This window comes from Lissotriton vulgaris, chromosome 7, assembly GCF_964263255.1.
Source record: "Lissotriton vulgaris chromosome 7, aLisVul1.2, whole genome shotgun sequence".
Classification (NCBI taxonomy): domain Eukaryota; kingdom Metazoa; phylum Chordata; class Amphibia; order Caudata; family Salamandridae; genus Lissotriton; species Lissotriton vulgaris.
The window spans coordinates 1,307,317,220-1,307,461,398 of record NC_141695.1 but is presented as its reverse complement, the minus strand read 5'-3'; the positions used below and the strand labels follow the sequence as shown (position 1 = coordinate 1,307,461,398).

General features: G+C 45.1%; 1 protein-coding gene across 3 annotated transcripts; it reads right to left on the bottom strand.

Annotated features, from left to right (window-relative positions):
* Positions 1-33,472: 33,472 nt before the first annotated feature.
* Positions 33,473-107,865, bottom strand: LOC147703557 (very long chain fatty acid elongase 4-like). Of its 3 annotated transcripts, none has more exons than XM_086931907.1 (9): positions 107,530-107,865; positions 81,804-81,950; positions 81,315-81,397; positions 75,868-76,055; positions 71,071-71,151; positions 67,540-67,596; positions 67,004-67,118; positions 64,156-64,283; positions 33,473-34,418 (listed from the first exon to the last, which is right to left on the bottom strand). In XM_086931907.1, exons 3-9 carry the CDS (start codon positions 81,370-81,372, stop codon positions 34,251-34,253), a joined length of 795 nt encoding a protein of 264 aa, XP_086788033.1. In that variant the 5' UTR covers positions 81,373-81,397; positions 81,804-81,950; positions 107,530-107,865; the 3' UTR covers positions 33,473-34,250. The 3 variants fall into 3 exon arrangements, with proteins under 3 accessions (XP_086788033.1, XP_086788032.1, XP_086788034.1); XM_086931906.1 differs by lacking the exon at positions 107,530-107,865 and adding an exon at positions 98,242-98,456; XM_086931908.1 differs by lacking the exons at positions 81,804-81,950; positions 107,530-107,865 and adding an exon at positions 98,242-98,479.
* Positions 107,866-144,179: the final 36,314 nt, after the last annotated feature.

Below are 144,179 nucleotides of genomic sequence, written 5' to 3'. Positions count from 1 at the left end.
TTCTGGCATGCCGTACTGTCCCACATAGCGAGCATGACAGTACTGCAAACCCCGTTGGTGGCCTTGTTAGGTTATGTATAAAATACGCCAAAGGCAGTGAGGAAGTTAACTGCAATGCTGTTGCTAATGGCCAAGAGACAAGTGGCCATACACTGGAAAAAGCCAACACCATTGACAGTGAAGTAGTGGGTGAGGGACATCACGTACTGTAAAGATCAATTGTCCCATTATTGGGAATTGATGCCCACCAGGTCCCGCCCTAAAGATATATAATGGAGCTGTTTGCCAAGTAGCTCAGAACTCCAGGAGAAGAGGTATGTTAGGCCTGCTGGCCAGGGGGTAGGCAAATTCGAGGTATCATCATAGACACTACAACAAACATGCTGGGGGGAGTGTACTACTAGAGTGTGGAAGTCCTACCCAAGTGTTGTGGCAATGGAGTGGCCGAATAAAGCTAATGTTAATGTTACAAAGTGGACCAGATTTATGACAATGTAAATATGCAAATAAGAAAGCTATGGACATCAAAATGGGGGCATTTCAAATGATTTTTTTTATGTGTCCGTCTTCCCATTCCTTTTTTTTGGTGTCGTTGATTATTTAATTGTTGAAAATTCAATAAAAAGAATGAGCTCAAGCCCTCATCACAAGCAGGCTCGACTGTGGAAAGGCACTCTGTGCTGGAATCCACAAACAACTCTTACACAGACATCCATGACGCCACTCCAAGACTTGTATTCAACCTCCCATGCTGCACCCACATTGTCCCACGCCTCAAGGACCTTCAATGACTCCCCATTCACAAGTCTATTCAATTTAACCTTCTATCACACACATACAAAGCCTTACACAACACTAGATATACCTAAACAGCCACATACACTTACAACGGCCTATCAGACACCTATGCTCTGCCTTTTGCACACACACCCCACATTTACAAAAGCAGAGCAGGAGGTCACCTGTTCTCCTATGTCGCACCCAAAACATGGAATGACCTCACTCAACACATCAGAGCCATCGCCTCACTTCTTAAGTTCTGAAAGAGGCTGAAGTTCTGGCTCTGAGTATCTCCACTGGAACTACACACCTACACATATGCTCAAGCGCCAGGATACCCTCATGGGTGATTAGTGCACCATACAAATCTTCGTAACGTAACATGAGAAAGTGAATAGGGAGCAAAAATTGGTTTAATGGTCGAAGAAGGTGTCTAAGAAGGGTTGAGACCTGACCGGACCTGCACTACTCCAGCACCGACCAAGACCAAGATGAGCAACAGCAGCAGCCACCTGAAATGCATCCTGCTCAACACCCGCTCCGTCCACAGACACGCCGTCGAGCTCTGGAACCTACCCGACACCACAGCCCCAGACGTTGCCTTCCTCACGGAAACCTGGATGAACGCCTCTTCAGCGCCCGACATCGCCATCGCCATCCCAGACAGCTACAAGATCATCCGGAGGGACCGCATCAACCAGACTGGAGGAGGCATCGCCATCATCCACAAGAACACCATACTCGCCACGACCAACACCGACGACACCCTCGCACCCGCCGAGCACCTGCACTTCCAGGTCCACATCAACCCCAAGACCACCCTCAGAGGCACCCTCATCTACAGACCCCCGGGACCACGCACACAATTCAGCGAGGACATTGCCGACTTCGTCAGCCCGCACGCCCTCCCCTCCGCTGACTACATCCTCCTCGGCGACCTCAACTTCCACCTGGAGAACAACTACGACCGCAACACCACCACCCTGCTGGACAACCTCGCAAACCTCGGACTCAAGCAGCTGGTGACCACCCCCACCCACTACGCCGGACACACTCTCGACCCCGTCTTCTCATCCAGCAAGGACATCACCTTCAGCCACGCCACCGGACTCCACTGGACGGACCACAGCTGCGTCCACTTCAGCTTCAAAAGGACCTCGATCCACCACCACGAGCAACAGGTTGCACGCAGAAGCTGGAACAAGATCACAGCCGACCAGCTCGCGACCTCCCTGAGCAAGAACCCACCCACCAGCGCAACGAACCCCAGCCAAGTGGCCACCAACCTCACGAAGTGGATCAGCGACTGCGCAGACGACCTCGCCCCTCTGAGGACCCCGCCTAGCAGACCCGGCAGCAAGAAAGCCCCATGGTTCACCGACGAACTCAAGAGCTCCAAGAAGAACTACCGAGCCCTCGAGAGAGCCTGCCGCAGAGACCCAACACCAGACAACATGACTGCCCTCAAGCTCGCCACCCGAAAACACTACCAACTGATCCACACCACCAAGAAAACTGCATTCAAGGAACGACTGGACAACAACGCACACAACAGCAAGGAACTCTTCAACATCGTTTAAGAGCTCTCCAACCCCAACGCCGGAAACAACGAAATCACCCCGTCGCAAGACCTCTGCAACTCCCTCGCCTCCTACTTCCACAACAAGATCGCGGACATACACAACAGCTTCAGCACTCAACCGATGCACGCCATGACCGAACCACCGCCCCCCACCACCACCCTCCGCGCCTGGACCCCGATCAGCACCGAAGACACCGTCCGCACGATGAACTCCATCCACTCCGGATCTCCGACCGACCCCTGCCCTCACCACGTCTTCAACAAGGCCGACGCTGTCATCGCACCCCACCTGCGGGACATCATCAACACTTCCTTCGACGCTGCCACCTTCCCAGAGAGCTGGAAGGACGCCGAAATCAGTGCTCTACTAAAGAAGCCATCAGCCGACCCCACCGACCTCAAAAACTACCGCCCCATCTCGCTGCTCCCGTTCCCTGCAAAAGTCATCGAGAAGACCGTCAACAAGCAGCTGGCCGCCTTCCTCGAGACCAACGGATCCCTCGACCTCTCGCAGTCTGGCTTTCGGGCCAACCACAGCACCGAGACCGCCCTGATCGCAGCCACCGATGACATCCGAGCCCTGCTTGACAACGGAGAAACAGCAGCCCTTATCCTCCTAGACCTCTCCGCGGCCTTCGACACTGTCTGCCACCGTACACTAGTGCAGCGCCTCAGCAACGTCGGAATCCAGGAGAAGGCACTGGAGTGGATCATCTCCTTCCTCGCCGGAAGGACACAGAGAGTCCGCCTCCCCCCGGTCAGATCAGAAGCCACAAAGTCATCTGCGGCGTTCCTCAAGGCTCCTCGCTCAGTCCCACCCTCTTCAATGTCTACATGAGCCCCCTTGCGGCCATCGCACGCCAACACAACCTCAACATCATCTCCTACGCCGACGACACCCAGCTGATCCTCTCCCTCACCAACGACCCCGCCACCGCCAGAGCCAACCTTCACGAAGGAATGAAAGAGGTAGCCGAATGGATGAAGAACAGCCGCCTGAAACTGAACTCGGACAAGACGGAAATCCTCATCCTGGGATCCTCACCCTCCGCCTGGGACGACACCTGGTGGCCCCCCGCCCTAGGCAACGCACCCAAACCAACAGACCACGCACGCAACCTGGGCTTCATCCTGGACTCCTCCCTCTCCATGACCAGACAAGTCAACGCCATCTCCTCGTCGTGCTTCAACATCCTGCGCATGCTACGTAAGATCTTCCGGTGGATCCCCACCGAGACCAGGAAGACAGTCACCCAGGCCCTCGTCACCATCCGTCTGGACTACGGCAACTCCCTCTACGCCAGAACCACTGCCAAACTCCAGAAGAGACTCCAGCGGATCCAGAACGCCTCAGCACGACTCATCCTGGACATCCCCCGGCGCAGCCACATCTCCGGACACCTGAGAGACCTGCACTGGCTCCCGGTCAACAAGAGAATCACCTTCCGTCTCCTCACCCACGCACACAAAGCCCTACACAACCAAGGCCCAGGATACCTCAACAGCTGCCTCAACTTCTACGCTCCCAAACGCCAGCTTCGATCGACCGGCCACGCCCTCGCCGCCTTCTCCCGCATCCGAAGAGCCACCACAGGGGGACGGTCCTTTTCCTACCTCGCCGCCAAGACTTGGAACTCCCTCCCGACCCACCTCCGCCTGACCCAGGACCACCTCACCTTCAGGAAGCAACTCAAGACCTGGCTGTTCGAGCAGTAGCGGACCCCCCTCCCCTAGCGCCTTGAGACCCTCTGGGTGAGTAGTGCGCTATATAAATGCTGTGATTGATTGATTGATTGACCAAACACAGCCTGCTGTCGGAATAGATAAGACAGAGATTTAAACAAAAAATAGGGGGAAATATAATTTCGAGTAAAACTGGCTTTGCAGTGAGGGATTTATTTTACATTGTAGAACAATAAAATAAAGACGGTTTTAGCTTTTAAAAACCTGAACCTACTGCCTAAGTCAGAATCGTTGGCCTGAATGCTCACTTTGCATAGTGTGGCCTGGACAAGGCTTCAAGACTAGAAGGCCTTGCCTTAGGTTTGCGTGCATGACTCATAAAGCCCTACATTTCATGACCACCTTATCTCTGCCACGAAAGCTAGAGTTATCAGGGGATGCAGATCATCATGAAGTGCAAGTTAACTGCTGCTGAAACCACAGATTTTTCACAAAAAGAGAACAAGCCACAGAGGCTTCTCGGGTTGTGCCCCGAAGATATGGAACTCTAACCTGCTAGATGGCCTCAGAATTTCATCTACCTCTTCATTCAAAAAAAGAAGTGTAAACAATTCTAATGAACAAGTTTCTGCCCTAAGAAACATTATGTTTTATTGTTTATTTACCTGCCTATTATTCTGATGCTCTGTATGACCACTATATTGATATGCAACCATAGACACCAGCTTTACCATGCTACAGTCTGTGGATATTTTCTAGAAGATGAAATCCATGTCTTTTTCTTTTGCCCAGGGTACCGGGGTGCTCGTAAGTACTGGTTAATCCCAATTTGTAGAAATTTAGGGTTTCATAAGTGCTCACAAGCAATGAGAATTTTAAAATACGATACGCACCACCCTATTACTTTTGCTGTCTCGCGCTTCCTTAATGCAATCTGGCATCGGCGTAGGAGATTGATTAGTCCCTAGTACCTATTTCTGTTACAACTTAATGTACAGTTCGATAACGAAATACAGTTTAATCTTGTTTGAACATGCATTGTATTTTATTGTATATATAATGTATCTTAATGACACTTTATATTTATTGTCTTAATAGTTGTATAGAATGTATTTTTTTGAGCTTTTATGGTCCTTTGTGGCCGAAATAAAGTTATCGAATCGAAAACAATTCTAATGAACAAGTTTCTGCCCTCAGAAACATTATGTTTTATTGTTTATTTACCTGCCTATTATTCTGATGCTCTGTATGACCACTATTTTGATATGCAACCATAGACACCAGCTTTACCATGCTACTCTCATATATGCGACGGGTGTCTTTTCTTACAACTGTATCCTACCTGCCCTATAATGTAAAGCGCTATGACACCCTCTAGGGCAGTGGTCTTCAATATGTGGGGCGCGACCCCCTGGGAGGCTGGGAGTCCTGGGAAGGGAGTCGCACATTTCCAGGCCTATCTTCTGCCTAGAATACAAAAAGTGCTTTTCCTTTTGGACAAAGACAAAGGCCCGGATCCTTCATTCCAATCTTTAGAATGCTTCAGCTGAAGTTAATTGAGTCTCATGTGTTATAAAATGACATTCCTTCAAGCAAGTCTTTGTGCCAGGGGGTAAGTAAGGTAGCAAAAGGTCCAAGGGTTTCAAGGCTTGAACAACGCTTAAATATGCTGTGTTGGTAGGTGGAAGGAGACACACTCGAAGCTCTGGACCTCTTGGGCTTCAAGTAAAAAGACAGGTTTGAGGAATGGTAAGTGTGTACTCCATAGAAATTCACATCAGTTTTTCAGGATTAGTATCCGTTCTTTCAAAATTGTAGTATAAAGGACAGAACTATTTTTGATTGCAGTGAAGTGTCTTTATTATTTTTCATAGAACAAGGACAGCCGACACGTGTTTCGCCCCCTCTTGGCGATTTGCGCCGGGGCTTTCTCAAGGCTAGTTTGGCTTTTATGACGTAAATAATTTTAGTTTCCAAATTATTTCAATATCCAAAATATGATAAATATAGTTCTTCAGGAACAAACATTCTTTTGTAAGGCTGATGCCCTCTGCTCCTAGTGCTCCGTCGACATGGCAGTTCTCGGGTTGAATCCCAGCGGGATTCAACCCGAGAACTGCCATGTCGACGGAGCACTAGGAGCAGAGGGCATCAGCCTTACAAAAGAATGTTTGTTCCTGAAGAACTATATTGATCATATTTTGGATATTGAAATAATTTGGAAACAAAAATAGTTCTGTCCTTTATACTACAATTTTGAAAGAACGGATACTAATCCTGAAAAACTGATGTGAATTTCTATGGAGTACACACTTACCATTCCTCAAACCTGTCTTTGTGCCAGGGGGCCTGATTGCCTGCATTCTGCAGCACACATAGAAAGAGGAAACCTCCTCTCAGGATTCTTTTTTTGCAGGAAGGTGTCCCTTCCTGCACAAAATAAATCCTGCCTATGTTGGCTTTAGGCAGCAATTTGTGCATCAACACAGGGGGAAAGAACAAGAATGCACCATATTTCATACATAAGGTGTATTCCTGCCCTTTCACATTGGCGTAGGGCATTGCAGCAAGAAAACTTGCGGCACTGCCCTACGCCAATGCTTCATAAATGAGGCCATTTGATTTAGCCTCATCTTTGTTCACGCCTCCACGCTCACTGACATTTGGTTTGCTAAACACTGTTTTATTTATTTTCTGAATGTAAAAATGATTTGCTGTGGGGATTGGGGGCGTTTATGGTTTTCGATAGTTGGCAGTGATTAGAAGGACAAAGTTCTAGAACTTTTTGTCAGGAGGGGTCCTTACGCTTAAACTTTTTTGACAGGGGGTGTGAGAAGTTGGCCCGATATGCAGCGTTCGCTATTCTAGCGACCACTATGTATCGTTCCAAACAACCCTTATGGTGATTGGTTGTAAGTCAACCTTAGACCAGCTATCCTAGTAGCGTGGATACGAGCAGTCTTCGGGCTAAACTCTAGAGGGCGTGTTAAGCCAGCTGTAATACCATCACATACCCCTTGAACACCAAGTGAAAGGACACCACACAAGTGTTATGAAAATAAACAGTATATTTATTAGAATCACAACAGCCCTGTACTCTTTATGAGGACAGGGTACTAAGCACAGAACCAAAGCTCTTAGAAAATACTTCAAGTGCACAATTTAAAACAAGTGCCCGAGGGCACGGAAAGTTTAGTGGTCTTGGGCGGACCCGATAAGGCAAGTCGGAAGCGAGGGACTCGGGACCCTAGAGTAAGGAGGCTATGCAGGCACCGAAATGCCGAAGTTACCTAGCCACGAGGGCTGCGGCTGCACAAGTCTTACAGGCGTCGGGAGTCTTCGCTGGCGAGCCAGGAGCCGGAAGAAAAGGAGTTGCTGGCCGGCGACCAGTGATGAATAGTTCGTAGAGATCCAAGCCTGGATCAGTGATTGTTGATACCTGAAAGCAGAGGGGACCAAGTTCGTACTACTAGCCAGTAGTCAGAGGGTACCAGGAAGGCACTGGTTGGCCGTCACCTCGACTAGGTGAGTGGGCGACGCTAGGCTCTGCAGTCTCACGGACCAGGAGGCGTTGTCGGCGATCAGGATAGAGGTGCGAGCTGTCCCACGAAGGTTGATGCTGTCGACGTCACTGGGCCCAGGATTGGGGCAACAAGCCTTGGCAGATCTCAGGACCACGTGGTGGGCCTAAGATGGCGTCTTGAGTGGACCAGGAGGGTCCGGGGTGCTCCTCTCGAACAAGGGAGCAAGGGCCGATCTGGAGCAACCAGACCAGCAGCGTTGGTTGTCGGATGTCGTCAAAGAAGGGCACAAGCCAGCGGCTAGTGACCAGACAACGTGCTGAGCAGCGAGCAGAAGGGCCCCGCGCAGATCGTGGAGATGCTGGGAGACTGCACTTCGGTGCTGGAGCTACTCAGGGTCGGGGCTTCTCGGACCCCAGAGCACTCACCGGAGGATTGCTTCGATGGTCGTGCTGATTAAGAAAGCGTGCAGGTTTTGATGATGGCCGGTCCCTCGAGGTCTCGTCGCACCCACAGATCTCAGCTGAGCTGACGACGTGGGTAGAGGTCAGAGGTGCCAGGGAAGCCGGTTCTCGTCGAGCTGGGCCGTCGGATCCTTGAGGAAGGACTTGCAGAACACCGGAGAGTTCTTAGATGGTGCCTGCGGATGCAGGGTTACTACTCCTTAGCCACAAGGGAGAAATCTTGAGAAGAGTCTTGAAGTCCTTTCGTAGAAAGTATTCTTGATTCAAAGATGATCTAATTTGGAAGGGTCCCCGCTCCGGCCTTTATCCTAAAGAAAGGGGTGGGTACATGACTAGGTCCTGCCCTAGGGGTGGGACCAGGAAGGGGGGTAGTTACACCCCTCTCCCTCTGCTGGACTTTCCCCAGGTCAGGGGCTGCGCGCCCCTGGAACTGGTTCTAGCCGGCAGATGCGTAGTGAGCACCGGGGTGCCACTCCGCAGTCACCTTCTCGCAAAGCCCTACCTACCCAGAATACACAAACCCTGTCTGGGACGGTGCGAACACCGCCCTTGACAGGAAACCCTTTGTCCAAGCTCTCCTCGCTGGAAGGACTCCCAGCAGCAGGAGGTCAGACTCGTGTCTGTGGTGGCAGCGTCCATTTTGTGGAGCTGAGGCTTCAGTTAACTTTAACCGGGGTTCACAGTTACGTACATGTCGTGTCCCTCTAGAAGGGCGGAATGCTAACCTCGTCGCCAGAATTGGTGAGGGGGCAGCATCCCGATTCGTATGACACCTTACTCGACATGCCTTGATAACGCGATACCGAAGTTACCGATATGATATGCGTTATCATGGAACAGCCATTGGGTCTTGGTTCCGCAAGCTGCAACCGGGCTCGGCTCGTGCCAGAGCCCAATTCACACGGTTCCATGCACTCTGCCTTCAGGATTGTCAAGGCCTGCCATAGGAGTGACTGATAGGAACTCGGGTGTCCATTTTAAGGTTAGGTATAGGGATACTACACCTACAGCAACGGGCGAGTACGCCACGTGGCCCCAGCTGTCGTGCAGCCAGTTGTGTCAGATTTAGGTGGCCATCCAGGGGTGGCATAATACATGCTTCAGCCCCTGGTAGGCCCTGGGTACACCGATGCCCTGAGATACAGGGTCTGACGGGGTGGCCCAGTTCCAATTGGGTAATGCACCTAAGGTACACATCAATTTAGCGAGAGAACAGCTAGGCTGTGGGTCTGATTGGCAGGCCCACAGCCCGAGAAAGTCATAAACCAGTGAAACAAAAGCAAAAAGTCCGGGTGATCATAGGATTGCAGACCCTACTCTCCTACATGACCCCCCCCCCCCAAACGTTGGGACAATAAGCTAACCTTGACCAGGTGAGTCTTCTTGTTCTAAGTGGAAATACCTGGAGAGCCCATCTGCATTGCCATGATCAGTGCCAGGTCTATGCTCCACTGTGAAGTCCATCCCCTGTAGGGAAATGGACCACCTAAGCAGTTTGGGGTTTTCACCCTTCATCTGATTTAGCCATAGGAGGGGCTTATGGTCGGTCTGAATCTTGAAATGAGTGCCAAACAAGTATGGTCTCAGTTTCTTCAGGGCCCACACCACAGCGAAGGCCTCCCTCTCTATAGCTGACCAATTTTTCTCTCTGGGGGTCAGCCGTCTGCTTATAAAAGCAATGGGCTGGTCATTACCATCAAAATTCAGTTGAGATAGAACAGCTCCCACACCCAACTCAGAAGCATCTGTTTGGACAATGAATGGTTTGGAGTAGTCTGGACTCTTGAGGATAGGTGCCGTGCACATGGCCTGTTTTAGGTCATCGAATGCTTTTTGACAGCTCGCTGTCCACTGAACCTTTTTTGGCATTTTCTTACTCGTCAGTTCATTGAGCGGAGTCACAATCGATCCGTAATTCCTGACGAACTTCCGGTAGTAACCAGTCAGGCCCAAGAAAGCTCGAACCTGAGTCTGGGTGGCTGGAGGAGCCCAGTCCCTGATTGACTGTATCTTGCTCTCCAGTGGTTGAACTTGGCCTCCACCGACGAGGTGGCCCAAGTATACAACCTGTGTCTGCCCTATCTGGCACTTGGTAGCCTTGATAGTGAGACCTGCTACTTGCAGAGCCTCTAACACTTTCCGCAGGTGGACCAGGTGATCCTCCCAGGTGGAGCTAAAGACAGCAATATCGTCAAGATACGCCGCACAGAAGTCATCCAGCCCAGTGAGAACGTGATTCACCAACCGTTGGAAGGTGGCAGGTGCATTTTTCAAACCAAAGGGCATCACCACGAACTGATAATGCCCACCAGGGGTAGAAAATGCGGTCTTAGGCTTGGCGTCCTCAGCTAACCTGATTTGCCAATACCCAGCTGTCAGGTCAAACGTACTTAAGTAGTTGGCCGAAGCCAATCTATCGATAAGCTCGTCTGCCCTTGGTATTGGGTGGGCGTCAGTCTTAGTGACTGCATTGAGACCCCTGTAGTCTACGCAGAACCTCATCTCTTTCTTACCGCCCGGGGTGGGAGGTTTCGGCACTAGAACTACGGGACTAGCCCAAGGGCTATCCGAGGGTTCAATGACTCCCAGCTCCAACATTTTCTGCACTTCACTCTTGATGCAGTCTCTAACGTGATAAGGCTGCCTGTAGATTTTACTCTTGACGGGCAAGCTGTCACCAGTGTCAACCTCATGGGTGCACCAATTGGTCTGACTGGGTGTTAGAGAGAACATATGTCGGAAGGATTGAAGAACCTGTTTACAATCCTCCTGTTGATGTTCGGAGAGGCTGCCACAAAAGACAACACCATCTACCGACCCATCGTCAGGGTTCTGAGTGAGCAGGTCAGGGAGAGGGTCACTCTCCTCCTCCTGTCCCTCATCTATGGCCATGAGCAAACTCATGTCCTTCCTGTCGACATATGCCTTGAGCCTGTTGACATGGAGCACCCTGTGGGGGCTCCGGGGAGTTCCCAGGTCTACCAGGTAGGTGACCTCTCCCTTCTTCTCCAGGATGGTGTAGGGCCCGGACCATTTGTCCTTGAGTGCTGCTGGGGCCACTGGCTCCAACACCCACACCTTCTGTCCGGGCTGGTAAACAGTCAAGACAGCCTTTTGGTCATGCCAAGCTTTTTGGAGTTCTTGGCTGGCCTTAAGGTTTTCGGATGCCTTCTCCATGTATTCAGCCATCCGCGAGCGGAGACCAAGCACATAGTCCACTATGTTGGTTGCAGGCTTTTTGAGAGGTCTCTCCCATCCTTCCTTCACCAAACACAGGGGTCCTCTTGCAGGATGCCCGTACAAAAGTTCAAAAGGGCTGTAGCCAACCCCCTTCTGTGGGACTTCTCTGTAAGCGAATAAAAGGCAGGGGATCAGGACGTCCCATCTACGCCGAAGCTTTTCAGGTAGTCCATGAATCATCCCTTTTAGGGTCCTGTTGAATCTCTCAACAAGCCCATTGCATTGTGGATGATAGGGTGTAGTGAACTTGTAGTTGACACCACATTCCTTCCACATAGCAGTTAAGTAGCTCAACATAAAGTTCGCACCTCTGTCGGAGACGACCTCCTTAGGGAAGCCCACTCTGGAGAATACTCCAACTAGGGCTCTTGCCACAACAGGCGCTGTAGTGGTCCTAAGGGGAATAGCTTCAGGATACCTGGTGGCATGATCCACTACCACCAGTATAAACTTGTGCCCTGATGCTGTTGGTGGTTCCATGGGACCAACGATGTCAATCCCCACCCGTTCAAAGGGCACCCCCACCACAGGCATTGGTATAAGGGGGGCCTTTGTTGTGCCACCTGACTTACCACTGGCTTGGCAAGTGACACAGGAGCGGCAAAACTCCTTGGTATCTTCGTTCATGTGAGGCCAGTGAAAGTGTGAGACAAGCCTGTCCCACGTCTTCGTCTGGCCTAAGTGTCCTGCTAAGGGAATCTCGTGGGCCAAGGTAAGGAGGAAACCATGCTGAGACAAGGGGACGACCAGCCTCCTGGTCATGCCAGGCTTGGGGTCTCTTGCCTCAGTGTACAGGAGTCCATCTTCCCAGTATACCTTGTGGGTACCTGTGGCATTCCCAGCAGCCTCAGCAGCAGCCTGCTGTCTGAGGGGTTCAAGAGAAGGGCAGTCTAACTGGTCCTTCCCCAGGTCCTCTCGTGTGGGTCCCCCTGAGCCCAGAAACTCAACTTGATCAAGTTCGAGTTCTTTAGGTTCAGTTTCCCGCAATTCCTGGAGGTCAGCCTCCTCTGAGACCTGATCCTCGACCTGGGGCAAGGGGGAAGGCGAAGCCTTAACCCGACTGCTCTTCTTCTTGGGTGGTGTCTGGTCCGTTGTTTCAGGATCCAGCACCTGTTCAGTGGGGCATCGTCTGACCTGTGACCTGGTCACAGCAAACACGTGTGCTGGCAAGCATAACATCTCCATGTGAGTCCGTTGCTCCACTTCTGACCATTGTGATGACTCCAAATCATTGCCCAACAAACAATCCACTGGGAGGTCTGAACTAACAACAACCTTTTTCTGGCCATTTACCCCTCCCCAGGAGAAAGCAACAATCGCCATACTATGACTGGTAGTGACGTTGCTGGCATTGGTCACCAGGAAATCTGTACCTGGCATGATCTGTCCAGGGTCCACAAAGTTAGGCGTCACCATGGTGACGCTGGCACAAGTGTCCCTATAGGCCTGAGCCATTCTTCCATTTATTAAAGGCGTCTGTCGGTATTTGCCCAAAGTATTGGGACTGACATCAGGGGATATATCCACATCCCCTGTACAGACAAGGACAGCCTGAGTAAGCATACCAGCTAAGCTGTCGCATCCCTCAGAACCCAAGGTTAACCCAACTAGTCCCTTGGGAGGCGCACTACTACTGCTGGCTGTACTAGGGGGCACAGGTGCCTTAGGGGCTGCAGTAGCAGGAGTCTGCCCTCCTTTCTTGGTGCACTCACTAAACCAGTGAGTTTTACTTTTACAGTATTGGCACCATCTTTTCGATTGGCCTTCTTGATTCTTCTTTTTCTGGGAATCCTGACCCCCCCCTCTTTGGGTTGTTGGGGACCTGTCGAAGACTTCTGGTCAGTTTGTCCCCCTTTCGAATCTTTACCCTTCTGGTCTGCTTTCTTCTGACCACCCTGGTTCTGGCCCTGGTTCTGCTTAACCCTTGTTCTGACCCATCTGTCTGCCTTCTTTCCCAATTCTTGGGGAGAGGTCAGATCCGAGTCGACAAGGTGCTGATGCAACAACTGGTTCTGACAATTGTTTAAAATCTGTTCTCGCATGATCAAATTATACAATCCTGTGTAATCAGTAACCTTACTGCCCAGCAACCAGCCCTCCAAAGCCTTAGTGGCAAAATCAACGAAATCAGACCAGTCCTGAGACTGAGTTTTCTGGGTATCCCTGAACAGCAACCTGTACTGCTCAGTGGTTAGGCCGAACCCATCAATCAGTGTGTTCTTCAGGATCTGGTAATTGTTAGCGTCCTCGACTCTAGTAGTGAGGAGCTTATCTCTACCTTTACCGTCAAAGGAGAGCCACAAGATAGCTGCCCACTGACTCTGGGGGATGCACTGTACAGTGCAGGCCCGCTCCAAAGCAGTAATCCATTTGTGGATGTCGTCCCCTTGCTTAAAGGGGGGCACTATCTTATTCAGGTGCTTAGTGTCTAAACTCCTGGGTTCCCGTGGGGGAATGCTGCCACCAGTGGGAATTGTCCCACTCAACTCTTGCTCTCGAGCAAAGGCGAGTCTCTCTTTGGCTAGGGCAAGTTCTTCCCTCTCGATCCGCAGATTGACTTCCCTCTCCTTTGCTTCGTACATTCTCCTCTGAGGTGATGTCATCCCTCTTCGAGCAGAACCTCGAGAGCCATTGGTTCGAGCGGATCTGTTAGAGCCTCTCGACAGAGACCTAACTCGTCCGTTCCCAATGTTAAGCTGGCCCGAGAGAGGGCCCAGGGGTCCCCTAGTACCAATCTCGTGCCGGCTTAAGTTGTCCTGAGTTAGCTGACTAACTATGACTGGACCTTTGTCTGCCTTGTCCCCAGATGTCTCTGGTTCCTCGTCCTCCTCTTCGCCCTCGGCGGAGAGATGGATAAGGTCAGGGTCACCTCGGGTTCCCTCGAGGGGAGGCATCTCCATTTCTGGATGAGAAGGGTCGGTGTTACCCGCCCTCCTAGCATCATAAGTCTCCAAGAGACCAATCAGAAACGGAATGGTAGGGTTTGCACCCTGTTTTAACTTCCGAGATGTACAGATCTGTCGCATCTCGTGGAAGCTAAGTGCAGCATATCTGGAGGTGACCTGTGGAGGGTCGACAGACACAAGGGGAGACTCAGAGTTTCCTCCTTTGTCCGACATGCTGCTTCTAGTGTGGTGTAAGTGATGCACCTACCTACACTATGGGTTTACCTACTGATCCCTTGCTAAGAGTTGTAGCCAAGGTGTGCTAAGCCTTGAGGAGCTGCAACAGCTGGTTCAGTAGAACTCAGAGTATTCTAAGCTAAGTTATATGTACCTGGAGTACTTATGTGATCTTTGACAAGATATTCTTAGGATAAGCGTGGTAAAACAACAGCAAGCTCAAATCCCAACCGCTGCTCACCACTGTGAGAAGTGGGCCCGATATGCAGCGTTCGCTATTCTAGCGACCACTATGTATCGTTCCAAACGACCCTTATGGTGAATGGTTGTAAGTCAACCTTAGACCAGCTATCCTAGTAGCGTGGATACGAGCAGTCTTCGGGCTAAACTCTAGAGGGCGTGTTAAGCCGGCTGTAATACCATCACATACCCCTTGAACACCAAGTGAAAGGACACCACACAAGTGTTATGAAAATAAACAGTATATTTATTAGAATCACAACAGCCCTGTACTCTTTATGAGGACAGGGTACTAAGCACAGAACCAAAGCTCTTAGAAAATACTTCAAGTGCACAATTTAAAACAAGTGCCCGAGGGCACGGAAAGTTTAGTGGTCTCGGGCGGACCCGATAAGGCAAGTCGGAAGCGAGGGACTCGGGACCCTAGAGTAAGGAGGCTATGCAGGCACCGAAATGCCGAAGTTACCTAGCCACGAGGGCTGCGGCTGCACAAGTCTTACAGACGTCGGGGGTCTTCGCTGACGAGCCAGGAGCCGGAAGAAAAGGAGTTGCTGGCTGGCGACCAGTGATGAATAGTTCGTAGAGATCCAAGCCTGGATCAGTGATTGTTGATACCTGAAAGCAGAGGGGACCAAGTTCGTACTACTAGCCAGTAGTCAGAGGGTACCAGGAAGGCACCGGTTGGCCGTCACCTCGACTAGGTGAGTGGGCGACGCTAGGCTCTGCAGTCTCACGGACCAGGAGGCGTTGTCGGCGACCAGGATGGAGGTGCGAGCTGTCCCACGAAGGTTGATGCTGTCGGCGTCGCTGGGCCCAGGATTGGGGCAACAAGCCTTGGCAGATCTCAGGACCACGTGGTGGGCCTAAGATGGCGTCTTGAGTGGACCAGGAGGGTCCGGGGTGCTCCTCTCGAAAAAGGGAGCAAGGGCCGATCTGGAGCAACCAGACCAGCAGCGTTGGTTGTCGGATGTCGTCAAAGAAGGGCACAAGCCAGCGGCTAGTGACCAGACAACGTGCTGAGCAGCGAGCAGAAGGGCCCCACGCAGATCGTGGAGATGCTGGGAGACTGCACTTCGGTGCTGGAGCTACTCAGGGTCGGGCTTCTCGGACCCCAGAGCACTCACCGGAGGATTGCTTCGATGGTCCTGCTGATTAAGAAAGCGTGCAGGTTTTGATGATGGCCGGTCCCTCGAGGTCTCGTCGCACCCACAGATCTCAGCTGAGCTGACGACGTGGGTAGAGGTCAGAGGTGCCAGGGAAGCCGGTTCTCGTCGAGCTGGGCCGTCGGATCCTTGAGGAAGGACTTGCAGCAAACCGCAGAGTTCTTAGATGGTGCCTGCGGATGCAGGGTGACTACTCCTTAGCCACAAGGGAGAAATCTTGAGAAGAGTCTCAAATTCCTTTCGTAGAAAGTATTCTTGATTCAAAGATGATCTAATTTGGAAGGGTCCCCGCTCCGGCCTTTATCCTAAAGAAAGGGGTGGGTACATGACTAGGTCCTGCCCTAAGGGTGGGACCAGGAAGGGGGGTAGTTACACCCCTCTCCCTCTGCTGGACTTTCCCCAGGTCAGGGGCTGCGCGCCCCTGGAACTGGTTCTAGCCGGCAGGTGCGTAGTGAGCACCGGGGTGCCACTCCGCAGTCACCTTCTCGCAAAGCCCTACCTACCCAGAATACACAAACCCTGTCTGGGACGGTGCGAACACCGCCCTTGACAGGAAACCCTTTGTCCAAGCTCTCCTCGCTGGAAGGACTCCCAGCAGCAGGAGGTCAGACTCGTGTCTGTGGTGGCAGAGTCCATTTTGTGGAGCTGAGGCTTCAGTTAACTTTAACCGGGGTTCACAGTTACGTACATGTCGTGTCCCTCTAGAAGGGCGGAATGCTAACCTCGTCGCCAGAATTGGTGAGGGGGCAGCATCCCGATTCGTATGACACCTTACTCGACATGCCTTGATAACGCGATACCGAAGTTACCGATATGATATGCGTTATCATGGAACAGCCATTGGGTCTTGGTTCCGCAAGCTACAACCGGGCTCGGCTCGTGCCAGAGCCCAATTCACATGGTTCCATGCACTCTGCCTTCAGGATTGTCAAGGCCTGCCATAGGAGTGACTGATAGGAACTCGGGTGTCCATTTTAAGGTTAGGTATAGGGATACTACACCTACAGCAACGGGCGAGTACGCCACGTGGCCCCAGCTGTCGTGCAGCCAGTTGTGTCAGATTTAGGTGGCCATCCAGGGGTGGCATAATACATGCTTCAGCCCCTGGTAAGCCCTGGGTACACCGATGCCCTGAGTTACAGGGTCTGATGGGGTGGCCCAGTTCCAATTGGGTAATGCACCTAAGGTACACATCAATTTAGCGAGAGAACAGCTAGGCTGTGGGTCTGATTGGCAGGCCCACAGCCCGAGAAAGTCGTAAACCAGTGAAACAAAAGCAAAAAGTCCGGGTGATCATAGGATTGCAGACCCTACTCTCCTACAGGGGGGTTATCTGCATCAAAAAGTTTGAAGACCTCTGCTCTAGGGCCATGTTCCTGCTATACAAAACTTTATAGCTAAAAATAAACTAGGTTGCCTATTACTGCTCTGGTGAGGATCCTGTCCCCTTTGTGTAGCAGGGACCCAGCCTTGATGGCTTGGTATTAATTGTGTAGACTTTCAGGACATTCGGTAGGATACAGAGCACAGGCCTCTGTTCATTTTGCTCTAGAATTCCAGAGCAACAACCTGTGCATTTGTTTAGGAGTGCATGTTCTGTGGGCTGCAGACCGCATTGGTTCTTTTGGAGGTTCGAAGACTGCTATTTTTGAGGATGGTGCATGAATACGTTAGGTGAGATGAGATTCATGTTTGTGGTGGGTCTTCCATCACCTATGCAACTTCAAAGGGCACCTGCTAATTTCCTAAAAATCACCATTCTTTACAGAAGTTCACTTTATGCAACATCTCTGCAAATTGCTCCAGCCCGAGTCTGTCTGGGACATTACCAGGTTAGATCATGAAGCTCAGAGAGACTGGTGGCATTTACCTGAGTAACAGGATCTTTATAATGTGGTAGAGTGAACTTACAGAACACCTTTAGATTTCTGGAGGACAGTGAGTCAGTGAAAGAATGCAAAGTGTTGGACCGCAATTTGGAATGTTGTGCCTAGCGCGCATGAAGGCGTCCAAGGGTAATTGACATAAAGTCTGCCATCATAATTCTACACTTAATTGATTTGTTACCTGTATATTGTACTATCTCAATACCTTGTGCTTGCATAGATTCTTATTAAGTTCGATAAAAAGAGCAAGTAGCACGCAGAATCAGTTCTAATCCTTACTTTTAATGGCTCCACCAATCCGGCAGGCATGAGCTGGCCCACACAACCTGTGTGCACAACAAATCCCTTTGCTCAACTGCTGCAGTACATTCGGTCTCTTTGAGAAAACACATTCCAGTGTTCTACTGGCGACATACATACATTTCATTACCAGGATAACCCACATCAATTCTGGTTTTGAACAAATATATTTCCTGTTGTTTAATCAAATTACCTGGTCAGGGTGCTTACTTTCCTGAAGGGTCTGTGGTCCCTTTTAACTAACCAGTGTCCACAGAACTCGAGATCCTCAGGCTGAAGGATACCACTGGGAGGCCTACCTAGATAACAATCAGCCATTAATATAAATGGGGGTGACCCAGAAGAGCGTCAAAGGACCAGGGTATCAATGAGTACAGAAAACAATAGGTCCTAGACAATCTTAATTAAATGTTACACTCAGTATTACTAATTTTTGCTTTTTTCAAAAAACGATTAAATCCTGCAGTAAACAAGAGAAAAAACAGCCAAAATTGATTTGAATTATGGCTGATTGCCTATGAATACATTAATGTTTTTCGGCATAAACTGTATCAGTGGGTACTGTTTCATAAACAAGGAATGTATTTTGGCAGTTTTTTCTCTTGTTTACTTCAGGATTTAATCGTTTTTTGAAAAAAGCAAAAATGAGTAATACTGAGTCCAACATTTAATTAAGATTGTTTAGATAACAATCAGGGCAGGAATGAGTAGTACTTACCATCGTGATCGCTATAATCCCACTTTTCTGACCCAAAACCTGTAAATTGTCCTCTTGGGCCCACTCAAAGTGTTTTTGATTGTGGTGTGTTTTTAGGTCTCGCCTAGACGAAAGCAAAAGCGAAGCTTTTGCTGTCTAGGGAGACAACTTATGTCGCCACTTTCTGGGGAATGTGGACAGCAGACTGTCACGAATTTCTTCTGCTGTAGACAGACTGTCACGAGCTTCTCCTGCTGGAGATTTGACCTCGTGAGCGCGCCTTGACTGCATCTAATGTGTGTGGTTTTTTTTTTAACGTGGGCCGGGCGCTTGCTTTAGTCAGTTTCACTTTGAAAGTGCAGGCGTCAATGGGTCTGGTAGTTGTTCATGTGGAGTGCCTTTTGACCTCGTGAGCGCGCCTTGACTGCATCTAATGTGTGTGGCTTTTTTTTAACGTGGGCCGGGCGTTTGCTTCAGTCAGTTTCGCTTTAAGGGGCTGGCGTCAATGCGTCTGGGATTTGGGGATTGATGTACGGCGTGAAGTGGCGGGCGCGCATTACATGTTCATTTATTTGTGGGGGAGGTATTTGAAAGGGGCTGGCGTCGATGCGTCTGTGACTTACTAAGGAAGCTTGACTTAAATGGCTTGTTAAAGTGCTGCTAAATAGCCCGATCTGGGGACTTGAAGCAAGTAGGCTCGCGCAGGCTTGCAGGGGGGCTTCAAAGCCACTTTCTTTCGAGAGACAAAACCTACGTTTATACAGTGAGAAAAAAAACGGCGTGGTTTAGGGATTTAAAGCCCCTGCTTCCAATGACCATCATAAATCTGCCAGTTCACCTAACACGCTCGGAGAATCTGCAAAGCGCTTCCCAGCCGCCCTCCTGCTTCCCCCACCTCACCAAAACCCCCACCCCTTACACTCGAGCATATTGGCGACACACGGGACATTTGGTGTGTATTTGTCTTGTTTTTAACATGGGCCGGGCGTTTGCTTCAGTCAGGAGAGCACCTACACACATACAGAACCCCCCACCCCCCCCCCGCCGACGCCGCATACATAGATGCATAGATGGGCCCCCCGCCCCCCCCCCCTCAGCCGCCGCATACATAGAAGGCCCCCCGCCACCGCCTACATAGAAGCCCCCCACTCCACCTCCCCCGCCGCCGCATACATAGAAGCGGGCCCCCTCCCCCTGGCCGCCGCCGCATACATAGAAGCGCCGCCCGCCGCCGCCGTATACATAAAAGTGCCCCCCCCAGCCGCTGCATACATGCAATTGCCCCCCCCCAGCCGCCGCATACATGCAAGTGCCCCCCCCCAGCCGCCGCATACATGCAAGTGCCCCCCCCCCAGCCGCCGCATACATGCAAGCGCCCCCCACTTACCGTCATTTTAAAGTCTTGCAGCCTCCGCGGGGCTCTCCCTCGTGCATGAGCCCCACGTCACCAGCACTGCTTCTCCTTGGGCGCATGCGCGGGCTTCCGAAGACGGAAGTCCCGCCCCAAGGAAGGTTTCGCTTTCGCTGTCGGAGCTTACATGCTGCTGCATTCGCGCATTTGTGGACAATTCCCTCTGCTATGTTGGCAACCGTCTACACCTTAAATATAGCTCTCGTCTCATTGCCAGTCCTTCTCTCTCAGCCGTGATCTATATCATTGGCACATTGTCGGGATTACATTCACAGACTGCTTGTCACTTCTGAAGGTAAGAGCTCCGTGCACTTCGATTCTAACTTGATATCACTCTGCCTTTCCGTCATGATAGCACGTCACATCAACACATAAATGTATTTGTGTCTTTGGTTTCAGGCTTATCAAGGCCTCCTGTGTACTTTTTTACCCTCTTTCAACACCAGGTTGGGTGTGTCACGCTGTTACTTACCCGGTATGTTCCACTTTGACCGGCTAGATACTGCCCTTATTTGAGTACTGCGTTGGCGCAGCTGTCGGAGATCGTTTTTTTTGTCTAATTACAGCATGCACTGTTACTGATTTTGACAATCTTGTACCTCCCTTTGGACTCATTTGCCCAAAATCCCAATTTTAACTGGAGTACGCAACCATTGCTGTGTGCGCTCTGCAGAGAGGCCGAGGATTGGATGGCCTTGTGTTATGAATCCTGGTTGCCATGGAGACTGGCTGATGTGGGCCTGGCCGTGCGGGGAGCAGCTGCTGGTCTGTGACACATAGACACACACGGACTGTACAGAGCGCACGGGACACGCTACATGTGTGCATTGTGTCTGTCGGTAGGGGTGGCTGCTGCTTTGCGCTTCTGAGGCATCCTGGGAGGCCGCGGCAAGCGGTACAGTAGAGTATGGGAGGGTGACAGCACTGCACCCCAGGGGCTGATTACAGACTGCGGCTGGAGCTATAGACGTTTCGGATGTCCGGGCTCCGGCCAAGTGGTGAGGTTTGAGGCAGATAGGGAAGTGCGCGCGGGTGGGTGCTGCCTAAACAAATGTTGTGAGGTTGGTGGGTGGGTGGGGTGCTGGGCGTAGGGCGCAAAGGATCGATGGGCTCTGTGTCTGGGCATTCAGCATGGTCTGCGGATGGTGTCCGCGTGGTTGAGGTCTGTACACTGTATATGAGTGCTCTTGGTGGAGTGGAACTTGAGGTGTTGTGACTAAGGTTCTGGGGGTACATGAATGCTGATTGGTAAGTGGGGCGTGCAGCACATGTACTTTGTGGTAGACGGTGTTTAGACCACAGGGCTTGCTCGCAGTGCAGTGTGTATGAGGAGAAGCAATGCAGGCGCTGACAGCAGTGTGTTGGGTGGCCAGGCAGTGCCGTGGTCCGCATGGTGTGCATTGGCAGCTGATACTTCTGATGATACTTTCGGTGTAAGCCGGGGTGAGAATAGCTTTACTCGGACAGAGCTTGGTGTGCAGGACGGAGGTGAGAGGCAGAGCGTGTAGTGTGAAGCTGGGCTTGTGTGGTGTTGCTGCAAGCATTGCTGGCTGTGCGGGTTTTAACCCTGATCGTTTTAACACCTTCCCGTAATCCAAAACCTTTCTATGATAGATTCACAGAGCTCAAAAGGTTGCTGCCAGAGCAATCACTGGCCTTAGATAAGGCGATTGTTCCCACAAGCCTTTAAATCTGTACTCTAGTTACAAGAGGCAGATTATATCCATTTTAAAGTAGTCTACCTCACCTACAAATAATTTGAACACCTTGCCCCATCTTACCTTGCTTAAAGGTTTCAGCCATATGCGCCCACACATGGAATTTGATGCAAAACGAAACACTACCACTGGTACCCAAATCCCGCTTTAATTCATGCAGCAAACACATCTCCTTCATTCAGGGCCCTCTAGTTTGGAATGCACTCCGATCTGAGGCTTGGCTCTCACTCTCATGCTCTTCGGTCAGGAATGAGCAGAAGGCTAATCTGTGTGACTGGGTAGGTATGCAAGACCAGCAGCAAGAGACTCATCAAGATAGTGGGCACTTTATTACTGATGTCAGTCCGTAAAATAATTTCCTAACAAAGGCTTATCCAGGTAAGCAAGCATTCATGCCTGTAATGCAATCAAATGGCAATATTGGTAAATTACGAGCAAAATATTTAAGAGTTATACAAATGTCTTGCATTTGCAAGAGATTAAGCTGTTGGCATTGTAAATGACAATGCCATTTATTTATCCGTTTTTCAAAACCAACACATAAATAAAAATGTTGTCATTTACAATGCCAATAGCTCTAACATTTGCAAAGGCGAGACCGTTGCATTGTAAATGCTTGTTTCTATAGTTTTGATGTGCTTCCAGGTCCTCACCTAAACTCAACGCCTTTCCTTAGGCCACCACCTTGACCCTGGCATTGCTCCTCTCACCCCCATCACAGGCTAGTCTGTCTTTCTCCCTCAGGCATAGCATTTTGTCAATTGTTGTCTTCTACTTCTCCTCGGACAGTAACCTTCTTCACCTCGACTCCAGTGGCATCCAGCTTGGGTGTCCAGATGAAGAGTAGAGAGGTGAAGGGCATCTTCCTTTGGTAGCACCTGCTCCATCCTCCTGTCACATCTACCCACAATTTCTCTCTGTCCTTCACTGCATCCCTCCTCAAAATTAGACTCCAGCCACAGCCTCACCCTTCCCCTCCCACTGACACTAATACTTCAGGAAGCTCAAGATAACCCCCAGGGGCACAACTAGACCCGAGCTTCGTGGTGGGCCCTAGCACTGGCCGCAAATGGTGCAACAGTTTTTTTTTACACCATCTCCCCCATTTCCTCCTTCTCCATGAATTCCCTTACTACCATTCATCAACAAGGCACTTTTCTATCTCACTTCACCACAGGCATCACTTAGCATCACGCAATGCTTAGTGTTTGGAGCACACTGTGAACCTATTACATTACATTTCTGAGCGGGAGGGAATCAACTGGTTAAGGTTTTCTCAGCCATTGGGAATGCATCTCCAGTTTGTATTTCACTGCTATGACTTATGCGTAGCATTTAAAGACCCCTAAATGAAGGAAATGGCCTTCTTTAAGGAGTGGCAAGACTCATGAAACATGCAGGGAGATTTATAGAACTGGCTGAGCCAGTACATAATTGCTAAACAAGTGAAATATGAGTACATTTAACTGACTGAACTCCATATGCACTTCTGTACTGTGGAAAACTGGTTCATTGTACATTCCACACTTGTGAAATAAGAACTCAAAACATGACACGAAAGTGTTTTGCTTCCTTTCTTCTTAGTTTTTGAGGCCCCTTTTGTGCACGTTTTCCTGGCGTTTTTACTCAGCTTGTAAAATAAGTTCATTGGGTTCAGAATGCACCGCAAAAAATGGTGTTCTCTACAAGTCACAGCTAAAAACCCCAGCAGGGCTCATACAGGCTTTTATGATTTCGAGGTTGCTAAAATGACCATTACTGAGTTGCGTAAATTAACCATATTGACTAACATTTTTTGTGTTTGTAGGTAAAACACATTTTGTGTAAATTCCCTAACAAAATCTGCATCTGCGCTAAATTTGCTGTGTATGCACAACTGTCTCAAACGTTTGGACATCGGCCACGGTTCTAAATCTGTGCTTGCGGTGTGCCGGGGAATGTGGTGTGTCCTGTGAGACACGTTCTAGTGTCTCGACAGATACAGAGTTAGTAGCCACTCCCCTATGGGAGTGGGCACACTTGCACCCCCAAACGCATCCCTCAGAGGCGTCACGAGTGACGTGAGCCTGTCAATAAAAGGCCCAGGTGCACGTGCTCATGGCCAGTTGAATATCCATAGCCACTGTGTCCTTGTCAGTCCTGTAGCAGCATGTGGGCCTTGGGCCCACAACACCACATTGGCGACGAGGGGGGTAGCTAACCCCGCGTGCCTGCTGCGTGATGTTTCCTCGTCCCTCGTGAGGAGGAAAGGGTCTGCCACCCGTGCCTTTGAAGAGGGTCGAGCTCAGCACGAAGCCATCTGCCTTTCAGAAGGAAGGCACGGAGACTGGCTGTCTCCCACTCACAGCGGCCCCGGACAATGAAGGAGTGGACGAGCGCCCCCCGCAGCCGGAACGCCAACAGATGCGTGAGTCTCCCCACCAGGCTCGTGGTGCGGCCGCCACCACACTCCGCCACTCACCGCCGCAAATAAAGAGCCTTGTGCTCCTCACTGCGTAGCGCCAGAGAGCGGTCCTTCCACCCCTAAGCCAGGCACTGCTCGCCGCCGGCCCTCCCTGCGTCTGCAGCACAAACAGGAGGCGCTGCGACGACACCGCTGAGCAGCCCTCCAGCCACTGCCTGCAGTTACCCCACATCTGGCGCCAGCACAGCCCGTGGCAAAGGAGGGTGGTTGGCACCAAAGGGAGGGTGGCAAGTGTCCCCGTGACCCCCCTCCCAACAGCGAGACACCGGCGACCCCCCCAAGAACCGCCCGACTGCACTGGCCCGAAGCGGCGCCCTGAGCATACAGTCCGCACAGAAGCGAGAAGGCCGTCACCCCGCCAGCAGGACTAAAAGGCACTGATTGTCCCACAGCGGCCCAGTCACCCGAGAATCAAGTCAAAGGAGCCAGCCGGAGGAACCCTGGTCAGCCCCGCAGCAAGAGAGAGGCCCGTCGAAATTATCTGGCTGACTCGTGTGCAGCAGCCGGACCGCCTGACTGTTGTCCCAGGGCCAGATCCTCACCGTCCGACCAAGACAAGTGAGGGCCGCAACAGAAGAGCTGCCTGGCCTCTCTGTGATTGCCTGCAGAGCCACCTAGTGGCCTGTCAGAGGTACCACATTCGCCAAAAATGAAAGGAGTTCAATGCAACGCACAGGAGCCCGTAAAGTGATGGTAGAGCAAGGGGGCCCCACGAAAAAAGGCACGTTTGAAATTCAGGCCAGCTCTGCCCCAAGCAACAAGAAGCGCGCTGCTGGGCACACTGACTTCCATACGGACTAAGCAATAAACAGGTAGTTGGGACCAAAGGGAATTTTAAAGACCATGCTCCAACATGTTCCCTACATACATATTACAACAAAAATATTGGAGGGTCTGACACAAAATGTATCCTGACAACATAAAGCACACAGTGGATTTGCTACGTTTGGTCTGCACATCTGTGAATACTTGTCAGACTAAATGAAATCGGGACTCCATACGAAAGCCGATTGAACACGAGATGGCGATGGGACTTATCATGGCTCCATCAGACGTTTAACTACTGGTTCACTGACCAAAGAACAGAAGGACTGACACCATACTACATAAACCGAATTCGTGGTGCACTAAAACAAAAGCTTTAAAGGACCCATGTACTCACAGACCATACGATTCCTTGTTGACTACTAAAAGATACATGCTCACCATACAAATTGTTAGCCTTGAAAAAGCCCGCGGAGGGCGAAACGCGCGTCGGCTGTGACGGTGTGGCAAAAGAAAGGAATTGTTAATAAATGGACTTGGAATAATATTTAACATTGTACATGTCTTTTTGAGGAATACAGAAGTTGGTGAAATCATTTGTTTTTGGAGTTGGAATGGCGAACATGATATTTGGAGAATAGCAACTGAGAGGGATGTGCCTTGGTACCTCTTCTACAAAATGTATCCTAACAGAGTGCCCTATAACAACTTCAAACCAGGTGTATCAAAAACAAGAGTCATCCCCATGATGATCAAGGAGGGATGCCCATCAGTCACCACACGGAACCGCCCTTCATCATTTGGGATTCCACCAAGACCACTGCTGGGATAGCCAATCAACTATCACGGTCGGGGGTCCTGATGTAGGAAGGAGCTCCACCGCCCATCAGTGAGGTCTAGCTGGGGTCTTGCTTCTCAAGTTCTGAGGATGAGAATATCAAAACTTAGGGACTGATGTTGCAGTGCTCAAAACGTGTTAAAGTAATAAAAAACTAGTGAATATAAAATAGGATAGGGGGGTACTTATAACTTTATTCCGGTGTTACCCTGCCTTCCAATGTTAAAAAGTAGTAGCTAGTGACAGTCAAAAAATAAATAAAGACCGTCTAGATGTGACATCTAGAGTCCCTAAGTTTTGATATTGGATGATGGGAACCTGCAAGTAAAACGCCCTAGCAAGGCAGACTCATGCCATGCACAACCTGCCATTGCATGGTACGAACAACACACCATCACAGCCTGTGTCCGGTGCTCCCAAGCAACAACAGTAAGTATCCTGGCTAAGTGGTCTAACATCCTGAAGACGAAAGAAATTGTGCACCACAGCAAAGTACCCCTGCCGGATAGCAAGCCACAGGGGATACTGTGCACGCTGCACACACAAACCCCTAGAAGCCATCTACACCCAGCAAACACACCAAAGGCATAAAGGGCACCGTAGGTGGTACAGGCCCCCCAGTGGCCATATGCCGACACCACAATCAAGAGAACCCAGCTGCATGCCCTCGGGAGCGGATGCCCATCACTGCGAGCAGGGGCACAGGCATGCAAGGTGCCAGTGAAAGGTACCAGCCTACCAAGAGGCGCCTTTACAAAACAAAAAGAAAGGCAATGTACAGAGACAATGCAAGAGCACCAATAGAGCTCAAAGCTACAACTGCCCAAACAACTGCCAAGTTTACAATGACACACCAGCACAAGGAGGCATTGACTGCCACCTTTCGGCAAACCACGGGAAGAGACTGACAAACCCCGTAGGGAGGCGCTAGAAATTTGGAGCCAAACCCAAGCAGCAACGTCGACAAGAACCATTCTCAGCAAGGTTTGCTGATCAAACTACGGCTCAAGGGATTCTTTCCCCACCAAAAGTGCAAGAAAGACTGGTGCAGAGAGCGCACCACAAGTGAGAAGAGCGCTCCACACGCCCCTGGTGGTGAACGACCACCACTGCAAGGATAAAGAGTAGGCACACCGGGTGTCAGAAGAGGGCGCCTGAGAAAAGACAAAGCATGTGCAGTCCGAGGTGCGTGTCACGCACCCAGAAGTGCGCCAACCGGGGTCAAAGCCCAGGAAGGAAGGAGACCTCTCTAAAGAAGAGAAGCACTGCTGGAGACAGCAAGGTGATCCTCTACATCTCCACTACCGCAACGGAGTCCCCAGTGGGCCAAACGTAGCACAGTGTCCTCCCTCACACTGCCTCCAGAAGGAGTCGTCAGTGACCCAAGACAGGTGAGAGGAGAGTCACACACCACAAGTGGAAGTCATTCCCAGAAGAGGGAACACACGGAGGAGGAGCTTCAAGAAGCTGCCTGAAGGAGCACCTGAAGTGAGTGGCTGCTCATCACGCAGCCGAGAAAAGCAACAGGTGTCTCACCCGCATGGTCCAGAGACCATTGAAGTAGATAAGCCTAGTTGGCCTTTGTGGAACACGGTGCATGTCACTGCACCTGGAGAAGAAGCAAAGAGGAGAATGACAATCCGGTCACCAGGAAGAGCTGGACAAACACAGGGGCGCTAGAAAGAACAAGAGGAGAAGGCAGAGGACTTGTAGCACCCCAAGCCAAGAGCACCCCAGAGACACCAGACAGCCACCAAGGCGGACCGACGGCCCTGGAGACAGCACCAAGGGAGAACCAAATGTAAGCCGCTGCAAGCACAAACTGCGTTGATCCCATCGCATCACAGTGCGACCGGCCTGCCCAGAGTGTGGGCAGTCAGAGTCGAATGGCATCCCTGACCCTGACTGCCAATGCCAGAGGTGAAAGAACAGATTCAGAAGAGGCAGAGATATGCAGCTACGATGTCCCTCCAGAAACCTCCTCCCCTAGCTGATCATCATCACCTGTCGTCCAGGCCCAATGGCAGCTGCATCATCAGCGCCATGTGCATGACACCGCACTCAGCAAGAAATGTGGAAGTGTGACCGGAGGGTCTACACCAAGAATCGGACAACCGACTGAGTTCAGATGGAGAAGTTTTGAGTGGCCGGGATGGACGATGAAGAGAACCCGAGCTACAAAAGGAGCGAGTCCTGACAGCAACAGCGAGGGAAGAGGGTGGTAACCCGAGAAGGAACTGGCAACCGCACAGCGGGAGTCCGGGAGTAAGCCGCACAGCCTGCGCGAACCGAGTCTCAAGCCTCACGTTTCTCAGCGTGTCTATCACTTCCCTGTTATCGACGTCCCAACAGCCCAAGTGCACGGATGCAAGTGCCTCCCCAAAGGACATGGAGGTAGCTGGCTACTCCCTGCCTAAAGTGATTGACTCCAGACTAAAAGCCTGCAACCATCAAAGCAAGTCATCACCGCCATCGTCCAGATTCACCACATGGCTGGCAATGCCATCATGCCATTCCTCATCAAGTGCGTCAACTGACACCATCTCGAATGTAAATGGAGTGGAGTTCTACACTGTTACGAAACGTGCTGATCAGCAAAACCCTGTGGCAGCGAAAGCATGTCCTGACCAAGACCCACGCACCCTTGAGGTTTGTGCGAGCGACTGGGTAACGGTTCCTAGGTGGTCCTGCAGCTTCTCTGAGTTGGCACACATGCAGCCCCAGTGCAGCCTACAAGCAGTACAGTGGCAAACCCAACGAATGGCCTCCTCAGGCGGGAGAGTTGGAAGAGACATTGTCTGATGGACAGGTCACAGGATACGGCACAATAGACCAACAGAGACTTCAGGCGATCCTGCAACAACTCTGTGAACTCTCACCAGTGACTCCAACCATGCCATTGATGCCCCCTATGCACCAACCTGTTATTACTGACCACCGACCATCACCAACTTCAACAAAGTGGAGCCATGCAAGACCGGAAGAGCTGTCATCATCAGTGAACTGTAGGCACACAGTGGACATCCCTGAGCTAGCGGTCGTGTCCTGAACCATTCAGGTTAAACTACAAGTGCTTTCCTGCCACCTGACTCAGAAGACAGATTGACCCTGTGGTGTTTGAGTGGACTGTTTGTTTTGTCCCTACAGGTTGGACTATGATTGGTTTTATTTTTCATTAAAATTTGGGAGGAATGTTGTGTCCTGCAATACACATTCTAGTGTCTCGACACACACACACAGAGTTAGTAGCCACTCCCCTATGGGAGTGGGCACACTTGCACCCCCCACACGCATCCCTCACAGGCGTCACAAGTGATGTGAGCCTGTCAATAAAAGGGCCCGGGTGCACATGCTCGTGGGCAGTTGAATATCCATAGCCACCGTGTCCGTGTCAGTCCTTTAGCAGTATGTGGGCCTAGGGCCCACAACACCATATGTGGCAGCAATAGTGTCATGCACAGCAGTGAGATCTGCCCCTGCTTCTCTCCTGAAGTAGAGCAGGGTCTGCTGGAGAAGGTCTAAAGAGAACAAACGGCCAACAAGACAAACAATGGTCCTTAAATGCACAGAATTGCATTCCAACCATTAACTTAGAAATGAAATTGGCGTGTTGTGGCTTGTCAATGGAATTGTACTTTATGAATCACATGGGTAAAGCAATGGAGGCTACTCACATCAGCAGCTCATCACCGAACCCATCAGCTTCATCTGAGTCACTGCAGAGTAAAGCAGCAGCGTGCACATGCTGCTCTACTGCAAGATATGTGAGAGGCTGTGCTTGTGCAAAGACAGACTAAAATCATAAGTAAATGCACACTTGTGAAGGACATTTTGACCCCTAAGAATGTGCAACTGTAGTTCTGTGAATATAATCCATTAATTTTTTTTACTTGAATTTTTGTCATGAGATATAGAAAAGGCTCATATAATAATAATCAAGGTACTCTGATGTGTGCTTGTCATTCTGCTGCCCTTGCTCTTAAGTGTTATTATTGTATTGTATTGTATCTGTTAAGGCGGAGGAGCGTTGCCACACTAAAAAATTGCCCGAATAGAAAAATTAAATGGTAATAAACTTCATTAATTACCATTTTATTTTTCAAGACCCTGTCCCAAGCAGAGCATCAGGACGGGCGCCGGGGCTTTCTGATTTCTGCTGCCGCCAGTTAGACAGCAGCAGAAAGCAGTGATGGGCAGGGCACTTTGAGTGTAAAGTGTGCATGTCTTTTTGGCCCACTGTATAGCGACGGCGAGCGAGTCAGACATGCGCTTTTTAAACCTCTATAACCCAGCTGTCAGACAGCTTGGTTAGAGACAGCATAGAGCTCCAGTGTCCTCGGGACCAGTGAGAGGAGCTCCCTCCAATCCTGGGACTGCTCTCATGCAACAGGAAAGCAGAGCCAGGATTGGTTACTACAGTTTCCTGGAGCCTACCTGTCTTCAGAAGACTCAAACGAGGAGGAGGACGTTGCGCCAGGAAGGTAAGTGGGATTATTTTTTCTTTACTTCTTTTTTTAATTTTATTTTTGTCCCCACCACCCTCCTTACATGCCAGCTGCCACTGTGCTTTAGGCAGTTCTGTTTTATTACTCGACCATGAACACCTGTTGTCAGAGCAGTGCAGCATTAAACATCCATATACCGTTTTATACAGAGAGGTGTTCCTAATTTATATCAATGTATGTTGATGAGTGGTGATCTCTTGGGTTAAGAGGTCAGACATCACTTCAGCACAGTTCATGTGTAATAAAGAATCAGATTTCTTTAATATCTTAAACAAAGCCAGCGCCATTTGTATTCCAACATTGCTAGCATCATCAAATTTACAATAAGATTACTCCACAGAACACTGATTTTTTTTTAAAGTCTGGATGTGTTCCAGACAAGTCTCTCTGGGCTTGACCATAATTCCCACAACACAAATTCTCTGCACTGTCTCCACATTAGACATACAATTATTTTCAAAGCCTATGCCAATTAGCCATACAACTTTCTTCAGAGTCTATGCTCTCCTCTGGAAGAATAAAGGCTATATAACATTGGCCGCGAACTACGCTAATCGGACAACTGTTATATTGTTTACACAGCTCAAGGTTGCAAGTCTCAAGCATGAATTATATAGCCCTTGCCTACGCTGATGATATCGTAGTGGTGACAACAGATATTCAGAAGGCATTGCCAAAAATTAAAGACTCACCGATCCTTTTCGGGTCTTTTTCTGGCTATAAGCTGAATATTTCTAAGACGTAAATATTATATATCGGACAGAACACATCTATGCAGATCAAAACCGTGTCAGAAACTACATATCTGAGCATCAAAATCACATCCCCGGTTTCTGCTATTCCAGAAATAAATCGCTCGAGTGAATAGATCATCTTCATCTATCTTTACTTGGGAGCGCGAATGTCCTTAAAATGCTGATACTCCCGAAGTTCTTATATATGTTTCGTGCTATCCCTCTTGAATTCCCTCCTAGTTGTTTTAAACAATTGGAGAGGATGTCAGCCAGGTTTTTGTGGGGCTATAAACGCCAGAGAAGGGCTTATAAAAGAATGATCTTGTCAAAGGATTGGGGAGGGTGGGGTATACCGCATTTCTTTTATTATTATTTGGCATCTGTTATACAGTTTATTTGCCCGCTGGTAATTGGCGAAAAGGCACGGATACCATTGAGCCGCTCACCCTCAATTAATGAATTTGCGTTAGGGGAAGAGTGTCGGGATGCCTGATCAAGATCATAGAGCCTACCTACTTTAAAAAAAAACAAATTCAAGACTGTGAAAGCAGCCTATGCAGTTTGGAGAATAATAAAGCGCCAATTAGGTATTTTTAAGATTTCGCTTTATACACCTCTTTTAGCACCAAGTACCCTCCCATTAATTTTTCAAGATTCAGTTATGAATAGGTGGCGTAATTGTGGAATTCAATATGTGGGTGATCTGTGGCAAAATTATCAGCCGATTTCCTTTATTGAATTACAAGATAAATTTCATATACCAGTTAATGACTTTTTCAGATATTTACAGATCCATAGCTTTTTCAACTCTCTGGGCACACAAATGCGGTCTCATTTACGACTAATTCCAATTATTGATAGTATGTTTAGTAAAAAACTGATTGGATATTATTATAAATTGATAATCTCCTCGTGTCCAGATGATATTGAAATAATTCAAAATAAATGGGCTGTAAAGCTGGCTATGGGCACAACTCATATTGAGGAATCAATTGCTCTAGCAAACAGAATTTTGATTAGTGGCAGATCACGGTCTCAACATTATATGGCTTTATTTGATCTATATTGCACGCCCTCTAAGATCTCAAAATGGGAGACAACCCTGGGTACTTCGTGTAGTAGATGTGGGGAATATGCAGCAGATGCACCACATATGTTTTTTCGCTGTTCACACTTATCTAAATTTTTGTCATCAATTCAAAGTTTTTGGGCAGTTTTGGTAGGCTCGACGGTTATACTGACAGATGAATTAGTTTTGAAAGAAGTAAATTCGGATACTTTATCAGAAGAGAAGAAATGTTTAGTGTTTATTCTTATGACATTAATTCCGGCGTGCATCACGCACGATTGGTTAAGCCCTGACCCCCCCATCTTTCAAAATATGGAGAGCCCGTCTTTTAGCTACATATAATATTGAAGTTGCTATATATAGAATGAAAGGTCGGAAAAAAGAGCCTTAGGTATGAAGATCTGGGCTCCGGTAATGCAATGGATTCAAGGGGTGTTGGACTAATTGATTATCTGAATTATTTGGTCTCATCATTGTTCTTCTTGTTAATTTAGCCATGTTACGGTTACTGTATTCTCTCTTTCTTTATAATTGACTTAATATAAGAAATTAGCTTATCTTGTGTAATTTTTGCTGAAACGTCTTGATTGGTTGTAAAGTATTTTTCTTCTGATGGCTTTTTTCTTATCAATTGCTAAGGTCTGTTCTTCTTGCATAAAATCGTGGGAAAAAATCTCAATAAAGATATTTTTAAAAAAAGAGCTCCATGAAATCTCGATGTACAGTAGCGCTTTCCCCCAAAAATGGCTTTAAATATTTAGTTGTGCAAGAGGTGGATCACTGATAGAATATAGAGGACAAAAATATTGTGTGGACATAATATTGTTTCAAAAGTATTGACGATTAGAATATCAAGAAGGTAAGTGCAAATAGTGAAGTATACATTTACTTTTCTTAATTTCACATCTACGTACCTTGAAGATATATATACTGTTAAGGTAAAATATATGTGGAGTTGGGTTTGGTAAAACTTTGCTTTCCCATAGAAACTTAACTTCACAATATTTTTGTCCTTGATATTCTTAACACAATATTTTGTCCACATAATATTTTGGACCCAATACTTGGTCCAAACCCTGCAAATAACCATACTGAAGGGCTCAAATCAAGTTGTCTCCAAAATATACAATAAAAAGTTAAAAGATCAAGGCCTATCAATGTTTTTAGCTGTGAGCAAGTGCGCTATGGTTTCTAGACCTGTGTAAATGCGATGCCTTGTTATGGGATTTCTTACATGCTTTCAAATTTCCCTCTATAAACTGATAATCATTAATAAAAATGAAACTGTTATGTATTACTGCTTGCTTCTTTTATTAAATCAGTGTAGCCAAGGAGAAAAAGGTCTCCATTTCTTATATGTGGCAAAGATGCCTTGCATTCTGCCTAGCTGCCAATGTTTCCAGTGCATTGTCCATGAGATGATCTTCCAAGGGTCATGAAGGCTTTGCGAACTTTCTCCAACCTGGTCAGATCCTTCTGAAATCCTACAATTATTTCTTCATGGAAAGAAAATGGCACCTTTGCCCGCATTAAATCTGCATTGAATTCAACAATGTAAACCAGATTGCAGCGGTCAACCATCATGGCAACTAAAAGGGAGAATACTAATATTATCTCAAAGTATGGTCAGGTGTATTTCCCCACATCGATGCAATATGTTTCCACGTAAAATAGTTTTTTTTACAAACATGAGGCAGATTTACAATCACTTTTAACATGGGAAAAGTGAAGCAAAAGTGGTGCAAGGGGTTTGTAAATCTGCCCCTATAAGTTTAGTCAGGTGAGATTTCTTGACTCCCGTTCCTTACGATGTAGAATCAATCATATTGGTGGGCACAGCCAGTTTCAATCACTGTGGCTCGGGGACTTGCAGCCCATTCTTAGATTTTTGATTCTCTTCAGCTATAGTTTCTTCATCCTGAACACGAATGTTGTGCAAGAGTCCTCAATAACAGCCTTACACTCTTTTGTCTTCCCAGCCTGTTTTAAAACCTGTTTCTGCCATGGCTGGCTTCCTCTCCAATTCCTTTGCGGCGTTGCCTTTTTTGTCCAAACCGCTTCTTTGCCTTTATGTTGTTTTCTTCTTGCCGCGGAGGTAGGTCTGGAAGTAGAAGTTGCTGAAGAGAAGAATGAGGCTGACTATATAAATAAAAACAATACTGTTGAACCCGTCGGGGAAATCGCAGTCTGTGAACAGGTTGTAGGAAGAGTGGGCAGCAATGGCCACAAACTGGCTCTGTGCGGGAAAGAAAAGAAGCAGAGTTAAACATCGAAAACCTGAATTCTTGCACATCTGCAATATGATTTTTGGTGCATGCAGCTCTGGGGTTACTCTAAAGCAGCACTGAATTATTTGACAGTCTTACAAACACTAAAACAAGCCCATAAACCTAGGTGCTTGTTGTACTATTGACAAAGCAGAAGGCATTTTAGTGCGAGTGACTAGGGGCATATTTACGAGGGAAGTTGCCTCGCTTTTGCACCATGCAACGTGGTAGAAGCGCAACGCAAGCCCAAAATGTGATTTATGAAGCCACGCAAGGCCACCTTATCTGGCCCAAAATGGCTTCATAAATCAGGAGTAATGCAATGCAGAGCAAATAAATGTGTTCCATTACTCTGCCCATGAGCGTTGAGTGGGTGTTCCCTCACAGTTCCCATGGATTTTGCTGCATTCCCACTTTTATCATCTTTGGTAGACCTTGAAATGCGCCAAAAAAAATTGTAAATTGATACTTGTATAGCGCACTACTCACCCGCAAGGGTCTCAAGGCGCTTGTACGAATACCGCTGTGGAACACATCCTGGCTTTCCCTGCGAGACGTCCACTCCTGGGCACCCCCAAGGTGGAGGCCAGGCTTCCTTAGCGTTGTGGGGGCCGTTGTGGAGATTAAGCAAGCTATTGCCCAGAGTTGCAGAGTGGGACTCCATGATTGGAATAGGCACCGAGGCGAGAATTATCAGGCCCGTGGAATTTTGAGCCCAAGACCCGCCGAGGCGGGGAATTGAACCCTGGTCCCGGGCTAGACCTCTGCATCAGGGTCTGCCGCTCTAATCATTGAGCCACACTTCTTCTCTCCAACAAGATACGTCTTCTCAGGTGGGGTGTAATAAGGAGAAATATATTTGTTTCTCCTCATTACTTCCTTGCAGAACACACAGGAAGAGGAATATGCCACTCAGGATTGTTTTTGTGCTGAAAGGTGTCCCTCCCTGCACAAAAACAATCCTGAATGCAATGCAGGCACCCTTGCACCACGGTACAAGGGTACCTGTGTTGGTGCTAGGCAGCCAAAAAGGGGCCTGCGCAGGGAAAAAGCAGGAATGTGCCATCTATGGCACATTCCTGCCCTTTCCCTGTCAAGCAGCGCAGCAAGGTGACTTACTGAACTGCGTGACTTTGCCATAAATGTGTTCCTAAAAGTACAAGAGATCTTACACTATTTTTCAAGATATAATCAAAATTGCAAATTTGTCCACACAACGGAATATCAGATTCACATGGAGTTCCCATTCACAAAATGACATAGCAAATAAAAAGCAAAGACAGTACACATGCATAAGTTATTGTGGTAATTCTGAAGAAAAAAAACGGTTGCCTCAAAGAAAAACGTAATAAGTGGACATTTTTAAAAAGTTGCAATTGTTGGTTGTTAGAAATGGGGCCTCTAATTGGCCGTGTATGCAGCCTGTCCAAGTAGGGAACACAATCCTAGTGTCGGATGTACGCCCTAAATTAATCTGTGCTCACCCTCTGGTAGCTTGACACAGAGCAGTCAGGCTTAATTTAAGAAGCTATGTGTAAAGTATTTGTGCAACACTTAATGCAGTAAAACAGTGAAAACACCACACAGAAATAATCCACACCAGGTTAGAACAATAGAGCTAAATTGAATTAACAAAACAAGAGCAAAACAACAAAGCTCCAATTTGTAGAACCCGAGTTATGAATATTTAAAGAATATTTTGGATTGATGTGCTTAGAGTCATAAAGGAGGATTTTAAACAACCCGGAGAGCCCCGTGACGGCCTGAAAAAACGACCTGCTTTACACCTACGATTTTATAATTGAAAAATAAACGTGGGGAGCCGTTCATCAGACCAGAACTTTTTGGTAACTTTGAAAAAAGAAGGAAACAGAAGTTAAGCACATGGCTGGTTTTTAAACAAGACGAGTATAAGTACGTTTTGACATCGCAAACACAAATCAATTACAAACTCCAGATTGTTACTTTGCATTGAACTAACCAGACAAAATATAGTATTCTGGAAAAAACAGGGATCACGGTTTGTTCTCAGGTTAAAAACAAAGGGAGAAGATACACAGCAATCCCTGAAATTATTACGACAACAAAAAGTTTTATGTCTTGACAAGGATGCAAAAAAATGTATGATATCCATCGAAACGCGTCAACGCTTTCTTATATGCACAATTGAAGAACTGATACGTAAATAGTGAAATACTGATGCAGACAATGTATTGACTGACGTATCTAGAAGCCAAAGTAGATGTGCACTTGTATTTGACAGTAATAACGTCTTACATGTCGTGTTGTCTTTATTATGAAAGTAGGAAGTTATATGAACTGTATGAATTTTTTGTGTAAGATTTTATCCTGGTTATAGATTTGTTTTAATTGTAATCATTTTTTTAACTGATGTATAATGTACTATGAGTTTTGAAAAAAATGTTTTTGTGGCAATAAAGTGTACTGTTTTAATCGGAATATAACATAGTTTAGTAGGTGTATCATTGTATGCCAGTGTTACGATATAGTGGGTCAGGGAAAAAACTTGCTTCTGTTAGTCATAAAGCACCAACCGGGTCTATTTGGGTACGCTTGACAAGGTCAGACCTGAAAAGTCAAGGAGACTGCTATGGAGCGTGGATGGGATACAGAAGCAATGCAGGCCCCGCTGAAGCAGTACCTTCACAGAGAAAAGCATCGATGTTGAGGAGCAGAGGAGGTGATGTGTCATCGTCGATCTGAAGGGATGTAGGCGATGTGTCATTTCAGAGCCGTGCTGTCGACGCTGTAGAGTCTTCAAGGCAGTGATGCGTCTGTGTCAGAGGTGAATGCGTTGTTTCAGACCGGCGCAAAGCAGGCGGGGATTTTTGAAGAAGTAGCTACAAAAACACCTCCAAGGGCCCAGGACTGGATTGGCACCACTTAGCAGGGCAGGAATTACAGGCGGCAGAGTCCAGAGGCTGCAGCAGGGTAAAATTAAGTTTTTGATGTCCCTGAGACTTCAGAATAGGAGGCAAACCCCTGGGAATCACTTGGTTCTGGGAATGTAGAGAGTAAGGTCCGGTCATTCTCACCTACCAGGCCAAGGGCAGCAGGGCAGGCACAGCAGAGCAGGAGTCCAGCAGAGTGTCAGTCCTTTCAGCAGCTTAGCAGACCTTCTTCCTGGCAGAGTTTTCACAGGTCCAGAGTGTACTGAGTTGGTGCTGTTGAGAGTTCAGTACTTATACCCAGTTGTTCATTTGAAGTAGGGGGACTTCAAAGAGAGCCCTTTGAAGTCCACAGGGTCCCTGCCCTAGCTTCAGACTCACTACAAAATGGTATGCACGTGTCAGCTACTCCCTCCCCATCTAGCTCAGGAAGGCCCATCAGCCTGGTAATGGGCCATCAGGATGTGAATGTCTCACCTCAGCTCCCTTTGCGCGTGAGTGTCTAGAAGAAATGCACAAAGCAGAACTGTCACCCACTTCAGACGTGTATTAAGAGACGGGCACAAACACAGAATGGTTAAAGTAGGCCTGGCAAGTGGGTTACCTTGCTAGGTCGACATGGCAGTCTAAACTGCACACACAGGCTCTGCAATGGCAGGCCCGAGACATGTTTTAAATGGCTACTGAAATGAGTGGCCCAATCAGTGCTGCAGACCCACTAGTACTAGGAATAAAGAAAGCAAAGCCTACGGAATAGATAGACACCTAACTAGTTATCAAAAATGGATACCATCAATTATCCATTTTTGGGTTTGATCATTTCCAACAAAAATTACAGAAAATTCTAAACAATAGAGTTTCTCCTGTACGAGAGCCACCACAAATAAGGTTCACATATATGGTTTAACCAATTTTTTTAATGTAAACCAAATTTCTCCACAAAGGTAATTATCTCACAGTTCACATATATATATACAGTTTTTACATATCTATACAAACAAACAAATATAGTACATTTACATTAAACACAATTTGCTTAAAACCCCACTAGAGTTTCTTTTGCCCTACTTATTTCAACAAAGGAAGTTTGTCCACAATTAATCAAAAACTTTCCTTATTCTCAGATCACCACAACAAACCAAAAAAGGAATGTATGAGGTTAAACCTATTTTTTTTTTTTTTTTTGAAAACCTTTATTTTCCGGAAACATAGTACACAGCGTCAGCCTACAACCACTGCGGGCCGGCCGCTATGACAATATACAATCACCCCGAGGTACCTTGCATTGCAGCAGATATGAACAAGAACACAACGAAGGATTTGCAAGGAGCCCAAGGAAAAGGATAACGAGGGTTTCATTTTATAATTTTGACGGATCGTCCTAAAGTCAGACAGGGTAGCGGAGTGGGCGAACCACATGAAGGATGTTCAACAGTGATTCATCTCTATTAAAATACTGGCGTAAATCATTCACAATAAGGATATACAATCACAGAGGTAGATGTCGCCCCAAATAGAGCCCGCCCATTCAATGTATTAATCAGGAATTACATCTAGCTTGCCTACGGTATGACAGGATATAGAAGGGACCATCATATAGCAGAAATAAAGGATCCAATGACGTATAAAAAAAGCAGTCATTACATGTCAAGATTCGTGACAGGATATGCGCCCTCAATCGATAGTGGAAAAAGGGAAGGAAGAGCAAGTTCTGTAATCATTCAATGACTATGTATGAAAATCGGTATCTATATCATAGAATCAATGAACCAAATGTTAAGGACGTGGACGCAAAACACAGAGAAAATAGACGTTTCCTAAAGAACCAAACCCAACCTCCCGTCTGACCCAAGATACATAGGAAGAAAAAGAGAAATAAGAATAAAGATAAAAAGAAGGCCATAGAAACGAAAAGAGAAAGGAATAAAGCCCCACCCCCCCACCCTGCACGTCGAAGAGGCTATGGCCCACCCCCCCCTACTAACGTGCCTGTCGCCCCAAGAGTACCCACATAAGGGAAAGACGGGGGGAAGACAACCCCCGGAGAAGAAAGAAGACCGGAGGAGGGCCAGAGAAAAACAAATAAGCTATCAATGGATTTGCACCTCGGCCGCCCCTCCCCTGGCCCCACCAGGACCCCGCACCAACGTTCACCTCCCCAGCTGTCCAATGCAAACACCAGCCTTGTCCACAGCAGAACTGGAAGAGAAAGAGAAAACAGCTTCAGCCTTGTCCCTGTCGTTCCAGCAAGTCAATAACGTCTAGTCGAGCAACAGCCATCTTGGATGAGAGTCGCAACTGTAAAAACCATGACCGGGCATAACACCATCCACAGTGGTCTGTCCAACGCGAAGCCAAACTGAGCAGAGCTACCCAGTAACGGTGGAAACACGGCAGCCATACCTCAAAGTTGACCGACCAGGGCCATAGCAGCAACCCCATGATGAGACAAAGGGATCCACTGAGGGGCCATAGAGTAAACCCTATACGTGGCGACCAAAAAGATGCCTCCTGCCGATAAATAGGGTCGAGAGTCAGCAAATTCTCCACATCTTGAATGGATAGCGCAGCGGCCACTAGTTCCTGGGCATCCAGTGTCGTGACATACGTCTGGGTAGATTGGCCGCCTCCGTCGGGCACAGGATAGGGCAAGGCGCACAGAGCTTGATGAGCAGCACCGCCGAGCAGTATTGTATCTAGTCGGCCCTCTAGGTCCTGGGCTTGGAAGCGCATAGACGATCGCAGGTTGTTCAGAGCGCCCAGGACAGCAGCAATCCCAGGCGGGTCTCCTACATCAGTTTCATGCACCCGGAGGGCGCCGCCATATTGTCGTCTTCGAAAATGTCCACCGGTGCCCATCGCCATTACAAAGCGCCAGTGGTAGATCCACGAAGCAACGCAGCCACGGGATCAAACAACAGCGAATCTGTCTCTGATCACCAAGACCCGGCTACAATGTTGCATGCACCTCGATGAGGTATCCGATCAGTCCTCCGGGGTCGGCCGTTCCAAATATCGGGCGCCCGGTGAAGAAGGCACCCACCGTAGCGCTGAAGGACAATATGGCTCCCAGTGTCAGCCACAGGGCAATTTGGAGGTACAAGAAGGCTTCGGCCACAATTGCAATGTAGCAAGCGTAGTGGCGCGCAGGGCCGGGTGATACAATGTAGCCAGAAAAGAATTGCTACAGTTGCACGCCAGTCGCCCGTTCCTCCGCTGCAAGCATCCGCAGTCGTCGAGTTCTGGAACAGCAGTCTCCGGGAACAAAGACCCGGTCTCCAGCGGGCAGCGCTAGAACGAGGGCAGGGACGAATCGATAGTTCCACCGCAAGATATTCAGCGGGAAGCACACCATCGGAATCAGGATCGCCACCCGGGTCCGAAACGCCGACGTTTTATCAGGATTGAAATCAGGATGAGCGGCGTTTCGGAAGGAAAGCGGGCGGGTCGGCGGAGCCGAGGAGTCAGGCGGCCATCATGGTTGCGGGCTAGGCTCCTCCTTCGGTTAAACCTATTTTGACCTCCTTTTCTCCAGTATTCCTTATCAAATTTTTATCCTGATCAAAACATATTTAAGTTTGTATTGGTGTCTTCAAAAAAGCTGTGTCGACGCGTTTCAGCCTCTTGTTAAATCAGGCCTCATCAGGACTACAAGGGCAAACAACAGTGTCATACAAACAACTTGTGTTCATACATGGTGGTCAGGAATTCTCTACCATGTAGCTTTAATCAGTGCAGCTTTTAAATGTGAGTCTCCCAAAGCAGACCCACTAGTAGCATGTAATTTACAGGCCCTGGACACATGTAATTTACTTTACTAGGGACTTATAAGTAAATTAAACATGGCAAATTGTGGATAAGCCAATGCTACCTTGATTTAGGGAAAGAGCACCTGCACTTTAGTGCTGGTGAGCAGTGGTAAAGCACCCAGAATCCTAGAGCCAACAAAAATGAAGTCAGGGGTAACCACGCCAAGGATGTCTGGTCTAACATTAGTTAAAACATTTTTTAAAGTATGATTAAGTTTTAAAAATCAAGTTATGAGAATTGGGTAGAACTAGTCACCTCCTGTTGGAGTAGGGGATCACCCAGGCCTCCTACCATTCCTCATTTGTAAGTAGTCACACATCCTCGACCCATTCCTTTTAAATACAATTTTTATTGGGCCCACATCCTTCACCCATGCCCACAAATGAATATCAAATGATTTGGGGGTATTGAATACTAGTGAGTGACAGAGCGAAGCTATTGCTTGTCTTCTCATGCCCCACATGTAAAGTTTCACATCAGGAGGGTTGAAATCTGGGGGATCTGTGAAGTCTTTGATTTAGGGAGATATGGTGTGTTGGAGTGAAGGTATCTAAATAAGTGGTGCCTCTGCATCTCATAGTCAGAATGAAGGCTGTGAAAGAGCACATAAATACACCACAAATCCCAGCTCCCAGTTTAAATATTTCAGGGGTATCCCACATTGTCCTACAATCTGAAACCCTGTAGGACATGCAGGACATGCAGTCAACCCAATATGTTTCTCATCCACGGTGCAGTTTTCTTCATCAGTCTGGTCTGCTACCCCATCGCTCGCAGGGTTTTCTGCAATAGCTGAAGCTCAGTGATTGTCACCAGGAGGTCCAACAGGGTCTGTCCCTCATACAGAAAATGTATGATGATGATGTCAGATGCAAGGCCTGATAGTATGAGATCCTGCCTGCCTCATCCAGCCCTGTGTCAAATGGGGACTTGAAGCTTTTAGCTAGGGCTATTCAAGGAGTGCCTCCACTCTACCGAAGTCCACTAAAAATAGAAATTGAGGCACATGAATGAATCCTAGAGGATATGAAGTTGATATAAAAGCTGCAACAAGGAGACAATCTTAACAATGGCTGCACAGCCCATCTGCAATAAAGGAAGTGGATCATTTGCATGGTGCGCCCCCACCTTTTCGCCTTGACTGCTTTTACTGACTGTAGAGCTCAGTGCATTTTAACCTGCTAACCAGTGGTAAAGTACCTGTGCTCCCCCTTTAAACATAATTACGTTGGTATACACCTGATTGGCATATTTAATTTACCTGCTATTCCCTAGTATATGGTACAAAGGATACCCAGGGACAGTAAGGTAAATGTCACTAGTGGAGTGCTGCACCCATTGTGCCATCTACTACTGTGATAGAGCAAACATGATCTGAATGATTTGTAGCATGGAAGTTGCAGTTTTAAACTGCAAATCCAACTTTTCAAAATAATTCTTTTAGACAGGTCACAACCTTCCTGTTAATTATATAAAACTCATCTCTATGTTGCCCTTATTGTCCACAAGGCAGGGCAGGGTGCATGTTTTTCAAAATTAGAGCATGTACAAATGTAACATCCTTACAGTGAAAACGTCGCCAAAAGCTATTCTTAATGTAGCAAGGATGGCTGATCCAAAGAATAACACTAGATTAAATTATTACATTTAACAATGCTAATTGTGGTTAGCAAACAGCTAGAAAAATGATAAAAACAACTAATTTAAATAGTCATTAAAAAATCTAATTCTACGGTTAAGTCAGATAAATATTGATACTGATAAATATTAAGGAACAGGAACTTTTAAAAAGTTACCTTTTCCTTGCCTGAAATGCCACTCGAGGCCCATTTGCATGTGTTCTCCCACTTCTGCTCGCCAGTGTTAGATCTGGGGGTCTCTAGTTGGCAATGGTTATCACCTTTGTCCAAATAGGGACCCTTACTTCCAAGTCAGGATAAGGGGATTACACTCCTTAATAACCCCTGCTCACCCCCTTGCAGCGGCGGCTGGTCCATGGGGGCGTTTGGGCACCGCCCCCCCTGTTTTCTCGCCGTGCGAGAAGGCAAACAAAGGTAGTTATTACCAATGATAATAACTACCATTTGTTTCTGCCTTGCCTTCTCGCACGGCGAGAAAGCAGAAGTTCCTGTGTGGGCGGGGTTACTCGAGGGCAGAGGGGAGCGGCTTGCCCACTGTTGGTAATACTGTCTGTTTGGGCAGCCTGAGAGGCTACCCAAACATACAGTATTTACAGTGTAGGCAAGCCGCTCCCCCCTGCCCTCGCGTAACCCCTCCCACTCTCCCTGCTCTCTGTATGCTGCAGCATACAGAGAGAAATGACATAGGTAGGGCAGCCGGCCGAACCTATCACAGCGCTGTGCTGTGGTGGAGGGGAGGGGAGAGACGCTGCCTGCAGCCTTCCTGCTGTGTCACGACGAGTCGAGCACCATGGAAATTTCAGTCGAGCACCATGGAAATTTCAAACAGGACGGCGCCGCGGGAGTCAGGACTTGAAGGCAGGAAGCGGAGCCTAAGGTAAGTTAACTGTTTCGGCCTGGTTGATTTATAAATTATGGGCCAGATGTATCAAGATACCGTTTTGCGAATCCTAAATAGCGATTTTTTGCGAATCGCTATGTACAAAATCGCAAATTTTTTGCGATTCCTTATTATTCTTTATTTGCGATTTCGCATTTTGCGAATTCGCAAATAATGAATAATTTTCAATGCATTCCTATGGGCCAGGAGGCCCATAGGAATGATAGTGCAATAATTCTCAAATTGCGATTTCGCAATTTGCTCATCGCAATTTGAGAATTATTTCATGGGTGCAGGGGTGTCTCAAAGACAAAAACACACTACTTAGGGGAGGGTCTAAGGGCTGTTTTATGACTCTATACTGGATACATGCCCCACTCGTACAGTAACAACAACAAAAGGTATCCAGGAGTCCCGACTCAGTGTTTTACTCGAGACTTACCACTATGTGACTTAGACTGTGTTTATTCAAGTGTTAACCAACATTCAGTATGCAACTTGGGCAGGAATTTTTCCCATCAGTTGCCGCTCTGTACCACCATTATTTCATCATTTGGGTCCTCCATACCCTGGAGTTTGTACACAGAACCGGTCACACTGTGAGTGGTGTGAGGACTATGTGAGTAAGGGGACCGATGTCATATGTGTTTGTTGGGTGGTGTCTTAAAAGTGATGTCGACAAGGTTTACACCTGAGGGAAGCAGTGCAGTGAGGAAAAAGTGAAAGTGAATAAAATTAGGTGGACCTGAGTAGAAAAATGGTTTATTGGTTTCTCTCGGACCCCTAAGACTAAAAACAGGTGAAAAAAGTAGATTTAACAATATATCTACATGCAAGTGGTCAACATGTTTCTGCATTTACCAGGAGTGTTCCCTATGCATTCTTCAGGACCAAGATATTGCTACTGCTTGCTTTCATCAGTGAGAAATTAAATTTAAAATGGAAAATTTCACCTGAAAATCAGGTGTCGAATCTCCGCCACAGTCTAAAAACAAGTCACATAAGAAGAAAAGAAAAGAGAAAAACAACATGGAATTATGGAATGCACTACAGACATTGCGCTATTCCTGTGTTCACGTATATGCATTCTGCACGAACATGGTAACACTCACCCAATGCTTGTGGGGAAGGCGCCTCACCTCACCTGGCAGGAGCTCAGGTAAAATAGGAGCACTGCTCTGTTAGCAAAAGAACAATAACAGGGACATTCAACCGTTTCAGTAGGACATAGCAAGAAAAAACTGGGTTTGTTAAAAATATACTCGGTATCAGACCGAGATCGAGAATTCTACGTGTAACAATAGGGGCCGTAGCGAGGTATAGCCATGTACGCTGCCCGTATTGTTGCTCGAGAAGGACTACCACACGCACTCACCTCTCCGTCAGTGTCTCCAAACGTCCCTCTGGGCTCTTCTGGGGAGGCACCGAACAAGGGAAATGGGCGGGTATATCAGTGGAGATTAGTGGGCGAGTGTGATGTATGATGGGAATTGTAGTTCCTCGATAGACGGTAAACAGTGGTATTGTTTTTTTTGAGGAAGACTATGTAGTGCTATAATGACATCCATGGTATAGGTTCGTTAAGACCATCCTTGTCACTATTCAATTTGTACACCCATTTTTGCTCAATTCTGAATAGAAATTTACCGACATCTGGACAATGATCGGGTATTGTGGGCTGCTCTAAAATAGTCCATTGGAATTCGCTCGGCCCATGTCCTTTCTCCAAGAAGTGTGCTGTTAAGCGAGTCGCTTGTTTCCGACAGCGGACTGTACTTTTGTGTTCTCCAATTCTTATTTTGGTTTTGCGGGTTGTCATGCCAACGTACCTCTTTGAACACGGGCACGTGATCATATAGATCGTGTTTTCGCTGTTACAATTGGTGAACTTGCGCTGTTGCCAAGGGCGCGTTGTTCCGATGTCAACACTGGTGGTTCTCGTGGTTTGAGGGCATGCCGAGCAGTTGCCACAGGGGTGGTGTCCTTGTACAGGTGGCATGTCCCATAAGGTACCGATCTGTCGTGATGTTTTATTTTTCGGTCTGGTATGGACCAAGTGGTCTCTTATATTTGGTCCTCTCTTGAAGGCAAAAAGGGGCGGCGGTAGAGTATCTCCACTAGTGTTTAGGATAGACCAATGTTTTGTTATGATCTTTCGAACTTCATTTGATCTTGTATGGAACGTGTTGACAAAAGTCATCCTCTGGGTCTTTTCTTTTTGAATGGCAACCTCCAGAAGGGCTTCTCTATTATTGTTAGAGGCCCTTTTCTTGGACTGGCGAATGATCTTTGCCGGATATTTCTTTTCTCGCAAAAATTTGGAGAGTGTCCCAGAATGTTTCTCAAATGATTCCTTGGTTGAGCAGTAGACTTCGATCCCACTTTGGACCTACTAGTATCCTTTGATGTAGAGTCCCTATATACATCCATCCCACAAACAGAAACCTTGGAAGTGGTGGGTAACATCCTCCAAGAAAGAGACCTACAAACAATCACTCCGGTCTCTTTCATTATGGAATTGGCAGAACTGGCAATGAAGGAAAACTACTTCAAATTTGAAGATACCATCTACCTCCAGACGTCTGGCACCAGCATGGGCAGCGTTTTCGCGCCGAGCTTGGCGAATTTATACGTCCATGCACTGGAACAAACCAAAATCCTACATCAAGACAACCCTCACTATGTATCGCTCCGACTTTGGAAGCGATACATAGACGATATCCTTGTTGTATGGAGGGGCTCAGAGACCAGCCTTCAGGAATTTCACAGCTGGTTGAACAATTGTAATCAATTTCTGAAATTCACCTTGGAATGCAGCAAGAAGGAATTGCCTTTCCTACACCTTCTTATTGTAGTCACAGAAGAGGGGCTCAACACAGAACTATATAGGAAACCAATGGCACGCAACGCGCTGCTCAATTTTGAAAGTTGCCATCCGAGATCTCTAAGAGAAAATTTGCCATTTGGGCAATTTCTCAGACTAAAAAGGAACTGCTCAACCAAGGAATCATTTGAGAAACATTCTGGGACACTCTCCAAATTTTTGCGAGAAAAGAAATATCCGGCAAAGATCATTCGCCAGTCCAAGAAAAGGGCCTCTAACAATAATAGAGAAGCCCTTCTGGAGGTTGCCATTCAAAAGGAAAAGACCCAGAGGATGACTTTTGTCAACACGTTCCATACAAGATCAAATGAAGTTCGAAAGATCATAACAAAACATTGGTCTATCCTAAACACTAGTGGAGATACTCTACCGCCGCCCCTTTTTGCCTTCAAGAGAGGACCAAATATAAGAGACCACTTGGTCCATACCAGACCGAAAAATAAAACATCACGACAGATCGGTACCTTATGGGACATGCCACCTGTACAAGGACACCACCCCTGTGGCAACTGCTCGGCATGCCCTCAAACCACGAGAACCACCAGTGTTGACATCGGAACAACGCGCCCTTGGCAACAGCGCAAGTTCACCAATTGTAACAGCGAAAACACGATCTATATGATCACGTGCCCGTGTTCAAAGAGGTACGTTGGCATGACAACCCGCAAAACCAAAATAAGAATTGGAGAACACAAAAGTACAGTCCGCTGTCGGAAACAAGCGACTCGCTTAACAGCACACTTCTTGGAGAAAGGACATGGGCCGAGCGAATTCCAATGGACTATTTTAGAGCAGCCCACAATACCCGATCATTGTCCAGATGTCGGTAAATTTCTATTCAGAATTGAGCAAAAATGGGTGTACAAATTGAATAGTGACAAGGATGGTCTTAACGAACCTATACCATGGATGTCATTATAGCACTACATAGTCTTCCTCAAAAAAACCAATACCACTGTTTACCGTCTATCGAGGAACTACAATTCCCATCATACATCACACTCGCCCAATAATCTCCACTGATATACCCGCCCATTTCCCTTGTTCGGTGCCTCCCCAGAAGAGCCCAGAGGGACGTTTGGAGACACTGACGGAGAGGTGAGTGCGTGTGGTAGTCCTTCTCGAGCAACAATACGGGCAGCGTACATGGCTATACCTCGCTACGGCCCCTATTGTTACACGTAGAATTCTCGATCTCGGTCTGATACCGAGTATATTTTTAACAAACCCAGTTTTTTCTTGCTATGTCCTACTGAAACGGTTGAATGTCCCTGTTATTGTTCTTTTGCTAACAGAGCAGTGCTCCTATTTTACCTGAGCTCCTGCCAGGTGAGGTGAGGCGCCTTCCCCACAAGCATTGGGTGAGTGTTACCATGTTCGTGCAGAATGCATATACGTGAACACAGGAATAGCGCAATGTCTGTAGTGCATTCCATAATTCCATGTTGTTTTTCTCTTTTCTTTTCTTCTTATGTGACTTGTTTTTAGACTGTGGCGGAGATTCGACACCTGATTTTCAGGTGAAATTTTCCATTTTAAATTTAATTTCTCACTGATGAAAGCAAGCAGTAGCAATATCTTGTTCCTGAAGAATGCATAGGGAACACTCCTGGTAAATGCAGAAACATGTTGACCACTTGCATGTAGATATATTGTTAAATCTACTTTTTTCACCTGTTTTTTAGTCTTAGGGGTCCGAGAGAAACCAATAAACCATTTTTCTACTCAGGTCCACCTAATTGTATTCACTTTCACTTTTTCCTCACTGCACTGCTTCCCTCAGGTGTAAACCTTGTCGACATCACTTTTAAGACACCACCCAACAAACACATATGACATCGGTCCCCTTACTCACATAGTCCTCACACCACTCACAGTGTGACCGGTTCTGTGTACAAACTCCAGGGTATGGAGGACCCAAATGATGAAATAATGGTGGTACAGAGCGGCAACTGATGGGAAAAATTCCTGCCCAAGTTGCATACTGAATGTTGGTTAACACTTGAATAAACACAGTCTAAGTCACATAGTGGTAAGTCTCGAGTAAAACACTGAGTCGGTGTCTCAAAGACACCCTGCTGCACCCCTCAAATCTACATGTGTGTGCATGTGGCACACATACATGCCCTATGGGCATGTATGAGTGTCACATGCCACCCTTACAAATGCCAATTAGGGCATTTTGAAAAAAAATCGCAAATTACCACCAACTACAAGTTGATGGTAAAATGAGATTTTTTTACACACATTCGCACACCAAAAATGTGTCATACATATCATTTAAGGAATCGCAAAATTTGCGATTCCTTAAATGCTATGCAAAAGAAGGAATCGCAAATAATTGCGATTAAATAAATTGCGATTTTTTCATACATGTGAAATATCGCAAAACGGCCGTTTGCAAGTCGCAAAGGCCGAAATTCTGCGATTTTCAGCCTTTGCGAGTCGCAAAAGCCTTGATACATCTGGCCCTATATGTACAAGAGAATTTGTAAAGTGTTTTGTGCACGATTGAATTATAGATTTTGTTTCGTTAATTAGAGAGGGCGTTATTAAAAGTGTGTTTCCGTTTTACCATCCCTCCGGGCAGACCACTATCACGATGCAGGCGGTGTGACAAAGTCATGATTTTGTATGTGATGTGTTTGTTTGTAGATTGTACAGAACAACTGTGTCCTGGAGTGCGCAAATAAAAAGAAGGAACAGTCCTGCGTTTTGTGTGGCATTGTATTTACTTCTTCCCGGTGATGGAATTGTGGGGCTCGAGATGTACAAGAAGTGCCTATAATGTTTAAACTGTATAACTTGGAACTTTCAGTTACAAGTAATTTAACGGGGGCGGGGTTCTGATCACTTATTTACCTGCCAAACCCCCGTGAACAAGCAGGGCCTGAAATGTCCCTTTTAATACCCCGGTTTGTATTTTCGGCATGATAGCAGCACAAAGGACCCTATGAAATGCAAGCTGCAGAGACCACATTCCATGTCCGCTGGAGCGCCCACGGCTGCGCCAGGGTTGATTGTATACTGATTGCTCTATTTGTGCCACTCGTGTTTCCTCGGGGGCATCAAAACACACAGGTGTTGAGGGAATACTATCAGGGATCGTGCATGGACCTAGGTGACAGTTACAATTCATTCGTACTTATTCATACTCAAACTAATGATATCGGAAGAATGAGTTTGTCCTGCATGGATTCGAACAGGTTACCAGCTAATTACACTCACATTTTAGCAGCAAATATTTAATTTACTGAGCTACTATGCCTGCATAGATGGTTTAAATTAATTTGTAATACGGTTGTTGTGGGTTTCCTATAGTGCTACTTGACTCATGCTTGCAGCTTAAATAACAGAAAACAGTGTTATGTCAGCTTTAACTCACAACAAATAAGATGCTTTTGTTTAGCTAATTTTCTGAATGACATTGAACAGCTTTTGTATGCTTAAATGAATGAATGAATATATGTTTGTCAAAGGACAATACCGATTTAGAATAAGGATCGTTGTTCTCTTAAGCAGTGCATCTCCCAGATACATCACTGCCATTGTACTTACTATTACAAGTGTTTGGACGGAAGCTCCTCAGTTTAGAAAACTATGCTTATCCTATCTACGTCAGGCAGTGAATAGTTGCTGAATTCTTGTCATAGCCGCTCCATAGTATTGCATATAACTGTGGCCTAAAAAGAATTTGCAATGTGTCAATTATCTGCCTGGCTGGGAATAGACCCATATACTGAAGCAGTCCAGAAGAAAGAAAAGCATTTATGTAGCAAAGCTTAATGCAGAATTCAATAAACTATTACCAGATTATCTGGAGGATTTATTTTAATGAATATGAAGGTTACGTCTTCAATATGTTCTATATAAATTATATTAACCCCCCCAATTATTTTACGCCCTACCACTTTCAAATGTCACCAGCCGCCACTGCCCCCTTGGTAGCTTGGCACGAGCAGACAGGATTATCTCAGAGGCAGTGTGTTAAGCATTTGTGGATATACACAGTAATACAATGAAAACACTACAGATTGACACAACACAGGTTTTATGAAAATAAGTATTCTTTATTTAGACTTAAACACAAGACCACAAATGACAAAAATCCATAATACTACACTTAAGATTACTTAAAAGATGATTAAAGTCTCTTAATTCAAGTTGTTGGTAAATGCGACTAAGTTCTCAACAAAGTACCTGGATGCGTAACGCAAAGTAAAGAAAAGGCTCGCACAAGGGGAGATGCGTCGGTTCCGTGATCCGGGGGAACGGTTTCGTCCTTCCTCAATGCTTGCGCAGAGTAGGGGACTCGTCGTGAGCCTTACCGGAGCGAAGGTGATGCGAGGTTCTCGGCTTGCGGGCCCGTTGCGGTGGGCAAGATGGTGCCTTGAGGCGAAGCGATGATCCAGTTGCGATGCGAGAAGATGGCGCCCTTGATGCGATGCGATGACGATGACGCCCTGGCAGCCTTGCGACGACTCTGTATGTTGGAGCCGCGACAGGGCCTGCGACATGCTTCTCCGGTGATGCGATGGCGACTCTCTCGATGTTGTCATGCTTCTTGGGCGATGCGACAGTAGGCAGCTTCGATGAACACACGCTTCCAGGGAGATGCGGCGAAGGCTCGCTTCTCCGGTGTTGCGATGATTTCAGCTGCGGCAGCGACACGCTTCTTCTTGTTGCGTCGTGCTTCCAGCTCCCAGCTGCACGCAAGTGACTGGAGTCCGAATTTCCAGCAAGGAAATTCAGGAGGGAGCTGGAGGTGAAGTCTTTTGGCCCTGAGACTTCAGAAGGAGGCAAGCACAGTTCAAGCCCTTGGAGAATATTCTGTAGATGAAAGTCTTTACAAAGTCCTTCTCCTTTCCCTTGGAAATGAAGCAACCACTGCAGGTCAACCCAGCAAACAGCACACTGGCAGAGTGGCATTCCAAACTCCTGCAGCTTCCTTGGTTCTTCTCCTTGGCAGAAAGGTTTCTTGTTCCAGAAGTGATCTAATTTCTTAGGATCAGGGTCCCAATATTTATACCACAAAATCATTTGTTCTCTGAAGGCAGAGAGGCCTCTGCCTAGTCCAAACCAGTTCCTGAGCACTTTTTTTTACATGACTCTTTTTCCTTTCACTGTGCAGGGCAGAGACATCAGACACCCCACAGGAGGTGGAGCCGGCACAGGGGAGGGAAGATACAGCTCTGGAGCACTCTGTTGACATGATTCCTCCTCTCCTTTCACAGTGCAGGGCAGAGACATCAGACAAGCCACAGGAGGTGGAGCCAGCATTGTAGAGGGAAGGCCCAGCCATCTTCAGGTCAGAGGTGCAACTCCTCCCTCCCATCTAGATGCAGATCTGTCTATTCACCACCGGGCTGCCCCAGCCTGTCTCCTGGAATCCCCCAACCCTGTCACTCACAAACCCAGACAAGGAATACACAACCCAGCAGAGGCAGGCTCAAATGGTTAGGCAAGCAAATACCTACTTTCTAAAAGTGGTATTTGCAAACACAAAATAATAAAAGAAACTTTACTAAAAGATGTATTTTATAATTCTGAGTTCAGGCATACTACATTCGAATTTCTACCGTGTTCCCCGAGTTAGGATTATAAACACGTAATAATCTAACTGCCCATTCTGGCCTATGAGAACAGATAGCCTTCAATAGTGAAAAACGCAAATGGCTGTAATTCACTATTAGAACATGCTACACACATCAGAGCATGTCCTACCTTGTACTTACAATGCACCCTGCCCTTGGGCCTACCACAGGGGTGTCTAATATGAAGTAGAGAAGGTTTAGGGACTGGCAAGTGGGTGCACTTGGCCAAGTCGACGTGGCAGTGCTAGACTGCACACAGGCCTTGCAATGGCAGGCCTGAGACACACTTTACAAGCTGCTTCTGTGGGTGGCACAACCAGTGCGGAAATCCCACCAGCTGCATTTGATTTACAAGCCCTGGGCACACATGGTGCACTGTACTAGGGGCTGACAGGTAAATCACATAACCCAATCATGGAATCCAATTAGTATATTAATTTATCACAGGGAACACTTGCACTGTGGCACTGATCAGCAGTGGCACAGTGCCCAAAGCATAAATCCAGCAAAAACATATCAAAACAGAGGAGGCAATCCGTCAAAATGGAAGGGAGACTCACGCCAATGATGCCAGGTCTAACAGCCAGTAATTAGTATTTGAATAGGTGTGAACCGGTGTGACTGTATCCTAAAAGTAAACAATAGGCTGACCTGAGTGGTCAGAGATGATAGATCTGAACCGGACATTATGCAGGGAGGGATCTTGAGCATCCTTTTTGAAATTATAATGTCAAATCCTGCTTGGCAGGTCTGCAGAGGTTTTACATATAACACTGAGGGCGCACGTGAAATGGCGAGACCAGGATGAAAAACAAAGTATGTGCATCCACAGTCTAGTTGCTGCAAAACCCTACTTTTGTTCCATCAGACTTCTGTCTTTGGTATTATTCAGGGTACAGTGACTGTGCCAAACTGAGGTTTAGTGTTAGATGTGGGAGGACAAAAGGTTTTCCATAGTGCACTACCCACACACACACACCTAGAAGTAATAGCCCACATTTAGTGTGGCAGAAGTCTTCTGCCATCTTAAAAATGTCTAAAGTGAGTTTGGTTGGCCCGGGAACTTTTACCCCATTGGCTACAGCATGCCCAGGAGAAACTGCCACCCACTAGCTTATGCCAGGCATAAATGTGGCATCTCCAGGCACCCACTTCAGAACATGCCTGGATACAAGGCCGTTCAGAAGAGGACTCAACCTGCAGTATAAGCTAAGTAGAGCACTGAAAGGACTGGATCTGCTCAATCTTGTGTACCCAGGACAAAGAAGTGAACTCCAAGCGTCATATGGCTGACCTCCTATTAAAGCTACAGGGAAACAAGAGGCCTTTGCTTACAACTGCTCCGCTGCTTAGTGGCACCTGGACCTGTACTAGACCTTGCTGTTTGGCTGCTGACCGCCACCCTATGTGTCTCTAAGTGCCTTCCCTGAGGTCATGGGGAGCTTTAGAAGTATACTCCTGTGGTAGACTGAGACTTAACCCCTTCGATGCTGATGACGAGCTCAGCTCGTCATCAGCCACGGGTGGCGTGTGCGGATGACGAGCTGAGCTCGTCATGTAACGCGGTTTTGCGAAAACAGCCGCATAGCGCAAAAATGACCGCAGCAGCGATGCGGTTAAAGGACTTAAGTCACAAGGTAAAATATTTGACCAGGATGAACCTGGTTGGTGTATCTGATCCACACCCCATTGCAGTCAGTGTCACGTTACACCTAGGTCGCGGTCTATTATGACCATTGACTATCATTGCCTCTTTGTGCTTCTAGAAGCTATTTTCACTTAAAACATTAAAACAAGGCATATATCTGGTTCTCCTTATTGGATTGTTGTGATTTGTGTGTAATGTTGCTAATTAAATGTTACTCTATGTTTTCTAATTTGTTTTGGGATTTGTATTGATTTGCATTTCAAATGTATTACTGTTTTGGTGCTACATAAATACTTTGCACATTTCCCAAAGTTAAGTCGTTCTTCACTGTGCCATAGTTACCAGAGGGATTGAGCTGAGGTTAATTTAGTGACTTGGAGGGTTCCCCTGACAAGGGTTGTGATTATTCCTTGCGGTGGGTAGTCAACCCTGCCTCCCAAAAAAATAATAATCCAGTTTATTACAAGAGGTAAACCTGCAGCCTTTCTAGTTGAGGTACCATGTTATTTTGCCCAGCTTCAATCCTCTCAGTTGTCATTTATACCCTAGGTAATAGACCTCAAGTGGCTCCCTGATCTTATTATATTTCTCTAGGAGCGCAAACAACTAGTCTCTTTTGACTGAATCAAATGCCTAACAAAGTCAACTATTAGGACAGACAAGAGGTCATCCAGGTGACCAGTCCAAGAGAGCATATTGTGGGGGCATCTAATAGGTCTAGTGAAGCATCAGGGCACGAAGACACACTGGTCCAGATATATCCGCTCTATCATCTTGGTTTCAACATTAATTAGAGAAATTGAGCAATACAAGGAGCACAGCTCGGATGGACTACCAGGTTTGTGCATTACAGACTGCAATTGTCCACTTATGATAATTATTCTTCATAAAGCACCTTGAAGGTCCAGAACCTTAGAGTGTAAGCCTGATTGTGACCCTACAGTGGTAAGACATTAAATTCAGTGTTGACATTGCATGACTTCCTCATATGGTGCATGTACACTTTGTTAGTAAGTAAGCACCTTTTCACTACGCATTTGATGCTGACCTGTGTCTGGTATTGGACGGTTTGCCGCTCATTAAGTTATCAAGTTTGGTAAGAATTGACATGATCAAGAATATGTTGAACACTCATTCTCATATTTAATCGTACTCACAGATTCCTGATCATAAGCTTTGGCGACAGAAGCACCTCAGGAACTTTGGGTGAAATATCAAACTATTTTTATACAATTTATCCCAATTGTTGCTTCACATTTACAGAGATTTGTTTTAATTTGGTCTTAAGGAAAGTCGAAGAGCACTTCTTAAAGGCATATCTGAGAGCTGAAACATATATACCTACATGAGGTTTGAAGAATTCCCCTTTCTATTTTTAACTATACCTACAAAGGTTCGATAATAAAGGCAGCGCATGTCCACCATAAGGTATTTCTAACAGTTTTTCATCTCTCTATATATATATTTCATTAGGGTAACCTTATCCTAGTAATAGGTAGCTCTTTGGGAGCTCATCTGTCCCAGGACCCAAAACATACAAGAACTTCCCTGTTGATCTAGGGTTACCAGACGTGAGGAGGAGCCCCATGATGAAGCATGCCACCATGTTGATGGCTGAGGGCTACCTTACTCTAAAAACAAGATTATTTTATCTGACTTGCCGAAACCCATGTAACAGTGATTGTTCACATGTTTTGTTATGCTTGGTTGAGTGTCTGTGCCCCATCGTTCCACCCCTTCCTCTCATAGTATTTTTTATGTATTACAGGCCTATACTCACCACCTGCTTCCAGCTTCAGATACTGGGGCCACTGCACAATGTTCTTCTAGCGAGTCAGAGTGAGCAACACGTGGGACCCTGAGCCACCAAAGCTTTTCCACAATTCCACCTCGGAGTGAGTAGACTGCAGTCTCCTAGAGCTCACTACCACACCAGTGGTTCTTCCATTTGCCTTTATGGGTGGCACTTGGGAAGAGGGCATTATGCAAGCTATGAGGGATAAGAATTATGCTGGATTTAATTTGGGGCAGGTGTGAACCTCAATTGATTGCGTCCACCATGCTGGTCTCAGGCCAAGCCTCCAAACTAACTAACTAACTTTTAATTGGGTGATCTGTTTTCACAAATGGAGGGAGACAGCAATAAAACATTTATTTTTTAAGAAAATGGACAATAAATGCACCATTTATATATATATATAGCAATTCCTAAAGGAAGGCTTTTATGTTTCATATGAGGAATGTCTGCAAGATATAAATGAAAGTTCCTGACCATTACATTTGGTTATTTGAACCTAGCATGCACAACATCTAACACAAAAGCTCACGTCCTACATGTTGCAAACTGTAAAACAGGCAGGCAAAGTAGCAATAGATGTGAACGGTGATAGCTCCCATAGACTAGGTGAAAGGCTGCCTTCCTAATCCAACAGGATATATTTCAGTGCCTATCAGTGGGCAACGTGTTTCAAGCATATAGATGTTTTCTGGACATATACAAGATCCAGCTAGGCACAACTGAAAACTAGCTTTTTTCCAAAATGGCCAAGCATACAAATCTTTGCCCATGTGTGCTGTACTGAAGTATTAGTCAAGCCAGTCTTACATCCACCTCACCAAAATAGTTTTAAACTCGCCTTACTGCTCCACCAATAGATATTTTTGATTGGTAAAAAAAAAAAATTTGAATTGATTGGTAAAGGCAATTTTAACATTTGCACCATCACTTTTTGCACCTCCACAAAAATAAACCGCTCTGCTGTAATCAGGCGTCGCAGCACACCAGGGAGGCACTCGGCCTCTCTGGTGGGAACTCAATGATGAAGCATGTCACCAAAACTAGGTTGGCGAGTGAGGATTCTTCTGAAAACAAGAGTGACTCCTCTTGTTAGCTCTTCATATATTTGGGTTCACTCTTCTGCTGGTTAATTGGTATTAGTCAAGCTGTACCATGGTGATTTTGGTTAGTGATGCATTAATATCTGCATGTTAGATCCCAATAACTCAAAATAGTAGCTATTTATAGCACCCAATACATAAGGTGCCCTGGAGTATTGTAACTAATGCGGTATGATAAATATCACCTCGATTCCAACAAACCTTGACCGACAGCTGCTTCAGAGCTTTTACAACTAACAGCGCTGGAGAGAAAGCCTGTGGCACACTCCTAGCTAGAGGTCACAAAATGATACCACAATTTAAATAATATTTCAGAAGCACGCTTAAAGGAACAAAGTAGGGAAATTGATATCCAGCATTTGGATTCAAAGAGATTAATTTTGTTTGAAAAGACAGTTTGCTAAGTGGTAATTTTGGGGGCATTTTAAGGAAGATAACTTGTAGACTATACTCATTTACCCACACTCATTTGCATAAATAATTAAGATGGCAGGATTTCACAGGGGAATCTCAGCCCAACCAAGTCTTGCCTGGAGCCTATTTTAAAATAAAAATCAGAATCAGGATTTAATTGGCACCTGTGGTCAATGGGCCTCTTCAAAGTGGATAGCATTGATGAGTGAGGCTCTTCAGATAGCAGGTGGCATATCAAACTTCTCATGCAGGGGTGGGTCGGATGGGGGAGATTCCAAGTGTTGTGTCAGATTGGAGATGGAGCTTCTTAGGACTACACTCTCCAATCCAAGCCAGACAACATAGTTCTAGTTCTTAATCCCAAAGAGAAAAAAAACAAACACACTGAGTCTTGGCCAACTACATTAGAGAGAAGAACAAAATAGAAGGCTGGATGAACTTTCCCTCCTTTGGGTGCATTTGATGGCAGGCAATGCTGCTTAAACAATAGAGTGAGCCGCAGACTGTAGTTTGCAATTCCGGTAAATTTCCACCCCCCTCCCCGTAGCGGAAGCCTGGGCAGCGGGCGGCGGACGACGGACGGAACCGGGAGAAGTTCTCGGGAGAAGCCCAGCGGGTGACAGCAGGAAGCAGGAAGTCGGAAAGTCAGCAGTAGCCTGTGAGCCCTGCAGGTCAGCAAGGCAGGTGAGGCGAGGTGAGGCGGAGAAGCAGGAAGAGCGGGTGTACCCTTTTAAGTCTTCATTGAATGGCCTTTGTGAGCTTAACGCCTTAGCGCCTTGTGAGCCTTGTGAGCACAGCAGTGGCAGCGGTGTAAATATGTAACTAGCAGATGACTCAGAAAGACTACTTGTGGATTATTAGTAAAGTTTGCTAGAACCAGAACAAAACAAACAGAATTAAAATATACATTAAGTCTGCCCCAAATGCACATTGCCTATACATTCGATTGTCCACAGCAAAACTGATGTACATTATAGGACATACATATTCTTGTTTTTATCAAAAGGAATGTAGGAACCCTCAAAAACCTGAATAATCTTTGACTTTTTGATTTGCTTGCTTTATAAACTACTTTTGTGAGAAAACATGCACCTATTTCCACATGTTTATGTTATTTGCATTTTTTGAGAGAAAGGCAAACAATCTACCCTTAAACCTAGTATCTCCTCTATATTTCTAAAATATTTCACTTTCATACTTATCACTTATATTGGTATTTTACCATTCTTTATAAAGGTTGGTGATCAGGGCCTGCTTTAGGGCAGTGCGGCTGGTGCAACCGCACCTTGGGCAGACCTCGGCAAGGCCATGTGTTAACTTATGAATTTAAAAGCACTTGCTGAAGTCTTCGTTATGTGTCCAGCAGTTTTCAAGCAACATTAAAAATGTCAAAATAACTCTGGTGATTAAAATTCCTGCTGGAGTGAGGTCAGAGTTTTGTCTAATTGCAGTTTTGACTCACCATAAAGTAGGGTTAATATGCCTGCTGCAAAGAACGTGTAGCATGTAGATCAAACAAATGTATTTTATGTGGACAGCATAGTGGGTTACTACTTCTGTCAAAGAGATCCTTTTGTTACTTGCAGTTCATAAGTTACCATCTTAATACAGCACAATAACTGATGAACTGTCATCATAGGAGCTGCATGCAAACTGCATAGTATAGGTTAGAACATTATGTTTTTTTCTCCAGACTTTCATTTGCCTAATGTTCCCAAAAAGGGTGTGTTGGGTTGAAATACATTCTTATTAGTAAAGCCAACCCTAACCATAGCGGAATGTTTTAAATACTGAGTTTACACTGCTCTGGACAAAACACTCTTAAAATCTACAACCTGCTAGTATGGATAAAATGCAATTCCTACACCTTGTAATCCTCACCTTGTAATCCTCACTGTTTTATGTAACATTTCGTATAGAATGATTTACACACATATTATTCATTGTCTATGTATAATGTGTGTATGTGACAAAGTGCTCTGACACTCAACACTGAATGAAAAGCGCTATAACAAAAATAAAATTCATGTGAGAGAGGGGGCTATGGACAGATGGGGGGGGGCGGGCACTGTTGGAAGGTAATAGTGAGGGAAGCATTCGTGAAGGAGGTCGGGGAAGGGGCAAAAAAGATTGTCGCACTAGGCGCCACCAGTGCCAAAGGCAACCCTGATGGCGATTCAGCAATGAAGACTGAATAGTAGGCTTACCGTGTGTGTAGCCACTGTGTAATATACATTGCACAGACCACATCAAACCAGATGCCTTTTCTACTGGCAGGGAGGGACTAAACAGAGTCTTCATATTTCAACTGTAATGGATGATGTGACTTTATAGGTTCTAAATCGGATTCTTTTAATCTTGGTCATCTTTTCTGGTCTTGGTAGAATCATCACCACCAACATTTTGGGAAAAGGATCCAGTTGGATCTCTTTCGGAGTACTGTTATGTTTTCTACAAGTGTGCTGCTTTTTTGTTTTGGCAGATCTTTCCCATCTTATTCACAAACCTTGGGGGGTCTCTCAAACAACTTTACTATTTGTAAATCTTCAAACTATAGTATTTTTTATCTACTCGTAGATGTTAAGAACTACTAAGAAGAGACCAAATTTAGAAACTCAATGCTTCATGTGGTGCTGGGGGCAAAAATCATACTTTTTTTTCAAAACGTTACACACTTATGAAAAATAACAATAGATGGTTTTCATACAATTGTCATTTTTAGGATGCAGATAATTATGAGCTACCGTGTCAGGTACTAGCATACATTTTGCCGAATGCCAAAAAAGAAATGCTGCATTTTAACTGTATACTTTCACACAAAAGACGTTGTTGTGATGTGACTGCATTCCTGTCCCATGTGTTAAAATAAGATATCAGCTTTAGTGGAACAAACTCATAAAAGAGAGAATTGCATACTGCTCTCTCTTCAGAGCAAGAAGGAGGCTGGTAAATACAGGTCACAAAGACTACAAAAAGTGGTGGATTACAGCGGGAACCCCATAGGAGCAATGGTGGCATGGATTCATCAGGCGAAGGCCATAATACAGAAATTTCATGTTTACTTTCCCGGGCAACAGGAGTGTTCAATGTATATCCAGGAGGATCAGAACTTGGCAAATTTGTCGGAATAATCATTGACAATGTAAGTAAGACACATTGTATATAATGTATATAAATGTATCTTCCGGTGATATCCAGAAACCTGATATGGGGCCCGGACCCACGTTAGACACGTCTGGGTGAGGAGAACTCGAGGTAGGTGTTCTTTCAGCTAAGCCAATGGTGGTGGTCCACAAATATGTTAGATAGGTTTAGAATGAGACCTAGGCAGAAAAAACACATTAAGAACTAGCTGGGAGTGTGCTGCCGAAATGAGGTATCTATGAAGATAGGGTTGTCACTAGTGTGGTGTCACAAGTATCAGTCCAATTCCTTAGCTGTACTACTTACAGAGAGTTGTATTACTGAACAATGCATGCCTTTACAACCAAGTATTAAGAACAAATACATCTTTGCCACGCATATGCTTACCATGCAAGCCTTTACAATTGCATGCCTTAGGAAAGCGTTGGACTTCGGAGAGGTATAATATACTATTCCAATTCCAGTCTGTTTAGAGGAGGAAAAGTGTTGGACTTTGGAGGGGTTAAATTTAGTATGCCATTGTAAAGACTTGTGTGGTAAAGATATGTGTGGTTACGACTTCGTGGTGAAGTCTATTTCCCCTTTCAGCAACATTGCTATGCAACTGAATGTGCAGATGTCGTTTTTTATAGTGGGACTAAGAACTACAACAGGTCTGAACCATCACAGGCAGTCGAAAGGACAGAATGTATGAATCATCGAAGTCTCAGAACTGAGGTAACCAAAATCACTGAAGTCGTGTGTTGAATTATATATTTGTGCTAAACAATTCACTTGGATCAGTACAACTAAGTGGAAATCAGTTCTTAATTTGAAATTTGTAAATAAATATGTGCCAGTACCCAAATGTTTGTTCAAAAGCCAGTGGCCGGCACGATTAAATGTCGGGAGTGCCGTATACCAAGGCTTTGTAGTCTTGATTCCTCCTCATGCCTCTTTCATCCACCAGACACTATCTGCCACTTTATTTCACTCTTGAAAGTTCCTTTTCATCCCTGCTTTCTCCCTTTGTCACTGTTTTCCATTTTTAATTCCTCCTTTTCCCCTCATGGGTTTTCTCTCTTGCTCTGGATCAAAGTCTGGGATGGAAAAAAAGTACCCGTCCTCAAAAATGAGTGCTGGTTGGCCTCACCTGCAACCACCGGCTCAGATTTTGAACACTGGAGTAAGATACCATAAGCCATGAAAGAGGAAGGAAATGTTTGGGTATTTGTGTACAATGATATCAACATTCCCAACCAGTGAGATAAGTCAATGGGGAAAGAGACTGGATAATGTTGGAGTGCACAAGGAGCAGTACAACCAAGACAAAAAGATGTATCACCACTGTAGGCTTCCTTGATAAGCCTTCAGTGGTCATGCTGAGTTTCATGTTCCCAGCGTCAACATTCGGGCAAGATTGCTTAAGTCTGCAGTGCACCTAATGCAAATGTCGGAAAACCAAAAGACAGCCAACCTATAGGCCCAATTTTAAAAATAAAGTCCCCACGGGTGTATGCATAGGTTTTTAACCCTTGAAGATCTTAGACTATTCTTCTAGACACAAAAAGCCCGAGAGTCATGATGGAGCCCATGGAACACCCCTGTTTGCCAGATGCTATGGATGCCGATTTTCTTAATTGTATTAAATGTTCAAGTTTCGGATTACTGTGATTTTTTTTTTTTTTACTTTTCTTGTTTTCTTCACTTGGTGAAGGTTTTAATTCATAGCACATCCTGTCCTACATCAGTAAGAGGTGGCACATACGCTGGCCTGTACTTGGCAAGGGCATTGCAGAGGTTTGTCAATGTCCACAAAGGTACAACATCGGCGGAGCTCACACCATTTGCACTGCCCACTCCCATAACAACTCTTGATCTTGCGGCACACCCACGTGTCCATAACTAGGATAGCTGATAAATGTGCATGTCTGGGAGAAGTGATATCGATAATACTAATGCACTTTTAAAAAAAGAAGCCATTGGGAAAACACAGAGAAGTGACAAATACACATGTGAAACTTAGTAAAGTTTACAACAGGCAGAGAAAAGAGAAGACATTGCACCGGGTGTCTTTAATAGAAAAGGTAGAGGACAGCTCGTGTCTCTTCAATGCGGTCATATTTGTTTGTTTTCAAAAATGTGCCACTCAGTGGACTTGAAACTTTAATTCCATGTGCCATACCAAGTGCTCGAGCTATGTACGCTGCACTGTTCCTTCACATCAAAAGGACAAATCGAGAACTGTTACTATTGTATAATAATTGTTGATTTACTACACGTGTTTCTACACATCGGGCTTACTGTACCACAATATCCTAAAGGCACATCATCCTTGCACCAAAAGGGTGAAGTCACACTGTAAAAGAAAATTCTATTCACCCCCAGCCATTTTAGCTACTCCTAAAATGAAGCTGCACCCAATATGTCACTTCTTTTTCACTCATTTCCTCTGTAAAACTAGCACTGACCAAGCAAATGGGTGTTGCCTTGGCAGTCCCCACTGAGGTGCTGTAGACTCCATTGGCGTAATACATTTTTTTTTAAAGTGTGGAAAAGAACATTTGTAGAGAAAAGAGACGCCTTTAGCAAATTTGAGCTGCTGAGTCCTCCGGAAAAGAAATACAAAAAAATTAAAAAACTGTTAAGGGAGTGGCAAGGAAGCAATGGAAAAGTGGCTTAGGGGGAGGCAGCGACCTAATGCTGCAGAGCAGCAGAGTGCAACAGTGGAGGGTGTCAAGCAACACAACACCGAGCAGGGGTGGACAGGATAGAAACATATGAGATATGGGTGTAGAACAAATGTGAAAAAAGCAAACTGGACGGGAGGGGGGGTGGGGGACCAACACAGAAAGCCGAGGGAGAGATGAGGAGGGAGCCAGCACATGGAGGTGAAAGCAAGAAACCACATCCACACCCATGGATTATTAAGAGAAAAAGTGAAAAGCAAATCTCTGAATGTAAGCCGTGGATGGATACAATTTGTCCAGTAAGAAGCACTGACAAACAGCTATGATCCAAGGAAGGGACAAACACAAGAAGAGGAAGGAAAGCCATTGATTAGGAAGCAAGCAGATGATATAGACCAAAAGAGTTAACCTATCATTACCAATAGGCTGAACCAAAGCCCACTCTAAGTGCTGGTACTGTAAACAGTAGGTCTTTCACCAACAGATGGCTTACGCAGTCTGTAGGAGAAACCTAAAAGGTGTCATCTACAAACTGCCAGATAAAAACGTCCCTTTGTTATTCCCCTTCACCTCAGATAGTATCACTACCCAGAGTCCTTGGGCATTTTTGGTGAGTTCTAGCTCAGTCACTCATTATTTGTGGTCTGAGTTTCTTTGTATTTGTCTGTGTCAGAGGACTTATCCGCACGTGAGCTTGTTCCTTGTCTGACTCATTCAACGGTCAGAAGAAGGCTGAAGGAGTTGAATAGAAAAGGGGATGGTGAAGATTACGTAAGATTAAAAGCCTTATTTGTCCCCTGTAGAGTAGGCTGGATTCAAAGCTGGTAGCATAGCTGAACCCAAAAAGATCAACCAAAAATTCTGTTGCTACAATATTATGGCATTGTTATTATGATTTTCATTGAAAATACTAAGTTCCAAGATGGACGCTACCTTCAAGGACCACAATTCTTTGGACCAACATCAAAGGAGGCTTTACCCTTAACTTGCACACACTACCATACACCTAGCATGTTGCTGGTGTGTCAGATAGCAAAGCTTCCACCACTTTCATTTGTTTCATATTATCACTCAATTTTGTTGCATTGACGGTCTGCCTCGTCACTTAAACAATCTGATCTACTAAATATTTTGCAATGTGCGGATGTCCTGAACATTGATGGAGCTGAAGACAGAGACGAGAGAGCTAGAAGGGTGAGCACACAGTAAACATTACCAGCTGCATGATGGTGAGATACCGTTTCCACCACAGATATTTCTGCATCCTTGGTCCCATGACTGCCAGCCCGTAGTACAGGTACATGAAGATGTGGACGAAGGAGTTAAGCATCCCGATGAAGAATGCTGCAATAAAACAAGGTTAGAAACATTTTACAGTTCAAAAAATGAATTTCTATTGGGATGATTGCGAATAGGAGTGCCAAGTCATAGATTACAATATATAAAGCCAACAATCAAAGGTTCTTCATGAAAGACATGCACCCACCCAACACATTGACGCAGAGCTTTAGGATCTTGCCGGTTAGTAAAATGTACTGAGTGAAAATACTTGCCATGGTTCATATTTTCATTGCTTTATTCACAGGGAATAAGTTTCAGAAAATGCTCAATTGAGTACCGAGCAATGATTTCTTAGTAAATAATGTGGTAAAAATAAATTTTTGTTCAACATGGGTAATCAGATGACCAACCAATGTTAATGGATCGGAGACAAAAGATCTATAAAACAATGGATCTTACAGAAACCAAAAACTGCAAAGTAAAAACTCACTGGAAATTCCACAGCACTGAAACGCCTGCTCTGTCTACTACCATAACTCCACCAATGATGTCCTACTTAGGGTCATATGCTGTGTGGTCTATTTCCAATTTATTAAAAAGAAACATTACTCTGAATCCTAGCTTTTCATCAGAATTACATTTCTTCAAACAGCTCCAAAAGATGCATTTGCACTTCCCATGAAGTATATTGTTTAGTAACACAAAGTGAAAGGGGTGGACAATGAGAGGACAAATTGACAACTTTAGGTTTCTGAGAAGACTTCAAAAGACTGCTATCCCCAAAAAATCTCACAACGTCAGCTACAGATTTGTGGGCAGATTTACAAGCCCCTTGCCCCACATTTGTGTCACTTTTCCCATTTTAAAAATGATGCAAAAGTGGCGAAAGGGGCTTGTAAATAAGCCCCTTGGCGTCTGGCTCTTAAAACAGAAACCCAATTGCCATTTAAGGTAACTAGATAGCCTCTATAATCCTTTAGAACATTATATATTTTAACACTGAATCAGTCAGTAATGCTTATTTTTCACCCATACTTGAATTATAAGCCGGGGCCAACTGCAATGCCACATATTAATGTTAAAGGGCTAATAACATCTGCTATTGACGGACATTGACGGACTCTAAGGTCAGTTACACAATCAACTCATGAATAATTCACTTACTGACTTAATGTGAGAATAGACAAAAAGGCTGACCTGTTAAGATCTATTGTTTGGAAACTCATGCTGAGATATGTGTCAAACTGTGGACTTTGGTATTTAGTTTGAGGGGCAGATGGCGGTTTCCACCAGTCAACCTTTCATCCTTGTGCAACTCAGAGCATCGGCATCTCTCAGTGACACAGCTGTTCACTATTTGTAGTCCCTCTAAACTCCCCTTGCTCACAGAGATGGCCCTTCCTATGCTTGCACCTTTACCTCGCTTCCTATTGGTTCCCTTTAATAAGCTGCTTCAGGTGCAGAGGTCACCCTTCTCTTTCAATTCCCCTGCCATGCTTACCCGTGCTTCTACAGGATTCTCTAGGCTGCTCCTGTAACCACCACCCATGCGCTTCTCAGTTTTCACCGGTCAATCTGGATTAACCAGTCTGTCCAGTGGTGCTACTCATCGCATGACTTCCATCTATCGCTCCCTCTGCCCCCAGCCCTTCAAAAGAGAGAAGAAAAACTCCCCATGGCTGCTTTCGCTTGCACAGTGACACAGAGCCATTCCTTAAGTTAGGCAACACCCTTTTTAAGGTTCTGGATTCTCAAAGTATTTTTGAGTTCTCTTGCAGCTCAAGTTTTCTTGCCACCATAGTTTTACTCTAGTCCCTAAAAATCCCCAGCCCGAGACCTTCTTACCTTCCTTAAGGAAGAAGCTGGTCATGGTTAATTTTATGTCAGCAACTCTCTACTAGCTTTCTGAAGAAGGAAGGAGAGGAGTTAACATCAGCAGTCTGCGGACATTGGTGGCTAATGAAGGCGGTCTGCAAGCACTCCTGCCACCAGCAAGTTCTTGTTTCTGGGAGAGATTCAAGATGGGTTGTGGTTTAGCACATTTCAAGGGACTTTAATGGTCGATTAGCTTCTGATGGTCAAATTCACATGCTAATGGTCTTCAGCAGGCTATTCAGCACTCTTAATCAGTGACATAGATGGTGGGGGCTAGTCTGCCCTGGGTAGCTCTGTTTTTGGGGGCAGGGAAAGCAAGAGCAAATAGTATCTGTCGACTACCACCATCCCCCCCCCAGAACAAGTCGGCTGCCACCCCAACCCCCACTTTTACCTGCACAGAGCAGCAAACTTAGGGTCCGTCCCGGGTGGCGGTAGGTCTAGCTACGCCACTGCTCCTAAACCCAATCCTTACAGCAGCTACTGTTCTGAAATGTACTTTCTCTAAGGATGAACTCATTTTCTTTCAGCTATCCAAAAGCCATTTTGAGGTAAGCGCTTCTGAAATATATAGCGATAATCTTGTTGCTAATATGAAGCATTAGGACAAGCTACAGCCATCAATGTACACTTGAAGCACACTGAGACTCCGAACATCACCACCCAGTTTCATCAGAATGATGAAATGACACATGCAAAGCTCCTAGGCTGGCCCATCTTTGCATTGCATTTTCAGTTAGCATAAAAAGTATCACGCTAAACTAACATGCCGTTCAAACTTTCTTCGAAAGCAATGCAAGGGCAGTCTAGTCACAGGCTGAGGCGGAACTGCACGTTCAAGAATTTAGGAAGCAAGTATTGGCTCTTCATGATGTGGTACATGTCTCCAAAAGTTAGGTTGGACTTACACTGCCCGCCTGCAACATATTTGACTCCTGACCACCAGTTGAAGATCATCGTAGCATGGTGATAAACGTGCAGGAACGATATTTGGTCAAATTTCTTGCGCAGTATAAAAAATATCTGAAAGCGGAGAAGATGATTTTAATCAAGTGATCCATTTACTACAAACATTCTCAAACTCTAAACTAATGCTAAGCAAATATATACAGATCATATCAGAAATAAAATACATTCCTTTTCAGGGGCCATTTGTGTCCTTGACTATAGTACTGTTACCATCTTCTGCTGTTGCAGTTCTCTAAAGCAATAGAAGTACATATACAACACATAAGGGCATACCGTCTTATACAGCATCAGATTGGACACTGGGAATTAATATATACGTTTTGTAAGCAAATTTATAGTGATGATTTGCCTGAAGATGTCCTAGTGCTCAACATATGATCGAGACAAGTGTGGACGATGAAGCACATAGGAATATCCAAGGGGAGCTTGATTTAGCAGGCGTGCCTGGCACTATAATCTCAACACAGGTTCTCACCGTATCCAGCAGTTCGATGACCTTGGAGAAGAAAAACCACCAGCAAACTCTGGCCATCTGAATAAAAGAGGAGGGGAAACGGCATTAGAGGTAAGCACAATTTAAGTACAAAGAGGCCACATTACCATGCATAAAAAGCCCAAGTATGTGCAAAGGATGCTCATCATATGGCAGAGAATTAACTTGTAACCAGGCTCTTGGGAGATAGGTTTATGGAATTGGGTGCTCGCCTGCAGGGAGACATTTTGTCTTAAATTCGGTCCTTTCTTGGAGACCTCCAGGGACAGTTCTTTTGGTAACTAACCTGCTCATTAAAGGCAAGACTCCTCCTGGTGTGAGTCTGGAGATACCAGATAGCACGAGGGTGGTACATACAGCATTTCAAGATCATTATGGAAAAAATGGAAAAGGATATATACACTAAGCTACCACATTCATAAAATGCAAATTAAAGGCCAAATGTTACCGAAGAGGTAACCTACGTGAGTGAAAGGGGAGGCCTAACTACATTTCAAGAATCTGTGACCACTATGGAAGCCATTTTTAAAGATTCATAAAGGATTCAGTGAAATAAACATGGATGCCCATTTGACCATCAGGCATGCACCAGCGATTGCTGGCTAAGGGACTCACGGTGTACTCTGGTGCAGGCAAACCCAAATTGGCCTCAACAGACCACTGTAAAAATGAATGCTGCAGCTAAAACAATTTTAGAAAATAAGAGGACACTGTCCTATTTCCAGTCCGAGAGAAAAAGAATCACGTTCATTATTTAAAGTGATGTTCCAAGAGCTAAAAAGTAGGCACCAAAACCTAGTGGAAGCCCCCAACCAATGGGAAAGCACAACAAGGATAGGGGTGGGAGGGAAAGGCAACAGGCCATAGATAGAAGCACTGGGCCTCGTGTGAGCACCTTAAGCAGTTAGCAAGTACACCAGGGGCAGGGGAGGAACACAAGGCAGCCGGTAACATCTGTCACAGGGCAAGAGAATATTCTATGGAAAGATCCGGTCCTACACATTTGAGACCAAATAATGGCTGAGAGCGGGTATGTAGTAAAGAGCAATATTGGTTACTGGCAATGGCAGGTGTTGTTTTGCAACAGGACTACGAAGGTTATAAATGGCAGTGTGAGGGTCTGAGTGAGGGTAGCCTCAGAAATGTAAGGATCGGAGAGAAGAGCAAGCAGATTCATCTTCTACCAGGCGTAGAAAAGTAAAGTTCCCAACCAGTGAGAACTGGCAGGACGTCACAACAAGGAGGGACACAACAGAATACTGATATCTGGCACCACCTGTTGAGGAGATACACCTCCAAACCATCTCGGGGAGAAACACCTCCAAACCACCTCGGGGAGCTACACCTCCAAACCATATCGGGGAGAAACACCTTCAAACCACCTTGGGGAGATACACTTCCAAACTATCTCGGGGAGATACACCTCCAAACCACCTTGGGGAGAAACACCTCCGAACCACCTTGGGGAGAAACACCTCCAAACTATCTCAGGGAACTATCTCAGGGAGATACACCTCCAAACCATCTCGAGGAGATACACCTCCAAACCACCTCGGGGAGATACACCTCCAAACCATCTCGGGGAGATACACCTCCAAACCACCTCGGGGAGATACACCTCCAAACCATCTTGGGGAGATACACCTCCAAACCATCTCGGGGAGAAACACCTCCGAACCACCTTGGGGAGAAACACCTCCAAACTATCTCAGGGAACTATCTCAGGGAGATGCACCTCCAAACCATCTTGAGGAGATACACCTCCTAACCACCTCGGGGAGATACACCTCCAAACCATCTCGGGGAGATACACCTCCAAACCATATCGGGGAGAAACACCTTCAAACCACCTTGGGGAGATACACTTCCAAACTATCTCGGGGAGATACACCTCCAAACCACCTTGGGGAGAAACACCTCCAAACTATCTCAGGGAACTATCTCAGGGAGATACACCTCCAAACCATCTCGAGGAGATACACCTCCAAACCACCTCGGGGAGATACACCTCCAAACCATCTTGGGGAGATACACCTCCAAACCACCTCGGGGAGATACACCTCCAAACCATCTTGGGGAGATACACCTCCAATCCATCTCGGGGAGAAACACCTCCGAACCACCTTGGGGAGAAACACCTCCGAACCACCTTGGGGAGAAACACCTCCAAACTATCTCAGGGAACTATCTCAGGGAGATGCACCTCCAAACCACCTCGGGGAGATACATCTCCAAACCACCTCGGGGAGATACACCTCCAAACCACCTCGGGGAGATACACCTCCAAACCATCTAGGGGAGATACACCTCCAAACCACCTCGGGGAGATACACCTCCAAACCATCTTGGGGAGATACACCTTCAAACCACCTCGGGGAGATACACTGCCAAACCATCTCGGGGAGATACACCTCCAAACCATCTTGGGGAGATACACCTCCAAACCACCTCAGGGAGATACACCTCCAAACCATATCGGGGAGAAACACCTTCAAACCACCTCGGGGAGATACACCTTCAAACCACCTCGGGGAGATACACTGCCAAACCATCTCGGGGAGATACACCTCCAAACCATCTCGGGGAGATACACCTCCAAACCGTCTCGGGGAGAAACACCTCCAAACCGTCTCGGGGAGAAACACCTCCAAACCACCTTGGGGAGCAATACCTCCAAACCATCTCGGGGAGAATCACTACCAAACCACCTCGGGGAGACACCACAGGAAAGAGAGGAAACTTCCGAACACTATGATGCCAATAGCACACCTCCCAGGCTTGTCTAGACCGAACTCAGAGTCCGGATTACATTTCTATTCTGCTTTTCCCTGCTCTAGACATTTTCAGAGCATGGTCTTCAGCAGTTTCTCTTCAACTCCTTCTCTCGCCTCAGTAAATATTATAATACACGTTATGGGTTCTCTTGTTGTACCGACTCACTGACTGCAATATTGCTGGCTAGATGTCATCTCTTGCACCCTAAAGTGCTGAAATCTTTGCACAAGCGTACCATGCAGATATGTTCCCAATGTCCCTGTATACTGTACTACTCCCTTATTTACCCCTTCTTCAAGTACATCTTCATCTAACCCCTCTTTCCCCCCACCCCTCCCTTTGATTTGCAACCTGGCAGGACAAAGGCACGTTTACAAGTATTGTTTCACTATTTTAGCTCCACAGTTCTTCTCCCAGGGGAGCATTGTGTGTCCAGTGACACATGGTTAAGGAGCGCGCGGCCTGGCAGCGCACGTCAACAATGAATGGCATCTCTGTGGGCTCGGATCTCATGCATGTTCCAGCTGGAAGGCTGCCAAGGACCCGCATTACACACGTGGGCAACAATGGGCTGCGTCTCACACATTATGCGGGTAACAATCAATGGCACGTCTGTCTGCAGTCGGCGACGTCATCTTGTTGTACAAACGGTGCCCTGTGTGCGGCTGTGGCCTGTGGGTGAAAATTCTGCCCCTCTCCTCAGAATACAGTTTAAAGGGGCCCGGTCTGTGATCTTACCCGCAGTCCGAGCTCACTGTGGCTGTAGTCCACTGGCTGGCACAGGTAGCTGTAATTGGCACGAAGAGAAGTCACCAAGAACTAAAACCAAGAGAGGAAAAAGAATATTGAACAATGTGCTCGAGTTCTAGACTTTAGGTTGTTATATAATATCTGACTACACTTTGATCTAAGCACGTAATGACACCACGCAAGAATCCAGTGGGATATGTGAGTAAAGAACCTAAAAGGATGGTCAGGTTAGTTGCTTCCCACAAAATTGAGGTGGGTTTCCCCGTTTCCATGGCTCGGGTATATTATAAAACAAAGCAATTATGGTGGTTTGAGATGCTAAAACAGATAATCTCACATTTAGTTTTCCAGCGTCGGCAAATGGATTTTACAAACTGCTGACGTCAGCACAATATGCCCAGCCCCACAGCAGGGGCGGGACCGTTGAAGTCATGCCAAGTGCGCTGCAGGTACTGACTGACAAGGGGCAGAGGATTCTGTGACCCTAGGAGAGAGGCGGCGGTTCATCCACGAGAGAGGGGACGACTTTAAACGGATGTTAGTAGAAAAGAGCATGCATTAATTAACTTTTCCACATGAAGAAAAAACAGTGGGGCTTGCTCGTTTAGGGGTAAAAGGAAACAGAGGAGCGTTTTTTTTTTAGTTTTATATAGCGCGAACTTGGGGGCATATTATCAAGAAACGGCGTTAACATTATTGTCGCTTTAGAGGCAGAAAACTGCCGCTAAAGCGGCGATAATGGGCTTGATAATACGCCCTTGTGAATTCCCATAGAAGCCCATGTTCTGGTGTGAACATGGGCTTCTATGGGAATTATCTACGGTATATTGTCAAGCTCGTTATCGCCGCTTTAGCGTCAGTTTGCAGCTAAAGCGGCGATAATGTTAACACCATGCTTGATAATATGCCCCTCGGTCCTTTGGCATTGGCGTGCTTAACAGGGGCACCAATAGCATTGCATAGATTTAGATATGTTTGATTTGTTAGGTATGGGGAGATTTTGTGATTTGCCCAGCATCACAGGATGCTGAGCCGATGCCTGGACTTGAACTTGGGGGCATATTATCAAGAACAGGCGATAAAATTATTGCCACTTTATCGGCAAGAAACTGACGCCAAAGCAGCGATAATGGGCTTGATAATATGTCCTTGTGAAGTCCTATAGCAGCCCAGATTCTGGTGTTAACCTGGGCGGCTATGGGAATTCACAAGGGCATTTTATCAAGCTCATTATCGCCGCTTTAGCGGCAGTTTCCTGCCGATAAAGCGGCATAATTTTATTGCCTGTTCTTGATAATATGCCCCCTAGTTCTCCGGTCTAAAGTAGGCAGCTCTGGCCGTAACGACCCCACTCTCTTCCCCTTGAATTGTAGTGTAGGTCGCTTCCGGAACCCTGAGTGAGTATGCAGTTCCGCACCTATTTGGCTTTACAAAAGCAGGCGAGGTGACCATACTGTATTTAAAGAGCTGCCTGGTGATTTACGAACAAACACTTTCTATCAGTCAGTAATGACCAGCGATCGAACTGCATTAAAAAAAGTATGGGAACTGTGATTCTTAATGGAATGATGGCGGGGTAAGTGAGTGCGGGGGCGGGGCCAAAAACGTGACTGAAAAGAACAAAATATGCTGTACATATTTTGTTGACCTTCATATAAAATAACACACACCTTATAAAATGAATACATGAAAGTCGAACAGATCACTGGGAAATGTACTTTTACAGTAAAACACTTCTAATGGGTAATGTGATCATTACCGAAGTCTGTGTGTACCCAGAAAGCCACAGGACTGAATCCTGTTTGGTGCAGTGGGGAAGGGTAACCTGTGCATTTTTGGGGCTTTGAGGTCTCAGCCTGTGACAGAAAGCACTGTAAATAAGTCGTTATTGTGACCTTGCATTACACACAGCAGTAGGTAGTCTGCCACAAAATGCTAAAAAAGATGAAGATTTAGTATTTGAAAAAGTGCTTCCAATAGATTTCAGCAATAAATAATCAAAGAAATCATAGTGCAAACATGTTCCTAGGTATCCTAAAAAGCGCATACTCCACATCTCAGCTGTTAACATCCTTACAAGCACCCTTCAAAAAGAGTCATTATTTGCCATCACTAAATTATACTGGGTTCCAAGCAGCCTTTACATTTGCTAATTAACCAATTGCACATATTTCCATTTCTTTCAGGCAGCTTGTTCATTGGTTGGCTGCCTCTCCCTCCCTCAGCTCCATAGCGCAGGAGACTCTCTCCTTCCCATTTCAGCTTAGCCATTCACCTCTGCGGTCTAGTGATCCAGCAGGTGAGACCGCGTTTACAGATTGGAGTGAACGCAATGGTTGTGCCTGTCTCGCATGGACATCATTGAGTGGTTGCAAGGGGCACCTGTGCCGCAGTTGCTACCCTGCCATTACCAACTCTGATAGGAAGATTCATGAAAGCAGCAGCAGGAGAAACTAAGCATTTGCAATGCAATCAGTCTCACATTTGTGAAAGTTAGAGCTCTTGGCGTTGAAAATGACAATGTTTTTTACTTTTGTTTTTGTATTTGCAGTGGAGTGATCATAGTTCACCAGTACATGTTTATTAACTTAGGAAGCAGGAAAGACTGGTTACACAAGGAATTAAAGTTGTGACCTGGAGGTCTCATTGTGGTCCCAGTTTCCATGTTTGTGAGGGCTTACCGAAAAGGCAAACTAGCTAAAATGCATGTATTACGCTCTTTAGAGATATCCGGGCATGGGAACTGTTTTGCATACCTGTATTTTCGTGGCTGCATGCACCATTCCTTCCTATAAGTCATCAGTGAGTCATTTGGGGTGTCGCCCTTCTGCCACCATTAGCTTGGCAGATACTAACAAGGGCATGTGCCGTCTATGCCAAACGATTTCTTGGATGCACTTTATAGAGGGCACTATACCTGGACCTTGGCAACTAACCTGGCCCTATATTTGTAATTGATGTTTCCAGGCTGCACAGGAAGTACTTTTTGCATTAACGGGTTTTGCTTACTTAGGTTTTCCTGCGGGTTCGGTTTGGTTCTTGCAAAACGGTCCACAGGTGTTCCACCTGCTTAGCAAGTCCTGCGAAGAGGGACACAGGCATGGGGCACACAGTGGATTTTTTTTTCCGAATGGTGGTATTTTCAAGACTTACCCATTGTGTGTACCCTCAAAAGGAGGGTGTGTGTGTGGGACTGGGCAGGTGCTATTAATGGAAACAAAGGGAGCCGTCGACTGGTTTTGAATTGCAAAGCCTATTGTGTACAAAACGTCACCTCTACCGTTCAAATGTCGCCCTGTTTATCCAACTAATGCACTGCGTTGTTTGCCATCACATCTCTCAATAGAGTAAAGGTAAATATGCCAAATATGCCAATAGTACGACAAACTGTTATATATATATAACCCCTAATTGTATAAAATGTAAACCATGGTATTATTGGTATCTTTGTACAATGTATTTCGTAAGATTTATTTATGTATGTATGTGTGCAATCCCTCTCTGTTCAATAAATTTAAAAAAAAGGAATCACTGGAATAATATATAGTTTATGTGTTGAGAAACTATGACCCACATGTAAAGAATGGTGTCAGTGCATGCCAGAATGCTTTGATAACAAAGTCACAAAAATAAAACTAACACAATGCAAAAATTAACAGTGTACATTTCAAAGCAAATAGCCTTTCAAAAGGGACAATATAATTAAGGTAAAGGCTTTGCACAACTCCCAGTAGTTAGTTTATGTGCCACAAATTGTGTGTGTGGGGGGGGCTGTAACAGTTCCATATGTCTCACTACACCTAGCATTCTTGCACCATTATTTGAATTACTTTTCATTATGCATCATCTCGAGTAGTGGTTGAAGTGGGCAGGATCTGAGGGGCATGATGTGGCCAGACATTTTTTTAAATTTGAGAAAAACAGTACCTCTACTTTTTGTGAAAAGACACACGTCTTGGGACGTTTAATCCCCAGAGTTGAAATGATGCAGCTGAAAGGTAAGGCAGGGAAACTCCTGTACTGTGAAACCGAGGGAGGGGCAGACAACTAAGCTAGCCTTCTTGCGAGGGTGCCCGGTTGCCAGAAAGAAATATAAAGGTGCACAACTGGTTAATCTGCAAATGTAAAGAGTTCTTGGAAAGCGGTATTGGCGTTACTTGATAGAACCTCTTGCAGCTTTCTGGTGACACTGATGTTATCTTTTTGAGTGGTATGGAAAGAGAGATACCAGCTGAGCTGTGAAGTCTGTGCTTTTAAAGGACAGTTATAAAAATATTTTACACTACATACAGGCTTAGCATTATGAAAATCCATATTTTTAAAGGACTTTTTTATCTTAAACCTTTTAGTGCATTTTGTAGCCGCTCTTCTACTATGTATAATGCAAGTTTACAATGATGAATTACATATTCACAGTGCTTTTTGTCACAAGCTGGGACCTTGTAGCATTTAACATACACAAGTCACTACTCTCCACTCCATCAACAAGAACTTAATTATCTTGCTCTTTGGTTACAGACACAGACCCCTACAGTGCATTGACTGATAGAGGTTTCAAAATGTACAATAGTGCATTTCACACTGATTAACTAAACTTGCATGTATTTTTCATTTAAGGTGTGCTATTTTATATGTAGGTACTTGAAGGTGAAAGAACAAAAAGAGTTTTTTAGCCACACCTTTGACCCTTCCTCCACACTCACTCAACCCCATTGCGCTCAGCATCACAGTTCCCATACTTTTTTTAATGCACTTCCACCGCTGATCTCGAGAAGTAGTACTTACCTCAAAAAACATGTAGACTGATAGGCAAACCAGGGCAAAGTTATAGGTGATGAGCACACTGGTCAGCTTGAGAGGCTCCCGCTTCTGCATCATCCGTGGGCCAAAGAACACGACCAGGAGGTAGAGTGAGAAGATGAGTGCCACAGGTACAGGAGAGTACACCAACAGCCACGGGTCCGTCCGCTTGTCTGGAATGGGAAAAACAAGCACACGTAAAAAACCTGAAGGCCCAAGGCCATCACTTTTAATGTATACACTCTGGGTAACGGCTGGGGCGCCTTTTAACTCTCCCCCACTATTCTGGATATTAAATCACATATGGATGCAGTTACTATGGCCAAGGAGGCACAGAGGTTCCCGGGATTAAAGGGACCCACTACTTCGCCCTACACCCGCCCCTCCGTCGGACTTCCACAAATGACTTAGTGTTAGAAATTGGGTTTCTGGTTGGCAGAGGTATGCACCCTGTCTAAGCAGGAACCCCAATCCTAATCAGGGTAAGTGAGGTACACATTAGAAGATCACCTGTGCTCACCCTCTGGTAGCTTCGCGCAGAGCAGTCAGGCTAATCTAAAGAGTCAATGTGTAAAGTATTTGTGTACAGACACACAGTAACAAAATGAAAACACCACAACAAAACTCCACACAGTTTAGAAAAATAGATTATTATATTCTGAACAAAACAAGACTAAAATGACAAACATCCAATAAGTATAAGTCAAGATATAAAAATTTAAAGAATAAGTGAAAAATAGTGCTTAAAAGCAAGTAGAACTTCGAAGTCACTGAAGGTCTCACTGGACCGGGACAAATTCAAGAATTCTGGCCACCTGTGCAGGCTGATTACTGGACTCACTCAGGGCCCACTAAGCAGAGTAACTTAATTCTTGAGACAGAACGAAATGCAGTAGCGGCGAGGCGTCGGGTCCATGAACCAAATGCCTAGACCAGTACGCAAGGGTGTTGCACTGGATTAATCCAGGCTGAAGACGATGTGTTGATCATCTCCACATGCTGCCGACGATGCACTGATCCCTGAAGCGGTGATTCCAGAGGCGCTGCGGCATGCCGAGTGCTGTGCACCTGTTCCAGGCCTAGCAGCAGCAGTGATGCATCGATCCTGAATGTCGCAGCTGGCGATACATCGAAGTACAATCAGGGCAGAGACGTTGAAGCACTGGTTCTGGTAGATGCAGCACTTTAAACTCACAACAAAGGGCCCTGGACTAGATTAGCACCACTTGGCAGAGCAGGTTTTACAGGAAATAAAGGTGAGGTCCTGGGATGAAGTTGAAAGGTGAAGGCTTTGATATTTCTGAGACTTCAGCAACAGGAGGCAAGCCAACAAGCCCTTGGTTACACTTAAGACCTTAGGCTGTAGAGAGCAGGGGCAGTCCTTCTCATTTTCAGGCAAGAAGCAGCAATCAGTAGGCCAACACAGCAAAGCGGTTAGCAAAGTGCCAGTACCGCCTACACTGCCACAGCTCTTCTTCCTGTAGGACGTCCTTAGTTCCAGCAGACAGGTAGAAGGCTACAAATAATTTAAGTAAGAAAATACCAACTTTCTAAAAGTTGCATTTTCAGAACTGCAATCTCAAAAACCAAATTCACCAAAAGATGTGTTTTTAAATTGCGGGTCCAGAGACACCAAAAATGTTTTTTCTATCTTTTCCTTATTGGAAGCTACACTAAAATGTTACAAGGCAGCTCCTCTGGTATTCTATCGGAGAGATAAGCCTTGCAGTATTGAAACAATTTCACTACTAGGACATGTAAAACTTTAAAGTACATTTCCTACCTTTTAATTACACTGCACCCTGCCATTGGGCTGTCCAGGGCCTACTCTAGATGTAACTTATGTGTACAAAAAAGGAAGGTTTGAGCCCAACATGTTTAAAGGGCTACTTATGTGGGTGGTACAATCAGTGCTGCAGGGCCACCAGTAGCATTTGATTTATAGGCCCTGGCCACATGTAGTGCACTGCACTGTGGACTTATAGGTAAACCAATTATGCCAATCAGGGATAAACAAATTGTTATCGCATTTTAGATACAGAGCACATGTACTTTAGCACTGATCAGCAGAGAAAACGTGCAAAGAGTTCTACGAAGTTCAGCAAAACAGTCCAAAACAGGTCAGAAAGCAAAACGTTAAAGGAAACCACGCTAAGGATGCCAGGTCTAACACATAGCCTGAGACCACCTTTTAGAGTCAAGGGCCGTATTTTATTAGACACACAAAACATTCACATTAAAATGTCAATAAACACCACAACATTTTGTGCAGTAACCACATTTTCTAAGTATATGTTTGTTACAAAAGGAGCGTGTACTTAACAGAGCCCCTAATAACATTAGAGTTTCTTAAACATAACTACTTTGTTCCTGTGCAACCGAAAGAGAAAACAGTTCCTGAGTGAGATCATGACTGGCTCCCTGACCCATCCGTTTCCTTTCCGCCCCCATGCCACCAGGCAGGAGCCTCCATATGGGAGATCCCACCTTCCCACTCCCCCTCCGGGAGCTTTTGTGCAGGAGGGAAAATACATATTCACAAACACCTAAATGAAACACCCTAAACCTGGAATTATTTATGAAAAGGAAAGCTATAGGCACAAAACAATGGCAATAGAATTTTCAACGCCCTTTCCAGGAGTGTTTTGACTTGTGAGGTTATAGCAGTGGCAAAAACATCCCAGTGTAAAATAATATTAGCTATAAGGGTCTAAGAAAGGGTTTTTAGTAGGTTATAGAAAAGGGCGCACAGCTGAGTATTGACACAATATTATTTCGTAATTTTATGGTGAATATGAGGAGCAACATTGGGTGAGGGGATAAGCCCTATAACCCCTCAATGTAGGGTCAGTCAAAACAGACACTGTATACAGTCATTTTCAAGACCCATGCACACTCTAAATAGTAAACAAAACTGTCAGGTAGACACTTTAGTACAATAGGAGACAAAGCGTTAGATTGCAAATGAGTAATCAACCAGCCGACACGTGTTTCGTCGCGCCCTGCGGAGTCGCAGGAAGATTGTCCCAGACGCGACGAAACACGTGCCGGCTGGTTTCCTTGAACATTAAAAAACACCCTTTTCTCAAGTCTGATTCCAAGAATATTGATTACTTATTTGCAATCTAACGCTTTGTCTCCTATTGTACTAAAATGTCTACACTGACAGTTTTGTTTATTATTTAGAGTGTACATGGGTCTTGAAAATGTAAATAATATTAGCACTGGGTATAAGATATTTGTTTGCGCCAGATTATAACTTCAGTAGAAGTATATATTATGGTTTTTATTTACCGATTAAAGATTATTTTGACTGACTGATTTCAGTACAAAGGTTTGGAAAATAGTGTGAACACGTGGTCTCTGGTAGCTTTTTTTGCATGATGTTGCACCTTGCATGACGTTTCTTATAAACAGTTACTACCAAGTGTAAGCTGGGAATTACTGCCTGAGTAAATGCAATTTAAAAACATGGTTTCAAGCACAAACTAAATTCCTACATATCTCACCAAGCCAGCATCACTGAAATCATCCCCCTTGTCTACGAAGCATGCAGAGTACCCCCACTGAAGGTTAAACTTCTGGGTCTTTTTACAAGGATAACCTGCTCCAACATTAAGCACCCCATAGCAAAATACCTTGAGGGAACAAGCAGTGGCAAAGCCAATAGTTCTCGCTTTCGGTACCCAATGGCCTTGACAATGGTTTTTAGCTATGCTGCACGCTGCATAGCTACGTTCCCCCCGCCCCACCAAAAAATACTTTGATGTACTGATGTGCAACACATGCGTGCACCAACAAAATTATGCAGGGTTTTTTTCTTTTCTTTTTAGAACCTTATCCGAGTTGGATAGGTAACTAAAAAAAATGATAAATGCAAAATAGTTTTTGATTTTTAAAAAGGTGGTCAGGGCGGTGCAGAAGCTTCTAATGGGAGTGGAAACAACATTGGAGGCCAGGAGTGGGTGGGGAAATCAACAAGGGGGTTGGGGAAAGCAACATGCAGGGCAGAGGAGGAAGAAAGCAATAGCAGGAGAGAAGAGGTCGCAGGTGTTGGAAGCAACAGGGTGAGTGCAACTTGGAAGGGGCAGGGAGAAGCACACGGGTGACAGAGAGCAACATGAAGTGCATGTGGAGAAAGCAGATGAGGGAGGCAGCCCAAAAGCACATGCACTCTTATGGAGTGCTTTTCACAAATTAAAAAGTAGTGCTCGAAAAGCAAGCAGTGAAAGCAGGGATGCCAAGTCAATCAAAAGACAGGTAAGGAGTCAATGTTCCATGGGACGTAGAAACACCAGATTATCAGGCAGGGACACGAATAAAAAGCAGTTAAATGAGAAAGACAGGAAAGCCAACAAATGGTAAGCAATGAGCGTCCTCCAAGCCTCTGAATGTTCTAGAAAGCCACAAAATGTCTCCCAACAGACTGTGCATATTCCATTCTAGTGCATTCTACCTAAAGTGGGAATGGAAACAAAAACAATGGGTAACAGGAAACAACCAGATAGGCAAGAGAAGAAGGAAGGGAAAACATATAAGGAAATGCAAGAGGTAAACCGTAAAGGTTTCCAGTAGAAGGTTCACCCCTACACTACCTACAGCTGAGGAAAACCATGCTTTGGGTGATCAGTCAGTGCCAGTGGGTCAGACCCTTGAGGAAGAGTCCTATAAGCAGGACAAGGCCTCATAAAACGGAGGAAGCTCCAGAGCTCAAGGATATGCACAGGTTCCATATGCCGCTTCCATGCACTCACTTTCAGACTTGCACATCTAAATTACCCTTTTGTCACGCAAACATATTAGAACTGCAAAGTAAGCAGACTGTGATGCAGTTCACTTGATCTACTGGGGATTTCATCATTTTTCTAACCTCTCTGTAGTGTATTACCATCTTTAAAATTCCTCTGGTTATCCAGCACGGAAACTAGACATTAGCATCCACAACCTGGCTTGGGAAATCAGATAGCAGCTATTTGTTAAAAACAGAGTTTACTGACTAACTTTGAATTTTGACATTTCATTCAACCTCAGTCTCCAAGGTGGATGAAGTTGCTGCTTCCTCTTTGAAGTTTGAAGTATATGGGTTTGAAAACCCATATACCTTGAAAAGCCTTGACGAGCCACCGTCTCACTTCCGGCTTTCTTCTCCAGCGCTGAGTCTCCGTCAGCTGTACCATCACATATGTCATATCGTATCTGCATCTGACAAGTCAATCACTTTGGAGACAGCCCAGTGAGGGTGACTGTTGTGCATAAAAAGTGGAACGCATGCTCTATGAACTTCTATGGGAATAGATATGCAGGCCTAGAGAAGCTGTTTCTATGAGATACACAGGCAAGATGATGGCTCTTCGTACATAAATGGTCCTCTGTCAGGGAAATATATTGTCAAAGGAAATGCAGGCATTCCAGACATACGGTTCTCCTCTTACCTCCATTCTCCAGGGCCCAGCTGTAAAAATCCTGCATCTTCTGCCAAGTAGAAGTCATCTTCCTTACTGTGGCTCAGTGACACCTTGGTGTTGACAAAGCAGATATTTAACATAAGGATGGAATTGTGTTATTGAAAAATTGTCTATATATTGAATGAGGTAAATGAGACCAAACATCACAAGGGCATTTAGGGAAGCACAGACTCCTTTCAACACCCGGATTCCTAAATATTATATATATATTGTGAACCCTATATTGCTTTCTATAGCACATGTGCGTCAAATATTTAAAAGTCATCTGTATTAAAATTCAAACGCATTGCAGACTCTACAAATGTGTTTGCTACAATAAAGCTGAAATGACTGAGTAATTATAGGTATATTTTTCATTGAGGGTTTATAGTTTAAATCATGAATGCCCGTACAGGAAAAGAGTATATTCTGGTCCCAATAGGTATCAAAACAAAGCGGCATAACTCATCATGGTACCTGTGCAAGGAGGTGAGTGGGTGGTGGTGGTGGTTCTCGAGTGCTGCCAGCCTGCCCCCTACAGCTCCAAGAGACAAAGGGACCAGGGCTACGTACGCTTCAGCATCCGGGGTGCACTCTCGAGCTTACCCGCAATAAATACATCATCTATAAGCAAGAAAAATAAACCGAGGAAGAAAACATCACAAGACATGTCACATCTGAAGATACCCCAGTGGAGACATCCTGTCACTCCAATCAAAGCAACTTATGATAAAACACCATCAAAAAGTGTCAAATGAAGGCAGAGTCCACATCAATCTTCTTCCTCATCTAACCGTGTCTCCACTCCGCCGACAGATGCAACGTTGTCAATTCATTATCCTTGAATATGCAAACACAAAATTCAGACATAATACTGATACATGTCCAAACGCACCAACCCCTTGCAAACCAAAGCACCACGTCACAGTATTTTCTTTGGTTGCCTACAAACCATTCTTGGTCGGAAACAACGTAACATCTCTTAAAACCACTTCAAAATTAGACAATATCCTCCCATTACCATTGTAGGAAACCTCTCAATTGAAGCACTGCACCTACAGCTAAACATAGGCAAAACATCCCTCAGTTAAGCCCTCTTCCTCCTGACACAATCATTAATTATAAATAACAGCTTTAGTTACTCCCAACAAAGCAAACTTGTATCCAGGCGAATTTACCACAGTCAGCACCATCAATCACCATCCTTTTCTCGTGAATTCAAAAATGAGAACAGACACTTATCACCAAAACACACCACTTGGCAACGGGCAATCACAATATGCTTCCACTGACAGTAATGTGACATTGGTAACAGGAAAAGCTATGCGCTGATAGCTATGTAGTGAAATACTTGTACGTATGTCGCCTGTATTTGTAAAGTGCGGACTAATCACCCCTAGGGGTCTCAAGGCGCTGGGGGCTGTCGGGAGGATCGAGTGAGCTATTGCCCAGAGTCACAGGGTGCTGAGATGAGCTGCCACTATCGCCAGGGATCGAGACATGATCCCGTACTTCAGAGTGAGCCGCTCTGGCCGCTGCACCACACAACTACCTCGATAACACAACACTCAAATGTCTAACATGCATCACTCCAGAACACGTAACCTTACCAGTGGCCGCTTACAGATCTATGAAGGAGAAAAGGGAAATATACACCTGGTGTCTAAGACAGGGCCACCAATCGGCAAAGCCATCCAAGGGGAGCCCTTGATGATACACTGGTACTCCAACACAGCCATCATCTAAACCACAAACCACATTCCGAGCCACAGTGCATCTCCATTAAACATCTTCACTTCTAACCATGGAGAGTCTTTACATCTGGGAATTTATGCATTTTCTTTACTGTACCCTGCAGTCCTGGCTTTGTGTCCTTATTACTACAGATAAGAGCATTTAAGTGATCTGGCGCAGCCACTATACCTCTGCTTGCTCAACGTTGGAATGTCTCCAGCATACACCCACTCTCTCAGTAACAGGCTGCTTGCATGTCAAACCTGTACCCTCTGGAAAGGTATGGGGCAGATGCACCTACCCACCTTCATCATGCATGTAGCCAGGCGCGCAACACCCATTGAACTCACCGGGCTTCAGCCCCCCCCGTCGTGTGTGGCAGCCCGGGATGAGACAGATCCCGGGCACACACACAGCCGCACCCGAACGTTTTACAGGTCGTTTAAAGACCATTTGAATGTTAATTAGGCATTGTTATTGTTTCAGCCCTTGTAAGAGCCCCTGCAGCTCGACTCTGCGCTCCACTCTGCCTACTGATTAAAGTTCAGCCCCCCCCGAAATTTTTTCTTAGCCCCCCCCGAAATGTGGCTCTAGTTGTGCCTCTGCATGTAGCGCTTAGCAACTCCCACTCCAGAGACTGTCTCGATCTAGTGCTGGTATTGTAAAAGGGACTGCACACCCTGACTTTGGGAAGCTTCAAGAACAATGGACTCGCAAGAAGTTAGCCTTGTAGCAATGTATGAGGAAAGTAAGAGGAGGCTCGCTCTACCTCAGCGAAGGACAAGAGTACTCCTAACTCCACAGCTAAAAGCCAGTCCATACGAAAACATTGTGGGTGCAGGAAAGTGAGGGACTTGGACATATGTAGGGCTGTCTGTAATCTGGCGAGCGCTCTCTTTAAAGCTGGTCAAGGGCAGGAATGTCTGTGGCCTCATTGGCTCATCCACACAAATCTGGGGAATGGCCAACATACCACTAGGACCACGGTGGCATTTAACCCGTTTGTTGCTTCAAACCTTCTGCGCCAGTGCTGAACATTCGAAGAAACGGGTGCGGCCGTGTCGGCCATCGGACGTGCGCAGCACTGGCAAGGTAGTGTTCGAGGCGACTGTTGGCCGATGGCAGCACTAAAGGGGTTAAACCACGGGCTAATGTCCTGCAAGCCCACAGCTGCAATATGCCTTGTGGTGGTCCCGACACAATGCCCACTTATTACTCCGGTGATGCATTGTGCTTTTCATTTTCTCTGGTAACAACAGCACTGCATTACAACCAGTTTACCTCCAGAGATGTCAGAGGGCATGGCTTCTTGACAAACCAGAATCTCATCGAGAGGCTCAGAAACAGACAGATCTCTCCGATTCCCACTGCGGCTTGGCCAAGCCCAAGGCCCCTTCACAGGGCAATCGCAAGCAAATGCGCTTAGATGAATGATGTTTATATAGACACCATTACATCTGCACACTCCACCGTGTATAACAGAACTACGCTGACACTGACAGAGTTAGGGTTACTGCTAACCAGAGGCTAATGTATAGTCTTTTGGACAAGAGTTAAGTGTAGGAATAGGGTACAGTTTGCAGTTAGGCTGAATGAGTTAGAATACGATTTAAGACAAGGTTCAAGCCTAGTGTTAGGCTAGGGGGTGAGAGTAAGGACTGGATTTAGGGTTAATCCTAGGGGTCTAAAGAAGTTTAATTTAAGTTCAGGGGCCGGGTGAGGATTAGGTTGGGAGGGAGTGTGTTAGGCTCAGGGCCACAGTTAAGGTAAGGTATAGTGTTCGGGTCCATGTAAATCTACTGTTGATATAGTGGGGTCAGTGTAGTGGCCAACTACATTATATCCCTTCTTTAACTCACCCTAAACCTAATCTAACTAATATGATCTCCCAAATAGCACTATCTAAACTCATCCCTCCTCTATCCTATTCAGTCAACTAAAAGACTCACATGTCCATTGTTCAATTTAACAATTTATATTTCCCTATACCAATCCACCCCTAATCCTTTGGGTTGCAGAGTGGCGAGCAACTACCTGAAAAGTTCTTCACTGCCTCGTCAGGGGTAGTAAGCTTTATATAAATACACTTACAATACAATACAATTTTGAGGCCTTATCAGATTGATTTATTGTATTTGAGGGGCATTGTAGGGTGAGCAGCGGAGCTGTACAATGTGTGCGTTTAATGGACAGTCATAAAAAAAATCTATATTTTGAATGCACTTATTTTATTTTATTCTAAAACGTTTTGTGCATTCTGGTGCAGTCTATCCTATACTGAGTGTTATGTAAGGTTAAAATATTTATCTTGTGTACTGCATAAGGTGGAGAAGTGTGGCTCAATGATTAGAGCGGCAGACCCTGATGCAGAGGTCTAGCCCGGGACCAGGGTTCAATTCCCCCCCTCGGCGGGTCTTGGGCTCAAAAATTCCACGGACCTGATCATTCTCGCCTCGGTGCCTATTCCAATCATGTGTCCCACTCTGCAACTCTGGGCAATAGCTTGCTTAATCTCCACAACGGCCCTCACAACGCTAAGGATGCCTGGCCTCCACCTTGGGGGTGCCCAGGAGTGGACGCCTCACAGGGAAAGCCAGGATGGGTTCCACAGCGGTATTCGTACAAGTGCCTTCAGACCCTTGCGGGGGAGTAGTGCGCTATGCAAGTATCAATTTTACATTTTTTCTATCAAAGGTTGGAACCTAATACCACTAAAAACGCACAAGCAACTATTCCCCACTGAAACAACCTGAATTCGGTTCTGTGGCATACTGTTACACACACACATATTCAGTGGTCACATTAACCAATAGAGATTTTATAACATAAAATGATGCATATCACCGATTTGTTTAATGTGTCTGTTTTTTTCTTTTAAGGTGTGCGTTATTGTACATACAGTTACCTGAAAGGGAAAGACTACCAAAATAGTTACAAAACATACTGTTCCTTTTAGCCATGCCTTTGCTCCCACCCTCACTGACGCTGCCCCTATTTCATTCAGAATCACAGTCCCATCCATACCTTTTTAGGTCTCGCCTGTCGATGCGCATGCGCATCGAGCAAGCGAGACTATAGGGGCTCATCCACTCTTTATCTAACTGCAAGGAATCGTGGCGATTCCTTGCAGTGCCCGTGACTTTTAAGGTCAATGCGCATGCGCATTAAGCTTATGCGCATGCGCATTGACCTTAAAAGTCATGGGCGCGTGCACGTCCGTGTTTGTTTACCCTTGCCTACTCTCTCTCTCCCCTCTCCGCCCCCTCCCCGCTCCGCCCCCTCCCCTTCCCTCCGTGTCGCATTTCTCCTCTCCCCTCTCCGCCCCCTCCCCTGCCCGCCGTGTCTCCGATCCTTTCGCTCTCCTCCCCCCTCCCCTCTCTTCCCTCCGGCTTCTTTTTTTTTTTTTTTTACTCGCACCTCTCCCCTCTCCGCCCCCGTTCCACCCCTACTCTCCTCCCCCCTCCTCCTCTCCTCCCGCCGTGCCTCCCCTACTCTCCTCCCCCCTCCTCCTCTCCTCCCCTGCCTGCCTGCCGCTACCGGACGACAACAAACCACAATTTCTAATGTCCATCTCCCTGCTCGGTTGTTTCACCCAGCCCCCTGCTTCAGCCATCTTCTGCGCCCTCACTTACGTGCGCCGTCTCCATCCCCTCCCACCCCCCTGCCCGTCGATCTATTTGGTATGTGTATAGTCGCACTGTGATTTATATTTCTTTTTTCTACTTCACGTTCTGAGCGAGGTTTTGAACCTTTTACTCAGTGAGTCACTATGATTACATCACTGTCACGGCATTATGAGGCGAATTTTGACCACCAGAAAATAGTTAAGCAGAACCCAGTTTAACAGTCACTTAAAATATTTAGTCACTTAGAGATAATTTGTGACTTATATATTTGTTAGCTTCTAAAAAAGACGGGCGTTTTTTGTAAATCTAGAAGAAACGCACTTCGAATTGCTGATTATCTGTTTTACTGTCTAGGTCCCTGATTGCAGTGTAAAGTGGTAAGGTTCTGTCTAATTGTATATCAGAATCGTTGTTATTTAAAAAAAGGCTTTCACGGCCGGCCGGCCATGCTTTCAGTTTCACGACCGGCCGGCCGTGTCAATTACATTTCTCTCCCCGCTCCGCCCCCTGCTGCGGCCGTGTCGCACTTCTCCTCCCCCCCCCCTCCCCACAGCAATGCCCTCCGTCTTGTTTTCCTTACCTCCTGGCCTGCACCATCTTTGCGGCGACAAACAGATGTACTGTTTGCATGTTTGAGCCACATAGATCCGTGAACTTATTTCTACTTCACGTTCTGAGCGAGGTTTTGAACCTTTTACTCAGTGAGTCACTATGATTACATCACTGTCACGGCATTATGAGGCGAATTTTGACCACCAGAAAATAGTTAAGCAGAACCCAGTTTAACAGTCACTTAAAATATTTAGTCACTTAGAGATAATTTGTGACTTATATATTTGTTAGCTTCTAAAAAAGACGGGCGTTTTTTGTAAATCTAGAAGAAACGCACTTCGAATTGCTGATTATCTGTTTTACTGTCTAGGTCCCTGATTGCAGTGTAAAGTGGTAAGGTTCTGTCTAATTGTATATCAGAATCGTTGTTATTTAAAAAAAGGCTTTCACGGCCGGCCGGCCATGCTTTCAGTTTCACGACCGGCCGGCCGTGTCAATTACATTTCTCTCCCCGCTCCGCCCCCTGCTGCGGCCGTGTCGCACTTCTCCTCCCCCCCCCCTCCCCACAGCAATGCCCTCCGTCTTGTTTTCCTTACCTCCTGGCCTGCCTGGCCTGCACCATCTTTGCGGCGACAAACAGATGTACTGTTTGCATGTTTGAGCCACATAGATCCGTGAACTTATTTCTACTTCACGTTCTGAGCGAGGTTTTGAACCTTTTACTCAGTGAGTCACTATGATTACATCACTGTCACGGCATTATGAGGCGAATTTTGACCACCAGAAAATAGTTAAGCAGAACCCAGTTTAACAGTCACTTAAAATATTTAGTCACTTAGAGATAATTTGTGACTTATATATTTGTTAGCTTCTAAAAAAGACGGGCGTTTTTTGTAAATCTAGAAGAAACGCACTTCGAATTGCTGATTATCTGTTTTACTGTCTAGGTCCCTGATTGCAGTGTAAAGTGGTAAGGTTCTGTCTAATTGTATATCAGAATCGTTGTTATTTAAATGTATGGTTAAGAAATTCCACCCTCAACCCCTCACCCTCAATCCCTCACCCACACTCACCCACACTCACCTTCACCCTCACTCACCTTCAACCCCTCACCCTCACTCACCCCCACTCACCCTCATTCACCCACACTCACCCACACTCACCCACACTCACCCACACTCACCCACACTCACCCACACTCACCCTCACTCACCCTCACTCACCCTCACTCACCCTCACTCACCCTCACTCACCCTCACTCACCCTCACTCACCCACACTCACCCACACTCACCTTCACCCTCACTCACCTTCAACCCCTCACCCTCACTCACCCCCACTCACCCTCATTCACCCTCAACCCCTCACCCTCACTCACCCTCAACCCCTCACCCTCACTCGCCCTCAACCCCTCACCCTCAATCCCTCACCCTCACCCCCACTCACACTCAACCCCACTCACCCACACTCACACTCACTCACACTCACCCTCACTCACCCTCACCCTCATGCTAAAGATTTACAAAAAAAACCATTAACAATTCTAAAAGCACTAACTCTAATGCTGCGAGACCTATTGCATTTCTAATGCTTGTTAGGTAGAGCCTGCTAGTGCATGCGTCTCGCTTGCTAGACACTGTTGTATACACTAAAGGGCTTGGGGCCCGCCCATGCTTACCATTTGTGTGCTTCAGTGTCACATGTCTTTACAGGCTCCTCTAATTGGACATTACAGAATAAACGCCATATTGGTCATTTCTGTGGAGGAGGGACCAAGCACAGATTGCGTACAGTTAATCTGTGCCTGCCCGCTGCTCCCAATGTGATTCAGGTACTATTTCTTACGTCCTCCTACTGCCCCTGCCTGCTGCTCTCTCTATAGTGCTTGCACTTTTTTTTCTCGTTTATATAGCTTTTGTTTACATTCTAGAAAAGGGTTTCACGGGTAAGGCAAAATACCAGGCTCAGTCAGATAAAAACAAAATGGCAATGACAAACAGGATTGGAATGCAAATTCAAAAATGCATCTTGTGCAGGGCTACTGACCAAGATCCAATAAGTAACGTGCTCCTTACACCCAATGTGATTATAGCGGTACAGTACACCACAAAAGGGTAAATATAATAGCATTTAAACAGTTGTTACGTGATATTTTATCTCGTGCCTGTGCTGCCTGTAAACCCTTTAATTGCCTTTATAGAACCTGAATGCATTTTCTGTAACTGGCGACATTTCTGCTGATCATGAGCCTTTAATCAGGAAAGTTTAGAGTTTTTTCCTACGCTGGCTTTGAAAGGAGACATTATTTTTCCTCTTGAAACGAAGTTCTAACAGCCACGCTGTTTCTGAATTCTGTGGAAAGGTCTCTACCTCAGCAGGGCAGATTGTGGTCTGAATCATGGCTCGGCTGGGCATTGAGAATTCCCACAGTTCCCTATGTTTTGTTGTTGTTGTTGTTGACGCAAGTGCCTGACAGTAGGAACAAATGGAGAAGCAAAAAGAACCCTGGAAAGAGGTAGTCAAACACAAAGTTTGACTATAAGACAGATTTGCCTATATTCCATTTTTATGTAGCTATTTTAAAATTAAATTTCTCCCCATAGAATTTTGGCAGGAAACAAAATAAAGAAATGAAAATAGACAAACCCTTTCACGTGCAGGCTTTTCTTATCCTTTGTAATTTGTTCTGCTTTACTTACAAGAGCTAGCATTATCATGATTTTAAGGTCTGGGGCATAATGACAATAGAAGTGGTAGAGCGCAGAGTTATCCCCCTTGGCTTAACGCTGCGCTCCGCCACTTCTGAAACGCAAGGCTGCACCATATTTACAACACTACAGTGCAGCCCTGTGTTTCCCCCTGCGCTGGTACTAAATTGAGCTGCCAACGCAGGCACCTTTGCACCACAGTGCAAGGGTGTCTGCGTTGCAGGGGAAGATTGTTTATGTGCACATAAACAATCTTTAAATGGTGTTTTGAAACTTCTATGTGTGCTGCATTAAGCAGCACACATAGAAGTTGCAAAACGTCATTTTTTAATGTTTGCTTATGTGCAGGAAGGGACATCTTCCTGTACATAAACAATCAATGTCGTTTTGCTGTTTCCATGTGTGCTGCACACATGGAAGCAGCAAAAACAAGGAGAAATTAAACATTTTTCCTTATTGCGCCGGGGTAATACCGGGTTTTCCCTGTTGTTAATTTTGGCACTGCCCATATTTACAGCACTCTTGTAAATATGGGGCAGCGTCAAAATCAATGGGTGTTGTGGCAGAACGCTCACCGCAGCACACATTGCGTACCCCTTTCGGGCTAAGTATAGCGTGAAAGGGTTCCTTATTTACAAGTAAGGCTCCCTGTTATCTAATTTTACTGATTTTTACAGATAAATACAGACAGAAAAACCTTTATTTTCATGTCTGTATTTATTTTTAAATGTGGATAAAAACGGAAATTGGGTTGTTTTTGATTCTAAATGCTGTCAGTAATGACTGCCAGGCCAATAGCTGTGCAGATTGACAAACAAGGGCATTAAAAAAAAAAAAGGATTTAGTAAAGAGCCTTAAACAGCAGTAGATTTGCACAACCATGATACTAAAATTTATATTTTTGTTACAAGTGCATATTTTACCACCTAAGTGTGTATATATCATTAAAACCTGTCATGTGTTCAGGCTACCAAGCAGCGAACATGGAGACCTAGGTGATCCGCCTGTACTCGCCACACGCAACTAATATGTTGTAACCGGCGAAGCGCCCTCCTCCTGCTTGATGCAGCTCGACTAGAGCTCCACCCTTGTTTTTTCAGCACCCTCAACCCTAGGTGTGCTTACCCAGAAGTATATTTTTCTTCTGGATGACCAAGGAATTAGGACTGGGTGTGTCTTTTAGGGGGCACACACCACCCACTTCCTTGTTTTGGTCCTGAGGAATACCGGGGATTTTCCCCTTATGGTAGAAACATGTCGACCAACACATAAACAGAGATATGTAGGTCGTAACTTCCCTACTACTATCTCACCCACATTTTTAATTTTGTCCAGTTACTTTTTTATTAAAAATTGTATAAAAGCATTAACCAGGACAATTTTAACACTCACACTCTTTTTTGTTCGCACCCCACACTTCACTACCTGCTCCACTGCAACTCAGGTGTTGAAGCACACCCAAGTGACGCTAGGCCACTTGGGTGGGCCCCGATGATGAAGCAAGTCACCACCAGGTGGTGAGTGAGGGGTTTACTAACAAAGGAACAGTGTTTCCTTAGTTTGGACAAAAGCCTTCATTTACCCTCATCGGGTAATACTCCTCCATTTGTTCTTTTGATACCTTGACCAGGGAATCAGGAGTATTCCCCGTCCGGCTACCACGGACGCAACTCCTTTCTCTCCCTTTGTTTCCAAGATTCAGGCACAAGTGCACATTAACTAGTTAAATAAATTCAGAAATACACACATTTCAGCTTCATTTTTTCACAAAACCTAAAATAAAGATATATAAATACAGGTACAATTTGTAAAAAAGAAATATGGATAAATACAGACGGAAACGACAAAAATATAAATACCATAAAACCCGGAGACCTATTTACAAGGCAGCAATAAGCCATGTTAAGTGGCTTAACGCTGCCTTGTAAATAAGGCGAAGCCTGTGTCGCCACCACAACGTAGTGAAAAGTGACATTGTGGTGGCGATAAGGGCTTGTAAATATGCCCCAGATTCTTTTTTTAAAAGTACAGCTTAAGACCCTAGAAGTGTGGCTCCACAGATTTCACGGACCTTCAATTGAGATCACCCCCACTGCCGCCTTCCTGAACAGAGAGGCATGCTATAGATTAGCTAGCACCCCGGCATCACAACTTCTCCTAGGATTCCATTTTTTTGTTTGCATATTTTATTGATCCCAAGTAGTAAATGGGCATCAAGCGTGCAAGGGGACAATGAATTGTTTATTTGCGTAAAAATAACCTTTTAATAAAAGAAGATGCATGGCTAACACTTCTGGTGCTCTTCTGCTGCCTGAAGCCGATGGCATTTAGCTGCTTTTGACCTGCTTCCCACAGTTTCAGAGGGGCTCGTCATTCCATGTGGATCTTTTCTTTTGGGGGCGGGTGTGTTGGGCCCTATAGACAGGATTCTGACTCAAACCCCTGCCTCCTAAAATATTGGCTATGACCGCAGAAAAACTTCTAAATGCGATAGGGGGTTGAGCTTCTGATGTCCTGCTGTTGAGTAATTGACAAGGAGGAGTTTTTTAATGCACGTTATGCATGACCTTGGATGGTACTGTGGGAGCTACACAGCCCAGTTGTGGCACTAGATGTTGTGGTGTTTGTTAAGAGTTGAAGAGACACGTCTTAAACAATAGGCTGTACTGTCTTCTCCTGAACTGTCCAGTAGACCTGTTACTTGTATAGGGTTTGAAGAGGAAGTCTCTGTGAATACAATGACCAGAAAGGGTCTGTCTGACAAGCTGAAGCAGCACGACAGACTGCAGCATAATCCCTACTGTCTGCCAGATGATTCAGTGGTATGTTTTGGGGAAACGGCATTCATTTATTAATATAATACTATAAAAAATAAAGGGGAATAGTCACAAAGACAGTTTGGAGTATGTAAGTTAGTTCTCCTGTTTCACTTGTTCCCTCTATTATGACTCTATGATAATCTACTCTGCACAGGGCACAAGTCCTAAAAAAAGAAGTGGGTGACTCTCCAAGGTAGGCGTGGTCACAGGAAGTGACATCACGACAGGAAGTGACATCACGACAGGAAGTGACATCACATTTAAGGCAGATCTATCATTTGCATTTAATGCAAGATTTAACAATTGAAGCTGCTTGGTACTTAAGCCTGTGACTTAAGGTCCCTGCCTGGAGGAATTAGCAGCCCAAATGTGGATGAAGTTTGGCGAAGGTGACATGAGCACATTTTCAAAACGCTACAGGAAAGTTTGACTGCAAGATTTTGTATACATTACAGGTTCCCAGAGAGGCTGCTTCCCACACTCGACAATGACTATTACACACATTAGGGCTCCATAGTCACGTTATTCTATTGATGAGTGTTATATGTTATCTCCCCACCTATTGTAAACTAGCGACTCTGTATTAAATAGTTTTGTCTCAGCTGCCTCTCTCTAGCTGTGGCTAGATTTATTTATTTTATTAGAATTAGGGTGACCAACTGGCATTGGTGCAAATTCAGGATGGTGAGTGTAAAAATTCAGGACAAAGGGTCAAAATTCAGGACACAAATTCTGGACAGGAGGTCAAAATTCAGGACAAAACTTCAGGACAATAGGTACGTTTTACAGACACATCAGAGGTCGCGCAATAGTATATAAGTAAGCCCAGCCATTTCCAAAAGTATTCAACCATTTGCAAACCTATCCATCATGTATCCTTCCATCTATCATTTCACTCATCCATCCCTTCATCCATCCCCTCATCCATCCTTTCACTCATCCTCCATTATCCATCCATCCATCCACCCTATCCATCTGTACAATTATCCATCCACTCTTCATCCCATCCATCCATTCACTCATCCATTCAGCTATTTACCCTTTCACCAATCCAGCCATCCTTTCACTTACTAATCCTTCCACCCATCCACTCTTTTAGTCATCCATCCATCCTCCCTTTCTCTCTCCATCGACCCTTTCACTTAGCCTTCCTTCCATCCATCCATCCACCCACCCATCCATCCATCTGCTCATCCACTCATGAATCCATCCATTGCCCCTATCACTCATCCATCTATCATTTCACTCCTTCACACATCTATTCATCCTTTTGTCCATCTACCCTCCCTTTCACTCACTCATCCATACTTGCACCAACCCTTTCACTCATATGTCCATTCATTCACCCTTGCACTTATCAATCCATCCATCATTTCACTCATCCACCTACCCCCCATCATCCACCTACCATCCACCCACCCACTCATCCATCCTTTCACCCACCCACCATCCAATCCACTGATCCATCCTTTCACCCATCCACCATCCACCCACCCACTCATCCATCCATCCTTTCACCCACCCACTTATTATCCATCCTTTCACCCACCCACTTATCCATCCATCCATCCATCCATCCATCCATCCCTTCACCCACTCTCCATCCATCCTTTCACCCACCCATCCATCCATCCCTTCACCCACTCTCCATCCATCCATCCTTTCACCCACCCATCATCCATCCATCCTTTCACCCACCCATCATCCATCCATCCATCCATCTGTCCTTCCCCTCATCATCCATCCATCCATCCCCTCATCATCCATTTATCCTTCCCCTCATCATCCATCCATCCTTTTCCCTCATCATCCATCCATCCTTTTCCCTCATCATCCATCCTTCCCCTCATCATCCATCCATCCTTTTCCCTCATCACCCATCCATCCTTTCCCCTCATCATCCATCCATCCATCCTTCCCCTCATCATCCATCCATCCTTTCACCCACCCCCTCATCAACCATCTATTCCCTCATCATCCATCCATCCATCCCCTCATCATCCATCCACCCTTCCCCTCATCCTCCATCCTTTCACCCACCCCCTCATCATCCATCCATCCTTCCCCTCATCATCCATCCATCCATCCTTCCCCTCATCATCCATCCTTTCCCGTCATGCATCCATCCTTCCCCTCATCCATCCTTCCATCCATCATTCCCCTCACCCATCCATCCATCCCATCCATTTATCCTGCCCCTCATCCATCCATCCTTCCCCTCCATCCATCCATCCATCCTTCTCCTCATCCATCATCCTTCCCCTCACCCATCTATCCATCCCATTCATTTATCCTGCCCCTCATCCATCCATCCTTCATCCTTCCCCTCATCCATCCTTCCTTTCATCCATCCTTCCCCTCACCCATCCATCCATCCCATCCATTTATGCTGCCCTTCATCCATCCGTCCTTCCCCTCCATCCATCCATCCTTCCCCTCATCCATTTATCCTTCCCCTCATCCATCCTTCCCCTCCATCCCTCATCCTTCCCCTCATCCATCTTTCCCCTCATCAATCATCAGCTACCCTTCCACCCATATATCCAGCTATTTACATTTTCTCTCCATCCTTCCCCTCACTCATCAATCCATCTATCCTCTCTCATTATTCATTTATTCAATCTTTCATTCATCCATTCACCCTTTCACTAATTCATCCAGCCATTCACACATCCCTTCACTTACTTACACGCCCACCTTTCCATATTCATTTTGAGCTGAGCCCTTTTGAGAAGAGGCCCATCAAGAACTTCACCCTCGCTGCAGGGGGCGTTCCAGGACTGGGACAGAAGCCACCCAAAGCGGAGACAGGATCCACTGCAGGGGGGGACAAGAGCCATCACAGGCGGGGGTGGACTGGAGCCACAGCATGGGGGGACAGGAGCCATCACTGTGGGGGTGGACTGGAGCCACAACATGGGGGGACAGGAGCCATCACTGTGGGGGGTGGACTGGAGTCACAACATGGGGGGACAGGAGCAGGAGTCATCACAGGAGAGGGAACGTGATCCACCAGGGTGGGCACAGGGGTGGGCATGCAGTATTCTAGTATCATCTTGGGCTTCTCGCCCCCTCCTGCAAAAGATAACGAGAAGACAGGCTCTCTGTCCAAAATGCCATCCCCCATTGTGATGTACAGTACTTACAGGAGATACTCCGAGAGAACTGATGGAACTGATTGTCCGCCATACTTTGTTAATCAGTGTGGGTGCGATTGTGCCATTTCTTTATTGTATTACATTATACATGTTTGAAGAACCGAGGTTTGCTTACAAATTAGTGACAGTAATTAAGCTCGGTGAAGAGAAGCAGATGCTGCCTCGGTGTAATCAGGGGTGTAATCTGGCCGAGTCTAGGATGTTTGGGGCCCTGGGTAGAAATGGAATGTGTGAGCCCCCTCTAAATATCAGATACAAGACGCATTCAGGGTTGTTTGCGTGTGAATGGATGCCCCCTGCTCCGAAGCTGCCGCCCCCCCCCGCCTCTGTCACCTTCAAGCACCTCTTAACAGCTCATCAAGGGCTGAAGGTGTGAGGGTTGCCATCCCGCTGTGCCTCTACGGTGCTGCTGGGGGTCTGAGCTTTCATACAGCATCGGAGTCAAGAAGGGAGGTGGGGGCAAGCTGTGCCCGATTAAAATTACGGACAAATGGCAGGGACGTGGTGACCACCGGCGTGCTTGGTAACTTCAGGATTCAGCCAGCCACTCGCCCACCCAGAAATGCTTTATTTACTTTGTGTGCGCCGCGCTCCCGTTTTTTAATGGTGGACGCGGTTTTGATTTAGCAGGGTGGACGGCGTCCACCCTGAAAAACCCTCGGAAATAAGTGGGGGGATGCCGTCCACCCGCGTGGTACCCCGACTCGTGCCCTGACTCTGCATGGCGCCACTCTACGCAACAGCATCTACGCCACTCCGCTCCGCTCTACACTACTCCATGACACTCTAAGCCACTCCATTCTACGACACTCTACTCAACTCTGACACTGTACTCCTCTCCACGCCACTCAACTCTACTGTGCACCTCTCCATAACACTCCACCTTACAACACTTCACCTCACAACACTTCACCTCACAACACTGCACCTCACAACACTTCACCTCACAACACTTCACCTCACAACACTTCACCTCACCTCACAACACTCCACTCCACCATACAACACTCCACCATACAACACTCCACCATACAACACTCCGCCTTACAACACTCCGCCTTACAACACTCCGCCTTACAACACTCCGCCTTACAACACTCCGCCTTACAACACTCCGCCTTACAACACTCCACTTCACACCACTCCCTACTCACTTTTAGCCATGCTGAACAGAAGCTACTCTGGTGTGCAACATGGCTAAAACATATTGGCAAACCTAATGACTCTTGCACATACGACAACTTCTGGCTTTGCCAATGCTTGTTTTAAGGCACATCAAGCGCTGGCCACACTACCACTGCTTGCCGTACGTGAAATCACCTGACCATGTACAGTCGGCACATGTACCACAGGCTGAACGCTGCATACTTTTTCTTGCACATTAATTACCGGGCCCGACAACACTGGACCTCGCAACAGGTGGTGACTTTATTTCTATAGTACTGTTCGGCCCACAGAGAGCAGACAAATGCACGTGTGTGTGTGTGTCAGATGGCTGTTGATTTGTGTAATGTTAGAGAAAGGGTTTGGAGAGAACCAGGAGCCGGGGGAGTTGTGGAAACGCCACGTATGCAATACATACCATAATTCCCGACTTTGGCACGAGGCTATACAGTTTTTGGGCTAAGAATGCCTGTACTTAAACTTTCTCCCTCTTGTAAAACCCTTCACGTCAATTTAAGTTGATAAATGGGGCTTGGCTTGGCTGCCGGCTGCATTAAAGCCCCAAGGGGCCACGCCCTTTACTGCAGGCGCCCAATGTATGCGAAGCACTAACATTGTAGTAACACCTCTTTACACAAGCACACCGGTTTCTACAGCAGCCTCTGCAGAGCATATTCACTAACACCGGTCCTCCCCCGTTACCATGTACACACACGGTACTCATTCGCGAGTACTTCCGCTCGGAGCCTGTTCTCGGAGGACACCGGCGGCATCCAGCCCTCCCTTGAACAAGCACCGGCGGTGCAGCATTCCTTCGGCCCTTACGCCCCTTGGCTGGGCCGCAGGTGGCTTTCTCTGGTCGGGTACACGGAGGCCCAGTTTGTTGTGTGTGCAGGTAAACGGCGCGAGGGTAAAATATGTGCGCTATCACTGCTGCCTGCAAAGTACTCGACAGGAACTCGCACTTGTATGAGGAATAACCCCCCCCCCCCCCCCCCCCCCTGCCCCGCTAATGGGTAAAAGTGACGAGAAGTTCTCTCGAGCCATAACAGGCTGTGTTAAATAAGTGTGAAAGAGGGAGGAAGGTGAACACTGACCCTTGAGCATTTCAATAACACGCATGCTTTTCTAGAGCACCCACTAACCCCTCCTCACCTTGATAATGGATCTCCTGGCTCGAGCTCGTGTTCAGCCGCCTGCCCCTCCCTGGTGGTACCTTCAGCTTCTGCCCTCTCTTGGCTCCGCAGACGCTCGGATGCTTCCCCCGCTCCTTTCATCAAAACCACACCCATGACACAACGAGACGTCCGTGGCAGTCACACACACCGCCCCTCCCCCACCGCCGTGCTGCAGGCTGGCAGCTAGTTCGCGCTTCTTGCCCTGAACTGTGCCCTCAGGGCAGCAGTGGGCGTGGCGGACTCTGGATGCAGAGGCGGCCTCTGCTCACAGAGCGCCCTGGGCAGAAACAAATCTGGCACCCAGGCTGCTCATAGTACTTAAAGCCGGAAGTAACAGGGGGCCCGGTTTTGCTTTCCACAGGCCAGTTGCTACTTCACTACAGTGAATGCCTCTTAACGCACACATTTCGCCTCCTCCCCAACGTACCTTAATTATCTCAATTATCTCCTTCACATTAATGTGGTGTGAAAAGATGGGATGGCTGAGGTCAGAGGTGATGTGTGGGTGTTAAACAGGTGCCTGCAGCAGGTAAAAAGACTAAAAATGAAAATTCGTTTATGCAGAGTCACTGGAGCAGGTCAGAGAGAGGCTGCTGCTTACATGACCTTCAGACAGACAGGCCACTGGGCCCCTCTAAACGTTGGCAGCCAGGGCCCAGCTCGCCCATGCCAATAGCCATATTTAGGGAAAGTTATAACTTGCCCAACTATTTTTAGGAAGGGTGGAAATTTTGAATGGGAGAAAGTGCTTCCCGGAGGGCGAAGCTCCAGGCAAAAAACTAGGACTACCAGGCAGCTCTGTGTGCTGTCAGGGGCCTGGCAGGATAAACCTTCACAGGCTCAACAAAGGACGGCGGTTATTGCACTGGGGCAACCTATGATCCCGTGGGCTGAATCCTCTCTTAAAAAGGTGCTCGGGGCAGAGGTGACTGGAAATTTACCAAGTGGCGGGGGGGGGGGGGGGGGGGGCAAGCATACATACATCTCACTGGCACCTATTCATTCACACACACCCCCATTCACAAAACTCACTGACAAATACACATACATACATAAATGTACCCACCAAACAAAACAAAAAACACCTAAAACTTACCTCAACAGCAGCTCTCCGACAGGGATGCTCAGATGTCGCATGAGAGTTGAAACTGCTGCCTTCAGCCAATCAGTAAAGGCAGCAGTTCCGAAATTGTCAGAGTGGGATGGTCATCAGTTAGACTTCTGACCCTACCCCACTCTGTGACGAGGTGCCACTGATTGACACAAGGCCCTTGGCACTTCAGAGCTTAAAACTGAAGTTCCCATGTCCAAGGCAATTGGTGACGCTCCCCTTCTTCCCTTCATCACAAGGAGAGAGCCTTGAGGCACGTTTGCCAGGCTTAGGCGGTCACGGCCACACACAATGCTTTGAAACCATCAGGCTGGCAACGTTCAGCTCTGGCAGGCAGGAGCCTGGGCATTTAGTGACTGTATCACTCCTGGCTGCCTGGCCTGAACTAGAAAAGTGTCTGTAAGCAGACCCCCCAGGATATAGCGGCATGGATTAGCAAATTTAGCGGCACAAAAATGGAAATTTAGCGGCACAAATATGGAAATTTAGCGGCAATTTTGCGGCATTTTATGTGCCCATTTTTCCTACAACAAACACAGATATCTTCGTTTTTTTAGTTATTTAACAACATGAAGCTATGTATATTTGGTTTCTTTACAATGTAGACACTTTGTTTCCCTCGAGCATGTGCTTCACAATTATGGGCTGCTGCGTAACATTGTTACCTTTATAACCACGGGCCAGTGATGTAGCATGGCCTTAATGAAAGCTAGCAAAATTGTCCCTTTCTTGTGACTGTGGGTTAATAAAAGATAGCCGTAACTGGGGTTCAGTTGGCCCCTCATTCCTTTGGGCCTCTCATTCCTTTGAGTCCTGCACTACTCCACCTCATTCACTAGTGATAGCTACAGCCCTGAAATGGGCCTACATTTTCCCGCCACTTTGAGACTGCTGGCTTTAAAAATAGGCCTCGCTCAAAGTCATGGCATGTGCCCAGAAGTTAAAATGACCCCTGCCTTTCCTGCAGTGGATAAAATGGCCACCGCATGACCCTGCATCATGCACAAATAAGTTCAGTGGTCTTTCATATGTACATACTTGTACCAAATTATCTCCTGAAATACAAATCCATGCAGTAGAACTAAATAATGCATATAAATAGGTACCTTGTTTATGTATTGCTCCCAAAAGTATTGCACTATGGAGCTCTGCAAAAAACAGTTACTGCTATTATGCCTTGCAACTATACTCATGTAATTGCCCTCAGTGGGATAGAAGACTGAGTCTGGCACACTACCCAGGAGCAATTGTTTGTTTGTTGCTGTACATCATCGCTATGCCAATAAAAATAATTGTGAGCTCCTCCCTTATGGGCTGGGGACATCTTGGCTCATCCAGCTATGACAGCAGCCCAACCTCCTCCCTTCCGGGTTAGTCACACAAGCCCCAAAGAGGAATTATTATTATGGAACATGCTGGCATCAAATCTGCAACAGGAGCAACCACTCACACACCTCTGAACAGGACTTGAAAAAGAACTCGCAAAGCCATTAGGTCTAGTCTTCCCTTTTAGACCTTGCTAAGCTATTTTTTTTAAAACCTACTAAAGTGAAAAGAGCCAAACGACCAACTTATTTGTTTGTACTATCAGATAAAGAATTTAATGTGATAATTCGGGGTACTTCTGATATGTTAAATAGTCCCTCATACATTGAATGCAAGCACACCACAGGAGGCGGAAGATACACTAAACAATCAACAGCATGATGGGCGTGTGTAATACTCCTATGGGGCAGAGCAAAAGCTCACTCTATGCATAGATTAAAGAATTGGTAACAATGGGTCAGCCAGAACACTGTACCGTCAAGCCAAACCAAATAGTCAGGCCTGAAAAGAACGGTGCCACCATGCCTGATCCAGCTTTCTTCTCTGTGACTTCCAGCTACTGATCCAACTGTCCACAAGTACAGGAACCCACCTCTTCCACTGGCCCTTCATCTGCTCACTACAATCTCCCATCAAATATTTAACAAGAACTCACCCAACTACACAGGAGCACTTAGATTTCCTTATGTCAGTGCATAAGAAGATCATCCAGTGCAGATTTTTGCTTTGCATTCTTCTACTTGTAGTGTGCGTCTATGACAGGCTTTGAAAAATCATACAAATGCTATCAGACCTGAAGGTCTAGTGACCTGAGTAATCTACTCGACCTAACTGAAATGTACTTGCCCCATAAAGTAGTCTCAAATTGTGTGATCCTAGGCAAATATTTTATTGTATAGAACCACCTTTTTCTTCATTATTGCATATGAAAGCCCCTTCAAATACGCACGTTCAGCATTTCTGCTGTACAAAAAACTCTTGTTTGTCTGACTAAACTAACCCTTTGTACCATGTATAAAAATAATCTAGTTCACGGATAGCAATGCCATCGGGGGGGCGGGGTCGGGGGTGAGGCAGGAATGTTTCTCAGTTTGTTTAAAAACTTACTTTAATAAATATATCACTAAATTAAAACATGATGTGGTAGCTCACTGTTGTTTACAAACACACATTTTCCAGTGACAAGGCCAATAACTTTCCCACTATCCTGCAGTTTTACTGATAATAATATACAATCAATGATCTGTGGAACAAATATGTACTTTCATACTTACTGAAGTATATTTTGAAATGCTTGTACAGGTCATTTACAAGTTATTCAAATGTTGTGTTCTACAGCCTTTCCTTCCACACACTTTGTATAGCATGATTTTCAGGCAGTTCACTTCATAAAAGTGTAAGTCTGGCAGAGGAAGAAAAGTAAGCACCAACTTCCATAATAAAATTTTAGCAAATTCTAAGAAGACATATGCTGACATCTGACCTCAGTCTCTAAACACAGAGCAAATGTGACAAGCTAAAACAATATTTAAAGGCATCCTTATTGCTCATTTGAATGAACAGAACACCTGTTCTTTAGCAGCTTGCCAGAATGGGCCATTAGTCCCTAAAATAGCTTGCCCTGATAAAATCTGACTCACCATAGCCAGTGGTCACCACATTTTGAGGCCTGTATGAAGATCCTGTCCAGGCTCCAGTTTGTACTTTGAAAGACTGATGAGCAAATTGTGTTGCGTAAGACATTCATTAAAGACTTACACCCTCCCCAAAGCTCCTTCCTTTGATGAAAGATGGAGCAGCCAGTCATCCTGATAGGTGAAGATGTTCCAACCCTTAAGATTTAGAGAGTCCATAAGGGACACTTCCTTTGATTCTGGAGGATGCACTCATAATTACACTGGACTTCATGACTATATAATTTAAATTTTCCTACATCAAGAGATCATCAAAGGTTCCTGACATTCTGTCTCCTGGAAGTCCTTATCAGTTCCAGGTGCTGCCTTTATGCCTGTCAAAAGAGTAGTTATAAAAATGATGGCATCGTGTCAAGTGTCTTTGTTTTCAATGAAATCCTTTTGATTCACATATTGATATTTCGAAGGTCTATGAACAGCTGAAAGCTCCTGTGGCCTCCGGCATCATAATGAATGAATTACTGCCCCTTCCCTTTTCTACCCGAGCACCCTGGATAAAAGCCTTCTTCAACAGAAGGGAGGAAATTACCGAGAGCATTGCCTTCCTCTTGACAGAATTATGCTGGCAAAGTGTAGAGTTGGTCCCAGTTTCTGACAGTATTGATGAGAACTCTATCTAGCATCTTTAGGTCTCGCAGTGATAACGCGCATGCGTTCTCAGCGGGACTTTTGTAAAAGGGCATTCAAAAATTCTACCAAGCCGGATTGCCTACAGTGCATGTGTGAAGGCGCGTGCACATTGAACGGCAGCCTGCGAGCCTCTTTCCACACTCACACTTCAAAGGAATTCTCACACTTCAAAGAAATCCGCTACCCGTCCCCCTCCGCGCAATGCCAAGAGCTTGTTGTTTACACACAACACCCCAGCTGCTTTTGATCCGGAAGAAAAGTAAAATCTGTCGTGTGAGCAAATAGGCCACTGATCTGTTCACACTTTGTTGCAAGCACATACTTTAAGACTTTTTCAATGTATGGTAATGTGAAGACATATACTCGCATTTTCTTGGTAAATTAAGGACCTGTAATGAATAAGTCATCTAAGATAAAGGACCTCCTTAAGTCTCTCTACACTACTCTCCTCTCTCTACACCCCCTCTCTCTCTACACCCCTCTCTCTCTACACCCCCCTCTCTCTACACCCCCCTCTCTCTACACACCTCTCTCTACACACCTCTCTCTACAAACCTCTCTCTACACCCCCCTCGCTCTCTACACCCCTCTCTCTCTGCACCCCTCTCTCTACACCCCTCTCTCTCTACACCCCTCTCTCTCTACACCCCCACCTCTCTCTACACCCACTCTCTCTCTACACCCCCATCGCTCTCTAGCCCACTCTCTCTACACCCCTCTCTCTACACCCCCCTCTCTACACACCTCTCTACACCCCCTCGTTCTCTACACCCCTCTCTTCTGCACCCCTCTCTCTCTACACCCCTCTCTCTCTACACCCCTCTCTCTCTACACCCCTCTCTCTCTACACCCCTCTCTCTCTACACCCCTCTCTCTACACACCTCTCTCTCTCTACACCCCTCTCTCTACACCCCCCTCTCTCTACACAACTCTCTCTACACCCCCCTCGCTCTCTACACTCCTCTTTCTCTGCAACCCTCTCTCTACACCCCTCTCTCTCGACACCCCTCTCTCTCTACACCCCTCTCTCTACACCCCTCTCTCTCTACAAACCCTCTCTCTCTACACCCCCTCGCTTTCTACACCCCCCTCGCTCTCTACACCCCTCTCTCTCTGCACCCCTCTCTCTACACCCCTCTCTCTCTACAACCCTCTCTCTACAGCCCTCTCTCTACAGCCCTCTCTCTACAGCCCTCTCTCTACAGCCCTCTCTCTACACCCCTCTCTCTACACCCCTCTCTCTCTACACCCCGCTCTCTCTACACCCCCTCTCTCTCTACACCCCCCTCTCTCTACACCCCTCTCTCTCTACACCCCTCTCTCTCTACACCCTCCTCTCTCTACACCAGTCTCTCCCGTCTCTCTACACCCCTCACTCTACACCCCTCACTCTACACCCCTCACTCTACACCCCTCTCTCCACACCCCTCTCTCCACACCCCTCTCTCCCGTCTCTCTAAACCAGTCTCTCCACACCAGTCTCTCTACACCCGTCTCTCTACTCCCCTCTCTCTCTACTCCCCTCTCTCTCTACTCCCCTCTCTCTCTACTCCCCTCTCTCTCTACTCCCCTCTCTCTCTACTCCCCTCTCTCTCTACTCCCCTCTCTCTCTACTCCCTTCTCTCTCTACACCCCTCTCTCTACTAACTTCTCTCTCTACAACCCTCTTTCTCTACACCCCTCACTCTACACCAGTCTCTCCACAGCCCTCTCTCTACATCCCTCTCTCTACACCCCTCTCTCTCTACACCCCTCTCTCTCTACACCCCTCTCTCTTTACCCCTCTCTCTCTACACCCCTCTCTCTCTACACCCCTCACTCTACACCAGTCTCTCCACAGCCCTCTCTCTACATCCCTCTCTCTACACCCCTCTCTCTCTACACCCCTCTCTCTCTACACCCCTCTCTCTCTACACCCCTCTCTCTCTACACCCCTCTCTCTCTCTACACCCCTCTCTCTCTACACCCCTCTCTCTCTACACCCATCTCTCTTTACCCCTCTCTCTCTACACCCCTCTCTCTCTACACCCCTCTCTCTACACCAGTCTCTCCCTACACCCCCCTCTCTCTCTACACCCCCCTCTCTCTCTACCCCCTCTCTCTACACCCCCTCTCTCTACACCCCCTCTATCTACACCCCACTCTCTCTACATCAATATCACTCCATCTATCGCCCTCACTCCATCTATCGCCCTCACTCTATCGCCCTCACTCTATCGCCCTCACTCTATCGCCCTCACTCCATCCACCGCCCTCACTCTATTCATTGCCCTCACTCTATCCATCGCCCTCACTCTATCCATCGCCCTCACTCTATCCATCGCCCTCACTCTATCCATCGCCCTCACTCTATCCATCGCCCTCACTCTATCCATCGCCCTCACTCTATCCATCGCCCTCACTCTATCCATCGCCCTCACTCTATCCATCGCCCTCACTCTATCCATCGCCCTCACTCTATCGCCCTCACTCTAGCTATCGCCCTCACACTATCCATCGCCCTCACTCTATCAATCGCCCTCACTCTATCCATCGCCCTCACTCTATCCATCGCCCTCACTCTATCCATCGCCCTCACTCTATCCATCGCCCTCACTCTATCCATCGCCCTCACTCTATCCATCGCCCTCACTCTATCCATCGCCCTCACTCTATCCATCGCCCTCTCTCTATCCATCGCCCTCACTCTATCCAATCGCCCTCACTCTATCCAATCGCCCTCACTCTATCCAATCGCCCTCACTCTATCCAATCGCCCTCACTCTATCCATCGCCCTCACTCTATCTATCTATTGCCCTCACTCTATCTATCTATCGCCCTCACTCTATCGCATCACTCAGGGGCACCACAACATCACTCAGGGGCACCACAACATCACTCAGGGGCACCACAGCATCACTATGCGCTACCACAGCATCACTGAACGCCACAGCATCACTCGTCGCCACCACAGCATCAATCTGTGCAACCATTCAACAACAACTGGTTCAAATATGTTCTCTCAATGTTTCAAGCTTTATTACAAATGTCACAAAAAGATGTTAATATTTCACTTCTGTTCTTGGATTTTCGTCACAATAAAATACACTGAACATAATCTTCACAAAGGTTATTTACAAAAGTTTAAGCTATTGCCATTAATAATTACAATAACTATTATTTAAGTATTAATTATTCAAAAAAATAAAAGCTATTGCTATTTGTAATATCAATACATCTAAGACACGTAAATACAACACATATTGCATTACAAATGCTATAGGTGTCACATTTGCAGAAGTTAAAAGTATTGGAATTGTAAATGACCTAGCTATTAATTTAGCTATTTTCAAAGCCAACACATCAATACAAAATTTGTCATTTACAAGACCAATAGCTCAAACTTTCCTAATGCGCGACCTATTGCATTGCAAATGCTTTTTTTGTGATTATCTTCACGTAACCAGATTGGTGTCACCCCATGATGGGGTGACACCCGGTGCGGTCCGCACCCCCCTAGTGACGCCACTGATCTTCAGCACCCCAGCATCTGCGGTAGAAGCCTCCCAAGCTGTCCAGAAATGGCTTTTTGGACCTCCAACTGGCCCCTATACGCTATCTTCAGCACAGTAGGGACTACTGCGTTTCCAAAGGAGGCGAAGGTTATCCTCTCTGTGCTCCTTGGTTCTTGTAATTCCTACTCGGCGGTCTCCTGAGAAATTAATGCTGCTTACATGTATTACGTGCATAAAGACTGTTTATCATGCTAAGGTCCGAATAGGTCATGCCGGTAAAAAAGTAGCAAACACTTTTGCTTTCTGTTTTGAATGCATAGAGGTGCAAAAAGAAACAAGTGACAAACAGTGGTTGGTGATTGAGTATACTTCTTAAATGTGACATAGCCCTTTACACATTCCAATAAAAGCACTTCCTGGACTGTAGAATGATGTGACCAGGTTATACTCTGGGGGGAGCCACAGTCCACTCAATGCATTTTTAAAGTATTGATAAAAATACGTCTTGCAGACCACCGCCAACCAAGCCAAACCTAAAAAGCAGGAAATATTAATGGGTAGCATGGTGGTCTATAGGGTGGGGATAGTCCGCATTTACTTTCAATTCGTTCTCCTGTCCTTTTGGTGTGAATTACCACAAAAGCAATAACTACGGGTCGAGAGACATAAGGATACTTTAAAAGCTTCTTAGCTCTGGCTTAAAAAACAATAGGTTTGCCAAGCACCCTATCACCTTGGTATATTATTCCACCTCGACACTTGTAACATAACATGGTTACAGTAATAGAGGGGCCTCGTGACACCTGGATACTAGTTTTCCAGTTATTTAATGTACAGATCGACAAAAGGAAAGTCCATGACTGCAAATCGTGTCCCGTTGCCATGGTGTCATCTCGACACCCAGCGGGGTTGCCCAGTCCAGACATTTCAGCGTGTTGTTGTAACTGACACGTTGGTCCACCTGCCCCTTTACAGCAGCGTTGCTCGCATACCCAGCCCAACACTTACCTGTTCTGCAGCCGAGAGCGCGCGGGGAGTGAGGGAATGGGCGGGAACTCTGGCCGTTTCGTAACTGCTAATTCCTCGAAAACCTTTTGCCCTGTCTGGATCGAAGACCTCGGAGCCGAGGATTGCACCAAGTGTGTCACATGGGATGTTACAAAACGCAAGCTCAGCAGACGCACATATGTGTGGGTTGTGCTGAAACGAGTGATAAGAATTGTGATAGCGTTGTGGTATAGCGACACGACAGATCGTACGCCTTGTTTCACCGAGGGCTCTTTTCTACCTGTTACTGTTGTCTGACAATTTCGTAACAATAGTTTATCTGGCGTACTCCACGACTACAACTCCCAGAATGCCCAGACATAATGTAGTGGGATCTCTGGAGAAATTAACCAATCTGGTGGGTTTGAAAATAGGAAGTGTTTAGGTTTCCGCTTGTTACCGATTCTCTGTGTGATCCCCGGCAAGCTATCACGTCATCTTTGCTCATAGTTAGAAAGAGCGCAGGGACGCCGGTTGAGAAGCACGTTAAACCAGGACATACATGATTAAGAACGCGAATCTTGGCAAGGCAAATTCAACCTTCAACCCCCATTAAATCGAAGAGTAGCCCGCTTATTTATGGCACTAGGACATGCAGAAACGCTCTAGGAGAAAAGTATATATTGATACTCATTTAAATTAATTGAAACGGTGAGGTGATATTTGGACTGTAGCTGTGTCTTTATTTAAAGCCGAAGCCATTTAAAAGTTTGGCACCGCAACGTGCATGTTTGCATGTCATAACATAACTCTCTAGAAATAAAATATTCTGACTGATTCACCTTAAGCAATGAAATACCCACTGCTGTCCAAACGCCCGGTCCTGCAGTTTTTTGTCAAGCACCGCTTTGCATTCCGAGTCAAAAAGTGTTGCTTTTCCCATTAGAAGTTCTCTTGGGTGTTGCATAACAGCATACTTTTCCTTTTCTTTTTGTGCAGCACAATTTAGTCCTCAATTGCTTCAATGCCTTAACCCTGACCATTGTTGAATTGTTAGTCACCTGAGGGCTGTGGCCCCACCCCTCTTCATTGTGGACTGCATTGAGCCTCAGGTTGCCCCATCCACACCTTGGGGGGCCCCCATAAAAACCTATAGGAGTTTGCTCCCCCCTCCCCTGGCTAGAAGCCTGAAGAGACCATCAGTGTTGGAATAGAAATGTTTTAGCCAAATTCTGTATGCATTGCGTGTCTTAAGTTAGCATTTGCGGCACCATTTTTTATTCAGCCGCCGTTTTGAGCCATGATAGAAACTAACGTCTGTCTCATTCTGTCCACCTCAGCAGAAAGCAGCTGCAATATTTGTTTTGTATTTCTCCAAGGTTCAGCTTCGCTGTACTAATGAATAGACTGTTTTTATCATCACATACCTTTCTCACTAGATAGGCCTGCTCCAACCCTTAGAGCGTCAGGCACAGGCAGAGTAACCTTGACACTGAGATAGCATGTACCCGGTCTTGGGATGGAGACTCGTCCTTCTGTATCTCCTTTGTTCACCAGCTACCAACTAGAAATTTCCAGTCTAGGTGTGTCTTTAGTGGTTCTGAAGATGTACATTATGTGTTACCACGTTGTTGTTGTAAGCTTTTATTCGATATACAAATATCTTGAAAGCAAATTACATACAATAAAAACATTTCAGGACATGCAGCTAGTCAATACATACATCATTAAAAAGTTAAGAACCGGGTAAGCTCCCGAATAAATTAATTAAGAGTACAATTAAACAGAAATTGACAGCCTCTTGGAGCGAATCAACCAGAATTGTTTGAAAAATTTGGAGACACCACAAACAATAACGGGGGAGGTATCTGACATTAAAATGCGAAGGGCAACCAGGTGACTGCGTGTTCCCATGTTGGAAAAAAGGGGCTTGAGCCAGTACTTCCTTGGTCTTAGGTAGTCCGGGCACTCAAACATAATGTGAGCCACCGTTTCAGGTCTAGTGGGACAATGGGCACAAAACGGAGACAGAGGAGCACCAGATTTCCATTTCGATTTTAAAGCTCCAATTGGGAGAGTGCCCACTCTAAATTTAAAATACAGTGCCCTGTGGGCTGGGAAGGTGATAAAATCAAAATAGGATTCGTATCTTGTCATGTCCTTTAGGAGCAAAAAAGATCTCGTGGAATTACAATGGGAAGAGTTCATGATTAGCTGACCCGCAGCCCAATCCCAGTAGAGTTTCTTCAAGACATCTTTTGGGGGTGACGTTTTTGCGCTCCAATGTTCACCAAGGCTAAGGTCATATAACAGTTTCTTGGTATCCCTCAGCCATTTGATTTTGGCCCAGCCGCCCATATTCATTATCTCAGTTAAATCGTTTGCATAGGATTTCAGTTCCTCCACCCTCCAGATCCGGGACCACAATAAGAGCGGGCGTAAACGTGCTTGGTTTTTAATGCTCTTGCAGCCCGTATCTAATAGTACGGGAACTGTTGGTGTACTTAAGGGGAGACAAAGGAGGTCCTTCAGAAACCTATTCTCAGCTTTTTCCAATGAGTCCAGGTTTTCATGTCCCCATATCTCCGCCCCGTATAGGGCCGACGAAACACCTTTAGCCTTGTATATTTCGAGGACTGGCGCTATTCTATGTCTGGGTGACTCCCGAAATTCTCTTAACAGGGCGCCACCCACTCTCTTGTGACTTAGAAGCATTTTGTCTATGTGCGTGGACCAGCTCATGCTATCTGTTAAACGAAGGCCCAGATAATCAAATTGGGAAACTCTCTCCAGGGATATAGAGTTGAGAACAGGAGGGCTTCCGAGCTTCCTCGGGGGATGTAGAATTAGGTACTTCGTTTTGTCTACATTAATGACAAGACCTCGAGCGTCACAAAAGTCCTGGAAGCGGTTGAGTAGTTTCTGCAATCCTTGGGGTTTTTTCGAAATTAGAAGAGTGTCGTCCGCAAAAAGCAGAGTCGGCACTCGTACACCCCCCAAACAAGGGGCGTCAGCCGGTTCCTTCTGAAGATGATCAACCACCCCGTTAACATACAACGAAAACAGGGTGGGGGCCAACACACACCCTTGTCTCACACCCCTTAACACTGGGATCTTCTCCGTGGTCTCACCGTTGCTCCCCCACCGTACCTGGGCGAAGTTACCTTCATGCAGCTTGATAAGCAGAGATAACATATAGGGAGGCATCCCCAGGTTGTGTAAAACCTCCCACAACTGCCCCCGTGGAACTAGGTCAAAGGCAGTCTTCAAGTCAATAAAGGCTAGGTAAAGACTGCCCTTGCCCAGTTCCACCACCTTCCAGTTAATAAGGGCCAACCTAAACGCCTGCTCCACGGTTCCTGTTTCTGTACGGAACCCAGCTTGATAGTCGGAGAGTATTCTATTTTCATCGACCCAATGCAGAATACGCCCCAGGAGCACCTTTCCCGCTACTTTCTGCGAAGAGTCAATAAGACTAATGGGCCTGTAGTTCCCAGGGCTATTCCTGCAACCTTTTTTAAAGATGGGGACTACCACTGCCCCTTTCCAGGAATCAGGGACCGGCCCACCCTTCATAATATCGTTAAGTACTGCCGATATTATTTTCCCCCACTCCGTTGGGTAAGCCTTCAACAAGTCTCCAGGCAGGCCGTCCGGTCCTGCCGCCTTCCGGGGTGCCACCCACCGAATGACATTCTCAACCTCCTGAGGGGTAAACAGATCTAGGATAGCTGGCTCAGGGGAGGGTGCTAGAAGAACAATTTCAAAGGGAGCCCCTTCTCCAAGGGCATAAAGTGCCCCAAAATGATTGGCCCAACTCTGGGAGGGGATATTACAAGTCCTTAGGGTGTCATCGGGCTTGCTACACTTCCCCACAAGTAGCCAGAACCCTCTTGAGTCTTTGTTTCTACTAGCTACTAGCAGGTCCTCCCAAAAATTTTCCTCCCATTCCCTCTTTGCAAGAGAGATTGACCTAGAGTACAATCTCCTTGCCTCTTTCACTCTGGATCGGGAATTGGATTTTACCGCTTCTACCAGCCTTGTTTTTAACACTCTACATGTGTGGGTATACCATCCCTTTGCTTGGGTTTGCTTTGATTTCCCCTCCCAGCTACTTGATGGGACAGTAAATAAATTTGCTAGAGACTCTGTCAAGATTCGAAACTCCCCACAGGCTGCTCCCACTCCCCCCAGGGATGAATCTAAACTTTGTTGAGCTTTAGATAAGACAAGCATTACCTGTTCAACCCTCTCCTTGGAAAGTGAAAGTTTTTCCCACAATAGGCGCCTCCCGCAGGGGGCAACTTGCGATTCGCCGAGACCTACCAGACGAGAGGTGGATGCACCCTCCCTTCCTGATGCCCACCAGCACCCCAGTGTGAGAGAGAGTAGATTATGGTCACTCTCTATGGTGGGAACCACAACCATATCTTTTAACTCACTCCATAAACCCACATCGAGCATGATATAATCAATCCGCGATGTGTGGTTTGGTCTATTATATGTGTGAGCTCCCCCCTTGTCTGATTTGGTCCTGCCATTCACCGCCCGTAGCTCGAACTCAATAGAAAGGGAGTATACTTGGAGGGCCACCTGCGACCACCTTCTGATTGGTTGTATCTCTAAGCCCGGAATCCCTCTAACACTATCCAGCTCTTCCTGGTCCAGGGAAACATCCGAGCCCAAGGGCTCGAATGTACAGTTAATGTCACCTGCGACCATAGTGCAAGACTTGTGGGGAGTTGCTTTTAGAAGACCCTCCAGTATTTTAATAGTCGGTGACTGGCTACCCCCTTTGGTGCTACGTGCATAAATATTGAAAATATTCAGCACGGCTCGATTCCGGGAGTCTTTCAAGATGATGTTTTGAATGTCAGGGCAACCCGTTTGACACTCCACTATCCTACAGTTTAAAGACGCTGACACCCAGATTAAAAGACCACCCGAAGGGCGTCCTTTCTTAGAAGACGAGCATATAGCCGGGACAGAGCTGGTTGAGTAACCTGCTCTGTGCACAGGATCCATGCTCCAGGTCTCCTGGAAGATGCATATGGCATATTCCTCTACCAAAGCATTCCAGTCTGGCAGTTGTAGCTTCCTAGTAATTCCAGCCACATTCCAGCTGGAGACCCTGAAATCGGGGTCCACTACAGCCGCAGCACATCTGCTCGCAGGAACAGGACAGGGGGGCAAGCCCGCCAGAGGACCATCAGATCCTAGATAAAGGCTGGAGGTTTGGGGCCTACTAGCTCCCGCTATGCCATTTGATATTAGCGGCAATTCCTCCAAGGGAGAGGAGTTGGGCGTCTGTTTCGGGTCGATAGTTACACTGTTCAGTTCCTCCCCTAACAGACCATCAGCTCCCTCAGGTCAACACCCCCCAAGATTCCAATGGGGAGCAGACCAGCCGATCTGGGGTAAGACAGAGGTTCCGCTGGCCAACATACACCCTTGCTTTGGCAAAGAGGATTAACACTCACACCCAGTTTTTGTGATTTAGACACGGGCCTGGGGTAAAAATAGGACAAATCCACTGCTTGTATACCCTCACTAGCTCCCTCTTGGCCCGAGGCACAAATTAATCCTGCCACCCTAGGGTCCTGAAAGCTGACAATAATGCAGTCCCCCTCCAGATGCTTCTTACCTTGGCCCACCCAATCCACTCTACGGACGGCTAAAATCGGCCTGTCAACACCGGGGGGTAAGGTTTTTTTTGACATTAGCCAATGAATACACTTGTTTTTTAACATCTGGTGTGTTTCTGTTTGATTTTCCTTCAATGGGGGAACTTTTACCAAAACAGCCACATAGGGGTGACAATCAGGGGGAAGGTTTGCCGACTGCCTCCTTTGTGGCGGCCTCTGGGGACCGACTACAGGTGGCGCAAGAGTTGTCTTGTTCTTGTCGGGGATAGGTGCAGGGCTAGGGCTAATGCCCTTTACTTTCTCTGCCCCCTCCACGGCTTGGTTGGCCTTAGATGGATCCACTTTGTCTACTGCCTTGGGCTGGGATGGCTTTTGGGGTTGAGTTTTAGAAAGGTCAGGGGATTTTTGTTTAGATTTTGGATGGCATCCTACTGAGGGCACAGAAGGAACTGCGGTTAAGGATGCAGCTGTTTTCCCCCCCACTGGGAGTGCAATAAATGGAGCCAACGTCTGGACCTGGGCTACAGGGAGTGATTTCCCTACCTCCCCCACCATATTATTCTCGCTCACTCTAGTCTGCAATTTAATCAGATTTTTGAGCGAGCAAAAGTTATCAAGTGTTGTTTGCCACGTTGGCAGAGGTCAGTCCCTCTGCAGCAAACTAAGGAGGCTGGTCAGACTGGAGTGTACCTCTAATAAATACCTTTGGTTTGTATTCTCTACTGTCTGACCTACTCTTTCTCTGTTAGGAAGGCTGAGAGGTGGCCGCGAGTGACCCGTGTGGCCCTAATCGGGTCACTTCCTTCATTTGGCTGGCACCCAAACCGGGACTCCATCGGGTGACCATCTTTGCCTGCAGATGGATGAGGAGGTCGGGGCCACGTCAGTTCGGATGGTCGGATCGGGGATCCCTGCATGAGAGAGTCTTGAACTCGCAGTTACCCCGTCTGACTGACCGGGCGGTGCCTTGTCCAGTGATCATCCAGACTGGTGTACTGAACGGCGAAACCCTTGGATCTGACTGTTTGGTTCGAAGAGTTGGCAGTGGAGAATTAATTTGTTTGACTTGTGTGCACCAGGTGAGTTTGTTTTAGTTCTTTGTGGATATGGCACCATTTTGGTTTGTATTCTGTACTGTCTGACCGACTCTTCATTTGTTAGGAAGGCTGAGAGGTGGTCGCGAGTGACCCAGGTGGCCCTAATCGGGTCACTTCCTTCAGTTCCTATTCCTTCTAACTCATTAAATCAGGAGGTAGCTACTTCTCGAAACACATCCCCAAAAATGTCACAACACATCAATGCTTAATGTGTAAAATTAGAAGTGCTGATGCCCAAAGTTTTTCTCAGAAGTCTGCTGCCGAATGTCATGGTTGCTGAAAACAAATGCTTCATAGTCATGATTCCATCTCACATCTCTTTCATCCACAAGCATCCACTCCCCTCCATTTTAACTCACTCTTGCAGGTTCTTCTTCATCCATACTGCCTCTCTCTGTCAATGTTAGTTCATATTTGTATTCCTCCTTCATTGCCCCTTTTCTTCTTTTCTCTCTTGTTCTAGGTCCAAGTATGATGATGACAAATAAGTCCTGGTTACTAAAAATGAATGCTGTTGGGACCTGCCTACAACTAATCGCTTAAAGTAAGCACTGCAATGCACTTATAGCACTTATAGCCAGGCTTACCCTCATCCATATTTTTAGAAAGGTCAGGGGATTTTTGTTTAGATTTTGGATGGCATCCTACTGAGGGCACAGAAGGAACTGCGGTTAAGGATGCAGCTGTTTTCCCCCCCACTGGGAGTGCAATAAATGGAGCCAACGTCTGGACCTGGGCTACAGGGAGTGATTTCCCTACCTCCCCCACCATATTATTCTCGCTCACTCTAGTCTGCAATTTAATCAGATTTTTGAGCGAGCAAAAGTTATCAAGTGTTGTTTGCCACGTTGGCAGAGGTCAGTCCCTCTGCAGCAAACTAAGGAGGCTGGTCAGACTGGAGTGTACCTCTAATAAATACCTTTGGTTTGTATTCTCTACTGTCTGACCTACTCTTTCTCTGTTAGGAAGGCTGAGAGGTGGCCGCGAGTGACCCGTGTGGCCCTAATCGGGTCACTTCCTTCATTTGGCTGGCACCCAAACCGGGACTCCATCGGGTGACCATCTTTGCCTGCAGATGGATGAGGAGGTCGGGGCCACGTCAGTTCGGATGGTCGGATCGGGGATCCCTGCATGAGAGAGTCTTGAACTCGCAGTTACCCCGTCTGACTGACCGGGCGGTGCCTTGTCCAGTGATCATCCAGACTGGTGTACTGAACGGCGAAACCCTTGGATCTGACTGTTTGGTTCGAAGAGTTGGCAGTGGAGAATTAATTTGTTTGACTTGTGTGCACCAGGTGAGTTTGTTTTAGTTCTTTGTGGATATGGCACCATTTTGGTTTGTATTCTGTACTGTCTGACCGACTCTTCATTTGTTAGGAAGGCTGAGAGGTGGTCGCGAGTGACCCAGGTGGCCCTAATCGGGTCACTTCCTTCAGTTCCTATTCCTTCTAACTCATTAAATCAGGAGGTAGCTACTTCTCGAAACACATCCCCAAAAATGTCACAACACATCAATGCTTAATGTGTAAAATTAGAAGTGCTGATGCCCAAAGTTTTTCTCAGAAGTCTGCTGCCGAATGTCATGGTTGCTGAAAACAAATGCTTCATAGTCATGATTCCATCTCACATCTCTTTCATCCACAAGCATCCACTCCCCTCCATTTTAACTCACTCTTGCAGGTTCTTCTTCATCCATACTGCCTCTTTCTGTCAATGTTAGTTCATATTTGTATTCCTCCTTCATTGCCCCTTTTCTTCTTTTCTCTCTTGTTCTAGGTCCAAGTATGATGATGACAAATAAGTCCTGGTTACTAAAAATGAATGCTGTTGGGACCTGCCTACAACTAATCGCTTAAAGTAAGCACTGCAATGCACTTATAGCACTTATAGCCAGGCTTACCCTCATCCATATTTTCTTGCAGACCCTTCATTCTTAAATCTTCACGTCTTCATTCTCTCAATTCCAATCTCTACCCAAATGCTATTTCCCCCAGCCCCAACCCCATGTTAATTCTACTTACCCTTCCTACCGCCTTTCAAAATGGGAATTTAGACTTTCATCTATCATCAAAACTTCTTCATCCTCCTCCACTTCTTATCAACGTTTCTTATAAATGACTTAGGCAACTTTCATTCACCAAACCCCTCCACTCCCCAACAGAAACTGAATCTGCCATATACAACCCTACCTTATTTTACAGCCATTCACTGCATCCATCTATCTGCAGTTGTCATAAAAAACGATTTATTCTTTTTCCTCACCAAACCTTGCCTCTTATCGCTTACTAACTATTGCCCTCTAAGCTGCTTCTTCACCAAAATGCTCCTATGGATCTTAAGCCTGTCAAAACCCTGCTTCACCTCCTTGTCCATGGATTGGCACATCGGCTTTAAAAATAATCAGAGAGAGATCAATTTCTCAAACCAGAGCAGTTTTCAGATAACTGCCTAACCGGTATTGAGACCCATGTAACCCAAACCTCTCCATATCTGCTGTCTCTCCAGCAAGAGATGCCTCCTTTCCTCTGAGGCCCTACCAGCCACAGCAATAGCAAGGAAACAGAGCAAACAACCTACATTCTCTGCCACTGGCTAGACAGGACACAACAATCACCTAATCAACTACATTGCTCTGCTCACACCAACTACTGCCATACCAGAGTGAGCAATAGCCAGAGAGGTGAGACTTCCGCTGCTAGAAATACAACATTTTCTTTTCCAAAGCTCTATTCAACACCTAAAACACTAAGCCTTAAACCCACCCAGTTCACTGGGTAATAACAATATAATATATGTGATTCTGTAATCGTACTACTTTGTTGCGGGGTATAGGAAAAACACGAGACTAGATATAGTCTTTAGCCCTTTTTAGGTCGAGCTTAAGAGGCAGCATGCCTGCGCTGCTCGCTTGCGAGACTGCGGTAGCAGAGTATGGAGGACAGGCTGCCCGCACTCTCCGCCCATATTTTTAATTGGCTTCTGTCTTTGTCCTTTGTATATGCTCGGGTGTGATTCCATAATAGGCTTGTTAGTCCTGCCTTAGTACGGCAATAACATCATTGGTATCCTCCCATGGCTACTGGCCCCTTTACTTGGTTGATACACTGAGAGTGTACCTTTTCTTTATTGTGCCTGGACAATGTGGCCGCTTGTGTATAATGCCATAGGTCTCACATTTAAATGCGAGGCCTATGGCCTTGCAAATATATTTTTTTTGTAGGAGGGGGAACCGGAGCAAGTGCGCCCGAGGCACATAGGTAACGCCTGGGGCTGGAGCCTGCTCAGCTGCTTGTTCACTGTGGCTGTGGCATGTGCTTTTTGTTTTGCTTCACAGTGGGCTGGCTGCTCACCAGACAAGGTTTGCAGGCCAGCAGTGCGTCATGTTAATTGATCGTCGCTCCCCTGTGATCGGTGAAGGGGGCTCTGCAGACCAGGTCTGCAGCATGCCAACTGTATTTTTGGTAATTGTGCTTGGGAGCCAGTGTTTTTTCTCACAGACCCACAATTCAGGTGTAGGCTGGAGTGTTGGCCATAAATGCCACAGTTTCCCGAGCTGTGGGACGCCAGACAGGTAGTGTGCAGGTTAAACACAGGCCTTCTGTCCCGGTGAGGCAGTGCCTGTACTTGGGCAGTGTGGGCTGCTTGATTAGATCCCCAGAATTAGGAAATGACCAACAAAGCCTCGAATGTTAACAGGCGGGGCAGAGTCCACGTGGTAGAGGGGCCCAGGCACCAATGACACCTCTGATGGGGGAGGATTTCAGGGTACCGGGATGCTCAACCCACTCTGTCATCAGCCGCTCAATCATTAAGATGTGGGCACATAGAGGCATCGCTGACGCTTGCACTGATCCTCTCCTGAGCTCTCTTCCTTGTTGTGACAACCCTGGTTCTAGAGCAAGCTGTAAGTGAACCTTGGACATTTACTTCGGTATGGGCACAGTGAGAGGTTCCTTTAATGAAAGTGCAAAAGTAAACAGCAGAGTGTGGGGGCTGAAGCAGCAGCGGGGAGCTCCCTCAGCAGCTGCTGACCTGCTTTCCAGACGCACTGAACAAACAGTGTCTCTAATTGTTGAGTTAACTTTTTTTTTTTTGCCCGCATGATCTCTGTGTTTTTAGGTCGCGCCTAGCGTTGCAGCTCAAAGCGCTGCTCGCTCGAGAGATTTGGATGAGGGGTTTTCAGAAAGGGACTCGAAGCCCCGCCCCTCATTTCCATTAGCTTGCGTCACCGTTTATGCTAAATGGTGGCCTGCCATTGGAAATGGGGTTTTGGAGCTGTTGCCCTTTTGCCCATTTGTCCGGCCCACCCGGCCTGTCTCGTCTGCTTTGCGGCTGTCGCAAAGCACTTTCTATTCTTTATGGGGCCATGTGTTTCTAATTAGAAACACATGGCCCCATAAAGACAAGAGATCAATGCTTTTTAAAAAAAAAAAACATTTTTATGGAGCTTGAGGAAGGGGGAGGGGGCAAAGCAAATTCAGCATATGCTATAGGGCAGGAAGTAATGAAACAGGAAAGTGGCGTCAATGAAACATTATCGGCATCCCTCTGAGGCACACACTTATCTCCTCTTGAAAGGATTTCACTTGTAAACTCTGTTTGATTGTTTCATTAGAATTTTATTTAGTTCATTTCTATTTTCACGTTAAATCATTTTGTCAAATTTCATTCTTTGATAAAGTCTTTCAATAGGCATCATTGCTACTCATCCTCCTATGCATTTCGGGTATAGAACACCCTTCTTCATGGAGAGGCACTAGAATTCAAAAGCATATATGAAACGAGAATCAGTATGTTGTGCATGTCTAACAATGACTGAAAATTTGCGCGTCTTTCAAAAAGTGGTACATGCCACCAAATCAAGTGCGTGTTGTGCCAAAAATCAACCGTTATCCCCCAGTCCGGGGTAAAAAAACAACCTTACTCACATGAGCCCCTTTCAGCAGCGTGTTCTGCCTATAAATATCAACAATAGATACCGGGGGTTAAACACCCACCTCTAAAAAAAATGTGAACGATGCTATGTTCAAGCTAAGCTTATGTCACAACCACTGACCTTTAAGTATTCGTTTCGAACTGCTTCTAAGTGATCCACTCGTATGATCTGCTGCTTCAGTCTCCAATCGTTCAAGGCGCTCTACCGCGCTTCCGTATTTAAACTCAAGTCTATCCTGATTGGACCACCTCGCTGTCACCTGATCAACAGCCATAAACAAAAGACTCCTATGGGGAAACTCTCGTGACGTTGCTACATCTCCTTCCATACACGAAGTGAATCGTAAAAAAATATTCCAACACAGTGTATCCAATCTTAGAAAGGTTCGCTGTCCTGCTGTCACCTGATCAACAGCCATAAACAAAAGACTCCTATGGGGAAACTCTCGTGACGTTGCTACATCTCCTTCCATACACTAAGTGAATCGTAAAAAAATATTCCAACACAGTGTATCCAATCTTAGAAAGGTCTAAAAAAAAATATACAGACCCAAAACCAGTGAACAGGGTAATTAAAAGTGCAATTGGCATGTGTAGTTATTAAAAGCACGAAATGCAAAAATAAAATAACTGATTAGAATAGTACAGGCATTACCAGAATGACATCAGGGAACATTACAACCCAGATGGGTTGCTGAAATATGTAAAACATGATAATTATAGATAACATGCTAACTCAATTCGATCGTTAAGCCTGTTCGGCTTGCTCGAGCACAGTCTCTGGATCCATGTATTTTCTCGTTGCAACAGGTATCTGTTGTCATCTCTTCCCTCCTGATTTTCCACACATTCCAATATGAGAAACTTCAATTGGGAAATGTTGTGGTGAGCTTCCAAAAAGTGCATTGCGATAGATGATTTAGTATTGTGAGTCCGGATGTTAGATTTGTGTTCTGTGAGTCTGATTTTTATCTTCCTTTCCGTTTTTCCCACATAGGTTTTTCCGCATGGACATTTGAGTAAGTAAATCACGTTTGACGTATCGCAGGTAGCTGTGACCTTTAATTTGATTTCGTGACCTTTCATTGGGTGGTTTATGACATTTCCTCTGATTATTTTGTTGCAGTTCCCACAACTCATACAGAGTCTTGTCCCCTTGTATGTCACTTTTGGATTACTTTTGCATTTGAGAATTTCACCAATATTTTTTCCACGGGTATAAGCGAAGAGAGGTGGTTCTTTGAAAATATTATTAAAATCGGTTTCCAACTCTAAAAGTTGCCAATGTCGTAGAACACTTTTTTGAAATCTTTACTTAAAGTTGAAAATTTGGACACTGCCACTATTCTGTTCTTAGTGCTTTTCGTGTGTTCTTTCAATAAGTCAGTACAATCAATATTTTGTACTCTTCTCTTTGCTTTTATGATGGTTTCCTGTGGATAGCCTCTCGTTAGAAATCTCTTTCCCATTTCATCTATTCACTGTGTTGCTTTGTTTTCATCTGAGGTTATGCGTTTCACTCTTGCCATTTGTGAAAAAGGTAAATGCTGTTTCAAAGACATCTGATGAGAACTAGAAAAATGTAGAGTATTGTTCCTATCGGTTGATTTGCGGTAAATGTTGGTTTTCAAACCCCCTTTCCGTGATGGTAACTTCTACATCAAGAAACGTAATTTTCTTCTCTGACATTTCCCATGTGAATTGTATTCTATTGTCTATTCTGTTGAGTTTCGTTAGTGCTGATTGCAATTTTTCCTTTGTGTTTCTCCAAATTATGATCATATCATCGATGTATATGACGATCATTTTTGAGTTTTCACGCCACTCATCTCTAGATAGGATGTGTTGATTTTCGTATTGCATCATGAAAATGTTAGCATACGCTGGCGCAGCCGAATTGCCCATAGAAGTACCAGCTGTTGGTACCAATTGTTATCGTATTTAAAGTAACTGTGATAGACTATAAACAGCATTAACTCCATAAGGAAAGTTTTCATCAGAATTTCCAGTTCGGTGTTTAAAATGGCCTGTTCGACAGCTTCAATACCCAAAGAATGGGGGATTGAGGTGTAGGGCAGGAAGTGCCAGAGATACAGGGATAAGACCAGTCACACCCCACTTTCCATTAACTCAGCCTGTGTCGGACACCACGAACAGACTGCTAACCCAGGACGGCTGCCCCAGCCTTCCTACAGCTCTATGAGGTCGATGTCTAGGCGCTATTCCATTACAGATTTTACATAATGGGTGAAAGGTCATCACTCCTAAAGACACCCCTCGAGTATATATGTAATATATTCGTGAAGCATCGAGGCACTTTACTCCTCAAATACACACATCACATGTCAACGTTCGAAAGGCTTCTAAGCGCTTTAATCGTCAGCTATTGACAATGTATCTAAAAAGTTTTCAAAGGCTGCGCTCCTCCGATATATGCACACTGTATTCACAAATCTTCCTGCTATTATACTTTGCTTCATATGTACACATCGTCTATATACAAGGCTTCCAAGCAATATTCTCCTCAAATATACGTCTAATATATTAATAAGACTTCCAAGCGATATATCCCTTCGCTATACGTTTACTGTGTTGCCTTGCTTCTGGGCACTATTCTCGTCTGTATTCACATAATGTATTCATCAGTCAGTTATCCAAGACCTACACTCCAAATGTGTGTACATTCGGTATTCATACGGTTTTGAAGCGCTCTACGTCTTCAATACGGTGTTCACAAGACTCCTAAGCGCTATAGCTCTCTGGAATGCACAAAAAATGTTTTTAAGTGTTGTATACTTTTAGGATTTAAACACATATGTTTGTAGGGCCTTTAAACTAGGTTCTAGAGAATAAATATTCACAAGGCTTCTATGCGCTACACTTCCCTCTATGCACAAACATGTAACCACAATGTTTTCAAGTGTTGTATACTTTTAGGATTTAAACACATATGTTTGTAGGACCTTTTAAACTAGGTTCTAGAGAAGAATTATTTGCAAGGCTTATAAGTGCTATGTGACCCTAGTACAGAGGTATTATAATCATACGTTTCTAAACGCCATATGAACATGGAATACATATAATGTATTTATAAGTATCCAAGGACTGTGCATCTTAGGTGCAGATGGATTGTTTCATAAATGCTATTCAGAGACAGCAGAATGATTTTGAGTGTTAATCGCTCCCTTCTGTCTTACGCTATGACCTCAAAGTCACAACTCGAACATCAGCCTCGCAATGTCAACTGTTCACTCTTCCAGTGTCACCTGGTTGGACACTTTATTATTTGGAATTAGGAATATACTTAATATGTATCTCTTAGGAGTTGCAAAACTGTGACACCGAGTTCTGTTAAGCGTAATGTATTCACCTAGCTTCTAAGCACTGTAAAACTTGAGTGCGAACATTCTGTATTTTTAGGGTTCTGAGCACTCCATACCTTGAATGAAGCAACAGAGTTTTCATAACTTTCTAGGCAGTATACACAGCAGAAATAGACATTATGATTTCAATGTACTGTATTCATATAGCACCCATGTGCTTTACATCTTGGTTTAGATCTAATCTAATATTCATTACGTCTCTAAACAGTATACGCATTTGGTACTGGGACATCAAGTATAAATATCATGTATTCTTAAGGCTTCTAGGCACTATTTCCGTTAGGTCTAAACATAATACGTTCATTAAGTCTTTTAAACCATATACGTTTCAAGTATAGATGCTATATTGATAAGACATCTAAATCATCTACGCTTCTTGCACTGGAAATACATTCCCAGCCCTGTGGTATGTGCTAAACTGTCAGTGCTGCTTCGGCTATCCTGGACTGACTATGCACGGGTGTCTGCAGAGTCTGACAAACCGTGGGTTTGCTACAGCGGGACTCCAAAAATATATTTAAATCACCATGGCCATTTCTCCGAATCCTCAGAACACACATTCATTTGACAGTGGGGCCCATTACACTGCACACTTACTCTGTTCATTTAATTCTGCTTCACAGATTTGGCCAACGAACAAGGAGTCCTACTATAACATTTGGCTGAGTGTCTAAACCTATTTAACTAATTTTATTTACACCTGCAATGTAAAGCATTCTACAATGGTTTCATTTTTAAAACACCATTTTATTCAGACACACCACCATAATGGCAATGGATCTGCTAGAACGAAAATCAGGTGTAGGAAAATCCAAAGACCAGCTTTTACTTCTCCATTTATCTAATTTTTATTCAAAGCAAACTTTTAGTATGTTCAACATTTAGGCATTTATTTATTTCTTTATTCGTAAAAGAATCTTTAACTTTGTTTTCAAAATGATCATTTATTTTTAGAGCTCAGAAATAGACATTTATTTAAAAGTTCAGTAAGAAGTTTAGCAAAGAACAGATAGTTCCAAATTCACTATCTCCTAACATCCCTAGCTAACACCCTCATCTTATCCTAACAGACCTGCAAAGAAAAACAAATAAAATAATAAGTTCTTACATCCAAGAATCGATCTTCAGTCCGGCAGCATTTCCAGAGGAAATCGAAAGAGCGAGCCCTTCTAACCAAAATCATGGGTTTTTATACACTATTTTACTAGCTTAATCTATCTAAAAAGTAACTAACATCACCAATTCGAGTTCTGATTGGACACATTTGGGGTAGCTTCCTCATCAGTACAGCATGTTTTTCACGATGAATCAGCAGAAAAATAAAGGATCTTTGTTTAAGACAGTTTGCGGCCTATGCACTTCCTTCACTTGAAACATAGGGAAAAGTTCTCAGGCTCTGAGCATTACATCGTCCATGCTTGGCACCCATCCTAAGATCCGGGGCAAAGCGTCCTTGAACCTCCCATCCAAGCACAGTTAGCTCACTCGCGCTTGCAGGCTTGGGATGCACATGCGCAGACCAATACTCACTCGCAGTGAATCAAAGCGGCCAATTTCGGTGTAGGCCTCACAGGCCACATTTTGGAACAATCATAGAAACAAACACAAATTCATGTTAATTATGGTAATGAAACCCTTCTATTTACCTCCCACCATACTAATGTTTCCCTATTAGTTGTTACCTAGCAAATAAGCCACATCAATGCGCTTTATACTTACATATCCAACGACTTTCTGGCACAAAACGTATACAATAAGCACATTTAAATTGCGTTTGTTTATAATTAAGCTGTGCATTTATCCACATCACAATAACAACATATATTAGTGAGTTTTATGGCACCATACAAGCAAAATTAGTACTCCCATTATGTTTGTGTATGCATCTTTAAACTAAGGTTGATTAATTTACCACATCACACTATTAGTAAAATATTAACGTTATGGAACATTGATTTCGAGAGGGGTGTCCAAAATTTTGTTTTCACCACCTCGCTCCATCAATTCCCTCATCTGGTGATCCTATCACCAAACATCTCTCAAAATTTTGGAAAATTTAGCAGACCATGTTTCAAGTACTTCATATTAGTATAATCTATACTCTAGTATCCTTCTCCTTTGATTCTTTAAAAATCTTTTCTCTGATTTCTTCCATCTCTATCTCATTCTTTTCTCTTTCCCTTGCTTTTCTTTCTTGAATTGTCTTCTTTATTGTTTTTCTAAAATCTCTTCTATTTTTGCATATACAACATAGTCTTATCAGAAAAATCACTATTACTATAATTGCTATTGGAATTAATATTTTACCTCAACCAAACCACCCCCCCTCCATCTACCCCCCTCCCCAGTCACTCCCTTCCCTCCTGCCCCCTCCCTGCTCCAGCAAGAGGGCATCCCCCCCCCCCACAAATGCAACCTTGAAAAAAGCATCACAGGAAAATGAAAATTCAGAGCAACTTGAGAGAAGTGTATTACGTATTATAATGCTACAGATTGACAGGATTGACAGGATGTATGTAATTTTCTCTTTTATTAAATGCCTCAAATAAAATGCTTGGCCTGGAACGTTGCTGGATTGAACAGTAAAGGAAAAGACGTTTGATTCGGGAAGAAATAGCTTTGTATAAGCCCAATTTTGTTTTTTTTATCTGAGACACATGTTGCTTGCGTAGATAGGAAAATTCTGGGACACTTAGGGTATGAGGTGTTAACTTGCTCAACATTTAATGCATCAATAAGGGGAGTTGCTATCCTAAAAGATAAACGCTTCAAGGTAGAAGCTGGGAAGAGCACTTGTGATAAGAAGGGGAGGTGGGCCATTGTTCAATTAATGATTGAAAATACTAAGTATGTCTTTTGTGTAGTCTATGGGTCCAACTTTGATGATGCCTACATTTTTGATCAGCTGAATGTAGAACTGCTTCAGTGGGTAGGCAAATTAATTATCATGGGTGATTTTAATTGCATAATGGACTACAAGATTGACACCACAAGGGGTAATGCCCGTCATCGAATGCAGAGAACCCGGGCAGCTATCCTAGAGTTAGGGCGTATTCACAACATTAAAGATGTCTGGCGATGTGTTTTTCCTACTATGCCTGGTTATATATATTACTCTGCCCCTCATAGGCTCTGTTCCCGTATTGACATGGTTTGGGCATCGGACAGAGTAATGAGTATTTGTACTATTGAACTTTGCTCTAGAATTAAATCTGACCACAATCCTATATTATTAACTTTCGATACCGAAAAGAACTATACAATACCTCGTACAGTTTCTTTTCCCCAGGCATTTATTTATCAATACCTTATTTATTTCACAACTTAAGTTACATATTGCAGACTTTATCAAGCTCAATATTAACTCTATGACATGCTTTATGGCATGGGACTCTTGTAAAGCAAGTATTCAGGGTTTTACTCAGCAATTTCTGTACCATCAAAACTCAGAGCGTCGTAAAAAGGATAAAGCTTTGGTTAACGATATACTTTCTGTTGAACTGTTACTGGCGGAGGCTCTTTGCAGACATGCCACGAATATAACAGAATTGGAACTACACCTAGGACGGCTGAAGTCTGCTCTAAAAGCTATCTTTTGGGATAAGAGTAGCATAAAATTACAAACATTTCAAGTGACACATTATGAAAGTGGAGACAAAGTTGGAAAACTGTTAGCTTACAAGATAGCTGATGAGCGAGCTAAAACTTTGATTAAGAATCTTAGGGGCCCTAATAACACTATAATTGATCAACCAACCCAAAGTCTAGAACATTTTGCCACATTTTACAAAAAATTATATACTCCAGAAAATCATCCGACAGTGGCAGCTATTCAGAACTATCTGCATTACACCTTAGAAAAGCCTGATTCTCTCGAGCTGGAACAACTATCCAATTCTATTAGTGTACTTGAAATTAGAAATGCGATTTCTCATTTGCCATCTGGGAAAGCATCGGGAGAAGATACGATTCCATTGGAAATATACAAGTTATGTGGTGAGGAGCTCTTACCTCTCCTTTATCAAGTTATCAACTTCATTGGGGAAAGCAGGGAAGCCCCGAGGTCCTGGAATAAGGTAACATTGGTTTTCTTTTAAAAGAAGGGGAAACCGAGTGCGGTTCTTACCGCCCCATTTCGCTAATTAATGCGGATGCTAAAATATTCGCAAAAGTCTTAGCCACTCGTTTAGCACCTATTATACCGAAAATAGTTAGCCCAAATCAACATGGGTTTGTAATGGGTAGGGACACCACAGCACATATTAATATGGCGGTGACAGCTTTTGATATAGCTGAAAAGGAATCCACTCCACTCGGTATGATAATGCTTGATGCAGAAAAGGCTTTTGACCGAGTGGGGTGGGATTACTTGTGGCTAGTCATGGCCGGCCTTGGTTTCAGGGATACATTTTTGAATTGGATACATTCTTTATATGACAAACCCATGGCCAAAATTAGTTATGACGGTCTGTTATCAGCCTCTTTCACTATCGCCCGGGGAACCCGCCAGGGGTGCCCCATGTCACCTGTTCTTTTCGCATTATCAATAGAGCCATTTCTTCACGCATTACAATTACAATCTGACATTATTCCTTTTAAGTTTGGCCCTCATTTACTGAAGCTCACAGCTTATGGTGATGACATCGCCATTTATTCTACTGATATTGTTAAGGCGATGCAGGGCATTACAGTAGAAGCCAGTAGATTTGGGGATGTCTCTGGGTACAAATTGAATTTAAATAAAACATAAATAATTGCTAATTATAAGCCAGGGCGTTTAACTACCGGATTGTGTCAGATGGCAACATATTTAGGGGTTAAGTTATCTGCAAATATTAAGGACTTAATTTAACTAAATTATGATGATTTAGTCAAAAACACTGTAAATCTGTTAAAAAAATGGCACAAACTTCCATTAAATATTATTGGTAGAATCAATTTGATTCGTATGATAATTTTACCTAAATTTCTCTATCTTTTTCGTTCTATTCCCTTGGCATTATGTAATTCTTTTTTTAAAAAATTGGACGAGGTATTTAGTAGTTTTATTTGGGGGTATTGCAAAGCTCGTAGATCTATGACTCTTTTAAAAAGGGCTCTTGACGCAGGAGCGCTAAACTTCCCGGACTTTAAGTTATACTTTTGGGCAACATTTGTAGGACGCTTACGACATCTAATTAATTCTGAGGGCGCAGATAATCGACCTTACTTTCTTACATTTATGTTTAATCTTGATACGAAAATGTTTTTATGGAGGACTAATGATCCCAATTACTTCAAAAAGGTTCATTTTAAGACAGCCAGAGACTTAGTCAAAATTTGGCGTAACATTCAGGCCTTTTGTAAGGTGACCTTCTTTCATCCTAATTTGATTTTGTGGGGAAATCCTGGCTTACCGGGAATATTTTGTGATGGATTAACTAACATATGGCTGGCGCATGGAATAAAAAGCCTTGGGGATCTTTATGGCGCACAAGGGCTCTTGAGCTTTGAAACACTCAGAACACTCTATAATATTCCTGATTCTGCGAGGTTCAAGTATATGCAGATATATGACTTTCTTATTTGTAAAATGAACCTACAGAACATTTCTGACTCTAGCATATGGGATAGCCTTTATTCGCAGAAAAACAAGTCTTTAATTAGTGGCTGCTATAAGCGCTTCAATACTTACAGAAAAATGGACTGTAGTATGCTAGCTGAGAAGTGGAGTAGGATGTTAGGGATTAATATTACCCCGGCTGTGATTAATTCATCTTTACGTAACATTAATAATGTGGTATCTTCGTCAAGCCTAAGATTGTTGCAATTTAAAACAACTTGCATGCTTTACCACACTCCAGAAAGAATTTCTAAATGGGCTTCGAATAGTACATACAGTGAACAAACTAAATGCCCTAAGTGCGCGTTAGCTGCAGCAGATTTGGTGCACATGTTGTATACCTGTCCCAAGATATCAGAATTTTGGACATCTTTTGAGAACATTATGACACTGAAATTAGGGGGTTCATTCTCTTTAGATTCAGCGCTATTCTTGTTAGACACTAATGCTGGGAACACTCTACAAAGATCCCTAATTAATATTACGGTGTCGTGCGCCAAACTCACAATTGCGCGTGCCTGGATCTCTCCTAACTCTCCCCACATATTGGAATGGTGGTCACTGCTTAACGAAATTTATAGTATGGAACTGGCTCTGGCTAGGCTCAGGGGTACTAAGTCACTAGCTAAATTTGATAAGATTTGGGGGTCTTTCCTACTTTAGGTTAAAGTTATTTATTATTTAGATAGCTGCTGATTTATGTTGTATACTAGCAACGATACATGTATTTATTTTGCTCACAGAACTAGTTAAACGATCTAATGTCTATTCTGTATATGTTTAGACTACTTTTTCTTGTATTTATATTTTCTCGTGCTGCTTGTTCTGCTTTGTTTTTATACTTTTGTGACCTGTGTTGCTAATAAAAAAAGTTTTAAAAAAAAATTTAAAAAAGGAATTAATATTTTACCTATAATTGAACTACCTATCTCCTGAAACCAATGCTTAATTGCTGTAAGACTTCTACCTAATTTCTCAAGAACACCTTCAACCTCCAGTGGTTCAATTTCTCTATGTAAATCTGTAATGTTTGTAATATATCTTTCTAAATTTTGGCTTTTATCTGGAATATAAGTACAACAACGTTGCACTTTCAATATTCCACAGACTCCTCCCTCTTTTGCTAAAACTATATCAAGGGCAAGTCTATTTTGCATTACCATTGCTCTCATGGCAACCATTTCAGTATCAACCATCAGGAAACCTCCTGCGGTGTCTGTTGACAATCGATCAACTATCGTAGACAATTTTCGGATTCTATTTGTATTAAATGAAATTCCCACTGCTGGTATCAGTGCTCCAAAAACATCACCTATTATTTCTAACACACTCTCTCTTCTTTTTCTACTAAGAACTTTGCCTATCTCATGTTTACCATTAGTACCTCTATCTACATGAACATTTTTAGGAAAGACCAATCCCACATAACAAGTTCCATATAAATGGTCAGGTAACCTATAATAAGCTCTATTCCCACAAATAAAATAAACACCCGGGAAAACAGGATCTTTTCCTCCTTTAACTCCCCAACCCCCTATAATTCTATAGGTGTCTTTACATTGACTTGGACCCACAAAATAATTGTCATACACAGTATTGTCTCTTCTTATACAAAATTTCCCTAACATTGGTGTATCTATGTTTATAGCTACATTCACATTCTTATCATCCAGATTTTCATCATTAAATGTGCAATACTTTGAATTTTCATGTTTTACTTTCTCACTTCTTTTATAAGCAATTCTTCTCTCTTTAACCATATCTAGAAAAGTATTTTTCTCAATTTGCATGTCAAATTATGATTAAAAGCATACTCGTGAGTCAATTCCTCCATTTCTAAGAAATATTCTCCCATAACTTTTCCAGGTCTATTTTTGTTCAATGAATTATCAATTCTTAATTTAGCAAAAATTTCAACTACATTCCAATTTTCCAACCTGATAAAACAAACTTGCAATTACACTACAAGTCACTCCATATGTAAGAGGAAGGTGATGGTAAGTCACACCTTCTGACACTGATGCAGGCAATTTTACACAAACATAGCAATCATCAACATTCATGGTTTTGATGTATTCAAGTAATAATTTTGAAAATGTGTTCTTTGAAAAGTCACTAATTGACTTATCTTGATGCATCTCTGGTCTACACATATGAGTCTCATGAGCTTCCACTTTCTCACTTGGCTTATTCAAACTCACATTTGATTTCAATTTTGTTAAATTATCCTGAAAAGGAATAACAATAGCTAAAATTATCCATAATATTATCAATAATCCCATACAAATAGAACAACATCTACACCATTTTCTAAAAATAGAACACTTCGTCTTATGGTTACTGGTAGCTATTTAATCTAACACAATTTCTTCGACCTAGTGTCACCTATGAATTACACACCAAATAGTTTACTAACAAGAACTCTTCGACCTTGTGTCAATTCTATTCTAATCTATGGCGTAATTAGTTTACTAACAAGATTTCTTCGACCTTATGTCAACTCCGACCTCTTCTATATTTACAATATCTGTCTCACTGGACTTTCAGGCTTTTACTTAATATCATATACTTTGGTCATCTATCTCTTTTCTTTAAGTCGACTTCTTTTACTCACTTTTCCCAATTGCTTTTGGGCAGTACAAGTTTTCTTGACTACTATTGACTTCAACAATGGGTGGTAAGACTATATAAGTCCACTCAGGCGATTTGTACTTCTGCGCTAAGACGCCGCAGCATTCGTGCGCTTTATAAGCACTTCAGTCAGTCAGTCATTTGGTCGTCTTACTCTTTTCGACCTTTGAACAACTTCTATTTTCTTTCCCAGTATTTCTTTCTGGCTAGAGATCTCATTCACTTGCTCTTCTGGCTTTGTTGCTTTGTTCACAAGTTTGAATCTCAGTCCACCAGTTTCTTTAGGCCAACTATCTCCTTTATGCATTCTCTTAGTCTTTGGCTCTATTGTGTTATGCTCCACTCTCCAAGCTATTTTCCTTGGACTTTTTCTTAACGCAATTTCATTTGAACTGTCATCAGTTTCACTTTCAGTATCTTCAACTGTGTCATTGATTATAATCTTTAAAATGTCTTTATCATCATCAGATTCAGCTTTCTTTTCTGTTACTCTGTTAGGAACACCTTCATAACTGGTACTTGGAATCTCATCCTTTTCGTGAGTCACTTCCTCTTCCCCAGTTTCAGGATCTCCGTTCATGCCTTCAGAGTTTCCAGATTTCTCTTCATCTTTCTCCTCTTCAATGGCTTTATCTTCACTTTCTTTTGCGTCTTTACTGGTGTCTGTTTTTACCGATTCTCGACCTTCAAATTGATCTTCGGAATCTGGTATCTCCACAACCTCCCTTTCACCTTCAGACGCAGAACTGGCTTCTGATACTTCCAGATGTCGACGTTCCTGTCAATCTTCAGTATCTGGAGTCTCTTCTGATTCAGCTTCAGAATCAGAGTCAGTTGTACTTTCACCGTTGTATGGGTATTCAGGTGCAGGCACACGGATGGTGTGGCTGGCATGTACACACCTCTTCAATCCAGCACACTTGACTGCAGTGGTACTGACCAAGATTACCTGACGTGGCTTCTGCCACCGAGGTACAAAACAATTTCTTCTGCAATGTACTTTCACTCAAACCCAGTCTCCAGGGACTAGATCATGAGCTGGATTTTTCTCTATAGAATTTGACTCAGATCCCACCAGGTGGAGCACAGAAGTTACCACATCAGACAGATTTTTGCAGTAGTCCAATATGATATCATCATTTATCGTTAGCAATTTAACAGGTACATAGGCTTGTCTCATTACCCTGCCCATCAAAATCTCATGTGGACTTAGTCCAGTTTTCTTGGCAGGAATGCTTCTCAATGTCATCAGGACAAGCGGCAAAACATCTGGCCACTTAAGTCCTGTTGCCAAACACATTTTTGCAATTCTGTTTTTAATAGTTCCATTTACCTGCTCTACCACCCCTGAAGCCTCAGGTCTGTAAGCACAATGCAGCTTCTGGCAAATATCCAGAGCTTCACAGATCATCTGCATCAACTCATTTTGAAAATGTGAACCGCGATCTGATTCAATTGATACTGGGAATCCAAAACGCGGTATTATTTCTCGTAAAAGCAATTTGGCAACAGTTATTCCATCATTCCTCCTTGTGGGGAATGCTTCCACCCATCGGGAGAACAAACAGATTATCACAAGAACATATCTAAGCCTGTTGCATGGGGGCAATTCCACAAAATCCATTTGAACCCTTGTGAATGGACCACCCTCCCGTCCTATGGTTCCCAAACTTACAACGGTTCTTCTGTTTGGATTAAATTGTTGGCATATTAGACACCTTTGGCACAGACTTTCAGCAATCATCCTGAATTTAGGATTATACCAAGTTTGTCTGAAAAGTTGAATCATGGCATCTCTTCCAATATGGGCTTGACCATAGTACATTCGAGCCATATCTGAAATCATGCTATCGGGCATTACTGGTCTTTCATCTTTGTAAACCCAAATTTCATCTTCTTCTCTCTGTCTACATCCTGCCTGTAGCCAAATATCTTTTTCTTCTGGTTCTGCCTCTTCCTGCATCTGCTTCACTTCCTGCCATGTCTCAACTACAGTGGTTAGCATCAAAGGACTCGGAACATGTTCTTTCAGTTTATCTCGATTGATTGAAATTTGATTTTTCGCACAATGCTTTGCAATGACATCCGCATAATTATTTTCTCTAGAAATGTAATCCTCATTCTTTTTATGTGCTGAACACTTCACTACAGCTATTCTTTCAGGAAGCTGAATTACATCTATCAATGTCTTCACGAACTCAGCATTCCAAATAGGTGTTCCCGCTGAAGTTAAATAACCTCTTTGAGACCAAAGTTGTCCGTAATCATGAACAACTCCATAACCATATTGACTATCAGTCACTATAGTTACTTTCACCTCTTTTCCCAGTTCACATGCTCGTATCAAAGCAATCAACTCCGCTACTTGAGCAGAATGAATTCCTTTCAAACAAGATGCTTCCAACACTTCCGCTACTGTACAAATGGCATAAGCAGCACTCAAAATGCCACTCTCTGTTCTCAGACACGATCCATCCACAAACATCACATAATCTGATTCAGGTAATGGTTCATCCTTAATGTCTGGCTGGGTTTTGTGCAATATTCAAGAACATCCAGACATTTATGATCAAGCTCACCTTTCACTTCCGCTTCAATAGTGTCAGGTAATAGTGTAGAAGGATTAACATTTACACATCTGGAAATTGTCACATATTCAGCTCCCAAAATTACTTTTTCATAACGGGTCATTCTGCTGTTGGTCATATATTGTGTTTTTGCTCATGTGAGGAGAATCTCCACCGAATGTGGTACATACACCCTCACAGGAAATCCCATCACAATTCCTTCACTTTCACTGGTTGCTGCTACTGCTTTCAGACATCCTGGCAAAGCCTTTGCAATAGGGTCCAAAACAGCTGAGAAATACGCAATTGGTTTTCTCATTTTTCCATGTCTCTGAATTAATACTGACAATGCACATCCTTCTCGCTCACTGCAGTACAATTCAAACTCTTTTTCATAATCTGGCATTCCCAATGCTGGTGCTTCACACAATTTTGTTTTCAGCTGTTCAAATGCTTCCATTTCAGTTTTAGTCAAAACGATTGGGTCTCTGATATCTGCTTTTGTCGATCTCTGTAATGGGGTTGCAATCAATGAAAATCCACTGTCTACAGTAACCTACCATTCCCAGGAACATTCTCACTTGTCTTTGAGTTTTAGGTGGCTGCATTCCTTGTATCATTCTGATTCTTTCTATTGTGACTTGTCCAATTCCCTTTGCAATCTTATGACCTAAATACTGTACTTCTTTCTAACAAAACTGCAATTTAGATGGAGACACTTTATGTCCCTCTTCTGCCAAATGATTCAACAATGCTACTGTGTCAGTTACACATGCATCTTTTGTTTTTGTTGCAATCAAAAGATCATCTATGTATTGTACTAATACAGACTCTCCGGGCATGTTCAAGCTTTCTAATGATTTCTTTAGCAACTGGTTAAAAGTCGATGGACTCTCAGTGTACCCTTGTGGAATTCTACACCATGCTAGAATACGATTCTGGAATCGGAACGCAAAAATTGTCTGGCTTTCTGAATGTAATGGGACAGTAAAGAATGCATTGCATAGGTCAATCACTGTGTACCATTCTGCATTATGGGGAATTTGATACAAAATCACTGCTGGATTCGGAACAATCGGGCAACATGGGACAACAATTTTATTAACCTTTCTAAGGTCCTGAACAATTCTAAATGTTCCATTAGGCTTTTTCAATCCCATGATTGGTGAATTGCAAGGGCTGCTTTCTATTTCTCTAAGAATTCCTTGCTCAATCATTTTGTCAATCACTGGAGTGATTCCCTCAATTATTTCTGCAGTCATCTTATACTGAGGTATATTTGGGTAGCTTGCACCTTCTTTCACTGTGACTTTTACAAGATCAACACCTTTCATCAATCCTATATCTTTTCCAGTAAAATCCCATACTTCCTCTTTCACTACTTCTTTCAATTCAACAGGAATCTTTTCTCGATCAAAAACAGGAAATAACTTGCTCTGCTCTGCCTCAATCATAAGCATTGTCAATTTATACAAACTGTCTTCATCTGAGGTCTGTAATTCTATGCCATCTGGTGAACAATATATGGCACAGTTCATTTTACACAGAACATCCCTACCTAACAAATTAACAGGACTATCATATACCACAAATCGATGCATATCTTTGTAATTTCCAATTTCTATTTCAACTGGTTCTGTCAAAGGAGTTTGCATCTGTCTATTAGCTACACCTACAACTTGGATGCTCTCTCCCGAGAGAGGAAACTTTTGAATTTCCACTGATCTAACAGTAGAACGGGTAGCACCAGTGTCCAGTAGGAAAGTTATTTCCACATCATTCACCTTTCCGTTTACAAATGGACCAGACTGAGCTACCTCAAGAGTGGCTCCAAGCACACACTCTTCTCCCTCTCTCAGGCACCGTCATAAACTTTCATCCGACTCACTGCCACCTTCTTCTTGTAACCAATACTGAGGACACGCATTCACTCTTTGCGGTCTTTTTACCTGTTCACCTCTGCTGAATCCTGTCTCTGCACTGTATCTCTGCTGGTTTACACTGTTAGGCAGTGGCGGTTGTGGCACCTGACTTTGCTGATTTGCTATTTGCTGTTGTTGCTGTTGTGGATTTACCTCAAACTGCACCTGCGAATTCAATGAATTATTTTCTATATTAACTCTTTGCGGACATTTACACTCTTTCTTCCAATGCCCTAACTTGCCGCAATTAAAACAAGGATGCTTCTCCTTTAGTTAATCTATGTTTCCCACTAACTTTGGCTTACCCTTAAAGTTTCCTTGATTCCCTGCATTCTTACTTTCCATTTGCGCTACTTGTTGTTCTGCTACTTTTACTTGTGCCCACATGGCTTTCTCTTTCAGCTTTTTCTGTTTTGCATCAATCTCTTCACTGCAATATTTTGTTTTTCTCAAACATCATCCACAGTACCTGACTGCCAACCTATCATGTTGTGTTGAATCATGTCTCCAATCTCTGGTTTTAACCCATAAACAAATCTGTATATAAAGTGACTCATGTCCTTCTCATTTAGTTCTTCATAACCACTATACTGTTTAAAGACTAACAACAATCTTTCATAAAATGAATGTACAGATTATTTCGGCTCCTGTGGGGTCCTGTCTATTTTCACCCAATCAGTTTCTTTTGGAGGTATCTTATTTTTCAACCATACTATTACTTGTTCATATTTCCGCATTACATCTGGTGACGGAGCTCCTGTGACTTTATCTCTGGCAAATTCTTCTCTTGGCCAATCTATAGCTATTTTACATTCTGTCCATAAATCTGCTGGCACTACTATGTCAAATAATCCATCCAAATCAATCCATAAAACTTTTGACACTTTCACAAATCTGTATACTTGTCGATACCATGCTACTGGTTTCTCTTTCAATCTTAGAAAATCATTAGTAAACAACAATATATCCTGTCTGCTCCAAGGAACATGTACATATCCTCCTCCAGGTATCTCTCTCATAGGAAACTCAGTTGTTACTGCCTCCTTTTCCCTGACCGGAAAAGCTAATGTGGATTGTCATTATTTTCTTCCTTCTTCTTTGCCCACTTAAGTCTCTATTTACTTACATCTCCCCATCTTCGCAACAGCACAATTAATTATTTTATCTGCAACAACCTTCCTGCAGTATTCATATTCTCAATGTCTCTTTCTGCAAAATCCACTCTATATGATTTCTGCAATGATTTGAATTTTGAAAATTCCACTCCCAATTCACTTGCTAATTCCTCCAATTGATCATACACTGTTTTAGCTTTCCATGTAATGCTTTTACACATAAACATAAGTTCATCATCCTGATACGTTTTTAGTCTATCTGTACCAATTGTTTCAATAATTAATTCTTCCATATCCACTTTTAGTTTTGCTACATCCAATACTTTTGGTTCATTTTCTTTTATTTTGAGAGTTTTAATCCAGTCACTCAATTCCTTAACTGACGGTCCTACAGTAGTTTGTATTAAATCTATTTTATCTAGACTTTTCTCTAGTGTTGCAGAGTCAGATTCTGCACCAATCGGGTATTTGTATAATGAACTTTGGTTAAAAGTCAATTCAGGTGGATTCACGTTAACAGTTCGCTTTATTTCTGACAAATCAGGACAAATATTCTCTCTTACTTTTTGCAAACCTTGCTGTAACGGGATTGTCAAACTTGGTTCTTTTATTCTCTGATTTTCAAATACTGGTATTACCGGCCCTATTGTTACAGGGACAGTTACTGCTTCCATGTTTTTAGTAAGGTTCTGAATTAGCTCATGTGCAGAACGTTCATAATCAGAAATATTTGGTTGCACATCACTTCGATTTTCACTACTTTGCACACTTCTGTGTGAATCATTCATTGGTACAGGAGTACCTGTAATTCTGGCTTCCACAACAGGTGTATTTGGAATATATCTAACTTCCACTCTGTCTTGCACATCTTTTAAACTTGAATATGGTCTTGAGGTCTCATTATTTCTTTCATCTATTACTGGAGCATTCGGAGTAGTGCATAAAGAACTTGGCTGATATGGTGGCGGTCTCCTATTTAATATTTCTTCTAATACAACAACTTCTGATTCACTATCACCATAACTTTGGTTCGCTGTTTCTATGTTCTTTTCTGTACATTTCCGACCCTCATACTCATCCACTAACCTAACTGGATACATACCATCAAACATATTACTGTCTCTCCATCTACGCATTCTGCTTTCATGTGTTTCACCCCATAAATTTCGACCTCTACCTCTCGGTCTGATATGTCTACATAGCCTTTCACTCTCTTGCTCATGCATCTCGTCTTCCCATTCAACTAAAGCCTCAAATTGTGTTGGCCTAGGTCTCGGCTCAAGATTCATCATCTTATCTCTCAAATTTCTCAAAACTGCAGAATCAAGCGATCCTTCCTCAGAAAAAGCTAACACACCATCATCATGGGTATACCTTGCCCAATTCTCTAACCAAATGCATGTATGATAACCATATTTTGATAACATGTAAGAAGGGGGCGTTTTCGGTGGAGGAAGTAATTTTCCCTCTCTAGTCACAATTTCCTTGTGTTTAGAAAATACACTCTTTAATTTCTTAAACCATGAAGGTTTCTAGTCTCTTCTTCGTAACAATAAGACATTTTTCCGGTATTTCTCTGTCTCACAAAAGATCGCGCACTTCCCTGTTTGCTGTTCCGTACACCAACCTATCACAGCGCGGTTTACACTAACGCACCAATTAGAACAAGGTACGTCTTCCTAGTGCTTAACCAATCACTTTGCTGCTTTTTCGTGATGGACCTATCAGCTTCTACTCTGTCTTGGTCACGAGAACCAATCCCAGCGCAACACTTTTGACGTCACCAGCGCTCCGGCTTCTGCAGTGCCGACTGACCCCTTCTTTATAGGTTTTTTTCAAGAAGCCATATTTACAAGATATTTTACAAAATCAGTTAGTAACTTACAGAAAACAATACCATTTGCCTGTTTCGCTAATAAAGTGATAGAATTTTTCTCAATCACACAAGTATTCTGTAGCTGGAGTAGACAACGCTTATCTCCTCAGAATTTTAGACTCGTCGATAAAGCAACACCACTGGCCTTACCCTTCTATCAGGCAATAAACTCGTTTCTCTTGGAAAGCACATACAGAGATCTTTTCACCTCCTTAGAGACAATCCCAGAGTTTCACTTGAACGCATATTGCAATTTCATTTCCACGCATTCATACAGAAATCCCTTCCCAAATCTACCTAAACTCTGTATCACCAGTGGGTACTGTATACTTCTAACCCACCACAGAATTTCTCTTTCGTTAGAAAAGTAGACACCACTCCGCTATCCTTCTATCAAGCTCAGGTTAAGTCCTACTATTTTCTTCAGTGATACGCAATGACCCCTATGCTTGAAAACTGAGATTTCATAGACCGCCCTCACTATGCATTTATCCTTTCACACCTAATGTCCCTAAACAGTGATATGCGTCAATACCACCGCAGTATACGACGATACTACTTCTTTGAAACAGACCAATGCACTGTGCGACTTTACTTGCCACACTTCCTCTGCCTGCAGACAGAGGCACTAGCTTCACACAACGCTTGGAAGCTTTTTCTGAACTACATATAACGTAATACGAACTCAACAGATGTTAGTTCATAAATCTGTACATCAAACTCTATATAATACTTTATACATAATCCTTGCTGATTTCCTTAGCAACCACTACTCAGCTACCAAGATATAACTGCTACAGCAGGACTACAAAAATATATTTAAATCACCATGGACATTTCTCCGAATCCTCAGAACACACATTCATTCGACAGTGGGGCCCATTACACTGCACACTTACTCATTTCATTTAATTCGGCTTCACAGATTTGGCCAACGAACCAGGAGTCCTACTATAACATTTGGCTGAGTGACTAAACCTATTTAACAAATTTTATTTACACCTGCAATGTAAAGCATTTTTACCATGGTTTCATTTTTAAAACACCATTTTATTCAGACACCACCATAATGGCAATGGATCTGCTAGAACAAAAATCAGGCATAGGAAAAACCAAAGACCAGCTTTTACTTCTCCATTTATCTAATCTTTATTCAAAGCAAACTTTTAGTATGTCCGACATTTAGGCATTTATTTATTTCTTTATTCGTAAAAGAATCTTTAACTTTATTTTTAAAATGATCATTTATTTTTAGAGCTCAGAAATAGACATTTATTTAAAAGTTCAGTAAGAAGTTTAGCAAAGAACAGATAGTTCCATATTCACTCTCTCCTAACATCCCTAGCTAACATCCTCATCTTATCCTAACAGACCTGCAAAGAAAAACAAATAAAATAATAAGTTCTTACATCCAAGAATCGATCTTCAGTTCGGCAGCATTTCCAGAGGAAATCGAAAGAGCGACCCCTTCTAACCACAATCAGGGGTTTTATACACTATTTTACTAGCTTAATCTATCTAAAAAGTAACTTACATCATCAATTCGAGTTCTGATTGGACAAATTTGGGGTAGATGAGCGCTTCCTCATCATTACAGCATGTTTTTCACGATGAATCAGCAGAAAAATAAAGGGTCTTTCTTTAAGACAGTTTGCTGCCTAGGCACTTCCTTCACTTGAAACATAGGGAAAAGTTGTCAGGCTCTGAGCATTACATCGTCCATGCTTGGCACCCATCCTAGGTTCCTGGGCAAAGCGTCCTTGACCTCCCATCCAAGCACAGTCAGCTCACTCGCGCTTGCAGGCTTGGGATGCACATGCGCAGACCAATACTCGCTCGCAGTGAATCAAAGTGGCCATTTTCTGTATAGGCCTCACAGGCCACATTTTGGAACTATCATAGAAACAAACACAAATTCATGTTAATTATGGTAATGAAACCCTTCTGTTTACCTTCCACCATACTAATGTTTCCCTATTAGTTGTTACCTAGCAAATAAGCCACATCAATGCGCTTTATACATACATATCCAATGACTTTCTGGCACAAAACGTATACAATAAGCACATTTAAATTGCGTTTGTTTATAATTAAGCTGTGCATTAATCCACATCACAATAACAACATATATTAGTGAGTTTTATGGCACCATACAAGCAAAATTAGTACTCTCATTATGTTTGTGTATGCATCTTTAAACTATGGTTGATTAATTTACCACATCACCCTATTAGTAAAATATTAACGTTATGGAACATTGATTTCGAGAGGGGTGTACAAAATTTTCACCACCTCGCTGCATCAGGTTCAAGGTTTGTACAGAGCCCCGCAGAGTCGGCAAACCGTGCGGTAACAGTGTGCCTCGGCAACCCTAGAGGTAACCGTGTCTAGTGAAGGGCGCACTTCGGCAGCTTTGTAGTGCTAAGACATGTTTGGGGAGGCCGGTATTTTTAAAGTGAAAGTGCTCATGGCTTTTTTTTTTATTTCTTTGCTCCCCGTCTGTTAAGCCGGCAATGGCAAGTCGCACTTCAGCTGCTTTGTAGTTCTAAGAAGTGTATGGGGCGTCTGGTATTTTTTAAGTGAAAGTGCTCCCTTTGACCCTCTACCTGCTGCTCACCCCGCCCCCACTCCCGGTTCACACCTTGGTGCTTTCACACTTAACGTCACCTCCAGCTCACATTTTCAGAGAGGGCCTTGGGGCTGCTTATCACTGCCCCGAGATGAGGAGGAGGAAGAAGAGAGAGTAAGGAGACAGAGGAAGACTTGGTGGGGGGCGGGGAGACGGATACGATGGGAAGTGAGAGTGAAGAAAGAGGGGAGAGAGAGAGATAAATAAGAGAGAGAACCAGTGGGGAAAGAGAGGCCAAGAAGTAGGGAGAGATGAAGGAAGAAGAGAGAGCAAGTGGGAGGGAGAGAGGGAATGGGGGACAGAGAGGAAGAAAGAGGGGGGGAAATAGCACCGAGGCAATAGGACTCCAAAGGGAACAAAGACACTACAATTGAGGGGACAAGGCAGGGAGGACTAATGTAAAGGAGACAGGAGAGATGGACAGAGTGCCAGGCGCTGGGGAGTGCAGCAAAAGGCAATGGAGAGTGTGCCAGGAATAGAGACAGATGTGGGTTCGTGGCCAGCTCCAGAACAATGGACACTGCGGGCTGCCCCCAGTGTTGACACACAGAAAAACAATTGTCTAAATACGGTTAAAACCTTTATTTCCCTGTACCGTAGGCTGTACTCATATCTATTCCCTGTACCTTAGACGGTATTCGTATCTAGCCTAATGTTTCCAGCCCCATATATCTGTTTTGCGGACTGCATCTTGCTATCCCCTTGTATATATTTCCCAGTTACTGGGCTTAGTGCCAAAATTCCTCAGTGAAGGAGCCTCGCCGTTATCACAGGTTTATGTAATCTGACCTCTGCGTGACCTCGCAAAGCCTGCTGGTACGCGTGCAGTGTCCGACATCTGGGATCCAGCTCCCTGCTACCATGAGCTCAAGAACACCTGTGTGCTTTCAGCAGAACATAAACAGAGAGCACACTGCGTGGAGGGGAAGGAAGGGGGGGAGAGAGAGCACCCTGCATCAAGTGCAGAGAACGGAGAGAGAAAGCACCATGGAGGGGACAGAGAGTACCATGCAGGACAGAGAAGGGAGAGAGAGCAACATGGAGGGGAGGGAGAGCACCATGCATCCTGGAGGGCAGAGAAGGGAGAGAGAGCACCATGTAGGGACTGGAGAGAGCACCATGCACCCTGGAGGGCAGATAAGGGAGAGATAGCACCATGCACCCTGCAAGAAGGGCAGAGAAGGGAGAGTGCATCATGCACCCTGGAGGGGCAGAGAAGGGAGGGAGAGCAGCATACACCCTGCAAGGAGGGCAAAGAAGGGGAGAGAGAGCACCATGCAGAGAAGGGGAAGAGAGAGCACCATGCAGAGAAAGGAGAGCGAGCATTAACCTATGGAAGGGTGTCACGTAAGGCTATGTGTAACGACCGTTGCCAAATGACATAGGTGTAAAGAACATAATCCTATTGTAAGCAGTTCATTTCGCTTGAGCAGTGTAATAAACATTTCTTTCATCTTATTAAGCTTTAGAGCGGTCTGCCCATCTGTTCGGATGGCGTGAACGTGCATCACTCTTCAGAGAGCAGGGGTTTTGTCTGTTGTTTTACGCGGGCCCTATTGCTGTAAATATTCCCTAAAACGGTTTGTTATCTTTAACTGGCGCACAGGAGGCACTTTGCATCCAGTGACTGTTTGAGTGCAGGAACAGCCAGTAGTGGGATCAGCTAGTGCGACTCTAGTCCTGTTCGTTGTTAGACTGAACAAATGTTCTGTAGTGGGAATAAATGATGCAAAACAACCTTTATATTGTGTTTGACCGTAACATAGCATATCGGAGGAACAGAAAAGGAGATTGCTTCTAGGCTCACATGGATTAGCTTTTGAGCACAACTCTCGTTGATTTCCTGGTAAATTCTAAATGGCACAATACATCATTTGAGTATCACATTGGAAGTTTATGCTGAATTTTTGCATGCAAACCGAGCGGTGCGGAAAGAAGAAAGAGAGGTGCAGAAAGAATAGAGTGAGGTGCAGAAAGAGGGAAGAGAGGTGCAGGAAGAAGAGAGTGAGGTGCAGAAAGAAGAGAGTGAGGTGCAGAAAGAAGAGAGTGAGGTGCAGAAAGTCATGTGAGGTGTAAAAACAGGCAAGTTAGGAGCAAAAAAAGAGTTAGGTGCAGAAAGAGGCAAGTGAGGTGCAGAAAGGCAAGAGAGGTACAGAAAGAAGAGAGTGAGGTATGGAAAGAGGCAAGAGAGGTGCAGAAAGAGGCAAGAAAGGTACAGAAAGAGTCAGGTGAGTAGCAGAACGCAAAGATTGAGGTACAGAAAGAGGCAAGTGAGGTGCACAACGAGGCAAGAGGGATCCAGAAAGAAGCAAGGGAGGTGCATAAAGAAGAGAGTGAGGTGCATAAAGAAGAGAGTGAGGTGCATAAAGAAGAGAGTTAGGTTCAGAAAAAGGCAAGAGAGGTGCAGAAAGAGGCTAGAGAGGTGCAGAAATAGTAGAGTGAGGTGCAGAAAGAAGAGGTTTATGTGCATAAAGAACAGAGAGAGTTACAGAAAGAAGAGCTTGAGATCCGGAAGGAGGTAAGAGAGGTGCAGAAAGAAGCAAGAGAGGTGTGGAAAGAAGAGTGAGGTACAGAAAGTAGAGAGTGAGGTGCAGAAAGAAGAATGTGGTTTAGAAAGAGGCAAGAGAGGTGCAAAATGAAGAGAGTGAGGTGCAGAAAGAGACAAGAGGGGTGCAGAAAGAGGTGAGTGAGGTGCACAAAGAAGAGAGTACAGTAGAGAAAGAGGCAAGAGGGGTGCAGAAAGAAGTGAGTGAGGAGCAGATAGAAGAGATTCAGGTGCAGGAAGAGGTAAGAGAGGTGTGGACAGATGAAAGAGGTGCAGAAAGAGGAGAAAGAGGCATAAAGAAGAGAGTGAGGTACAGAAAGAAGAGAGTGAGGTGCAGAAGGAAAAGAGTGAGGTGCTGTAGGAAGAGAGTGAGGGGAGAAAGAAGAGATGAGGTACAGAAAGAGGCAAGAAAGGTGCAGAAAGAAGGGAGTGAGGTGCAGAAAGAAGGGAGTGAAGTGCAGAAAGAAGGGAGTGAGTTGCAGAAAGAGGCAAGAGAGGTACAGAAAGAAAAGAGTGAGGTGCAGAAATAGGCAAAGAGGTACAGAAAGAAGAGAGTGAGGTGCAGAAAGAAGAGAGTGAGGTGCAGAAAGGAGAGAGTGAGGTACAGAAAGAGGCAAGCGAGGTGCAGAAAAAAGAGAGTGAGGTACAGAAAGAGGTAAGAGGTGCAGAAAGAGACAAGAGAGGTACAGATGGAGGCTAGCGAGGTGCAGAAAGAGGCTAGAGA

Bases quoted from the DNA above. Each gene is read 5' to 3' on its own strand.
- LOC147703557 (XM_086931907.1), bottom strand. From the start codon at position 81,372: ATGACTTCTACTTGGCAGAAGATGCAGGATTTTTACAGCTGGGCCCTG. The intron at 64,284-67,003 runs GTAAGTCCAACC...GTTTTATTGCAG, and splicing joins ATATGTTGCAGGCGGGCAGT to CATTCTTCATCGGGATGCTT. The intron at 34,419-64,155 runs GTAATGTTTACT...TTTCCCGCACAG, and splicing joins ATCTCACCATCATGCAGCTG to AGCCAGTTTGTGGCCATTGC.